This window comes from Ictidomys tridecemlineatus, chromosome 4 (genome assembly GCF_052094955.1).
Source record: "Ictidomys tridecemlineatus isolate mIctTri1 chromosome 4, mIctTri1.hap1, whole genome shotgun sequence".
NCBI lineage: Eukaryota > Metazoa > Chordata > Mammalia > Rodentia > Sciuridae > Ictidomys > Ictidomys tridecemlineatus.
The window spans coordinates 94,774,086-94,918,264 of record NC_135480.1 but is presented as its reverse complement, the minus strand read 5'-3'; the positions used below and the strand labels follow the sequence as shown (position 1 = coordinate 94,918,264).

At 39.3% G+C, this 144,179-nt stretch overlaps 2 protein-coding genes, 1 long non-coding RNA gene, 1 other non-coding gene and 1 pseudogene across 7 annotated transcripts; 2 read left to right on the top strand and 3 right to left on the bottom strand.

Annotated features, from left to right (window-relative positions):
• Positions 1–39,596: 39,596 nt before the first annotated feature.
• Pou2af3 (POU class 2 homeobox associating factor 3) lies at positions 39,597–47,339 on the bottom strand. 2 transcript variants are annotated; one of them, XM_021732410.3, is made up of 4 exons: positions 47,078–47,339; positions 43,264–43,318; positions 41,620–41,849; positions 39,597–40,280 (listed from the first exon to the last, which is right to left on the bottom strand). In XM_021732410.3, the coding sequence occupies exons 1-4, from the start codon at positions 47,231–47,233 to the stop codon at positions 39,912–39,914; spliced, it is 810 nt and encodes a 269-aa protein (XP_021588085.2). In that variant the 5' UTR covers positions 47,234–47,339; the 3' UTR covers positions 39,597–39,911. The 2 variants fall into 2 exon arrangements, with proteins under 2 accessions (XP_021588085.2, XP_077903096.1); XM_078046970.1 differs by having other exon boundaries at positions 47,182–47,339.
• On the top strand, positions 41,825–55,513 carry LOC144377182 (uncharacterized). 3 transcript variants are annotated; one of them, XR_013437879.1, is made up of 5 exons: positions 41,825–41,966; positions 42,052–43,412; positions 43,866–43,926; positions 48,192–48,438; positions 49,214–55,513. It is a non-coding gene; the product is annotated as an uncharacterized LOC144377182 (long non-coding RNA). The 3 variants fall into 3 exon arrangements; XR_013437880.1 differs by adding an exon at positions 44,226–44,517 and having other exon boundaries at positions 41,845–43,412; positions 49,214–49,537; XR_013437878.1 differs by having other exon boundaries at positions 41,845–43,412; positions 49,214–49,537.
• A 3,772-nt stretch (positions 55,514–59,285) lies between these two features.
• Positions 59,286–97,433, bottom strand: Pou2af2 (POU class 2 homeobox associating factor 2). Its single transcript, XM_040285176.2, has 5 exons — positions 97,127–97,433; positions 88,390–88,496; positions 64,478–64,520; positions 61,551–61,852; positions 59,286–60,278 (listed from the first exon to the last, which is right to left on the bottom strand). Exons 1-5 carry the CDS (start codon positions 97,134–97,136, stop codon positions 59,877–59,879), a joined length of 864 nt encoding a protein of 287 aa, XP_040141110.2. The 5' UTR covers positions 97,137–97,433; the 3' UTR covers positions 59,286–59,876.
• LOC110598994 (small nuclear ribonucleoprotein G pseudogene) lies at positions 65,215–83,048 on the bottom strand (annotated as a pseudogene).
• Positions 97,434–112,602: 15,169 nt separating the features above from the next.
• LOC144377490 (U6 spliceosomal RNA) lies at positions 112,603–112,708 on the top strand. Its single transcript, XR_013438491.1, has one exon. It is a non-coding gene; the product is annotated as a U6 spliceosomal RNA (small nuclear RNA).
• The last annotated feature ends 31,471 nt before the right edge of the window (positions 112,709–144,179 follow it).

The window sequence follows — 144,179 nt, the reverse complement described above, 5'->3', positions numbered from 1 at the left end:
TTGAAGTATCATATTTACTTATTGAGTGCCAGCTCTGGGATAGGCAGTTGTCAAGACTTATACAGGTGCCTGCCTTGAATAGTTTCATAGCCCAGTGATCTCTTTTCAATGAGTATTTATTCTAATATATGTATATTTAATTATGAATTATATCCTTGAACTACTCTATGAATATAATATCCATTATAGAACACCTATGATAGTAGCAATTTTAAAAGATAAGGTAAATATAAAACAAGTAATATTTAATTATTTCATTTATTAATAATATAAAACTATATTTGACCCCATAAATGTAAATAATATTTAGAAGGGCAAATATTACTGAATATGGCTAATTGCATTTATAAATCTTTGTGATGAGCCAATTTAAAGGGATGGGCCTAACTTTGATTTCAGTACTTTGTTTGAATGGAAGTCAAAGCTGAAAAGGATATACACAAAGATATTTAGGTCCATATAAAAGCAGGATGTCATTAGATGTGCTAAGCAAATTATAAAAAATCATTTAGAAATCCCTTCCAGCAGTTATGCAAAGGTTTTGGTTTTCAATTTGATCTTTAAATTCCCATCTTTACTGAGGTCAACTAGTGTTGCTTGAAGATGTTGCATTTTTGTATTTTTAACACAATGAATTAAAAATCACCCAAACTCTTTATTTGGAAAAAAATTTAAAAAGCTAAAAATATCTGCTTCCACTTATTTTTCCTAATAAAAAGGCTTGTGATTTTTTTTTTTACCCCCCACGGGTACTGGGGATCAATTCCAGGGCCTTGTGCCAATGAGCTGAGCACTCTCTCACTGAGCTACCGCCCCAGTCCATGACAGTTTTTATGGGTGACACACAATGTGATTTCAACCTGCAGCCAAAACTGAGCACTGCCACTAACAACCCTTCCTCCTCCAGTGGGGTTGTGACTGGGGTCAGGACTGAATGCTGAAAAAGAGATTTCAGTTGTGAATTATTCATCAGCATCTCCTAACTCTGGGATTTGGTTAAAAATGTCTTTCAGAGGGAGAAGAAATGTGATTGACATGCTGCTGGGGATTGAACCCAGGGCTTTGCATGTGCTAAGCAAGTTTTCTGCCATTGAACTAAATTCTTAGTCCACGTGATCTATATGTTTTTACCGAGATAATTCTAGATAGGTATTTCTCTTTATTCTGAAAGGAATTATCTTCCCCACCTTCCCAAACGCCTCAGACTTATAGTTCCATGTTTTTCCTTTTAAATTGAAATCCACAAACCATTTTACTAAACAGAAATAGCATAAGCCTTTGTGTATAGCCAACAAAGGGGCCCAGGGCCTTGGGGGAAAGATGCATTAAAAATGCCTAAACTCCATGGCAAACCTGATTTCTAAAGAAGTACTTTCTTTCTGCCTCAGGAAGTAAGTCAGGATAAAAATTTTTCAAAGTTGCAACATTGGGCTCTGTTCACCCCTTGGGGAACAGTGACTTTCTGGCCTGTGTTTATTTAAAGACCAGGAGGCAGACTGCAGATCCTAGTGATGCTGAGTGGGCTTTTGAGCAGAACTTCCGGCTCCCAACTGGGACAGAATCATCACTACCAGGGACACTGAGATGCACTGGCTGCTGTGTTCCAGGTGGAAACCCTGATGAATATCTGACTCCTTCACATTTTAAAGCCATTATTAGTCACCTGAGGCAGCCAGCAAAGTGGAAAGAGCCGTTTGGAGCAGGCGTAAGTAGATTGGAAAGGGGATAAATGATGTGATGATGTATATAAAATACCCATTGTAATATTGGTTCCTCTTAAGTAGAAGATTAGAAAGTATTCTTGCATCTTAAACTCTTTAAATTGAAGAACAGTTCACAGTTGTGATAAAAACACTTTGTAAAACAAAATTTAGTCACATTGGTTTTCTTATGGCAGATATTGAAACAAGAGTCTCTTGGCTGGGAAATAAAATTTACCTTTCTGTTCACAGCAGTCATTCTTCACCAGTTTGAGTTCTGAAATAAGAATATCTTTTATATGAGCTTTTAAATAGTCTTTACAATGCTCTTTTCTTTTTTAATAATGTGGTTGTCATAAACCTTTTAATAGTGGTAACTACAGTTATTAAAATTAGAATATATACATAGGCTTTCTGGAAATCTTGTGTTTTCTTCACCAGGACATTGCAGTGACCTGGGTTGCTCAGTGGCCCCTATGATGGACAGCCATTCATGATCCAGGTGGATTGGGAAGCATCTGAGACAGACACACCTACCAGGGATGATTCCCTATGAGTATGCCCTGAGGTTACCAAAGAGAGTCTTAATATTTCACTTTGGAGCTAATTTTTTTTACCCATCATTTTATTATGGAGAATTTCAAATATGCACAAAAGTTTAAAGAATTGTACTGGGAACACCAATATATTCACCACCTAAATTCTACAACTAGCATTTAACTCTGCTTTATCATAAATCTATCCATCTATCCTCTATTTCTCAGTTAATCCATCATATATTTAGATACATTTCCAAGTAAGTGTGTACACACACACATACATATACATATAATATTAAGATATATATTTGCTTAAGAGGTTTTTTTGTGATATCACATTTACATATAACAAAACCTACCAATCTTAAAGGTTTTATCTACCATTCAGCAAGTTTTGGAAAACAAGTACAGCTATGTAACCCAAGTGTCCATTATGATACCAAACAATACCATTAATCCCCCAAATCTCTCATGTCTATTATCAGTCAAGTTCCACACCCACATCCTTAGACTTAACTATCAATTTTTTTCACCATAAGTTTGTATTGCTTGTAGCAGAGTTAGAATGAAGGGAATCATACAGCATACACTCTTTTGTGTAACTCTTCTTTCTTTTAGCATGTTTTATATTCATCTGTATTGTTCTATGTATAGATGATTTGTTCCTTTTTATTACTGCATCATGCTCCATTGCATAAATCCGACAAATATTGTTTATCCATTCTCCTGTTGATGGACATCTGACCTGTTTCCAATTCTTGGATATTATAAATATAGCTGATAGGAACATTCTTGTACAAGTTGTATGTGTGTGTATATATATATATGTTTTTATTTCTCTTAGGTAGATACTTTTTAAATTTGTTCTAATTAGTTATACATGGCAGTAGAATGCATTTTGACACATCATATATCAATGGAGTATAACTTCTCATATGTCTGGTTGTACATGATGTAGAGATACACAGGTCGTGTAATCATTTATGCACATGGAGTAATAATGCCTGATTCATTCTACTATCATTTCTACCTCCATGCCCCCTCCCCTCCCTTCACTCCCCTCTGTCTATTCCAAAATACCTTTATTCCCCACCCCACTTATTGTGAATTAGCATCGACATATCAGAGAGAACATTTGGCATTTGGTTCTTTGGGATTGGCTTATTTCACTTAGAATAATATTTTCCAGTTTCATCCATTTACCAGAAAATGCCTTCATTTCATTCTTCTTTAAGGCTGAGTAATATTCCATTGTGTATATAAGCCATAGTTTCTTTATCCTTTCATCTATTGAAGGGCACCTAGGTTGATTCCATAGTCTAGCTATTGTGAATTGAGCTGCTATAACATTGATGTTGCTGTGTCACTATAGTATGCTGATTTTAAGTCCTTTCAGTATAAACCAAGGAGTGGGATAGCTGAGTCAAATGGTGGTTCCATTCCCAGTTTTCTGAGGAATCTCTATACTGCTTTCCATAGAGGTTGCACTAATTTATAGTCCCTCTTAGGTAGATACTTAAGAATGAAATAACCAGATCATACTGTAGTCTATGTTTTGTTTTATAACTGCCAGAACCTTTTCCGAAGTGGCTGTGACATTTTATATTCTCAGCTCTGACAAATGAGAGTTCTGCTTATTCCACATTGCTGACAAGTCTCACTTTGGTTCTAATTTGCATTTCTTTTGATGAATAATGATGTTGAACATTTTATCATATGTGTGTTTGCTGTTCATTTATTTCCCTTGTCTCATGTCTGTTTAAACATTTTGACCATTTATAGTAGGCCAATTTGTTTCATTGAATTATAGGGGGTCTTACATATAATCCAAATATAATTCCTTAATCAGATTCTTGTTGGGTGGATGTTTTCCCTCAGACTGCCTATTGCTTATTCGTTTTTCGTAAAGCTTTAAATTTTGATGCGTACAATTAATCACTTTTCTACAGGTGTTTATTTGTAAGAAATCTTTGCCTCTCCTCAAGTGTTGAAGATATATTATTTTCTCCTAGAATATTGATAGTTTTATGTTTTACATATAAATCTATGATCCATTACTTTTGTGTGTGTGTTATAGGAATAGGATTTAGGAATCTTTTTTTAAACTTTTTTTTCTACATGAAGATCCAATTTGCTAGCACATTTTCATTGAAAAGCTGTTCCTTTCTCCATTGGATTGCTCTCATGCTTTTGCTGAAAATTAAATTGAATAAGTGTGATTCTATTTTTGGACTCTCTTCTGATCTCTTTGTCTATCCTATGCCAGTGCCATGCTGTCTTAATTACTATGGCTTTATTTTAAGTTTTAAAATAAAATGTGTAAGTCCTTCAACTTGTTCTTTTTTCAAGACTGCCTTGAATATTTTAAGTGCTTTGCATTTTCATGTAAATTTTAGAATTAGCTTGTCAACTTGTATAAAAATTCCTGATGAGTTTGTGTTTGGGATTTCAGTAAAGCAATAGACCAATATGTAGATAAACAGCATCTTACAACATTGCATCTTCCAAACCAAAGACATAATATATCTTGCCATATTTTTAATTTTTTTCAGCAAGATGTAGTATTTTTCAGTTCACAACATGTTTCAGAAACTTATTTCTCAGTACATTATGATTTTAATATTATTGTAAAGGAAATCTTTAAAAATTAAATTTAGTTTTTTAAACTTAAAAAAATCAAAGCTTGTACATATTAATGGGGTGTTACGTGATGTTTTGATACATGTATACATTGTGAAATGTTTAAATTAGGTTAAACAATCAAGACCCTGTGCAATTTATGGAGACCTGGTTTCGAAAGAAATTATAAAAAGGGCTGGAGATATAGCTCAGTGGTTTAGTGCCCCTGGGTTCAATTCTTGGTAATGGGACCCCCCACCCCCCCAAAAAAAATTAGGTTAAACATATCTATCTCAAACACTTGTCATTTATTTATTATAAAACTTTCATAATTCTTTCCTCTACTTGAGAACATACAGCACATTGCCGTCAGCCTACTACAATAGCACACCAGGACGCCCTTCTCTGATCTAACTCTATGTTAGTACCCACTTCTCAGCCTTCCCTACTCTCCCAGCCTCTGGGTACCACCATTCTACTCTTCACATCTGTGAGAGCAACTTTCAAAAATCCCACATGAATGAGAGCATGCAGGGCTTATCTTTTTGGCCTGGTTTATTTCCTTTGAAATAACAATCTCCAGTTCCATCTGTTGATGCAAATGAAAAGATTCCACTCATTTTATGGCTGAATTATATTCCATTGTGTATTGGTAGCACATTTTCTTTATCAGTTCATCTGTGGATGGGTATTCAGGTTGTTTCTATTTCTTTTGCCACTGTGCCTGGCTCCTTTGCTATTGGGAATAGTGCTGCAATGAATGTGGGAGTGCAGATGTCTCTTCAATATACTGATTTCATTTCCTTTGGAGATATACCCAGTATGGGATTGTTGGATCATATATATGGTAGATATATTTTTATTTTTTTGAAGTTCCTTCATACTGTTTCCCATAATGGCTGTACTAATTTACATCCCACCAACAGTGTGCTAGGGCTTCCTTTTCTCCACATCCTCAGCAGCACTTGTTATCCTTTAGTCTTATTGATAATAGCCATTCTTATTGGGTTAAGGTAATATCTCTTTGTGGTTTTAATTTTCACTTCCCTAATAATTAGTGATACTGGGCATTTTTTCCATATACTTGTTGACTATAAATATATGACTTCTTTGACAATTTTGAGAATTGTCACTTTAGGTTCATTGCCCATTTTTAAATCAGGTTATGTGTTTTTTGCTACTGGGTTCTTAGAGTTCCTTATATATTCTGAATATCAATCCCTAGTCTGATGTATAGTTTGCAAAAGTTTTCTCCCATTTTCAGGTCATCCCTTCCCTTGTTGATTGTTTCCTTTATGTGTATAAGTATTTTAGTTTGGTGTAATTCCATTTGTTTATTTTTGCTTTTGTTTTCTATTTTTGGAGTCTCTTCTCCAAAACCTCTTTTTCCATTCAGATGTCCTAAGGGGTTTCCCTAGGTTTTTTCCTTAGTAAGTTCATACTTTCAGGTCTTACATTTAAGTCTTTAATCCATTTTGAATTGATTTTTGTAACTGGAGAAAGATAAGTCTAGTTTTCATTCTTCTGCATGTGGATATCCAATTTCCCTAGACTCATTTATTGACAAGACCATCCTTTCTCTAACATGTATCCTTAGCCCCTTTGTTGAAAATCAGTTGACTGTAAATGTGTGGGTTTGCTTCTAGACTATTTTGTTTCATTAGTGTATGTATCTTTTAAAAATATTAATTAATTCTTTTTACATTCCATGAATTACGGAATTACATATGGAAACACACAACTTGAATAGGTATGCATCTGTTTTTATGCCAACATGGTTTCAATTGCTATAGCTTTGTGGTATATTTGAAGTCAGGCAGGGTTATGTTTCCTTTGTTCTTTTTGCTGAAGATGCCTTTGGCTGTGTGGGGTGTGTGTTTGTGTATGCTTATGTGTGTATTAGAGATTCTATGTACATTTTAGAATTTTTTTCTAGTTCTTTGGAGAATGTTACTGGTATTTTAATGGGATTACACTGGACATTTTAATAACATTTATTTTTCCAATCCATGAACACAGTATTTTTTTTTTTAGATTTTTACATCCTTTTCCATCTCTTTTATCAATGTTTTGGGGTTTAATTATAGTTATCTTTCACCTCTCATTAAATTTATTTCTAGGTATTTTGGATTTTTTTTGTAGCTATTATGAATGGGATTGCTTGTCTTGATTTCCATTTCAGATAATTTGCTATTAGCAAATAGCTATGCAACTGATTTTGTATATGTCGATTTTGTATCCTGCAATTTTGCTGAAATTATTAATTAGTTCTAATTGTTTTTTGATGGAGTCCTTTGAGTTTTCTATATATAAGATCATGTCATATGCAAACAGTGATAATTTGAAATTCTTTTTTTGACTTTGGATGCCTTTTCTTTCTTTCCTTTGTCTGATTGTTATGGCTAGGATTTATAGCACTGTGTTGAATAAAAATGGTGAAAATGGTCATCCTTGTCTGGTTGCAGATCTTAGAAATTTTATAGCTTTTCCTCATTCATTGTAATTTTAACAGTTGGCTTATTATAAATGGCCTTTATTATATTGAGGTAAGTTCCTTCTGTATCTAATCTGATTAGGATTTTTATCATGAAGAGATATTGAATTTTATCAGATGCCCTTCCTACACTTATTGAGATGATCAAAATGAAGGGTTTTGTCCTTCATTCTCTTGATGTGGTGTATCACATTTATTGATTTGTGTTTGTTGAACCATCCTTGTATCCTTGGGATGAATTTCACATGAATATGGTAAATAATCTTTTTTCCCCACATTTTTTAAACATTTTTTTTAGTTGCAGATGAACACAATATCTTTGTTTATTTATTTATTTATTTTTGTGATGCTGAGGATCAAACCCAGTGCCTCATGTATGCAAGGCAAGTGCTCAACCACTGAGCCACAACCTCAGCCCTTTCCTCACATTTTTCATTGGTGCACTATAGTAGTACATAATGATAGGATGTGTTATTACATATTTGTACATGCATACAACATAATTTAGCCGATATCAATCCCTAGCACTTCCCCGCTTCCTTGCTGCTTCCCACCCCCGGTCTCTTTTTTCTGCTAATATCTCTTTGATTTTCATGAGATCCTCTTTCCCCATCTTTCTTTTCTTTTTTCCTCTTTAGCTTCTACACAGAAGAGAAAACTTATGACCCTTGACATTCTGAATTTGGCTTATTTTATTTAACATAATTGTCTCAGATCCATCTATTTTCCTGCAAATGACACAATTTCATTTTTCTTTATGGTTGAATAAAAATCCATTGTGTATAAATGCCACATTTTCTTTATCCATTCATTGGTATTTAGGATATTGGAAATTGTGGTGATATAAAGATGGGCAAGCTTATATCACTGCAGTATGATGACTTTAATTCTTTAGGATAAATACTGAGGAGTGGTATAGCTGGGTAAAATGGTGATTCCAAATACCTAGTCTTTTGAGCAGCCTCCATACTGGTTTCCATAGTAATTGTATTAATTTACAGTCCCACCAAAAGTGTAAAAGTGTTCTCTTTTTTTTTGAAGATAATTGAATTTTTTTTATTGTCGGTTGTAAAAGTGTTCTTTATTTTCCTCCACATCCTCTCCAGCATTTATTGTTATTTTTATTCCTGATGACTGCCAGTCTAACTGGTGTGAAATGAAACTTCAGTGTAGTTTTTTTTTAAATATTGTAACAATTTTTTTAAGCTTTTAGCTTTTTAAAATTTTTTATTTTCTGATTTTCTTAGTGATAGTTGGACACAATACCTTTATTTTTATGTGGTGCTAAGGATCGACCCCAGCATGTCACATGTGCGAGGCGACGCTGAGCCACAACCCCAGCCCCTCGGTGTAGTTTTGATTTGCATTCCTCTGTTAATGATGTTGAACATTTTTCTCGTATGGTAAAGCTCATTTCAATGTGTTGGGTTTGGTTTGCTAGTCTGTTATTGACGATTTTGGCCTGTATTTACTTTTTTATTGTATTTTGTGTTTACTTTATCAGGATAATGCTGGCCTCGTAGAATGAGTTTGGAAGAATTCCTTCCTCTTTTATTTTTTGGGATAACTTCAGGAGAATTAGTATTAGTTCTTCTTTAAATGTTTAATAGAATTTAGTTGTGATTGGTCTGTTTGGGTTTGCTACTTCTTCTAGGTTATCAAATTTATTGGCATATGATTGTTCATAATACTCTCAGCCTTGATTTCCTTCTGCTAATTCTGGGTTTGATTTATTATTGTTTTTCTTATTCCTCGAGATTTATCAATAGTTTTTTTTTTTTTTGGACTAGAAATTGAACTCAGTGCTTTGTACATGCTAGACAAATGCTTGTACATTGAGCTACATTTCCAGTCCTTTTTAAAATTTTATTTTGAGATAGGGTTTCACCAAATTACTTAGGCTGACCTTGAACTTGTAATCTTCTGCCTCAGCCTTCCAAGTAACTAGGATTTCAGGTGTGCATCACAGTGCCCCACTTAGGTTATTTATTTGAGATATTTGCTTTTTTGATATAGTCACTGACTACTTTAAATTTCTTTCTTGGTAACAATTTTGCTGTATTCCATGGTTTTTGGATGTTGCATCTCCATTTGTTTCAAGAAATTTTTTTGAGAGAGAGAGAGAGAGAGAGAGAGAGAGAGAGAGAGAGAGAGAGAGAGTTTTTTTAATATTTATTTTTCAGTTTTCGGCAGACACAACATCTTTGTTTGTATGTGGTGCTGAGGATCTAACTGGGGCTGCACACATGCCAGGTGAGCATGCTACCACTTCAGCCACATCCCCAGCCCTTGAGAAATTTTTGAAGTTTTCTTTTTAATGTGTTCCTTTATCTGTTGGTTGTTCAAAAGTAAGTTGTTTCATTTCAGTTTGTTCATATCTTTCCAAAATTTTTCTTGTTATTGATTTCTAGTTTGTGGTTGGAAAAGATATTTGATATGATTTCATTTTTTAAAAAGTTGTTGTACTTGTTTTGAGTATCAACATATGATCTATCTATCATATGATCTATCTTGGAGAAATTCCACATGCTCATGAAAAGAATGTGTATTTGCCAACTGCTGGATGAAGTGTCCTGTAGATGTGTTAGGTCATTTGGTCTATGGTGCAATTTAACTCTGAAGTTTCTTGTGTGGATTTTCTACATGGATAGTCTTCCCATTGATGAAAGTGGGGTGTTTAAGTCCCCAAATATTGTTGTATGGAAGTCTATCTTTCTCTTTATGTCTATTAATATTTACTTTGTATATTTCAGTGCTCCAATATTGGATGCATATATATTTAGAGTTATTATTTCATCTTACTGGAATAACACCTTATGATGGCCTTCTTCGTCTCTTTTTGCTACTTTTTATTTATGTCTGATATAAATATGGCTACTGCTGTTTTGTTATGGATTCCATTTTTGTGGATTATCTTGTTCCATTTTTTCACTTTCAGTCTATGATGTCTTTAGGAATTTTTGTAACTAAATTTCTTGTAAGCAACATATAGTTGGGCCTTTGTTGTTGTTGTTGTTTAATTCATTCAGTAAGTCTTTGTCTTTTAATTGGATAATTAATACATTTACATTCAAGGTAATTATTGATAGATAAAGTATTACTGCAGTCTCACTCGATTTGTAATTTGTATTCTAGTTTTATTATCACTCCTTTTCTTTTTTCCCCTCATTCTTTTATAGCCTACTTTTGTGGTTAAGTGATTTACTATAGTAGTGTATTTTGATTCACAGTTTATTATTTTTGGTTTATCTATTATAGGTTTTTCCATAAGACTTACAAAACCATCTTTTGATTATAATAAGCTATCTTGAGATGATGGGAACTTAACATGATTATAAAGATAAGAATAGAAACAAAGTGAGAAAATATACTAATAAGAAAACTCTACACTTGTACTCTATTTCTCCCCACATTTTGAGTTTTTAATATCCTATTTTACATCTTTCTGTATTGCCAATCTCAACATGTTAGTGTAGCTTTTATTTTTAATTGTTTTGTTTTGAGTCATCATACTAAAAATGGTTTATACATCATTTACAATGTTAGAGCATTCTGATTTTGTCTGTATAATTACTCTTACCTGTGAGTTTTATACCTTCCAATGTTTTCTTCTTACTCATTAATGTCTTTTTTATTTCAGTTTGAAGAGCTCCCTGTAGCATTTCGTATAGGACAGGTCTGGTGAAGATATATTTACTCAGATTTTCTTTATGAATGTCTTTATCTTTTCTTCATTTCTAAAGGTTAGCTTTGCTGGGTATAGTATTTTGGGTTGGCCTGTATTTTTCCCTTTCAGTACTGTGAAGATCTCATGCCACTATAAGGTTTTTTTTCAAGAAAGTCTGCTGTCAGATGAATTGGAACATTCCTATGTGTCATTTGTCTCTTTTCCCTTTGTCTTTCACTTTTGAGATCGAAATTATAAGATATCTTGGGGATAGACTTGGTTGAGTTATATCTGACTAGTGATCTTTTACTTTCTATACCTGGATATTTATATCCTTCTCTAGGTCTGGGAAGTTTTATTATTATTGTTTCTTTGCATAAGATTTTTACTCTTTTTGAAGTCTAAGTCCATCTTGAACTACAAAATTAATGCTCTTTAATACTTTTCCTAAATTCCTGTATGCTTTCCCCATTAGTCTTTTTGCTTTTTTCTCTTCTGATTGCACATTTTCAAATAGTCTGTCTCTGAGCTCACTAATTCTTTCTCCTATGTTATCTCTCCTGCTATTATTGCTGTCCTCTATCACATTTTTAATTTCACTGAGTATATTTTTCAGCTGAAGAATTTGTTTGACTTTTAAAAACTGCTTCTATCTTTTAAAGTTTTTCTGCTAAAGTATTGAATTGTTTCTTTGTGTTTTCTTCAAGACTCATTGAATGTCTTTAAAACAGCTACTTTAAGGAGCTCTCTGAGAGTTCTCCCAGACTGATTACTATCTAGTCAAATTCTGGCACCCTATTTTGACTTTTTTTTGAAGTCATGGATTCCTGGAAGCAATTGAAGCTTGTTGGCATATGATATCAAGTGGGCATTGAAGGATTAATATTTCAGTCTTTATAATCTAGCTTTTTTCCTTTTGTGCCCGCATGTCCAGAAATTCTAAGCAGGCTGCTTATTTTCTCTGAGCCTGTATTTACTTGCATTATTTTAGCACTGGATAGCACCCAGATCCAGTTTTACTGGGAATCTACTGTTGGTTCAGTTGGTTCTATTTCAGCACTAGAGGGTGATTCAAACCCAGGTTTTTCCCTTCACAGCTGGTGTGTTGTTCAGAAGGAACTACTGGAGTACCTGAGAAGAGTATTCCATGCCCATAGACCTTTCCCTGGGACAGAGGTAGACCCACAGGCCTTATCCAGAGTCACTGGCCTGTTCTCATGTACTATGGGATTCTGCCAAGCTCTGGGTAGAATCCTTGTGGATAGACCATCTCCAGTGTCATTTAACTGTGTCATACACAGCTCACAGTCCACCAAGATCAGCACATCACTGGGGAAGGATCAAGACCCACACTGCTATGGGGTGCCTATTGCTTGAGTTTGGGGATAAAGATCACTGCAAGCAGCCACAAATAATAATGGCTGGAATAGAAACTCGAGAGACTGGAGCCATAGATCTTCTGTTGGCACCAGGGCTATTCAGAGGCCCCATTTGTAGGTAGGCCTTGTTTCCTTAGCTCCTGTGGAGGTGGTTTGGTAAATGTATAACTGTCCAACCTGATGTGTTTATGGGGACCTGATATCTGGAGGATTTTTTTCTTGTTATCTAGTTCTGCTCCTGGAAATTAAAAAAAAAATTGTTTTCTAATTGCTGCTTGTTTATAAAAAATGCTATTAATTTTTGTATTTTAACATTGTATCACTTATTGGTTATGAAATCTTGTTTTTCAAATTCCTTATGATTTTATGTGTTAACATTCTTGTCTGCTCAGAGATTTTACTTCTTTCTTTCTTTGCAAGTTATATTACTTTTATTTCATTGTCTTATTTTGTTGCGTTGTCCAGGACCCCCAGTACAATGTGAATAAAGTGGTGAGAGATAAAGTCCTTACCTTGTTTCCAATATTTGAGAGAAGCATTCAATATTTTAATCACTGTATGATATTAGTTGGTGGTATTTTATGGGTGCCTTTCATCAGTTTTAAGAAATACCATTTTATTTCAAATTTGCTGAGTTTTAAAAAATTCTTCAATGGTGTTGGTTTTATATTTTTTTTCTTCATTAAGATAATAATCATGCAGTTTTTTTCTTTCATTTTGTTAAATTAGTGAATTACCTTAATAATATTTTTTCCAAGGCTAAGGATAGAACCCAGAGTCTTGCACATGCCAGGCAACTACTCTGCCACCTGTACCACTGAGTTATACTCCCAGCCCTGATAGATTTTTTTAAGTTAAATTATTATTGTGTTCTATCCATTTACCTTCAAATGCCATAATTTTATTTTCTTTTATTGCTGAGTAATATTCCATTGTGTATATATACCACAGTTTCTTTATCCATTCATCTACTGAAGGGCATCTAGGTTGGTTCCACAGTTTGGCTATTGTGAATTGTGCTGCCATGAACATTTATGTGGCTGTGTCCCTGTAGTATGCTGTTTTTAAGTTTTTTGGGTATTGACCAAGGAGTGGGATAGCTGGGTCAAATGGTGGTTCCAATTTCAAGTTTTCTAAGGAATCTCCATACTGCTTTCCAAATTGGCTGCACCAATTTGTGGTCCCACCAGCAAAGTATGAGTGTGCCTTTTCCCCACATCCTCACCAACACTTACTGTTGTTTGTATTCTTGATAGCTACCATTCTGACTGGAGTGGGATGAAATCTTAGAGTAGTTTTGATTTGCATTTCTCTAATTACTAGAGATGTTGAACTTTTTTTCATGTTTGTTGATCGGTTGTATATCATTTGCAGGTAAATGGATGGAATTAGAGAATATCATGCTAAGCGAAGCAAGCCAATCCCAAAAATCCAAAGGCCGAATGTTTTTTCTGATGAGTGGATGCTAATCTATAATGGGGGTGGAGAGATGGGATGAGTGGAGGAACTTTGGATGGGGCAAAGGGGAGGGGGCATGGGAGAAAGACAGATGGTGGAATGAGGCATACATCATTCTCCTAGGTGCATGTATGATTGCACGAATGGTGTGACCCCACTTTGGGTATAACCAGGGAAGTAAAAAATTGTGCTTCATTTGTGTACTATGAATTGAAGAACATTCTGCTGTCGTGTATAACTGATTAGAATAAATAAATAAATAAATTATTCTTATATTTCTGGAATCATCTCAATGTATTATTTTTCTAGTAAATATATTTTATCTATGTCTGTGAGAGCTATTGATCTATAATTTTCTTTCCTCATAATATCTTTATGTAGCCACATAAAACGAACTGGGAACTTTATTTTCTGTAGTAGTTTGTTTAAGACTGGTATTACTTTCCTCCTGAAATATTTGATATAATTTACTGGTGAAATTATATATGTTTGGATTCTAATTTATTTTTTATGACAATTTCAATTTAATTAATAGATAAATGTTTAAGTCACTTTTTAACTTAATATTGTATCAGTTTTGGCAAGTTATATTTTTAAGAACTTTATTAATTTCATTGACGTTGTCAAATTTATTGGCATAAGGTTTCTCACAATATGTTTTTATTATTCTTTTAATGATTATAGAATCTGTAGTGATATCTGTTTTTTCATCCCTGACATTGGTAATTTATGTTCTTTCTTCCTTATCTATTTAGAGTTAGGGTTCTTGATCTTTCTCTATTTTTTTGAAAAATTAACTTGAATTTTGTAAATATTTTTGTAAATTTTATCAGTTTTCAATTGTGTATTTTATTGGTTTCTACTTTTATTGTTTTTATTTGCTTGCTTCTACTTAATTTGATTTTACTTTGTTCTTCTTTAACTAGGTTAGGGTTTCTTAACCTTGATATGATCGACATATTTGACTGCATAATTATTTGTTGTGAGGAGCCGTTCTATGTATTGTAGGATGTTTAACACCAACTCCTCTGCTTAATAGATGACAGTAGCTCTTTTACATTCAATTACAACATCAAAAAATGTCTCCAGACATTGCCAAATGTCCCTTGGGAAATGAAATTGCTTCTAGCTGAGAATTACTCATTTATATTTTAAAGATATATCTTAGGGTCATTGATTTAAATTTTTTTCCAATATACATATTTAAATCTATAAAATTTCCTTTAATACTACCTTAACTGCATTCCTTTTAGTAAACTGGTTTTCATTACCATTCAATTTGAAATATTTAAAAGTTTCCCTTATATTTCTCTGTAGCCCATGGGTTATGTAGATATATTCTGTTTAATTTCCAAATATCATGACATTTTTCTAAATAGAATAACATTACATATTTTTAACTCAATTGCATTGTGAGAGAATATGCTGTGTAGAATCACAATCATTTAAAATGTATCGAGACAATTTTTATGGACCCACATTTAGTCTTTCTTGGTAAATGTACCATGTTCTCTTGAAAAATAAATCCTGTGATTGTTGGAATCAGTGTTCTATAAACATTAATGCAGTAAAGGTGATTATCTTGTTTGGGTCTTCAGTGTTCTATTACTTTTGTCTAGTTACTCCATCAATTGCTGAGAGCAGGTTGTTAACACCTCTATGATTATGAATTTGTTTAATTCTCCAATTAATTCTGTAGACTTTAGATTCATGTTAGTTTGACTCTCCATTATTAGTTACATATACCTTTATGGTTTTTTTATGCATGTTATGCATTATGAATAGCTTCTTTTAAAAAAAAATTAGTTGTAGATGGACATAATACCTTTATTTTGTTTATTTAGTTTTTTCATGTGGTGCTGGGGAGCTAACCCAGTGCCTCATGTGTGCTAGGCAAGTGCTCTACCACTGAGCCACAACCCCAGCCTTGAATAGCTATCTTCTTATTATGAAATATCCTTCTTAATTTCTGGCTCCACTGCTTGCTTTAAAGTCTTCTTTTTGATATTAGTGTTTTACTGTTTGCTCAGTGGTACTAGGATTACCTTTGTAAGTAGAAGTAATACTGTAATATTTTGTATAGTTTACAAAGAGATTGGCTTCTCTTTGATCTTCTCAGTAGTCTCACAGGTTAAATGATGCTGTTATTTCGACTTTACAGAAAGTCCACAGGAGATGAGTGACTTTCCCAAGATCCTAGTCATTAGCACCAGAGTCTGATTTCTTTCTTCCTTCTAGTACTCGGGCTTTTTGACCACTATGCTATTCTTTTCCTCATGGCTTAAGTAGAATGGATCCAGCATGGCACATCCCATGATAGTTGATGGAAAATGTAGGAAGCCTATGTGGAGAAGTTGGCCCTTTTTCTGTCAATTAAAGACTGATTGCTTATAGTTCCACTCCAGGTCTTAAGGTTAGCTGTGAAGAAAAAAACTTTTGGTTAAATTATAAAGGTGTTGAGATACTGTCAGGGTTATAAAAATGAAGGATTCCTTAAGATCTCTAAGTATCAGAGGAGAGGTTGAGCTGTGAAGATTGTTGTTAACATACACACATTGATCATGAGCTAATTACCTTTGTTATGTTGTGTGTGGTACAGCTCTACTTGGAGTCAAAGGGATAATAAGGAGACCTCCAGTTGGCTGCCTGCCATAATTCCATGGCAGATTCCATGACTGTTCCTTATGGAAGCCACAAGAGAAGTTGATGTCTTCAGCTTTCATTCCTTGAGGGGAGTCCTTCCTTGATCTTCACCTGGCAGATTAAGTCCCAGGTGGCCAAGATATAGATCTTGGGGCTAGACTCAAAATCTCAGCTATGGAAGTACCAATGATAAGCTTATGTTTGTGCTACCTTCAACTTTTGCTTTTAAATCTCCAATGCCCCCTGGAGGAAAATCTGTCTAGGGAATTTGAACAGTAAGTTTTTAGAGATTTTTTTTTCAAATGGTGAATTTTATAACTCATAGAAATGAACTTATGATTTTATTAAATATTCCTAGCATTGTTACACTCATTTTTTTCCTAATAAAAAAATACATGTTGTCTTCACTGGCCACCTAGTGCAACCCTAAAGTCTTCATCACTACTCACTGTTCCTAGAGTAAGTTGTAAAACTTCCCACTCTGTATCTTGGACACGCCCTTCCTTATTCTCTTTGCTGATTCATCTCCAAGGCCCAGTTCAAATACCACCTTCTCTGAGGACCCTCTACTATCTGGTCATCAGAGTAATTGATCTGAGCTTCCAAGGCCCATTGAAGAAATCTGCCATCCTCCAGTGAGCCCTAAGGATATCTGGAATGAAATTTACTTCCCTTCAGAAGGTACAGGCAGGTAGGAATTGGCTTGTGAACATTGAGGGTCAAGGACAAATCCACTGGATGAATCACTGGACTCTGAGTAGCCACTCTACTCAAAAGGCTATTGGGTCCTGGGAAATTTATTTTCACATTGACCAGTAGTGTCAACTTTTCTCTACAGCTGGACAGAAAGGGTTAAGCAGTTAGGCAATTCCCCTGTGGCTTAGTAACTGCAGGAGAGTCTTGGCACAAGTAATTTGCATAATACAGACTCATCTCCTGGAAGATGCAGTGCCCTGAAATCCCAATGTAAGCCAATTCCAGCTGTACCAACCTCTGAGACTTAGGGGTCTGATTGGAACATTCCTGGGAGTCTTGCAGGTCATCTCCCTTTGCCTCCCCAGGACTGCAAAAGTCCAAATAGAGTTTCTTCATGTCTGGGATGAGAATTAGGTTGGAGGTGACTTTCACCTCCTTCTCACTAGATGTGATTTGGAGAAGTGTCAGGAGTTGAAAAGAGTTATAGATGGCTGAGGGGCTCTTCAATCTTGCCACATTCTACTCCTTTTCCCTAGGTTTCATTCTGGCCACATGGATATGCAGGGTCATCTTCTGTGATCCCACAAAGCTTTTTATAATTTAAAAAAACACTCATATTTTGCTTACTAGGTGCTAGGCACTGTAGTAAGTACGTATCTGATATGAGCCATTTCATCCTGGGGCATCCTCGGCAGTCCAGCTCTGGACTCTGACTGGCTGTGATCATGCTCTATGAGGTCAGGCAGATCTAGAGTCAAATCCTGGTTTTATCACTTGGTAGCTATTATCAAGGCCAAGTTGCTTGGGACCCTTCTGCCTCAGTTTTTCCATCTATGAAAAGAATCCGTATTAGATTAGATTAGAATATATGCAAAACACTGAGGCCAGTGCCTGATGTCTTCTTGAGTGATCTATGGCTGTGATGACTGCCAGGGAGACAAAGAGGAATCCCTAAGGGAATAGCAATTCCTCTTTGCAGTCTCCGGGTTCTGATACCAGAAGGGAAGACTATCCACAGTGTTGTAGAGCAGTGTGGCACACTCGGTGAGCTCTGGAACTCTATCGGGGGGTCTGCAGGCCCCACCTTTATGTGGAGCCTCCTGTCCTCAAGAGATCTGCTCCCTATTGTGGAGTGGGAGAGAGAAAGGGATGACACTGAACCAGAGGTTCTATCAGAAGAGCACTGTCCAAACTGCATTTGTGCTCCTGATTAGATTCACTTGTCTGCCAGAGAGAGTAGAAACCCCAAATCCCACTGAGAGAGTTAGAAGGGCCAAAGTGCATCACCCTTCTGAGTATCTCCTCCTCCTTAGTTGCCAGGCTCCCTGCCATTAGAAGACCTCTTGGTGAGGAAGACCCCCAATGACCTCTGTTAACAAGGTAACCTAGGATTACCCCTAATCCTATTAACAGGGTATTACCCCTCCTCATCTCCTGGGAAGAAATCCTATTCCAGTCCTCCTGCTTTAGTGGAAGGGACCACAGGGATCTTGATCAGGGACATAGAACCTTCTCAGAGAGCCTGTTGTGAGGAGACCATGCTCCTGGCTGGCCAAAAAGAGTGTCAGGGCTGGAGCTGAGGGTACTTTTGCCCTTTGGAATTTGACTTTGGCTTGTCTTTTCCTTGAGGTATGGGGTCTTGGGCTCCCTTACACAAGAGCAAGCCCCCAACCTTTGGGCTGGAAGACCCTGATTTGTTCAACAGCTCAGGGTTTAGGAGCCTCTAATGACTAACTCCTCTGTCTTCCCAGTCCCCTCTCCCTGCCTACAAGACAGCCGGCTGGTAGCGAGTTAATGAGTGATTTATTAAGTCCCACAGGTGACATTCCTGCTATTTGCTCCTAAAGCCCAGATGACTGATGGATCCTTTTGTTTTAGGGTCTAACAATTCATAAAACCCATTTTGCTGAGGAGTGTGGGTTTAGATTTTACGAGTCTTAGAGCAGCATCTTTGCTGAACTAGTCCATGAGAGCATCCATGGCTGTGCTGTGGGGGTCAGTTCTGCCCCACATAGTTCCTCAGGGACCGGACTTTCACCGAATCAAGATAAAGCAGGTAGAGCTATTGTCAATATTTAATCAGGATATGTGGGATTCAGCTCTGTAAAGCAACACTTAGGACCTGTGTTTGCAGACTCTGGCAGGCATCCAAGGAAAGTATTAGTCTCTGGTCTGAGCTTTAAGGGAAAGATTACAGTTATTTGTCCCCAAGTCAGTCACGGGGATTCAGGTGAATATGGCATGCCGCACAGCTCCCCAGGCCCCAGGTCTTTAATAGCAATGTGGTGTTTGGGGTCTATGCTGGCCTTGGAGGGACAAGTGGGGAGCTCCAGCCCTTACTCCATAAAATGGTCCTCTGCTTTCCCAACTAAACCTTCCCAGGCCCCTCTTACTGTCCCCATTGCTCTGTCTACCTCTACCCAGCTGGCACTCAGCAGGGTCAACCAAGTGAGGGCCTTACAGGAAAGAAGAAATGCTCTTCCAGTCCTTGTATGTTTCCTTTTCTATTTCCAAGTGATTCTTTCTAGGAATATTTTCTCCCTGGGAATGATCTCCTGTCCTCATAGCTAAGGGGATTCCTGGGCTGTGCTATGCTGAGGGCAGGCTGTTGGAGTTCTGTCTTCCTGCTCCATATGCACACAAGCATCTTCTAATCTCAGTGCACAGTACTAGGCCCTTGCTTCCCATCCAGCTTTCCTCGTCCCAACACCTGCCCTTCCTTTTCTTCTTCCATAGTGTGTGTGCATGTGCGTGCGTGCGTGCATGTGCATGTGGGGTGTTGAGAGCACGAGTTCTCAGGATCCCCCAGATAGAAATCCTGGAGCTGTGATGGGACACTTGGTACTCCTCAACAGCTCGCTGCAGTGCTGCATTTCAAATCACAGTTCCTCACAGGGGTTTAGGAGCAATAAAAGCTGCCAATAATTATTGATGACTTATTATACTCTGGGCACAGGGGTAAGTACTTTCTCTATTACCTCACTTGATTCCTCACTATATCTTCTGAGGTGTTATTATCAACTTCATAATATGGATGTGGCTAAAGAGACATAGAGAGGCTAAGTAACTTATTAAGGTCACACAGCTATTGAGTGGTCAAGCTGAGATATAAACCAAGATTGGTCTCAGTCTACACTGCATCCTTGACCACTGCGTGCTACCATTTCACCAATGTAAATAATCAAAACAACTTTAATTTAGTTTCACCATGATCATAAAAGTAACACATGAACACATCATTATTCATTTGAAAAAATTAAAAGTACTCAGGTAAGATTGGAATTCCTTCTGACCATCATTTCCTATTTCCTATCACTTTCCCCGCTCAATGAATAATTTTTATCATTGTGGTTTACGTAATTTCAGACCGTTTCCTACATGTTCACACACATGTTTGTATGCATAGAAAACACTGGCCTCTCTGGCTGTTCTTTAATACCTGGAATTATGCTTGTAAACACCATGCTGAAACTTTTTTCATTTCACAATATGTCTTGACCCTCTTTTCATGTAAGCATAAGCAAGTTCCTTTATTCCTTTATACCACTGCTCCAAATTTCGTATTAAGAGATGCTATAGTTCTCTATTTTCTGGTTTTTGTTTCTGAGCATTGCCCAGTTGGTGAGCATTGAAGCTGTAATCAAATGTCTACCATCATTATGCTTCAGTAAAGATCCTTAAGATGTAGCTTTTTGTGCAATTCTGTGAGTATTTTTCTAGGACAGCGGAAGTGGAATTGCTGTGTGTTTGAGTATGCAAATTTACAATTTTCATAGACACTGACAAATGACCCTCCACCGTGGCTGCACCAACGGATATCTTTTTAAGGATTTTTATGTTCACATTGAGGGGAAAAGTGCTGTGTCTCCACGGAGGGCAGACAGCACAATACAGAGTGAGCTTAAACTGTGGAATGACCTGTGTGGGGTGGGAGGCTGCAAGAAGTGTGAGCAGTGGTGTCACAATCTTCCAGCTGGGCAGATGACATCCTCTCTGATCTTCAGTTCTCACCTGCTGATTGGAGGCCATAATCTCACTAATCAGAAGTCTGTTATGAAAATTGAGATGCTCATAGCATATGGCCATATACACACAAAGCACTGAACAACAGCTATCCCTGTCCCAAATGAGGACAGAGAAGGCTCAGGATGTTTTTCTGAAAATCTTTAAGGATAGCAAGCCCACAGCTGGGCTGGACCCAGGTGCCATCTCCTTTAGGGAGGACTGAATAACAGAGAATTGATGTCTAGCCCATTTCAGAGCAGAGCTGTAAGGCACAAGCCTTGTCCTTGACCTTGACCATGACCTTGAGTTCTGTCTGGCATAGACTAGGAAAAGTAGAATATCATACAGCATGGGCATTCGTTACCTTCTCTTGAAAATAGTAAACTCACAAGAAATGCCTCTCATGTTTTTGATGGTGAAATACCCTAACTTTTTAACCCTAACTTCTTTGATATTTTGTATGATAGATATGTAGGGTTTTTAGGCCATTAAGGCAATGCAAACAAAGGAGGAATGATTTCATTTGGTGGCTTTTATTTTCCTACTAGCAGCACAACAATGTAATCTGGGCTCTGACTTTCACTTAGTATGAGAAACCATGAAAAAATTGTGAAACCTTGCTAAAACTCAGAACTTTGTAAAAGTTAGATGATAACAATGTCTATTAGCAAAGCTAATGCTTATAGGGCACTTAAAATATACCAGGCTTTATGCTAATTAATCATTTTGTGTATTTTTTTTGTTATTATCTAATTGAATGCTCACAATAAGAAGTCAATGGTGGTCCCTAGAAGCACATCAGCATGGCCTTGGGAAAGTGACCTAGTGTCCTTGTGGCTCAGGATGGCTTTGGGAAAGTGACCTAGTGTCCTTGTGGCTCAGGATGTTTTGTTGGCAAAGTTAATGGGCAGATATACGAGACTCCAGAAATAGCCCCTGGGCTGTGGGCATGAGAGGGCTTCTCCCTGACTGATTCTGAAGCAAGGGATAGTGGATGGACCTGTGTGTGTAGATGCCCCCAAGCAGGACCTATTTGGTTGTGGCACTGAGGTTTGGGAGGCAGGTGGCATAGGCCCCTGTGAAGATCCAGGCAAACACAGCATGAAAACATTAAGTGACTTTGCAGCAGGACGGGCCAGCTCTCCTGAGAAGTGGTATTCTTTGCGACTGGTAGATGAGGCCATAGCAATTCTTGGCTTAAGAGTAAACTAAGCAGTGGGAGCTCATCCTCCCAGCCCTGCTTCTTGGGAAACTTGGTGGTGGTGGTGGGGGGAAGGTGGGCAGGTCCACAGTTTATTATATTTGCATGGTACATTAGGACTTAAGCTCACAGCTCTTGACTCTTTTTGAGTTTCTTAAAATCACAGTCTACTCCATTTCATCCTGCCTGATACGTATCTCCGTTGTGCCAAAGGAATTCCCAAGGCTTGGTCCCTCTTCCTTTATTTTCTAACTCCTCTGAAGCCCATGGCAGAAGTTGTTACCCCAGAGGGAAAGCACATTAGCACTTTTGCATTCATCAGATCTGTTTTTTTTTTTTTTAACCAATGTTTGTCAGATGGGAATTCTGAGAAAGAGAGAGAGAGGGCACAAGAGAGGTGAGTTTTGATGGTAGAGAACTTGGAGATTCTGCCCCCGGAGGGCAGACCTAAGCATGGTGCCAGAGAGAGAAAGGAAAGGAAGGGCAAGAGGACAGGGAGAGGGAAAGAAAGGGCTTCTGAAGGTCATCTTCATGCTGTGTGTATGCCAATCTCAGTGACTCAGTTGTCTCCCCTCCGCATCTGGGACCATGGACTTAGTTCTCTCTTCCCAGATGTGAAAAGTCACCCAGTGCTCAGTGGCAGCCTGAAAGTCCACTGCCTTCGTGGGCTTTTGTTTCCTGAGAGGGTGGAACATGGCGGAGCTGGTCAGCAAGCAGGTGGATCTGTCTGGGCACAGAGGCTGTTTATCTGCAGGAACCTGCAGACCCCAGGGCTTCTTCCATAATCATGCCCAGAATCACCTGACCACTCAACCCTTTTAAAGAAAAGCCATGTCTTCTGTGCTTTGCTTGAGCCTGAGCTCCCTCTCCAAGGTCAATGTGGATAATGTTCTAGCCCAGGATATGATTGACAGCACAGGCTGCGCCCCCTAGAACTAAGGGGAAGGCATTGAGTAACCTCAGGCACGTCTCTCTGGTGCTGAGCTTCAGTTTTCTCATCTGTGGACCGGACAAGGGACTTGCTGGCCCTTACTGTGTGATGGAGGGTCTCTACTCAGCAGGTGAGATTGAAGAGAACTGAGGAGCTTTGATAAAGGAGGACTGGCACTTCTTTTATGAAATTTAAAAATATTCTTTTTATGAAGCTTTTTATGAAGGAGTAAGAGGAACCTCTGAGATTTCAAGTCTCTTTTGATCCAGGAGCTCTGTTTTCAGGGTGACCAGCTGTCCTGGTTTGGCAGGGATGATGTGGGACTTTGAGTGCTACAGGGACAATCTTGGGAAAATCAGGGAAAACTAGTTATCCCAACTATTCCTCAAACCCTCTGTCCTGAGACTGAGGGCAAGATACCCTGACCTTTAGTCTTGGGATAAATCAAAACCCAGATGTCCTTGGTCTGACCCCATTACAGTCCAGCATCAGGCCAGGGCATCTTGCTTCCTTATTCATGGGCTTGTTGTCATTCTCTCATCTGTGCCTCAGCAACCCTATCCCCCTCAATCTACCATACAGACTGTCCTTGGTTTCAACTGTTGGGCAGGTGGTTTGACCAATTGTTCACATCTGTACGGTAAAGCACATTGCACTATAATCAAGAGCCATGTAGTGTGCCAAGAATTTAATGGATCTCAATTCATTCTTTCTCTCTTTCTGTTTCTTTTTCTTTCTTTCTGCTTCTTCCTTTCTCTTTCTCTTTCTTTCTCTTCCTTTCTCCCTTTCTCTTTCTCTTTCTTTCTCTTTCTTCCTTTCTCTTTCTTTCTCTCTTCCTTTCTCTCTTTCTTTCTCTTTCTTTCTTTCTTTGCTGGGGATTGAACCCAGGCCCTTGTGCATGTGAGGCAAGCACTCTACCAACTGAGCTATATCCCTAGCCTCAACTCATTATTTCTTAGAGAACCCCATGATGTAGGTATTGCTACTATCTGTATTAGTCAAAGTTCTTCAGGAGCTGCTGTATATGGAAACTGAGGCATAGAGAAGGAAGTAACTTGCTCAAGGACACACAGCAGTAAAAAGAGGGACCAAAATTTGAACCCAGGCAGTCTTTGCTTCATAGCCTGTGCCTCTACTGACTCTAGTATATGGCCTTATTATCAGATCTATTATCTTGCTGAGTTTTTGGAAAGGATAAAAAGAATTTATGTGCACAGTTACTGACAAAGAGGAGATGCTCCATGCTTGTTTATTCTCTTCTTCCTTCTCTCTTCTTTTATTAAAATTGAGGCATGTGGCCACAGAGTTCGGTTTATGATTATAATTTGATTCAGATTCCACAGCAGCATTGAGGAATAGAATTTTAGTTGGGGGAGCATGCACTGTAATGTGTGTGTGATGGGGAATGGCTGGTGCTGCAGGTGGGAGGAAGAGCTGGGCTGGCCACCTGCATTCCTCTGTGTTGTCTCCAGACAAGACTGGGGCCAAGTTCTAAACAGACCCAGGAGCTGAAGAGAGAATAAGGCTCAAGGCTGACCTGTAAAACCCAGATTCCTAGAGTCAGCAGGGAACTTGGGGCAGGTGGCTTCAGGGACCTTTGCCCTGGGCTGTGGTCTTGGCATGCACCCAGTCCTGTCTCCACTCACCATCACAAGGATACAGAACCAGTCAGACAGTGATACCCGAGGCTACCTCACCCGACCCTTGCCCCAGTTATGATTCCCTCTGACCTCAGACTCAAGACAAAGTACCTGAGCTATCAGGCTATGGTATATGCAACAGTGCCTCTGCCTCTGGCTGCACATGGCTTGAGCTGACCTCTGATGGCTTTTGGGGAGGCAGAGCAGCCAAGTGTAATGAAATGAAATCTGAGGTCAGCAGGTCTGAATTTACCAGCTGTTTGACTCTAGTCAAGCCATGTTATTTCTCTAAGCCCCAGTTTCTACATGAATAAAATAGGGATAATAATACTGAACCCTGAGCTTGTGGGGGTTCAGTTAAAGGTGCTTAGCTTGGAATAGGAGTTCCTTTCTTCTTTTTCTCCTTGAAATCCCTCCTTGTGCTGAATGTGGTGGCTCATGCCTGTAATTCCAGTAGCTTGGGGGGCTGAGGCAGGAGGCCCACAAGTTCAAAGTCAGCCTCAGCAACTTATCAAGTTCTCTCAAAATAAACAATAAAATAATGGTCTGGAGATGTGGCTCAGTGGGTAAGTATTGCTGGGTTCAACCCCTGGTACTGGGGAAAAAAAAAAAAAAAGAAGCCCATCCTTGTCTGATTAAGACAATGGTCTGAGGCTGCATTCTCTGACCATCTTCTCTAACTTCCTTAAGTTTGGAAGCATCAAGAAGGGCTCAAAATATCCTGGGGCCAGCCCCATGCTTGAAAGCAGGACTGAGAAGCCTGACAGAGCCAGGCCAGGTTCTCCTTCCAGCAGACTGAGCTGAGAACCAGGCTGTAGTCAGCGCCTCTGCAGGGAAAGCACCCAGAATCACTGAGGTGGATTCTTGTAAATTTCAGTTATATCTCTTGGGAACGAGTCCTGGCTTGCTTTGATTGATTTTTTTTTTTTTGGCTTTCAAGTCACAGTGCATGGATTTCTGAATTTCAAAGCCCTCTAGTAAATATGCAAATGGTTTTAATTTGAGGTGTAACAGACAGGTGGAATTAACACTCTGAAGCCAGCACTTGCGGTATAGCTGATAACTCAAAAGCAAGGTTCTTTTTTCCTATTGACATTGTGTGAACTACTTCCATCTGGTGGTCCTTTTAGGCTGTTGAAGATGCATTAAATCTAAGAAGAAGAAACTTTATTTTTCTGCTTTTGGATCTGTTTCCTGTACTTGTGTTTAGCAGGAATGAGTTGGGGATGGAGTGAGAGCTGGGTCAGTCCTAGACCAGAGAGGAAGATGGTATCGACTGTGGGCCTCCCCCAGGGCTTGTTTCAGTGCTTCCTTGTCTGCATCTTCTTTCCTCTTTAGCTGCTCATGGGCTTTTGGTGGACCCCTGTTCCAACGTGGGAATGGACCCTGATTGAGTAACTGGGATTAAGTAATGGTGAAAAGCTTAAGTTTCAGAGTTGGACAGATGAGGATTCAAATCCTGACCTTTTTCACTTCCCATCCTTGTGACTATGGGGACTTCAATTAATTATCCTAAGCTTTGGTTCCTGAATAAAAAAAAAAAAAGCACCTGCTTCGTGTTGCCAGCATGAAAAACATAATTATGGAAATCACACAGTACAGCACATCACACCTCAACCTCTCCTACAGACAGGTTAGTAGAGGTATCAATACACTAAGTGTATTGACCAGCAACGGATGGGTCACATTATGGGTGGTCTGTTGGGACACAGAAGAAAGACCCACCTTGGTTCTTGGCTCTATGGAGCTCTGAGAGAGACAAGACTGAATAGAAAGTGAATGTTAAAGGGATGCCAGCTAAATGTTTAATAAAGTGCTAAGTTGAACAGACAGGTGATCAGAATGATTGAAATGCAGGGAAGAGAGAACACTATGAGAAGTGAGGTGGTCCCTTCATTAGCTGAGCATTGGCTATGTGCCAGGCTTCTAGGACTGGCCTCTCAATCCTTACCATTACCCTGGGAGGTGGATATTTTTCCCACATTTTATTCACAAAAGGGCATGAAGGCCCAGAGGAATGAAATGCGTCATCCAAGGTCATATGGCTAGATGTGGCTAGAGTTTGCTCTTGAGCTTGTGTGATGGAGGGGAGGCCTGAGTGACCTTGAAAGAAATGTAGGCAGAGGTGAAAGGGAAGCTCTGTTCCTGGGTTTGCTGGTGTATGGTGCTGGGGAGCTGTGCTCCCCAAGAAGTCATTAGGAGTTCTACTCAGAGCAAGAGAAAGCCCCCAGGGGCAGACTTCTGGGCTTGTCATGCCTGGCAGGCTGTGGACATCAGTACCAGCCGGTCCTAGCAGGTGAGGACCACATACAGAGCTCTGTGTAGCCACAGTCCAGCAATGAAACCCGATAAGTGCCCTGGCCCCACAAGGTGCCAGGCATTTGCCTTCTTATCGGGCTGGGCACATTCCATGGCCAAATGGCTACCTGGGTTACTTGACAGGGTAGATCTGCATCGGTCTGTGTGTACATTTGCATTACTGCCTATCCAACAAGTTTTGCATTTTTTGAGAGTCTGTCTGACCTGGCTACAAGGGGGGCTGGCATGGTGCTCTGCTCTCCAGGACTAGAGACCTGAGTTTGAATACTGTCTCACTTTTCCTAGGTGTATGGTTTTGGGCAGGTAATCTCAGCTCTCTAGACCTCAGTTTCCTTTACTGTGAAATGGGAATGGTAAAGAAAACCCTACTCTTAGTTTAATTTTGAATATTTAATATTATAAAGGGCCTGACTTACCTTGGTATATACTCCATAAAAGTAATTACTGTTTTGGATGACTTTGGCTGTTTCTGGAATATTGAGAGTTCTGAGCTCTAACATAGGGCAGTGCAGGGTGAGTAGACAGGGGTGAGTACAAGAGTTGATGGGAAGCTGCCATGGTAGTGTCTCATTTGCACTTCGACGAGCCCCAGCTTCAGATTCTGGACCTCAACAGGGAATTTGAGCTGAGTGAGAGCTTTGGGGAATCCCACACTTTACCTGACTGCTTGAAAAGGCTTATGTGAGTGTGATAAAACTTTGCCCCTAAAACACCTCTGCTGGGTGAAAGCTGGCTGAAAGAGAAGATGACCCAAATGTACCACCCAATGTGTCAGAGGTGAGGCCGAGGCAATCGTGGGCATGTTTCTCACCTATCTTATCCAGCCGAGTGGAAAGAGAATACAAGATGTGTCATCTGGGTTTACACTGCTGCCTGCCACCTGTATGAACTTGGGCCAGCTCCTTTACTTCCCTCTGCCTCCTCCTTCCTGTTAGAAGGGCTACATTTCTTTACCCTTTCTTTTACTGGGCCCTATGAGGTTGGCATTATTATGTTTATTATGATTAGCAAACACACTCAGATTGCTTAAGTACTTGGCCAAAATCACTGTCTAAAAGTCCCAGGTCAAGGTGTGGCACCAGCATCATGTCCCACCTGCTGAAGGTCTCAGCTAGGTCTCTCTGGGCCAACTGACCAGTATGAGACCCCGAGCCCTTCCTCTGGCTCCCCAGTCACTGTGTTTTTCCAAGTTAAATTCCTGTGCTCTGGTGAAACCAATGGGATATTTGCATAGTGTATCTCCCAGAACAATCTCAGGTCCAAGCCCTACACTTTATGAGAGGTTGGCTAATTAAATGAGGCACCATTGGTCTGTGGCTGTGGAGCTGATGTGGCAGATAGAAATGTTTCAGGGGTTGTAAAACTTTTCTGGACAGTTATTTTTTTTTTTAAAAAAAAAAAAGCTCTAAAATGGACTACAAGGAGTTTCCATGGAGATATTTTCTGGAAAGACAGGAGATAGGTCTAGCTGTATGGAGAGTCACTAGAGAAGGATCAAGATGGGCCTAAGGTTTTTGATTTTAAGTAATTCAACCTGAAATCCTCTTTATCCTCAAAATGCTGGCTGACCGGCCTCCAGTTCTGAAGTCCTAGTCAGGGAAACATAGTCCAAAGTTGGGGGGAAGGTGGGGGCAGTTCTGGTTAATTCAGGGCTCTCCTGAGTTTAAGAAAGCAGAAGGACCCCTCAGAGTGGCAGAGGGGCTGGAAGAGACTCTACAGCTTTTATAGGTGCATTCTTAGTAGCATTTCTTCACTTAGCCTTGAAACTTATTAGGGAGAGCAGGTGAGCACTGACTGGAATGAGGTGTTGGGGAGGGAGAAGGGGAGCTAGGTCAGAAGGAGATTTCTGCCAGTTGGGATGCATGTGAATCTGAGACCTCAAGTTATTGGAGCTTTCCTGGCTCTAAATTTGTCCAAACTTGGAAAAACCTGTCCAAATTTGGACAGTCAAGCTATATAACACCCCCCTGAACCTAAGGAGAGGAAACTAAAGAAAGAGACAGGTCGCGGTTGCAGATTTGATTGGCAGTTTTGTAGACTTCAGACTTGGTCATGGGAGTTGGCTGACCTCTTAGTTTTTGCCCCCCACCCAGGTTTCTGCCATTTCATTAGTTTCATGAGCTGTAGGTGAAAGGAATAGAGAACAAAGAGTATTTTTCTAAGCTTTCCTTTAAGAAACAGGAATGTGTCTCAGCCTTGTTTGTATTGCTATAACAGAATTCCTGAAACTGAGTCATTTGAAAAGAACAGAAATGTATTTCTCACAGTTCTGGAAGCTGAGAAATGTACAATCCAGTGTCTGCTAAGCCCAACTCTACTTCCAAGATGGCACCTAATCCTCTGTTCTCTGGAGAGAAGCAAGGATGTGTCCTCATACGGCAAAAGGTGGAAGGGCAAGAGGGTGAAGTATCAAGCCCCTTTATAAGGGACCTAATCCCATTCATCTCATGGCCTAATCGTCTCTTAAAGGCTCCAACTCTTAGCTATCACATTGGCAACACATGAAATTTGTAGGGGACACAAACCATAACCAGATTTTGTGTTTTCCAATATTATAAGCTACCAAAGCTGATCAAATGTCTCTGTGTGTGTCTCTCTTCTTCCTGGCTTATGTGGTGAATCATTTCTTTTCCCAGGAGTCAGATGCATGCTTTAGCACATTCATGTTTTTTTCTTTTTTAAGTAGCATTTGTGATATATTCATGGAAGAGTGTCCTTACTTTTTTTTTCTTTTCTGCTTTTCTTCCCTCTTTCTTTTATTTCTCTCTTCCCTAGCCACATCTGCCTCCTTGATTTCCCCCTTTCTCTTTCCTCTCTTCCTCCCAACCTTCCCCCTTTTCTCTTTACATATATTAATTTTGTTTCTTCTGGACCCCACCCTAATTTGGCCTCATAAAAGTTATTTTGGGCTCCCTGAGGCTAGGAACCATGTCCTGAGACTCAGGTCTGCCAGCATCTGCAGTGACTTTCTAGAAACACTGTCAACAGGCTCTCTGTGGTGTGACCTTGCTGGTCTGTGACCACACTGCAGAGACCAGGTAGAGAGACTGCCTTTCCTTGCCCAGCCCTCCTGCCATGCAGTCTTTGGTTCTTTGAGCTGGCTGCTGCCCTGTTGGCCTCTGCTTTCTCAGCACAGTGTTATCCACCACAGGTGCTAGGTTAACTGTACAGACCCTTTTCAAAGGGAAGAAATGGCTATGAATACCAAGTAGGCAAGTTTCAGGGATTCCTCTTTATTTCTTTATTCCCCTGATGACATCAAGAATTTTTAGTAGCTGGTGAAACTACAAATATCTCTTGAGCCTTAAGATTCCAGCTCTTGGGCTGGGGATGTGGCTCAAACAGTAGCGCGCTCGCCTGGCATGCGTGCGGCCCGGGTTCGATCCTCAGCACCACATACAAACAAAGATGTTGTGTCTGCCAAAAGCTAAAAAATAAATATTAAAAAATTCTCTCTCTTTCTCTCTCTCTCTCTTTTTAAAAAAATATTCCATCTCAATCTATCTCAAAGAAGAACAAAAACAAACAAACAAAAATGAGTTCTCCATATCATAGGATAGTATTGCAACAAACGTGTGCCATATTCAGTCTCTAAAGATAAAATCTTGGATTTTTCATTTCTACAGGTTGTGACCATGATGCAGATCCATGGGAGTAGGGGACAAAAAATCTCCATGGAAGTGTTGAGTTGGAACCTTAGGCTTAAACAGCTAGTGCTGATGGTGCTATTGCTATAGACAGGTACTTTGGGCTTAATGCTTCATGTGTGTTTTTACTGAGTCCTTAACAAGAGGGGGCAAGCAGATGCCATTCTCATGCCTATTTTATGAACAGGCACATTGAAGCTTAGAAAGGCTAAGCAGTTTACCTAAGCTTATAGATGTAGGGATTCAAACCCAGGAGTGACTCTGATTCTTTTGTATTTTACTGTCTCCAAAGGAAAACCATAATTTCAAAGTTTTTGAAAGCTTTCAGGAACAAGGTCCTCAACTAAAGCAATCCAACCTAAAATAAACTGTCCAATTAATGAGTCATTACAAGAAGATTATTATGTTTGCCTTCACTTTATATGTTTGGGTCTAACTAGATTATTTCTACAAAAGCATACTATTTCCTTCTGGACACCATTAGGACAAGTTGCATTGCTGTCACCAGGTGAACAAACATGTTTGTTGAGAAGTATCAGCATCAGCTGGGAGCTTGTCAGAAATGTGGGACCTGGGGCCACAGCCCAGACCTGCTGGATCAGATTCCCCACTTCAGCAAGTCTCCAGGTGATTGTTGTGCAGGTGAGCATGTGACAAGCACTCGAGGTCTGGGGATGGGGTTTTGCAGCCAAAGCAAGTTGGATTTTACCAGGAGAAAAAATAACTGAAATCAGAGAGAACTCATTCACAGCCTACTCCCTCCTTTTCTTTCTACAGGAACATCATTTTTTATTATGTAAAAAATATTTAACCACTCATGATGTAACTCCTGACAACTAATCATTTGATCGTATGCTTTTCACATATTATCTCATTTGATGTTCACAAGCCAATGAGGTAAACACTCTTCTCACCCTCATTTTAGAGCAAAAGAAGCATGGCATGCAGAGATTAAGTAAATCGTCCAAGGTCAACATAGATAGCAAGGAAAAGCAGTTCTTTTAAAGGGTAAAGTTTACCTGAAAACAAATACCTGGGAATACTTCAAGTATTATATCCCTTGAGTATTACCTGTGTTCAGGCTAAAAAATCACTTAGAGATTTTTGGATTTACCCCACTAGATGAGGTCCTTAACATCACCCAACAAAAGCATTAAGCCATCTGTGTGTACTTATTAGAAGAACAAAAATAGCAACTACTTACTAAATACTTAGAGTTGGTAACACTTGTATTTCCATTCTTTTCTATTCTTCGAATTTTGCATCTTTTCTGATCTACTATATAGATTTCACATAGAATTATAAGCTTTTAACAACAGAGATGTGTCATAATTACCTTTCCACCTGCGTAGGGCTGGGCAGCGTTTCATAGCTATTAGCAGCATGTAAATGTCTGTTGAATGTGGAACAGCCTGGTAATTTCAAGCTCTTTCCAAGAATGCTCCTTATGGTGGCCTTTCTGTTCTTCTTTAGGACACTTAAAATAACAGTTTGAAGGTACCATGTGAAATTACAGTTTTCTCATAGAGATAATGATAACATCTGATCAAAATCTCTTTGTTACTGTCTGTTCTCTACCACATTTTCCTACAGAGCTTTCCAGTTAACATTTTGCTCTCAGAGTGAATGGTGCCATTCTGCTGAAGGACAACCCTGAGTGGGGATGAAGGCTAGGTCAAAAGCATCCAGAAACTTTCCTAATGGAAAAAGGACATAGGCTAGATAATAGGTTATGGGATTAACAGGTTTGGATTTAAATTATGTTCATCTACTGGCTTGAGCATTTGATTTAACCTCTCTGAATCTCAGTTTTCTCATCCAGAAATGGTATAATAAAACACATCCCATTGACTAGCTATGAGAACCGAGTGAAGTAATACATGGAGGTGGTCTAAGAGGGGACCTGATATGCAGCATATGCAAAAACAACTGAGGCCCCATCTGCAGAGGTGACCTATTGAAGTCAGCAAAAGCATGACTTTTTTTTTTCCTCCCTAAGTGTGAGGAGAGGACTAAAAGCAGTTAGATAGGGCAGTCTTTTCCAAAAACAAATAGCTTTCTTCTTGGATTTCAGTGCTATTAATGATGTACTTATTCCTCCAAGATAGAATGGTGCCTTGTCTCAATGTCTTGGAAAATTTGAAAAAGTCTTAGGTTTTCTGTGTTGGGTGATGTGACCTGACTCTGAGGTGGCAACTGAAGTGACCTTGTAGTCAATGTAAGAAAAATAACATCCCACAGGTTGCTTCCAGGATGAAACCGGTTTTGAAGAGGTTTATAAAAGAGTAGGGTATTTTCCATTGATTTGTGTTCTTTGGCAATTAAATTGTAGCCCAGAGAGGTTAAGGTACTTGTCTTAACCTGGTGGTGAAACATGTAGTCAAACCCAGGTCTGTCTGGCTCTAGAGTACTAAGTCTGGACTGTACTGCCTTATGTAGAAATGGAGACAGAATTTTGGAAGTTGGACACCCACACTTTCCGCTGCAAGAAGCAGAATCACAGAAACGAGCCTTTCTTTCTCCTGCAGTGGGAGTGGGAGGGAACACCATGGTTCAGGTCCGCATGGCTAACCAGAACGCAAGGCTCCACTGGTCCTCCACCGATGGCCTCCTCTGGTTAATTATTGAACTCCTGCTTCCCCAGAAGTGATGTGCTGGGTGGGGATGGGGGTTGGTCGGGGGCCATGAAGGGCTGCTCACCAAGCAGGGGCTCTTCTCCAGCCATCTGGCAGGAGGGGAGATGAAGCCTTAGAGAGAAAGGCAGCCAAGTCCACTGTAGCTTTGACCCTTCCTTTTACCTCCTTGTGAAATGTAGGGGACAGAGGGAACACCTCAGCCTTTTCAGCGTGGCTGCCAGTGACTGTTTACAACTCTCCAAAGAGAAATGTAAAGGAGCTGCGTAGAGATTTTCCCGCTGCCTATGTGTACTTCTGCTTAGTGAGTGAGTGGGAAGGCAATCTCCTCATGAATGTCTGACTCCTCAAACTGACCTTGAGAAGCTGCCTTAGCAGTGGATGGAGCAGAGGAGGAGAGTCAGGTGGACTTAGGAGCTCCGGGGTTCTGATCTGCCACACACATTTCTGGAGACCCTCAATCTTCCTGGTCCTAGACTCTAGTTTTTTTGTTTTGTTTTGTTTTGTTGGTGCTGGGTCAACCCAGGACCTCACACATGCCAATCAGGTGCTCTGCTGAGCCAATTCCCCAGCCCCAGTTCAAGTTTAGATGTATGTCCTGGCATGAGTTTGAATCAGGCAAAGGTGGTGTGCAGAGGACTTACTAAGAAAGGTGAGGTGCTCAGGCTGAGAAGGATTTGGGCTGAAGCCATGTCACTCACACAGGGGCCATCTTCCATGTTCTCCTCTAAATGTGTTGCATTTGACTGAAGAGTAGCTCCCAGTGTTGAAGAACAGTTAACTGTAGAAGAAGAAAACTTCCTACATCTCACTCAGGTCAGGAAACACAGAAAATTAAGAATTCTGAGTCCCACAGTGTGAGCAAGCTCTCCTACCTGCCTGGCTGATGGTGCGAATGGAGAACATGATAGAAGGTCATATTAACAGGTCTTACCACAAGTTCCCAGATGCCAGAAGTCTGCAACACTGAGCAAGCAAAAGGAGCTACACGGAAGTGGAGAAAGTCAAAGAGTATAAGAATTTCCATTGGATGTCAGACCCCTGATCCTTTCAGGCCAGAATTCTCTGACAATAACAAATATTGGGATGAAATGAGGGAGTTAGCTATTGTCCAGAGCTCACACTTTTTATGACTCTATTATTTATTTGCTTATTATTTTAGTCAGCTTTCTCACTGCTGCAACCAAAAGACCTGACAATTTTAGAGAAGGAAAGTTTATTTTGGTCTCATGGTTTTAGAGATCTCAGTCCATAGACAGCTGACTCCATTCCTTGGGACCTGAGATAAGATCATGGCGGAAGGATGTGGGGAGGAAAGCAGCTGGGAACATGGCACCAGGAGAGGCAGAGGGAGGTCCCCTCACTACAAACAAAATATAAACCCCAGTGGATTAACACACTGATTAGATTAAGGCCCTCATAACCTATTTCACCCTCTAAACATTTTTTCATTGTTTCACACATAAGCTTTTGGGGGACACTTAATATTTAAACCATAACATTTATTTTTGTGGTATTGGGGATTGAACCCAGGTGTTCTATCACTGAGCTACATCCCCTAGCCCTTTTTATTTTGAGACAGGGTCTCCTTAAGTTGCAAAAAGGCTGGCCTCAAATTTGCAATCCTCCTGCCTTAGCCTACTGAGTTGCTGGGATTATAGTATGTACTACCATGCCTGGTTTATGACTCTTCAAAATATTTTTCAATAGCCTATGAGGTTGGAAGCTCTACCAAGAGTTGTTTTGTGTTTATCTTGTAGGGTGACTTCAAAAATTAAGCACATACTTCTTCTACCTCCTGCCTCTCCCCAAAACAGCTTTTTTTTTTTCTGTAGTACATCATTAGCTTATAACCACAAAGAGCAGAGGTAACTTTATGTATAGCAAAGAATACTAGAAAAGAAATGTCAGCTGTCTTTCCTGCCAAAGATGGAATTGTCCGTGGACAGTTCACTTTGCCACCCTGGATTCAATTTCCTTCCTTGTGAAAGAAGAGTTAGCTTGATTGCACTACCAGTTCTCAACACTGGCTTCAAATTAGAATCTTCAGGAAAGTTTTTAAAAACTTTTAATTTTTGTTGCATAGAAAAATAGTGACAACAGAATAAGATCTACAGCCTAGTTAACATATTGTACCAATGTTAATTTCCTGATTTTGATATTGTATTATAGATATTTAGGATGACAGTCATTACTGGAAAAGTTTGTTGAAGGGCACCTAAGACTCTCACTATTGTTTGTGCAACTTCCTATAACTTCAAAATACAGAGTTAATTTTTTTCTCCCTAATCCCACCTGAGAGATGGTGATCTGTTGGTCTGGGATGATAAATTGGACATCATTGATTGTTAAATCTCTTCTGGTCATTGTAATATGAATCCATGGTTGAGGACCACTGTAGTAGATGATCTTTAGGTCCCTTTCTAGCAATAAAATATTACCAATCTAATTTATCTAAACCTCTTGCAACCACTTAGATGTTCATCATGTAGGGTGAGACAATAAGTTTATCATATACTGGGCAACAACTTTGTATTTGTCCTAAAGTTAGCTTTTCTTTGAGTGACTCCTTCAGTTTCAACCATCATTCTCCTCTAGCTGTATCAATAAGCTGCTGCTTCTCACTTGATGCCTTTCTCCATGACTGTGACCGTCACCAAGGGCCACTGCTTACCAGATGCAGTTCACTTCCTGAGAGCCCTCCACCAAGTCCCCGAAAGAAGGTACTACCAGCTCCATATGGGTCTCAGCAGGGAGGGAAGATGCTCCCTTTAGAGTCTTTGTATTCTGTTGACTTTCTCTCAAAGTTCCATGGTAAACCAGACTTTACTGAACAGTTGGAGTTAAGCAATGAGGATTAAAATGTGAGAGGGGAAAAATTAAAACATAATGCCAAATAAGACTGGGCTTATAGTTCAGGAGAAAAGCAGACCCAACTTAAACCTCTCACAGGGAGCTCACCCGAAGATGCACCTCAATGCTTACCCAAGCTCCCCCCCCCCACAACTCAGATGAGTCTTCCTCACAGGGAACTTCTTTACACATCCACAGAGGGACTCAGTACTGGAGCCACTGCAGGGAAAATGCTGTTTACCCTCTAACTCATCCTTCCTTAAGAGTCACACTTTCCTAGGATTTCAGTAACACAAGCAAAGCTCTTCTCAAAATCTGAGTTAATCAACCAAAAATTATGCAGTGGGAGAGGAGGGATGTGGCTTCACTAGGATAGTCCCAGATGAGCTGTGGTACTTTAGGTCCAATCTTGACAGGGTGAGGGGAAGATATCTCCCTTTCCCTCCTGATTCTCCAGGCGACAACCAATGGAACACACACACACACACACATCCAACTTGCATATTTTCCCAAAGCCCGTTATGAACAAAACTGTTTCCTAAAGTGTGATCTAGGACACATGCAAAGCTGTATTTTAGATGTGTTCATCTTCTAGCCCCTTCATCTTTCCAAAGGCGTCTTGGAGCATAAGGAATGAGGCCAATTAAAGCAGAGCCACCAGGCCCTAAATGGCCACCCTCTGTCCACACTAAAATCCAGCCCTGTGCTTTGAGACAGCCTGTTGACCCAATCCTGTTCTTCAGTGGGGCATCATCTCCATACTCTATCTGTAGGAGGAAGAGAGGCCAGGGGTGTGGGGACGGGCATTTTCCTGAGCAGCTTCACCAGTGGGTCACACAGGGGTTAGTTCTGTAAGCTTTGCTGATTTGTAATGACAGTGAGTCCAGGATTGTATTAATAGAATTCATAATTCCACTGGGCTTGATCTAAATCTTTTTGAACTTTCATCTCTCTAACTAGACATTATTTTTAAAGACATTTTTTAAAAAATCAGCTGAAAGCCTTCTCTCCTCTATCACTTTGGTCATCCTTATCTAACTACACATTGCTCCCAAATGTTCACCTGCAGGCTTGGTCCAGCTGCCAAGATGTCCCATTCTGGCCACTGCTTAAGGTAACAGTTTCTAAGTGTTCATTGCATTTAGTTTTGCCTCATCTCACCTCTTGACTTCAAGAGTTGACCCTTAAGTTTCCCAGGAGTTTGATAATCAGCCCATACCTATCCGAACTGAAATTCTGGCAGATTTATATTTTTAAGATCACCTCCTTTTAAAAAACTGTGATTTGTATTTTGAAGGCATGTGATCAGTTTTACATATGGTAAGCACTTAACATTTTATTTAATTAGTCTAATGGTTCTTTTTCATTCATTTAAACTTCCAGTTGTAATTTTATTAGATGCTTCTATGGCATGAGGGACTGGCTACAGATACACATGTGAAATTTAAGGCAAAAGAGCACATTCCAAAAAGTTTATTCTTCCAAGTATAGTTCATAGGAAGTGTATTGAGGCCTTTGGAAGTTCAGACTATAACATCAGGTAACTTGAGTAAGAGAACTCTTACACTGATTTGTATGTGATGTGACCTTGGGCAACTTATTTCATCTCTCCAAACTTCAGTTTCATCTATAGAAATGAGATCAATAATAATATGTATCTTATGTGATGGGTTGAGGATTACATGAGATAATACCCCAGCACTGGCTTATTGAGAGAATTTAGTATATGTGAGTTATAAGGATTGTGTTAATAGGTCCTTGAAGTGTGGGAAGAAAGAATGAGAAATAAGGGGGCTGGGAAATGATCTCTGTTAGAGCTGCAAGATAATTAATTCAGAAGGCAGAGGATTAAAGCCAGGGAAGAAAAGAAAAAGAAAAAGGAGGAGGAGGAGGAGGAGGAGGAGAAGGGCATCCAGGAAAGGGCTATATTGGTACCAAACACTAAACATCCTTGGTTTCTCTGCTCTTTGTCCTTGGAGATAACTGCTGGAGTGGGGTAGGGTATACTAAGGGCCTTGGTCTGTGTCAATAGGTACTTGTTGACAACAGGCCAGTTTCAAGTCATTAAGAATCTAGTTTTATTGGCATGTCAGGAAGGCAGCGATTGTTCTGTTTTCCTGGCATAGCTATTCCATGAGGCAGGCTGGAACTTGTCCTGTTTGCCTAAGTCTCAGTTAAGTCTCCAGGGAAAGGACAATCAGGTGGCATCATTTGGAAAGCATCTCTGACTCAGGATAGGAAGAAGTCCACTGAATGACCATGGCAGTGGGTCAGCTTCTCTCCTGCCCCCACATCACAGGACTCTGGCAGCTTTGTGTTTGTCATCTTGATATCCTGGGGACAGACTAGCTCTTCTGGGGGAAGACTGACTTAGTTGTGATAGGAACAAGGTTGAATGACAAAGCTGGGGTTTAATGATCCTATAGGCTCCTGAACAGTCTTTTGTAAGGAGTAGCTCAACCACTGGAGAGGAAGGAGCAGGCTTTGCATTCCTTCAGACCCAAGCTTGGGTGCTTACTGGCTGGGTAACTCTGGGCAGGTGACTTAAACTTTCTGAGCCTCAAACTCCTCATTTTGTTATCAATGTTGTTATGAAGACTAAATGAGATAACGTGCCAGAAAACTCAAGACAATTCTGGCTCACAGGAAGGGCTAAAAGATGGTGGCTATGGTGTTATTGGTGTCAGTTGTTACTGCCATGATGCTGAAACTTGGGACATGGAAAATGCCCCTCAAGACTTCCCTTCAGGTATTAATCCTGTCCTTTGATTGTCCTCAGTGAACAAGATTTAATAGTAGAGTCTAGCACAGGTAGCTGAGGTCATTCCTGATCTTGAAAGACAGTGGGTTTCTTCAAACAGATCAATTGGAGGAAGTAAATTCTGAAAGTCAGTTTTGAATAACACAGTCAGTCCTATAAATCAATATGCAAACATGAGTCCATGACTTTTTCTGATGCTGCTCTTTGATAAATAGCCCCATTTAGAGGCAGGGCAGATTTTTCTCTTTATTACCTTCCCAGTGTGTCTAACCTCCATCTCATGCGTCTCATAAAATAATTTTAAAATCATCAATAAGATGAGACCACTCAAGTTTAGTGATCAATTTCCTAGCCTATTGGATAAAAATCAAGTCAAATTACTGTTGGTAATTTAAAAAATAACCCAGCATATAATAATAATGCAAAAAATTATTTATTAGTAAAAAAGAGAGAATTTGTTCGTTATACAGAAAAATAAAACAATGAAACATTCCCTACAAAAATGTCAACTGTGAGTTGGCAATTTTTTGTACAGCAGGCGTGGTACGATGACCAGGTTTGAGGACTTCATCTTAATACCTATATTAGCATCAGAAAATTGAAAGCAGTGACATGTAAACTGTGTCTGTGATATTTTGTTAACAGGTTGCATAAAGCAAAGTGTTATCTAGATGTGGTAGAAAAGTAGCTATACCCATGCCATGTTCCAAATTAGTGTCGTTTCTATTAACTATAGCAGATGTCACAGTTTGTTTCCCTCTTATAGAAATCACTGGCAGTGGCTGCCGAGGGTGCGAAGTCCATGCAGTCGGTGCTGGGGTAGAAGTACTCAGCTGTTCTGACTGCCTCCAAGTGCTCCGCCTCACAGGATGCGCAGTAGCAGACGGAGGCTGGGGCTGCAGGGAAGCAGTTGTACTGGGCATGTGAGGGCAAATGATGGTAGGAGTAGTCTTCCTGAGAATGGCCATGGTTTAGGGTGTCCAGAGAAGGGGGAGAACTGTAATTATCCGGAGGGTATGAAGGCAGCTGAGCCGGTGAGTAACTGTAGTCTAAGGAGCCAGAGAGAGTGGAGGAATCTGAAGGTGATCCTGGGGTCTAGAGAGTGAAAACCAAGGAGCAAAGAGCTCAGTAACTTAAACAGGATGAAAAGAAGCAAGCACCGTGGATTTATTCACACGGAGTAAGAAAATTAGGGGTAAAATCCCCAAACACAGAACCCAAGTCTGCAGAAGTAATTTTATTTGCTGACTACATGTTTTCATGATACCACATTCTGTATTTACCTATTTCTTTCCAACAATAAATTGCCTTGCTTTACTGGCTTCCTTTGTTATTACCATATATTAGAGGATGTTTTGTTCTTAAACCACAAAATCCTATTGTGCTTCGGATCACCTGTATATGGAATCCTGCTGTTTGCCACAATATAAGGGGCAGGTGGCACCTTGGATATTTCTCCACACCCTTGATGGAGAAGAACCAGGTGAACACGGAACCTGCCCAGGGAAAACTTGGATCCAATAGGACCCAGCCTCTGGGCTATTTCCCATCACACAAGTCTTGTTCCCTGAGGAAAAAGGTACACACTTCCTTCTCTTTATGCAAGTCACCAAGAAACTTGAAGGCTTTCTTAGAAGAGCAATAGGTGTTTGGGGCCCAGTATTTTCCCCATAATAATATGCATATTCTGTAGTGTTAATTTCAATTCCTTCTAAAATTTAGTCTGATGCCCATATAGACATCTGAAAAAAATCAAAATTAAAAAAATTTCAAATTTCTTCAAAAAGAAAAAGAAACACTTTAAAGTTTTAAAAATTATGAGTTTCTAAAATAACTAATATCTATTAATAGAAACCTTACTTCATTTAAAAAGATGACACATTTTCAAACACTTGAGATCTATATAGAACACAAAATTCAAATTAATTAAAAGATTAGGCTTCATTTTTACTAACCATCTCAGACCCAAATGAGTTCCTATGCCTACGGCAGATCCAAATAACCAGTTATTGGAGTCAACTCAGTAACAAAACAACAAAACCCCTTTATCTGAATGAAATTTCATAGTATGTACAAGCAGCCTTAATCCTGTTTTCAAGATCTCAAAAATCCAAGGGCCATTGTTTAAACTACCGATTTCTAAATTAGTAGATGTTTTAACTTCACAATTTAAAAAACATTAAGTATTACCAGGAAACCTTTTTATTACCACATATCAACTTACTTGGAAAATCATAATTGTGTATCCAAAGGCTTATGCTCTGCAACTGTGACTATCTTTATACATTGAATTTTAAATGATTCCTTGTTTCTGGATGGTTTCCTTGTTGATAGACTTTGTATAATTTCTCAGGAGATGACGCAAACTCTTACAAAGCATCACTACCCCAGAGTTAGCAACAATCAGGTTGTATAAAAAATGAAGATAAATTACCAGGCTCTGGTTAAAGCAGAAAGGGGTGGCCGGGAAGCTGTCTGGGAAATAGTGTGGAGGACTTTGCGTGCAGTTGGGCAACGGCTCTGACAGTGTGTCAGTCTGAAGATAGGAATCAAAGATCTGGTCCAGGCAGCTTGGATTTTCTTCACAAGAAACACAAGTGTTAAATTCTCGGGGTTGAAAATAATTTGGTGTGGAAGACATCGATTCAGGCTCAAAATACAATCCTAGAAGAGAAGGAATTTTTTTTTTTTTCAAAATGGATTTGAATGGAGTTTTCTTCAAAATTTTAAAGAGTTACTATTCTAGGAAAAGCACTTAAGAAATTCCAGAAAAGTAAACAGGTAGGCAGTAACTTTTTAGTTATCTTAGTTAATTCAAGTGTTAGTGAAATGAATCTGGTTTAACATTGTGGCAATTGGCTTTCAGTGTGGCTAGGGTAAAAATGAGGCATGGTGGCCTGACCTGTGTCCAAGTGTCAAAGTGGAATAATGGTTCAAGCCTCTGCCATCACGGACTACAAAAGCATCGACAGCCTGCCCCTATCTGTAATTCAGGTAACCTTCTTAGAAGTAAATCAGAGGTATGTTCAAGGCTTTAAGAAAACTTCTGATGCTGTGGGAAATAATTCTCTTGATTCAGGGTTATTGTCTTCACACTTAATAATTTAAATTTTGAGGAGAGGGTTTTGAGAAGTGACAGGAATGACGATGCAAAGGATAAAAATGGAAACCAGAAACTTCTTTATGGAAAACAGTACTACTTATTTAAAATTACAAAAAGCAAAGCATTTTCTTAGTGGACATGTTAACAGGAGAGTACACTGAAAACCATGTTAAATACAAAACAAAAACAATTCGGAAATATCACTCCTTTTCCATTTTAGTATTAATAGGACTGACATGTAATAATTATCCTTAAGTGCTCAAGGAAGAGAGGTTTAGAGTATGCCCACCAAAGGGGCTCAAGGATATTGAATTTTTCTTTCTTTCTTTCTCTCTTCTTCTTCTTTTTTTTAAATCTCAAGTTCCTTTAAGTTAGAGTGACACATTCAGTGGGAACCCCCATCAGCACAGGTTTTCTTATATATGACCTTCTTAAACTCTTACCTGCTGAGTGGCATAGGAAGGACTGTTTATGTAATAGATTTATTCATATTGGGCTGGGAAAACTTACACTTGTTTGAACTGATTTCTGGGAAGAGAGAGAAGAAGGGGAGGGAAGCCCCTGTCGGCTAGAAGCTAAATGAACAAGAACAAAAACATATTTTAGTGTCTCAGGATGTTCTATATTCCAACTACTAGTGCATTAAAAAATATATATAACATATTCTAAAAAAAAATTCATATTGTAGTCAAGTTGGGTTACTTGCAGATGAAAAACTGGGATAAATGTGAAGAACATGATCTTGGGACAGAACAGGCAGCAGAAAAGAGACAGTTCAGAAATGAGGGCAAAACCCTGCACTAGTTTCCTTGCTGGGCTTGCATCTGGAGTCACTATGCCTTTTTCACCTTCTGATTGGTTGGATTCCAATTAAATGGTGGTGCCTATCTTAACCCCTGAATCAAGCACTGGAAGACCTTTGAGATGGACTTTTGAAAAAGGTTTTAAGGGAACTGTAATGCGGGCTGTACTGACCTGCAGAAGATGGTGCGACTGGATCTGAAAGGTGGATACTGGTGCCTCCGGACAACTGCCAAAGCAAGAATATGACCATGAAGCAAAGAGAAGCATATCATACAGGGAAAGCTAAGACTCGGACGGGAACTGTTTCCTGCTGCTGTAAGGTAAGCCAGATTCTTTCTTCTAGAAAAGGTTGTCTCCCTTAAATACAACCAATGCTATATTTTTTTTAGATTCAACTTTTATGTTTTTTTGTTTGCTTGGGTATTTTTCATGATATTAGAAATTTAATATTAAATTTTGATACACTTAATTTTTAAGTTGTTAATTTTGATAAAAATAATTTTTATGTTACAGAAATGTAACACTTTGAGAAAACTCAACAAAGTGCCTTCCTATTAAACTATTTAGTTTCCAATAGTGAGGAGTCACATTTATATAATTCAACTAGAACTTAGTTGTTTTCCTCAATTTTCACATAATATCTGATTTCTTAGTCTTAGGAATACATTTTTCTGAAAGAACATAATTCCTAACTTTGTTAAGCCTGAGAAGCTAAAAAATATTCACAGTCTTACTATCTATGAACTATTAAAATAGAAAATATTTTCTTAAAGGTACAATCAGGAGTTGAAGCTGATTACAACAGTTGAAGTAGAATCGACATTCTAGTCTAAGGTCAGGAAATATTTCAGCTCTTTATATGTTTTTTACCATTTTTAAATAAACGTTGCTCTTTTCATTACTGTATTTTAAACTTAATGTTTATGAAACTGTGCCTTTAAACTATTTACAGCAAAGCAGCCTGCATTTTCCTGTTGAATGGATAATTATACTAATGGAGTAATTTAGGATTTTTTTTTTTTTTTTTTTTTTTTTTAAGATTTCAGGCGGCAGCTTTAAATTTTAAAGGGACAGTGTTGCTGTGGGATTCTGGTCTGGGAAGTTGATCTCACCACACCTCTCTTGGGTTCCAGGGCATACTCACTTCCGTACACTGAGCTACTGGGAGAACTGCACAGTCAGCCACTGCTGAAACAGGAGGTGGTGTTCATTCTGAAAATGATCCATGCTGTAATGTCATGAACCAGGAAGCTGGAATCCTTTACCAGCTCTTTATGCAAATATTTGGCTACAGCTTGAGCTGGAAGACTTGGAAGGAGTGGGTTTTAAAAAATCTGTTTCATTGTAGAGCTCTCTTTAACCCCATTTCTCCCCTGGATTGGCCTGTTTGCCTGCTCCCTGTTATCCTGTTGTTATCTCCCCGAGGTATGTTTACAATATCCTACTTGATATTATCTTTCTAGTCATGGGTTCACTTTCTACTTTGTCCCAACAATAAAAAGAAAAGCACCTTTCTCTTAGGTTTCAAACAGCACAAAACCTACAATCTCTACTTTATAAAAACACATCAAGGCTGTTAAAAAACAAACTAATGATTAAAAAAAGGTAAATTATATATTTTGATAAGTGCTATCTCTTTACCCTGAAGACAAAAGAAATGTGTCAGGATATGAGGGGGGGGGGAGGAGAAAGGGAGAGGGGGGGGGGAGAGAGAGAGAGAGAGAGAGAGAGAGAGAGAGAGAGAGAGAGAGAGATAGTATTTGCAAATTAATCTGGTTGACAGTGTTTTTAAGTTAAATTATCAGTCTGGCATGCACATGCACATAGTTTCTCTGGCACTGCTTGAGATCTGATATTTCTCTCAAACTATAACTTCATGTTTTCATGCTTAAATTTTTAACTGTGGAAACTACTCTGACTTTACAACAAATTAAGATAAATTTCTTCCTGTTTTGTAATATTTGATACTATTAATTCTCTCTTTGGCTTAAAGTTTCCCAGAGGTGTCCTTTAACAATTGAACAATTGAAGATAATCTCCATTAAGCTAGAAAGGCCTACCTACACCAAAGAGCAGGCATAAATTACCCTTGGGTATTTGCCATCCTTGCCTACTGAATATACTTTTGCAGCATTCCTAGAATCTCAGATCCTTCTGATGGCTCCCAGTGAGGGATTTTATATCTGGCTCGCCTTCTGAAATTATGTGTGTTACTTATACGTGCTTGTGAAGGAATAGGCTGACAAAATCTTCCAGGAAGCAAAGTAGTATTTTTCCTGCGAGGTGCTGGGTCAGGAGTCCTGCTTTATTTCTCCCCGGGAGTGTGTGTGTGTGTATGTTTATGTTGGGGGTGCGGATTCAGAAAAAGTAAGTCTTAACTGCTCCAGGGAAACTGATTAGATACACAAATGAAATGCTTTCCACTTGCTTTACCTTCTGTAGCTTGCTAACAAGGGAACAGTGGTTAATCCAGTCTGTAAGGACCCTATAGCAATAAAGTTGCTTCGCCCAAATGGGATTTCTGCAGGTGCAGTTGAGGCAGAATTCTAGGAAGTATCAAAGCTCATTAGTGAAAGATATTGTTTTGTACTGAACATCTTGACTGGGACAGTGGGGAGGGGGAGGGTGTTTCAGACCTAATTTTATTAATTATATATAACCATCTCTGAACTGAAAGGATCAAAGTTACCAAACTCCTGCTTAGTATGGATGGGTTTTCTGAAAGAGAACTTAGAGAGTCAATAGGTGGGAAGGTTTTTTAATGCTAAATATAATACTAAATATAAAACAACCTTGGTCCTATCTTTTGCTCAACCAATAGCAACTGAAAGACTGTGAACTTTAGCTATAATAGAGGAATGCAGATTTCTGATCTACTTATCCCCTCTGGTTATTATATAAACTAAATGAAACAATGAGTGTGCAAAAGTACTTTTAATGAAGAACCACTGTGAAGCCTTGTATAAATGTAATGAATTTTTAGTGATCAGAAATCCTGCAGGCAGAGATATTAACTTCTCTAGCTGTATTACAAATTCACAGCAAACTCACACCTGACTTCTAAACTCTGAACAGAGGGTTAGATTAAGATTATTGAATAGCTGACTTTCAATCCCTGGTTGTAATTTTATTTAAGTTTCTTTTCCCAGATAATATTTATTGGCACTCACTGTATGGAAACCACTCTTCCAAGCACTTTATATGCAATAGCTCATTGAATCCTTACAAAATCTTGTTATCCCCAATTTAAAAGATAAAGGGAAACAGGCAAGAAAGATGGAGTAATTTGCTGGAAGATACAGACCATGGAGGAGCTGAGATCTGAACTCAGGCCATCTGGCTCTGAACCTGTCTCACTACTCCTACATACTTTGCCTCCTCCCATTTCAGGAGATTCATTGCCAAAAGCTCATTTCGTGAAGTTGGACATTGAACATAAACAGCACCAGGCACAAAAACCGTTATAGGGCATATGCCCACAGGCTGGATAAGGACCAATCCTAATAGAGGCAATACGAACCCCAGCTGCCTGATCCTCCACACCCAAACCAACCCACAAGCAGTGTACTGTCTATGGAGGAGCTCTCCTCCTGGGGGATGACTTCCACTCATTTTTGTTGGGTTCTGCTGCTTCCCTAAGCAATCCTTTGTGCTTTAGAAAGGAATACAGTATGTCAGGGTACCTTATGATTGCCCAGACCAATTCTGTAATAACCTGGACCTCCATACATCTTAAGGAAGCAGTTCTATGTATACTCCAGAGATATGGCTCTCTTGTGTTGGGAACTTCAGTGACTAGTGATTTACAGACAAATGACCTCAGAAGCTGAGTTCCAGAAGAATAAGGAGGGTGGGAAAGATGGTTCACAGATAGGTTAACCTGGAAGGGCTCCCCTATATGAGGTGAATTTCTAGGAGAGATTTTCCATGGGTATGTGAGGGCTGGACTTACACTGTCTTCCTAAAACAGCAACAATCTACTTACCTGGCTGACTCTTTTCCTGAAGAGAACCAACAAGCCTTTTATTCCCAACTTTGACCAGTGACAGATGAACTCCCCCAAATCCTGATCCCCACAACATGACCCACCTGTTCTCTGTGGCTTCCTGGGGTGAACTGGGATGAAGTTGGGCATAGACATTGTAAGAACATCTGAGGAAGGCAGGGTCTGGGGGTGGCCTCCACACCTTCCTAATATTGGGCTGAATGAGGTCTATTACGGGCTGGGGAGGGAATGAGGGGTTCATGCTTACGGTTCCCCCTGAGGCTGCCTGGTGTGCCCTCCTTTGCTGCAACAGCTCCTTCACTGTGATCTTCACCCGGACACCTTGATACACCTTCGGTTTTTCTGGGAAAAGGCAACTGAGTTAGTGGTCAAGTCCAAGGTCTGGTATCAGGCTGCATAGTGATGACTCCCTTTAGAGGCTGTGTCCACCAAGGCCAAGTTTCTAGGTTTGGACAACACAGCGAGAATGCTAAAAGATAGTTTAAGGTAGCCAGAAGTTTCAAAGGATTAAGAGAGGCTGAGCAATTTCTAGGGCCCCAGTGGGAACAGAACACATGGAAATTTGTGGGGTCATCCACCCCAGGCTGGGCCCATCCTAGAACAATAACACACAGATGTCTCTGCTCAGGAATATGGAGGCCAATTCAGGGTTGCCCACCACCTTGGCTAAGGTGGGAGACCCTGGGGTTCTGGGTCCAGCCTGCTGGGAGAAGGTATTATGGATCTGATTTATAGCAGCTGACAGCCCACTTCACCGTGATGTTCCCACTGGTGTTAAGTCTCTTCCATTTCCTCCAGTCCAGGCCTGACTTCTGGGGAGGCTACGACCTCTACGTGCCCTTAGCCTGGAAGCCAGCCCCAGCCCTGGGACAAGGTTTGATTTGGTCAGCCCTAACCTGGGCCGGTGGGACCAGAGAGAGAACCTAGTAAAGAGTCTCGGTCCACTCCCTCCCTCCTCTCCTTCTTCTGCCATCTCTCTTTCGCCCTTTTTCTCCGCCTTTCCCGCTCTTCACATTTTCCTCCTCCCTCCTTAGGCCCTGCTCTAACTCTCCCCTTCTTCCCCCTCTCCCCACCCCCTCCCTGTCCGGTGCAGGCATTTCCCAGCGGCACACGGAGCCTTGGGGGAGAGTCCGCGCAGCGGGAGCTCTGGGAAAAGCCGTCCGGAGGCTTCCGAGGACCGCGCAATCGTTAGGAGGAAGCCTTTCGGGAGGAGCCGCCCCTGAGCTAGCTGGGCCAGGCGGATTGCCCCGGCAAGTCGAAATGGCCAGGTGCGCGCCGCAGAGGTCTGCCGGAGGGACCCCAGCGCCGTGTAGGGAAGGCCACGGCCCTGCAGAGCTGCAGTGAGTAGGCCGGGCAGGCTGTAAGGCCAAGCCGGGCCGGGCGAGCTTTAGAGGTGGAATCGGCCGAGGAGCCCTGTAGGACTCCTGCCCTGACCTCGACCCTGGAGTGAGCGCCTGGGAGTAGCGCGGGGTGGGGCCGGGCGCGGCGGCTGGGGGCGGCAGTGCGTTTAGCCTGGGCATCTGGTGACAGTGCTAGACCGCCAGCGCCTCGCCTGGTCACTGCAGGGACCGCAGCCGGATAGCAGGGAACCCCTCACCCCAGACCAGAGATAGGGTCTCCCCAGGAAAGGGGTCGCGCTCTTCTTCTCCTAGACCCAGGGAATCTTGCTCTTGGCCCTCAGAGCCCAGGCGCCGTGCCCTCTCCGTATTCAGTCTCCTTTCCTCCCGCTCCCACTTCCTCGCTCGGTTCGGGACTCCGTGGGCAGTAGACGCGTCTTGGGGTCGACACAGAGACCGCCACAGCCCAGTTTTGTGCTACCGATGCGCTCTGCTCGCGTCACGAGCTCACGGTGAACCTCTAGCTCCCCCGCGCCGCCGTTTCTGGGCGCGCAAGGTCCGCGCCGCGAAGTCCCAGGACAAGACGGTGGAAAAGTGGGAGGGAGGGCAGGGGTCCTGGGGGTACTCCAATGTCCGGAGCGGCCAACTTGAGTTCTGGGCCTCTGCTCTGGGGAGCAGGCACCAAGTGGGAGCGGCCACAGCTTGGCCCGCGCCCTCTCCGGGTCCTGCCCGGCCCTTACTGGCGTGCTCTGACTTTATGCCTCTCTGTTGTATGCAGGAAAAGCTGTGGAAATACACCCTGATCGAAATGCCCCTGGCCCGCATGATCTGACCCCCCAAAGAAGCAGCTGAATTACCGGACATCGTGGTCAGCAGGAACTGGGTCGCAGGCTGGATGCTGCAGCTGCAGGAACTCTGCGCCTAGGAGGGCTCCTGTGCAGGGAGAAAGGCAGAGATGCGACATTTTTAAAGTTTCACAAAGCATCTGGCTGCACCCAGGTCCCTGGAGCAGGAGACACACAGAATTAATGTTTTATACCTTCGGGTATAGGTTTGAGTTTTTCCCCCCTCATGCCAAGTATTTAAAACCTCTAGAAACCCATGATTTGACAATCAATGATTGCGCGATACTTTCAATTTGAATATTCAAAGGCTTAACAAAATGGACTATCTTCTGCAGAAATCCTGCAGACAGGCACCCCATAGGGAGTCCAGAGAAACAGGGAGTGAGACCCCTTTAGGTCCTGACCCTTGCTTTTATTATATTTTGAGCATTTTGTCCACCTTCCCACAGACAGAGCAGGTGTCCTCAAAGATTCTCTGTATTTCTGCCTCAAAAATAACTCAGAAGCCCAGAGTGACTTAGATTGACCCTCATGACCACCTGAGCCAGGTTGGCTGGCCAGACTGATTCCCACATGCCCAGTCTCCATTTAAGGGGAAATCTCACGTTTTGGTGACTGAACATGGCAACCTGTGGGTGTGGCCCAGCAAGGGGTCACTGTGGGCTCAGATTGCAGGCCAGAGGACAGCAGAGGCCTTCCCTCTGCACTTTGTGTCTTTCTGGCTTCACCTGGCCACATGTGGGCTTCCCTTCCCTTTTTATTCTGCTGCCTTACTTGGTCCCAAACACTGAGGTTTCAGCACTGAATTCCTGCCCATTAAGACCTTTTGATCCATTGCATGTATCTGGGGATGCACATGGGCCTCACCCATGAACAGTTTTCTAAGGCTGGTATTTCATCACTGCAGTGTGAGGTCCCTCCTTCTGCTCTTGTCTTTCTCCCTCTAGAGCTACTCCTGCCTTCTAGCTGTAGAAGCACCTGTGAGAAAATGGTGACAAGCTGGGTGCCTGCTCATTTTTGCTGAAAGGACATGGATTTGTTTTTCAAAACTTACTTTGGGGTGAGAGGTGGAAGGGATTTGAGGTCAGGCTGCACCCTTGAGCTAGGCCGAGCTCCTCACAAATGACTTGAGGCTGTGCTAGCTAGCTCATCTTCTCCAAGCACTGGCTGTGCCCCTTCCCTGTGATTTGGAAGATGGAAGAGAGACAGGGCTATGCCAGAGAGGGAGAAAATCCTCTGTAGCAACACTAGGAGACAGGGGTTCCTTTGCAAATAACCAGGATAATTCCCAGGATATCAGACCAGGTGATTGTTAAAGCCCTCTGTTCTTTAATCATTCATGAGTTCTCTAGGGTGAGGGATTATAATTAGCCCCAAAGGCCTTCAGAAAAAACATCTGAATGTACCCAAATGTATCAGAACAAGGGCATCATATAGAACTCAAGGAAAGGGCATCTCTGAAAATGATAAGTATGCGACTATGCTGAGTGTGAATTGCTTGACAGCTGGAGCCATATGGCTGGGGGAAAGGATCAGGAATAGGGATTCCTGAGGTGGCTCCTGGCAGTAGAAGGCAGGATGGAGGTGTTTGTCCCAAATCCATTTGGGATATAACAGCGTTTGGAGCTTATTTCTCCAAAGGCCCTGGGCCTGTGTCCTGATAGAAGCTAGGCTTGAAGACCAGATGTGAGGAAGGAAAGGGCAGGGGGAATTGAGAAAGTCCCTATCTCTGCATTGTCCTGTCATCTGCCATGCCAGGGCACTGCTTGGAATTAGGGATGGTCTCTTGTCCTCATAGCCTCTTCCATTACTTTTATCTTCTGTTTATTTTTTGGTTTGCTTTTTAAACACCCCCCCCCACACACACACCATTTTCCTTCGTCTCTCTTTCTATTACTGTTTTCCTCAGTTTCTTGCCTGTATTGCTGTTTTTCTCTCTGGTTCCCTATGCTACCTCTATTTCCCCATGTTCTGGGGTGCTGTTCCATATTTTCATGCTTGATCTCCTTCCTAACCTTTCCTTTACACGTGGAGATGAACAGAGAGGGCAGGAGGCCATTCTGTTCCCTTGGCAACATCATGGAGGTTCATGCTAATGATAGGCTACTCATTAGAGAAGACATGTGAGACTTGAGGTGGGGGATATTCTTTGGAAATCGTGGGGTCTGTAGGAACAGAAAAGAACCTATGTCTCTTCTTCCAGAAGCCTCTGCCTGAGCCATGGCAGCAGTCCTGGGGTTTCTGTGTTGGCTTCTGTTGCTGGGATGAACATCAAGTTCCTGGTCAATAACTTCAGAAAATTAAATTTCCCCATGCCTGACCCCTGTTTGAGGAAGAACCCCTTCCCTTCCCCACACTCTATTCTGGTTGTTAGCCCAATAGTAAGGAGTTTTGGTTTCTGATGTTTCTGTAACTACAAAATCCCAGCACAGGTATTTAAGAGTCAAACTCCATGCTTGTGCAGGTAGGGAACAATCTTTTCTAAATAGATCCTGGACTCCTCCTTATAAATCTGCATGTATGCTGACACCTGAGCAACCAACTGCTTCTACCCCAAGAACCCCAGAAACCCATAAAAATGGGTAATCCTCACAGATTTTTTGGGGGGATACTAGGGATTGAACTCAGGGGCACTAGACCACTGAGCCACATCCACAGCCTTATTTTGTATTTTATTTAGAGACAGGGTCTCACCGAGTTGCTTAGAACCTTGCTTTTGCTGAGGCTGGCTTTGAACTCGTGGTCCTCCTGCCTCAGCCTCCTGTGCCACTGGGATTACCAGTGTGCACCACTGCACCTGGCCTCATAGACTCTTTAAAGTTCTCATCTGTTGTTCATTGATGTCAGGCACTGTGTGGTATGGTTCCTCCATTTTATAGACGAGGAAGCAGGCTTTCCAAGATGATTGAGCACATCAGTGATGGAATTGGGATTCATATTTTGATAAGTCTAACCCAGGGCCCTTGGTGTTAACTACAATTGTCGTCTTTCTTATCTTTTATAACAGAAGCTCTCAAATTTTCTGGACTTTAGCCCACAAGAAATTCACACATATCTGCAACAATATCTACATTTATAAAACAAACTATCCTTGAATCAATGTATATTTATGCATGTGAGGCACTCTGATATTTTCTATCATATTCTAGCTTTTTCATTTCATTCTGTTTATGAGAAATAGATGTTGATTGAAAGTTACTAAGGTAATTTAATGTTACCCTCTCATGAGTTGTAAGTAGCATTAGAGAAGTGGCACTCTTAAGATATGCACTCACATCTCTGTGTTGTGCTCGTGGGAGTGTTTTGGTGTGTAGTTTATTTGTGCAAGGAGTCAAAGATGGTACAGCATACTGACTTGAGAGTATTCTGGAAATGCCCTGAAGAAGAGACTGGCTGGAGATGAGGATGAGCTGTTAATTATGCTTCTTAACCATCTGTGCTTCTCAGTCTGGAACCCTCTTGCTGGAAGCACTGTCACTTCTAGGGTGTCTGCCCTGAAGTCCTGATAATCCCTTTGGGGTTTTGATTAAAAACAAGAAAAACTGTGGGTTTTAATCCACTATACCAGGCTCTTTGGCTTGAAACTATAACATTGGACTCAATATTTAGTGTTAGGAAGACTCTTTGAAGTAGGAGGGACTTAGAGTCTTTTCCCAATATCTCTGCTGATAGCTATTTAGCCTCTGGCTTCATTGCTTGGCTGAGAGCCTGGCTCATAGCAGAATCTGTAGAGAGGAAATGAGAGCTCATTATTTATAAGGCAACCCGTTCCAAGATTGGACTTGGAACAGTCTAAGTCCAACATGGTGATCAGTGATTGAGCCATAATTCAATTAGGTATTAATTGAGCAGCACTATGTACCAGGAATGGTATCAAACACCAGGAATACAAAGAAATAAGTCCTGGTTTTTGCTATCAATGGCTCTGTTCTCTCACTTCCACATGAGTGCTTTTCTATTACAAGTTTGTTTAGTTCATTCATTCATTGAACAACCATGTGTTGATTATCTGTTCTGCCCCTGTCTAATGCTCGTATGAGGAAGTTATCATGCCTACTCTCTACCCAAGCTTTCTGTTCTTGAGGCCTCCACCTGCAGTTTCTCTGGTTCTTCATAAATCTGTTTTTCAGGTCTCTGGTTGACCTTTTCACTGAGCTCAGAAACCCTTCAGTTTGTCATTGACCATCTTCAAGTCAGTCAGCGGTACCAAAATCAATAGAATAGATTTGCTTTTGAAGTTTTAAACTGAATATTTTAACTGAAAAAACCTTTGGTAGTCATTAGTATGCAAATGAAACTACAGAGCATTATGTTTTTCTCCCAAATTAGGAGGTTTTATAATATTTAGGTACCGGCATATTCAAAGACTTTCAGTATATGGAAAAGGGATAGTTTATTCCCTCCAAATTTGACTACACCTCTAAATTTTCCTTATTAATGCAAAGTTCCTTTGTCACCTTGAGTTTGGACACTGTTACCATATTTCTTGTGGGAAATATCAAGTTCCAAAAATTGAATACATGGAGGAAACAGGTAAGTATTAAGTCCTAGAATGAACATTTGACCCATATGAAAATGACCAGGAAGTCTATTACGTGAAAGCTATTCAATGGTTTGTCAATTTCTTCCCATAAGACACACTTGAAGTTTTAATTTTTTTCCTTTCAAAGTTTCCATGAGGAACAAGAACCTGATAATTTATCTCTTAAAAAATGACATCATATTATACACTTCTTAAAAAATTCATCTTTTACTTACAACATTTTTATACAACACAATATTTGAGAAATACAAAAATACATCAAGAAGATTGTGATGAACCCAACTTCTATGTATAACCATAAAACTATATTTTAAAAAGAATACTTTGATGAAAATCTATGAATGTATCACCAAGGTTAAGAAATAAATGGTTGAATGTTCTTTTATTTTTGACTAAATTGATTATTAAGCATTGAAACTTGGGTTTTTCCACTCAAGATATTTTGTTAGGGGAAAGGTTAGCTTACCAGTGCGATATCTAATTCCTAGATATTATTATTATTTTGGTTCCCATTGTTTTTCCTTTTGGAATAACATTTTTTACTATTTTCTTTTTTTCCTAATGTACTGAAAATTACATTGCATATTGCAAACCTACATGATTATTTAGTAAGGGTCATGGTTGTAGGGCACTGCTGTATCAAGAATCAAATATTATATGGTATCATCATTTGCAAATAACTGTAGAAGGTTTTATTATTATTTATTCAGTTTGACCCTGGGGGATTCTAGTTTCTGATTTGTTTATCAGACTTGTTTTAACAACACTAAATATAATACCAAGCAACAAATAATTTTTATTTATAAGTCTTATTGATATAGTCATGTCAATGCTAAATGAAATTTCAACATTTCCTGTGCTATTTCAAAAGTTCAGTAATTTCCTTTCTTAAAGATATTTTAAAACACTAAATCAATTATCTTAAATATGTAGCTACTGAAACTCAAGATCCACCTAGTGTCTGAATTTGTAGAACTTGTCTACTGGAGAGAATTTTCTCATTTACTGGTTTCAGGGAGCTGTCATCCACTGAGTCAAGGACTAAATAGTTGTTCATCTTTGTGGTCTAGTTTTAGCTTAACCTACCACACATTTAGTGAACACCTACAACATGCAAAGCCCTGAGCCAGGTGCTGGAGAAACAGTGATGAGCCCTCTATGTGTCCTTCCTTGTTTCTTTAGCTAGTGAATCACTTTCTTTAGAGTGTGTGATTTTGCACTTAACTTTTCTAGAGTCAATAGGTGGTGAGTATGGTGTGTGAAAAGAATAGTACAATATTGTTTTGAATAGAAAGTATACTTTAGACAGAACACAGTGATTGAAACCAATGGATAAATATAATTTTGGTATGTGGTTGACAGAATCACTATAATGCAATGTGAATTAAACCTTGGACATCAATAGTTATTTTGCTACTTTAAATATAACTGATGTTTAATTCCTTATGACTGTATCATTTAGATTTACATTTTGAAAATGGATTACAAAGATACTTTTCTGTGTATATATGTAAATATATATTTTACTATTGGGGTTAGTAATTCTTTTCCCTTTGTAGAATTTCCTTTGGAGCACTTCATTCTTCTTCCTCTACCACAATAGTACCATGACATTGTATTATTAACTGAGCTGTGGCAGGTCATAATGATCATTTAAAAGTATTATTAAATAAACAAGGTAAAGATGTGGTTTTCTTCTCTCATTCTTTGGGGTTTGAATAACATTGTAAGAGAAATATAAACACTTCCAACTGCATGCTCTGTCTGATTCCAGTGATTCACGGATGGTTGTCTACATTGCAGTTTTTGCATGGATACATTTCACTTTTGGCTTTTTTTGGACTTTCTTATCTAGTCAGCTTTTTAAAGTAGCTTGAATTTGACATTACTATCTCTGCTTACTTAAATCTTACATATATGCTAAATCCTGGCAGGGCCTGAAAGAGATGGAGTTTTGAATCTAAGCTCTTGAATTTTCTCTAGCTTTCCTAGAGAAGAGCAGGTTCAAAGAAGGAGGAGGAGAGAAGAATGTACACTTTCCCATATGTTGGTATTGGGCATGAAAGTGTGGTTGGTCTCCACATGCAGTAGTAAATTGGAAGTATTTGAGAAGGGAGCACTTTCTTTGTAGAAAAGAAGACAAATGCCCCATTTTCTGGATTGTTAAGAGCATGGTATTTTATGAGTGGTGGAATGAAATTATTGATCATGTGTGGTCATTTCCAATTATGACAGTGTAAGTAATAATTTTTATAGTAAAATTATTTTTAAAACAGCAACAGCAACAAAAATTGGGAGAACTCAAATGAGAAATAGGAGAGGGAAAAAAACACAATTTTCATCTTTTAATTTTGTAGCTTTTTTTTCACTTTTTAGCAAAAATGTTCCCAAAACAATAAAACAAATTATAAGAAGTAGAGAAACACATTGTAAAGCTAAACAGAATTTTTTTTTTAAAATCATTTATTATTTGGAATTCATTAGCATTACTCTTGTTCCCTCTAAGCACTTTTAGGCTAGATAACCAAAATGGATAGTACATGTGTATGGGCCTGTGTGTGTCTCCTTTTTTATTAACTGACTTTGTTAAACACCAAGAAAGGGATTCGATGCTTTAAGAAGAATGTATACATCATTGCACTCACTGCATTTTCTTGAGTTTGGAGGTCTGTTTACTGATCTTTACCTAACTAAGAACCAAGCAACTTCAAGTTGTGAAGAGATGAATGGACATAATACATTGGCAGATAACATCCAAGTAAGTGATATGAGCATGTCTAATATTTAGCATTATAATCAAAAGCTGAAGTTATGTGGGAATATGTAGATATTATCTATAATAATTATTATATTAATGTTATATATTATATAAAATATCTATATATCTCCGTATATATATATATGTGTGTGTGTATATATATACATATATATATATATATTTTACCTTAACAATATTGTGTTGTTTCTTCTTAGTAACAAATGGTGAGTAGTTATATATTTTACAAAATTAATTCAGAAAAATGACTCAGACTGCCATGAGGATCCCTAAATCCATAGAGGGGGTAAGATCTCTTCTGTCTGATGCAGAGATCTGTTGTTCATGTATGAGTTAACTGCTGGGTGACAGATGACTCTGAGAAAGTTATTTGGAACCAGGACTAAGGCCCCAAATTCCACTGGAGTAGAAGGAGTTTTTCTCTCCCACACTGAATATTGCTACTTTTTACTGAAAAATATTATGCAAAATAAAGCTCAGGCTAATTTCATTTCCTCTGGGTCTGTTCCCAGGAGTGAGATTGCTGGATCATAGGGTAGTTATGTTTCTAATTTTTTGAGGAATCTCGATAATTTGAAGAGGGATGTACATTTGCATATTTATTGCGGCTCTATTCACAATACCCAAGATAAAGAACCAACCTAAGTGTTCATCAGTGGATAAATGAATGAGAAAATGTGCTATATAGATACAATGTAATACCATTCAGCCACAAAAGATAAAATCCTGTCCTGTGTGACAACATGGTAGGACATGGATGACATATGTTAAATGAAATAGCCAGCTGTAGAGCTGAAATCATACACCATGATTTCACTCATGTGCATAATATGTACAAGTCAATCTCATAGAAATAGAGAATAGAATAATGGTTCTTAGAGGCTGAAGCAGGGAAGTGCAGGGGGAAGTTGGTCAACGCGTAGTGCAGAGTTACAGTTAGGAGGAATAAGTTCTGGTGTGCTCTGCTCTTGCACAGTAGGGTGACTATAGTCAGTGTGTTAGTCAGCTTTCAGTAGCCGTGACAAATGCCTGAGAAGAACGATTTAGAGAAAGGACTTATTTTGGCTCATGGTTTCAGAGGTTTCAGTCTACAGTCTGTGGGCTCCATTGACTTGGGCCTGAAGTGAGGCAGAACATGATGGTGGAAGGGCATGATAGAGCAAAGCTGCTTAACTCATGGCAGTCAGGGAGCAGAAAGAGAATGGAAGGGGCTGAAGACAAGAAATACCTTTCCTGGGCATGCCCCAGTGACCCAATTCCTCCAACCATGGCCCACTACCTCCCAGTAGTCCATTCAGCTATGAATGGATTAATCCATTGATGATCCACTTGTGAAAGCCCACCTCTGAACCTTACTCCACTGGGGATCAAGGCCTCAACACATGAGTTTTTGGAGGACACTTCATATTCAAACCATAATAGTCAATAATAATACATCATATATTTAAAAAACACTAGAAGAGAGGATTTTTAATGTTTTACTATCAAGAAATTATGTTTGAGGTGATATGCTAATTACTTTGGGTCATCATTTAGTATATACATGTATTGAAACATTGCATTGTACCTCTACAAGTGTGTACAATTATTGCCTGTTAATACAAAATGAAATTTAAGAAAAGGCAAAAAATTTTATACCAGGCTGCCAGAAAAGAGCTGGGTGGCCTGAAGGAATACTGCCCAGCAGGTGAGGCTCATTCTTGATTGGCTCTCCTGGGAGAGAGCTTTAGGGGGTGAGGTAAAGGAAGGCTCCCTGCCCAAGCATCTCTGCTGGTACTCCATACATTAGAAATGTGTTTGCCGAACCAGAAAATATCCTTAAAGGAGTAGAGAAGGAGAAATATCAATTATTTACATCTAAGTGTGAACAAGTCCCTTTATGTGAGTTTCGGGACTCTTACCTACCTGAAGTAGAGAATGAGTACTTGTAGAAGATGTGATAGAGACTGCATTGAAGGGTTTTGGGCAATTGGCTGGACAATGAGAGTCTTGGCTTCCAGGAGATGGCAAGGAGGGACCAGCGGAATCAGAAAGATGTGAGAAGGAAGTAAAGGAAGGTTGGTGGTAGAAAGACAGGAGGAAGGGTGTACATGTAATTTGTGGGCCTTGATTTATGTACTTCCAGTCAAAGTATGTGCAGGGCATTTATGATGGGCGTGGCCTGCAGACAGGTGCACTGCTTGGTGGGGGTTTTGCATCATTGGCAAAGGAACCCACTCCAGTCAGACTTACAGGAGACAGATTAGTGTTTCAGATATTGTTCATTTTTACACAGTGAGAGCCATACATCTCTGACCGGTAAGCCACTGGCAAAGCACAGTTAGGGGACATTGTGTGTGGTGCCACTGACTCACCTGACAATATGTTCTTCTTCCAAGCCACTTTGCTTTTTGGCATCAGGTGGTCTGTTTTTTTTTTTTTTGTTTTTTTTTTTTGTCAATAGCTTATTCCCATTTTCTCTAAAATGCAAGGATTCTGACTTGATCACCAACTGTCCATTTTACTCATCCATTCTGATAACCCTAGGCTTATTTCTCAGAGAGACCATGTCTATCTTAATTTACACAGTCACTGATCAAATAAAATTTTTGGCTTTTTTGGTGGGGAGGGGCTGGATTAAGTTTTTGACATCCTGGGCTTTAAAACAGAGTTGAAACTATGTATTTTTTAAAAAAACACACACATGTAATCTCTGGACCTCATCCTCTTTTATTGACAGTAACACATTTACACTCAGTGCCATATCTTTTTACAGTGCCTTTACATGCCCTTGTAATGAAGGAAAGGAATATGACACTTCACTCTTTAATGTCATATGGTATAAAATGAATTTTATTTGATGCCCCAACCTATATTATACCCTAGCTATCTCTTTTATTAAATAATACACATGGTTTATAACTAAGAAAAATTACACAGAAGAACCATTCTGTTTTATGATCTACATAATTTAAGGAAAAAAATCAGTGCCCCAAAATGATATTTCAAAGATAACAGAAGATTCAGAATGGAATTGGCTACTAAATTTCCAAAATGACCTCACTGTAAAGTTGCCTCACTAGAATATGGTCCATGGTATATTTAATTGACACTGTATTGTATTTCAACTGGGTTATGGTGGTAAAGATTACAAATAAATGCTATCGTCCATTAACAAAGGATGGCATTATGGCTTATCCTGAAAATCTAGTTCCGAATGAGCCAGTACATCTAAAGCAATCCCTGGAATACAGAACTCAACTTGGCGAAAAGCACAGAAGTCCTTTGGTCCACACCCTCAGTAAGCTCTGCGGCATTCATATGACCCCCAGGCCACACTCCCGTCTTCTTTGGTCCAAGTTGAATGGTCATGAAGGGAAGAGGGGTCTGTCCCCTCATCTGGGGAGAGAGGTACCACCTTTGGTGGTAGGTCATTTGACATTGTCATGAAAGGGGTAAAAGGGTAAGGAGGTGGGGTGGGGTACCCAGATGTGTTGTGCAGATCCTCCAGCGTGTGCAGAGAATAGGACTGAGTGCCAGCAAGGGAGGTCCCCCAGGTGGAGCTCCTGTGCTGTGTGGCACTTCCTGACTCGAGCTGGGAGAGGCAGCTGGTGCTGGGCGGCAAGGTCTGTAGAGTATCGGTGGGCATGGGGTCCGTCTGGCTGAGACCATCAGGCACTGCCTGCTCCCACGAGTCCCTCTGAAGAGAATGGGGTTATGTATTAGTTGATGCTTTTCTGTTTCGAGCGTTGCTGCTGGAGCCAACTTCCAGAGTAGCCTCAGGACCCTCCCTCTGCTATTAAAGCCCACCCAGGCAGCTTCATCCTGACACCAGAGGGGAATGCTTTGGTTCTTTTTTTTACTCTTGAATTAGATTTCCTATATGTATTGAGGTTACATTTCCCAGAAAACAACATTAAATGAATGAAATGTGAGAAGAATAAAATGGCCATGTACCCAGAATTCTATTGTTTACAATAAAGCACTGCTTGCATTCTTTTTGAGGCTCAGGTATCTCTGGGTCCCAGAATACCCTTTACACTAGTGGGTAAGTCGGCCCTTGGCCAGCTTTTTGAAGGAGTAGACTTCCAGCTACACAGTAAGCTTTGGAGTGGGTGAAGGAGGCTGCTCTGACCTCAGTGAGAGAAGAAATAGATTTGATACTACCTCCTCAAGCCTACCTCTCTTGGAGTGGGCTTAACTCTTTCATAGCTGTGCTACCTACTCCCCTCCTAACTCTGGGCACCTCACTTTGTTCATCTGTGAAATGGTACTTTCATAAATATACCCTGAGTCAGTGCATATTAAATGAACAAAAGCCCATAAATATCCCTGGTATAGAATAGGTACTCAATAATGTTAATTCCCTCTCCCACCTTTGGAGATTCACCTTTATGGCAAGAAGGCTTTACAGTTTTAGTTTTCATGAAGAGTTTTAGCATTCTTCAGCTCTCTATGAGCTCATCTTGTTGGAAGGATCCAGAGAACAACTTTCTATGGTAGAAATATTCTTGGGAAAGTGGGAGGCAGAGCACTGGGTGGGAAGAAGCCACCTGTGCTGGCATGGAAAGACAACTAGCCAGTGTCTAGATGTCACTACATGCTTCTCTCTTATGAGCAGGAGGAATGATAATGACTTGTGCTAATGGCATTGGGGGAACATGTGGCAAAATCTGCAGACTATTAGCAAAATGAACGTCAATTTTACCTGATAGTTTTTGTTTTGTTTTGTTTTTCGTTCAAATCCCTAGATGAGCGCTTGCTGTCAAGGTTAACAACCATCTATGAGCAAGTCTCCCTCAGGGGTCCTGGCAGAGCTGGCCTGACCTGGCCCTTTTGGGCAACAGCAGAGCAGCCTCAGGGGTCTCCAAGAGTCAGACCCGCTTCGACCTGGATGCCCAGTGCGGGGCGGGGCTGATGCCAGAGAGCCCTTTCTCCTCCTCTAACTCCCTGTTCCTGAAATAATACTCACAAACACGAAGTGAGCCGGGTCGCTGGGAAAGGGCGGCGGCAGGAGCGGCGGCAGCGGGGAGGCGCTGAACAGAGAGCCCGGGCTGGGGGTCAGGGCAGGCGGGCGGTAGTCCCCGTAGGGCTCGGCCAGGTAGGACTCGAGCAGCGCCGCGTGGCTCTGCCCCGCCGACGACTCGCAGGGAAAGGGCTTGGCCACGCCGCCGGAGGTGTAGACGTCATTGGAAAACGGCTTACTGTTGTGGAAGTCTGAGTCAGACAAAAAAGATCTTCTGACGCCATAGTAACCTGACATGACCGGCGAACCTGTTGCCAAACGAAAGACAAGTGGGCAAACAGGCCCACCCCAGCCATGGCAGGGCCTCTCTGTTGCCGCCGGGTGGCCCCAGTGTGAAAGGACGTTCCTGACACCTGCCTGACACCGTGTTAACGTAGAAATAGAACAAAGTCTTGCAAAGCTCGAAATATGCCTGCATTACTGTTAAAAACGGTGCTGGCCCCGTGTAACTAGGTTCAAGGTCCACTCTATTTTTAAGGATGAGTTCATTTTAGATGATGCTGTCACTGCTCAGCCATTCACATAGGCATCCCACAGTTACCTTCCATCTTCCAGAACTGGGCACTATGCTAGCAAGGGCTGGGCTTAAAAATCGAAGTCCAAGAATCTCTTGGCATTTACATTTTATTGAATGGAGTGTCTGAGCTCTGTCCCTGTGATACAGTGGGCTGCTTCTGGACTTATTACCTGAGACACTGCATGTCCGGATAAGATAATCCCACCGCAGATCAGATGAACGTTGTACTCTGTGTTCTAATTCTTTTGTGTACTGACCTTTCACACCATGTCGCTCACTGGGAAGGCATCAATCAAGGGCTTGCTTTGGGATAATATGGTTGCACAGAAGCCAATTTCAGAGGAACTCGGGACCTTTCTGCTTTGATGAGTTTGATGTTATTTGCTGCCCTCTCGTGGCCATCACTCAGTTCTCCCGGCACTACGTTTAGGAAGAGTGCCTGGTACCAAAGCTTGGGTGGAAATCGGAAAAGCTGAAACTGAGGAGTCTTTTAGTGCCAGAGAGATGTTCCAGAAGAGAAGAAATGTGTTTTTAAATTACTTTCTGACCCCGTATCTTAGTTGTAGAGGGAAATACATGATCGTTTAGAACATGTTTGGGGGTAGAGATGAGTGTGTAAAACCGATGGCTTAAGTATTCCAGCTGGAGGTGGGGTCAGAGTGGTCTAATTGGCTAAGACCAACCCCCTGAGTCACAGAGGGGTAGAAGTAGGGGAAAGACACAAATGGTGTTTCCCTTCACTTCCCCCAACCAGAGCAGAGGACTTCTGAACTGTGTCCCACCCACTCTTGGAGGAAAGAAGACCATCTCATGGAAACCCATCCTCTTTGTTATCATGACTCAGTCCTGCATGATGACACACACAGAACTTGGGCCACCCGCACACGATGTTATGTATACTATGCTTATTACTCTTTCATCTCTCGCATTGTCTTTCCAGCCAATCTGCAAGCTCTATGGAGGCAGAGCTGAGGTCTTAGACATTTTCCATAAACTGAATAACGTAACAATTGTGTTCAACAATTGCATATAAATTTATTCATTCAGAATAAGCAATCAAAATTCCCCCATCAAAACCTTTAGCATGATACTACTCACTTCACTTTCATCTTAAATTCTATAACCCCAAACTTCAAATATACTCATGCATTTTTTTCTACCACTCATGCATTTTGAAGGCTGCAGTTAGAGTTTTAATTATAAGCAAACTTCTTTGGGGAAAAAACTGTGTAAATTCAAATTAGTATCCATAAATAGATTTCTGTTTCATGTCATCAATTTATAAGCATAGGAATGAGTGGTTAAAGCTGAGAACAGAATGAAGAATATGTAAATAAAGCTTCCAGGTTGTCATATCTTTATTTCCAATTTCTAAATAAAAACAACCATGAAGGGAAAACCTCTGCTCTCTTAAAGCCTACCTTTTTCTCCTTAAAAGAAGGAAGAAGAATTCTAGATGAAAAGAGAAGCTGCAGAAGTTTCTCTGTGTAGAAGAGAGCAGATGAAAGCACAGTGCAATGGCATAAAATATGATTAGAAAACTTAACACAGAGACATTTGTTTATTTGAAATTCTCTAAGGCCCTTATTTATTTTTCTTATCCAGTACTGTGGGCTCTAAAACGATTGAGAAGGCCTATGGCACTTCTGAGTTTGAGCGCTCAGAGGAGTGATTTTTTGTGTGTGCGCATGTTGGATGAGAATGTCCCAGACTACTACTGAGAATTTCCCTCGTTTGGTGCTGTATATCTGTAACCCCAGCTACTCTGGAGGTTGACCAGGAGGACTGTGACAGGCTGGGCAACTTAGACTCTATTAAAAAAAAAAGAAAAGAAAAAAGAAAAAGAATGCTCCTTTTCCATCCTCATGGGAATATTTAATGAGATGTGTGTTGAAATGAACACATCATGCTCAACTAAGTAGCTGATGTGCAGAGAGCACCCACTGAATGGTAGTTCCACATCTCTGCCCTTAGGTATCTTTCTCTTTCTGTCTGAAGTAGGTACCTCGTCTATAATATCATGTCAGATTGTTGTTTTAAAAACTGTCAGGGGCTTAATTCCTCTTGCCTTTGTGCAAAAAGTTTCTTCTAGGCTGAGGATCAAAAGGCTGACTTCAAGGCACAATAGATTCTAAGTATAGGAATGACTGAATGAGGTCTGTCTTCACTGATTTTACATTTTGAAAATAGTTATTTTAAAGAAAAAAAATTTGTTAAAGTCATGTAAGGCAATTGTGAAAAAAACCAAAACCAACCACCACCACCAACAAACAAACAAAACAAAACAAAACAGGAGCCCAAATGCTCAGTTTCATTTTGAAAGGAAATTAATTGCCCACTGAATTGAAGTACTCACCTGGCATTTGGACGAAGGGAGACTGGGAGGAGCTGATGCTGCCCTGGAAGGCAAACAGAGTGCAAGTGTGTTCTTTAAGGGAGATGCTCAGATTTAATTAAAAAACCAGGTTCTTTATTTTCTGGTAGTCAGAATACATTACTTGAGGAATTGGATTGTGGGTATCAACTGAGAGTAAGAATTCAAGTACTGAAGAACAGAGTTTTACAAGGGACAGAGAGAAACCAAACTCTCAGATTCTGGTAAACATATTGATGACCACTGGCTGGGTGAAGTACAATGATTTATCCTTTGTGTTTCATTGTTAATACTTATTCATTGAATATGTATCAAGTGTTTGTATATTTTGCAATATGTACTTATATACGCTTGGCATTTGGCTTCAATCACCAAAGGGCACATTTTATTGTCAATCTCCATGTAGAATAGAAGCTCCATCAAGTCTAGTGACCTTGACTGTGGCTTGTCCTTGTTGCCCAGAACAGAATGCAATTCATGATAGACACAATAAAAATATGTAGAATGAAGAGCCCACAATCTATTGAGTGTGGGGGGTTGGGTGATGTGGTTGGTCGAATTATGTCCTCTAAATGATAGATTGATTTTTTTCTTTTTACTATTACAAAAATTTATTAAACAAAAAGCTTAATATGAAAATTATATGACCCAGTTTTATATCATAGTAAAACAAGCTCTTTGGAGAGGGGACATGGATCTCTGTGCTGAACAGCCATTATTTATACTTGTTCTAAGGCTTGTAACGTGATGTTTCTATTTCTTCCTATTACCACCATTCCAATATTGTTCTGTTGCCCACAGTTGCCATCTCCACACATTCATCTGTCATAAGATTTATAAAGAGACCAAATCCCTTAAATATTCCTTGGACATATCTTCCACCATGATAATGTCTTGCCCATAATTTTTTTTTTTTTAAGCTTGGGAGGGTAAGCTTTGCTCCTGTTGTCTCCCTGCAGGCTCAGAGCTGCTTTAAAACAGAATTGGTGGTCTCCATCCTAGACCTGAGTCTTAATCCCTGGTCCTTGTGGATAAAACCTTATTTGGAAATAGGGACTTTGAAGACATAATTACTTATATTAAGATGAGGTCATACTGAAATAGAGTGGGCCCTGAATCGCATAAAACTGATGTTCCTATAAAAAGAGAAGGACACACCAAGATACAGACTGAGGGGAGAAGCTTATGTGAAGATGGAGGCAGAAAATCGAGGGATATAACCTTAAGCTACCAAAGGCCAAGAACTGCTGGCAATCATCAGAAGTTCAGAAGAGGAGAGGATAGATTCTTTTCCAGCAGCTTCTGAGGGAACATTACTCTGACATCTTAATTTCAGACTTCTAACCTTCAGAATGGTGAGAAAATAAATTTTATTGCTTTAAACCGTCTGTTTGTGGTAACTTGTTACTATAGCCCTGGGAAACGAACTTGGGGGAGGTTGATGCTCAAACAGACAACACTCTCTGTAGTGTGAGAAGTGGCATGATCAGGGAAAGGTGGGGTGAAGTGGGCACCTGCGATGGTGTTAGTGGTTGGGGAACATTCTGGAGGAGGTGATGTCTACGCCTACCTCTGAAGGACAGATAAAGTTTGAGGAGGACACAACCACTCAAGCTATCTGGGCATGTAGAGTCTTAAAACATTCAAACGCAAATTCTAACTCCAGAATGATCCCTAGCAAAGTAGTGGATTATATAGTTGCTATGGAAGTTAAGAAGCCTTGGCATCCAGTTCTTTGGTACTGAGCTTTTAGTCCTGACCCTCAAGAATCTATATACTCTCAGGAATTGCAAGAGATTTTATAGTCTCACCTAACCACCCACTCAGTGCTTAAATTCTCTGCATGTTACCAACACTAAGAGCATCTGATAGCCAGTGACAGAACTCACCACCTTCTGGGGAGGCCCATTTCATCTTCAGGGAACTTTGACTATATACAGAGGATGGAAAGAAAACCCTCTCCTAGTTCTAATCTTTTTGGTTTCATATAAACAAAGTTTAACCCTTGTTCCATGTACAGACGTTCAAATATTTGAAGACAATCCATTATTCCCCAACAGTCTTAGCTCCAGATTCTATAACAAATACCATAGACTAGGTGGCTGGCTTAAATGATAATTTATTTCTCATAGTTCAGGGGACTGGAAGTCTGAAGTCATGACTAGGGCCCTCTTTCTCGTGTCTTTCTGAATCTTTATGTGGCAAAGAGAGAAATCATCTCACTTGTGTCTCTTCCTGTAAGGGCTCTACTCTTGGGACCTAATTATCTGTCTAAGGGCCCACCTCCAAATACTATCACAATGAGAATTAGGGATTTAACATACGAATTTTGAGAAACATTTAGTCCATAGCTTAAACCATGAATTTTGCCTTTTGCAGGCAAAATATCCTCCACCCTTCAGAGGCAGCATAATACTAAAAATAAATATTCTGGAACCAGTGTTTGAATTCCATCACTGCCTATTGTTTGTTGTTGGATCTTGGGTACATGAAGATTGACATGAAGATTAACTGAGATCATAGATGTCAAGTACTTATAATGGTGTCTGGCACAGAATAGGAAGTGTATACTCATGAGCTATTATTATACTAGTCCCCCCTTATCTGTGGAGGATATGTTCCAAGACACCCAGTGGATGCCTGAATCTGTGAATAGTACCAAACCCCCAATATACTGTGTTTTCCTACTTATACATATGATGATAAGAGTTTAATTTATAAATTAGGAATAGTAAGAGATTAATAATGACCAAGGATAAAACAATTATAATGGTATACTGTGTAATAAAATCACCAGCATCATTACTCTTGCACTTTGGAGGCTGTTATTAAGTAAAATGAGGGTTACTTGAATGTACACACTGTGATACCATGACAGTGACATGATAACTGAGAAGGCTGCTGAGTGACTCACTTGTGGGCAGTATACACCGTGTTGTCATACTAGGCAAAGCTATGATTCACGTTCTGAGCAGGACAGAGTGGGATGGCATGAGATTTTATCTTGCTACTCCGAACGGTGCACAATTAAAAAATCACCAATTGTTTATTTCTGGAATTTTCCATTTAACATTTTCAGACAGCAGTTGGCTGTGGGTAACTGAAACTGTGGAAAATGAAACTGAGGATAATGGTGGGGGTGAGGGGAAAGTGCTGTAACCTGCTATATTTTTAAGTACCTTTAAATCTGTGCTATATTCCCCTAAGTATGCTTTAATTTATGTGTTTTTTCCTGTTCAATAAGTTCACATATTTGAGTGGAAGGAGGGAACTCTTGGGCATGTAGTGGCCAGGAGTGGGTAAAGATCAGGGTCCCCTAACATTTGCATGATTTAACCGTAGATGTGCCTGTGTCTGGGCACATCATCCCATGCTGCTAGGATCCATGCTGTCCAGTGTTACCCTCTTGTTTCTGGCTCTTGTCTGGCTGTTTTTTGCCTTCAAGGATTGTGTCAATCCTTATACCTCCTGGCTTCTGCCTCCTTTCCAGTATGATCAGGGAGTGGCAGGGTGGTAGCTGTCCTGGGTGCTGTCTGGGGAGATGTCCCATAGTTCTTCTTCTGCCTTCTCTGTCTACCTACTTCCTTGATCTCTGTGGCCAAGCTGGGGCCAGGATGAAACCTTCTTTAAGTCAAAGTACACATCCCAATTTGATGTGTGGACTTTTCCAGCACCAGAGCTGCTCATAATTACTACAACAGCACCCTGTTCTCCCCTCAGTCTCCGTCATCAGCTGGCATGACCCTGCCTCCTACTTCTGCCCCAAGCCTGGAGAGAGACCAGGATAAGCCACTGTCCCTTCACCTTTGATGACTCAGCCATAAAACTTCCTAGCTTCCTCTTCTATCACCAGTAGTCCTTGCGTCTTCTTTCTTCCCCCTCCTCCTTCTGCCTTGGTTTAATTGCTACCATGGAGCTATCAGCATTCTCTCCCCAAATCATTTTTAAATCTGAAGGATTTACAGAGACTTTACAAGTCTGGTTGATTTTTTAAAAAAAATATTTGATAAGAAGAAGCCTCTTCTGTTCCTTTCCCTTATATAATTTTCCTTCGACCTGCTGTGGAAATGACACCCTCTATTTCCATTCCTTATGGTTACCCCTAAAATTTTACCATGAAGATTTAACAAAAGCTACAAATAACATCTGAACCCTGTCACTGAAAGACAGGAAGCTGAGGACATTAACTCTTACCATTCCTCTCCTAATTCTCATGTATATGCTATTTTTTAATATTTTACTTTCTTTCTTTATATTAAACCTTCACAAATGATCAGTATCACTTTATTAAGTAAACATGTATTAGGTTTACCTTATATGTTTACCATTTTCTTTGCTGCTCTTCTTCCAGATTTTCTAGAACCATTTCTTTCTCCTAAATGAATTCTCTAGAAAATTAAATGTAGGTGATTTTTGGTATTAAACTGTTTCAGATTTTATTTATTTGAAAAATATAATTTCTTTTGACATGTACTCAAAAGAAAGTTTCTGGATTTATAATTATAATTTCATAGGATGTTTTCTCCTCAGCACTTACAGATATCATTCCACTGTCTTTTGGTTTCCATGATTGCTATTAAAAAGTCTGCTATTAATCTTCCAGTTATTCTTTGTTGTGATCTTTTCTTCCTAATGGCTTTTAACACTCCCATTGTCATGGAGGTTCTTCAAATTCAGTTCACTTTATCATAGATTTCATTTTATTTATCATGCTTGATGTAGCACATACTTCATTTGTCGAGGGGTTCATTTCTTTCATAAATTCTGGAGAATTGTCAACCACATCTCAAATTTTGCCTTATTCTGTCCTTCTGAAACTATTTATATATATTTTAGACCTTTTACTTTTGTCCTCTAAATTTCATAATCTTTCTTTATATCCCAAATCATATGTTCTTTATTTTTTGATAGATTGATATGGATTTCTTCAGAACCATGTCTAGTTCACTAATTCTTTCCTTAGATTTTGTTAATTTGCCATTTCACTCACATTAAACATTTTATGTTGATTTTATAGTTTTTTATTTCTATATATTCCTTTTTTGAAAGTCTGCTTGGTAATTTTTGATGAACTCATGTTGACTGTTCATTTTTTAAGTTATTTTTCTTTTGGTAATTATAATATTTAAAAGACCTGTGAATTTAAATTTATTGCTTTTGATGACTCTTTCAGAGTGATTTGGTTCTTTTTTTTTTTTTTTTTTTTGGTACTAGGGATTGAACTCAGGGGCACTCACTCAACCACTGAGCCACATTCCCCAGCTCTTTTTGTATTTTATTAAGAGACAGGGTCTCCTCTGTTGCTTAAGACCTTGCTAAGTTGCTGAGGCTGGCTTTGAACTCCAAATCCTCCTGCATCAGCATCCCAAGCCTCTGGGATTACAGGTGTGCATCTCCATGTATTGTTGATCTTTTATTGAGACTCATTTGGTTGTGTGAAAACCTGGGGTCCTAAACTGAGATTGTTTTCCTCCAGAAGATTTATATTTATAATTCTCTGGAGCCAGGTTCCCTTTCAGATTCCCCAGATTAATCCTGGAGTCCCCAGGATAAACTCAACATCCCAGCCTTGGCTATAGCTCAAGGACCCGTCTTTACAAGTGAAGCCAATTTGGATACTTATCCTCAGGGAACCTTCTTTTCAACATGATCGTCTTTTATTATTCAACGCCTTCATTTCTGCCAAACCTTTTCTCAACCTCCCATTCCAACCCTGTTATCTTACCTCCAGATTTAAAGATTTTTCTTACCATTTCACTAGCTCAAAAACTCATTAAAATTTGTTGCATGCAGAATTTGGCTTTTTTTTTTTTGTGGGAGGACTCTCCCCAGCTGAGACTATCTAGCCTCCCTGGAGCAGAATTGAATCCCTAAATATTGAACATGGATGTAGATGCCTTCTTGGTGTTTACACAGCACAAAAGCTTTTATTTTTCTATGATTCTTATAGCAGGGATTTAAATTGTAGTAGAAGTAATGCATAAGCAATAACTGATAGTAGCTTCTTAACACAGGTATTGTTATGCCCTAAGATATTATATGTATTATATGTATATATGTAATATATATTATCTTATTTAATTTTCACAACAAACTCAGGAGATAAGTAATATTATTCTCATTGTACTGATGAGGAAGCTGAAATATTAAGAGTGTAACTCAAGTTCCCTTCAGTTACAGGTGAGGCTGCTTGTGGTAGTGGCAGTGGGTAGGATCAAACAAGGACCTCTCTGATTTCAGTAATTATTATCTTGACTATTAGTTTCCCAAGCATTTTAATAACTCAAAAATAAAAAGAGGAAATCATCATTGTTTACAAATACCAGTATAAAGGAGACTTAGGGATCTCTAGAGAGTTCATATGATTATTTAAAAACACACAAAGATCAAGTGGGATTGGATACCCTCTTGTCTGAATTATATAATTCAAATTTAAAGATTATCTACATACTCCTTCATCTTTCAAGTGATATTCTATTTGAAAGAGGAAGTTTATTGAGGTATAATTTACATATAATAAAATTCACAGTTTTTAAGCAGACAATTTGGTGAATTTTGACTCAACACCATGCATATAATATCGAACATTTTCATCAAATTAATTATTTTGTAGTTATAATTAGTACTGTCCCTTCTGTGATGGCCTCAAAAATATTTTGATGGATCAATATAAAAATAAATGATAATTCATCTCTTCAGTTCATCTCATAGAACATAAAAGAATTCTAAAGGTTCTACATGGGAATGAGAAGGATTCATGGACAGATTTCAGAGCTGGTGCTCACTTCTCCATCCATTCACAGATTTTATAGTTTGGGAGAGAAGATCCTAAACCCGGAGCCTTTAGCATGCACCCTCTGTGTCATTCTCCATTCCTGTCTTCCTTGTTCAATATATCACATTCACACTGTTGCCTCTTGGCCTACCAGTCCTCCAGAAATCATATTAAAATGAATATTGAAGAGCCCATACCTTTTGACCAAGTAAGATGGTATATAATTTTTATTTTGCATACTGCAAACAACAGGATCCTGCAGTGCCAGGTAGCCAAATTTAGAGGTTTATATTTGAATGAAATTTGCCAGTCTGAAACTTCCTGTAGCTAACACAGCAGTCTCACAGCTGCCCCAAAAGCCCCTCCATGAAAATGAGTTAATTTGAACTAATAGGTCACCAAGGTAATAAAATGATAAGATTAGGAGTCTCCCTTGAATACATTTATTATCATTTTTATGACCCTATAATATTTTTAGGTGCCAACTGAGTTGAAATAATATGTTCAAAGGTACTAGGAAGAGATCGCTTACCAGCCTGACATTTTCACACTGCTGCATAATTTTATCTTTAAATTTGAATTATATCATTTAGAAGGTATCCCTTTAAACCTAAAGATATTGTTACTAATTCTTTCATACTAGCAATTGTAGACACTTGTGAATAGGAGGTTACTCTCTTCAAAGAATTCATAGCATTTTATACATTTAATTTCTCATCATTTTATATCTGGTTGGGAGGAAGTAGAACTGATGATATTATCTTGAACATTCTAATACCACATCTTAATGTCTGAATGTAGACCCACCAAGACATCATATGATTTTCCTCCTACTTTAAAATGAATGTAAAGATATGCCATAGGCTAATACAGCCTTTAAATGAGAACCTTGTTGGAATGGAACACTTTCTTCACAAGACAAAAATGAGAATAGAGAATTTGATGCTTTAGTTAATGTGAAAAATATGTGGTAGAACCAGGGGCGTTCTGATTGGTGTTGAATCTTATATGGTGATTATACTTTCTCAAACAATTCTAATACATTTTATTACTTTTGCAATTTTCGAAACAGGTTATGACTTGTAGGCTGCTTCTTTAAGATAATTTTTTTGTTTAGTACTGGGGATAGAACCCAGAGGTGCTTAACCACTGAGCCACATCTCCATCCCTTTTTATGTTTTATTTTGAGAAAGGTCTCCCTAAGCTGCTTAGGACCTTACTAAATTGCTGAAGCTGGCTCTGAACTCATGATCTTCCTGCCTCAGCTTCCTAAAACACTGGGATTACAGGCATGTACCACCACACCCAGCTTGAGTTACATTTTAAATCAAAAATAAGAAAAATACTCCATAATGGATAAAAACCACACTTATAAGCATCTACTATATTCCAGGTGCTCTATATGATATTATCATAGTAGAAAGTAGTTATTCTCTGTTTTACAAAAGGAGAAATAAAACATCAGAAAAGAGAAGTAATATACCCAAGGTCACACATCTTATGAATTAAAAAACTAGTATTGAAACCCAAGACTGAGCTTTCAAGACATAAGAAGTACACTAGTCTCTCAATTGAACCACAGGGATTTTATTGGCCAACCATATGTGGAAGGCACAGTGCTGGATTTTGCAGGTGCTAGGAAAAAAATTCAATCAACTTCTTAGATTAGGACCTACTTAAGGAGACAAGTTATCTGTGACAAATTAAATATAGACTTTTTTTTCCGGTAGCTCCTTGCATCAGGAAGTGAAGTCTATGTCTCTACCTTGAATTTAGGATGACTTTGTGACTTGCTTAGACCAAAAGAATATGGCTGAAGTAATACGAAAGTTTCAGAGTCTAGGCCTTAAAGGGATTTGCAGGTTTCACCTTCATCTGCTTGAAATGCCCTTTAACCTCCTCAAAAGGAAGCTGATCCAGTCTCCTAGGTGGAAGTGAATCCAGGTGCTCCTGCTGATAACCAGCAGCACCTACTAGAGATCATGGAGAAAGGTCATTCTAGACTTTTCAGCTAAATTCAACTGCCTGAGGAATCCCTGGGGAAACAATAAAGGAACTGGAACACACAAACTGTGTGTCAACTGTAAGAAATGATAATAGCTATTGTTTTAAACTGCCAAGATCAAGGTGGTTTCCTATACAGAAATAAGTATCTGATACAGACATGCTCAGGAAACAGTTGCATGTGATACTTAACAGTATGCACCTCGTTTCTGGGTTGTGTGGTCCATGATCTACAAACTGGAAGTTAAAAAAGCAGGAAATTGGTTTGCTGAGGGTTAGGATTGGGTGCTGAAGCTGAGGGGATGCAAAAAGAGAAAAGGAAGCTCCCAGGTGTGAGGAATTTTGTAAACCAAACACCTGGGAGGGAAATCACAGCTTTTCTTCAAGAAATAATCAGCGAGTTGATTTGTTGGGAGTTGAAGTTTCACTTTGCTGATAAAATAAAAATACATTCTTTGCCTACTGTGCTCCAGGATTGTAGTGATCACCAGAGATATGAAGAAGGATGAGATATGAATTCTATTCTTAGCATATGGTTTCATAGGGAAAATAGTTACATAAATATTTATGTGTGTGTATGTGGATATATATGTAGTTAGTGCAATAATTAAAATAGTTGAGAAGACTAGCATTTCCTGATACCTACTTCTTATCGGACTCTGTGCCAAATGCTTTATGAGTGTGTCTCATGATCTTTAGTGACAACGAATATTTGAGAGCTTTATGTACTCTGCAGTGTGCTCAATGATTTACATGCATTTTCTCATCAACTCCATACCATTAATCAATGAGGTAGATTGTTGTTATCCCTAGTTTATAGGTTGAAAAAGTCATAGATGTTGTGAAGGACTTGTCCAAGGTCATAGAGCTAGTGACGACATAGTTTAGATTTTAACCTTCATCTACTCTAACCACAGTTTTGTGCATGTAGAGGATTGGGGGTGATTTACTGTCCTGGGAGAAGGTGATCGAGCACATCATAATGTAGGTGATGTCTGAGTCCGGTTCTGAAGGATGAAAGGAAATCAGTAAGCAGATTAACATAAAGGTGTTGACATCAAGGAGAAAACCAAAGCCTGGAATGTGTGGGACAGCATGTCAGCAGCAGGGAAATGCAAGCAGGAAGTGTGAAGACAGGAGGGTTGAAGAGAAGCTGGAAAAAGAAGCAGAAGCCAGATTGTACAGTGCTTTTTCAGTGATGCTAAGGATTTCAAATTTGTCTACTAGCAGACTATGATTTCTTAGCAGTGTAGACATGGCAAAAGTGATGTCCTAGGCAAATTGAATCTGAGGTTGAAATGACAGATCTGAAATGGTTGATGATGTGGATATTGTACTTGATCAGTGATCCACTGGCAAGTGTCTGATGGTATTTCAGGAGGTTATCAGGTCACATTTCTATCCACATCTATTTGGTATCCTTTAGAGGATGTATTAGCAAAGTCTAATATGTGCCCGTAGGTGCTGAGGATTGCTAGCCAACTGTCCTGGTGCTGTGCAATCTCAGTGCTCTCTCCTTTTCTTCATTACAACCTTCTGGCTAATGCATGTGTGTACAGAGTGGGTTGGTCCTACTTACAAGGGGGAAAAACCATTTTTCAATGATTCAATTTAATGGTACACTGTATAGGTCCAATCTGAAGGCCAATAAGGATTTTTAATTGAGGAAGCAACGTTGAAACAGATATCCTCAAAAACACCTTGCATCTACAAAGCCTGGGCTCTAGGGGACTTAACTCTTAAGAAAAAAGCTTGCCTGGTTTTGGGCCACTTTTATCTCCACCATCACTAGTGTGGGCAACAGTAGGGACTATGTTATTGATATAAAAGTATTAATGATTTGTTTAATGCCTTCAAATGTATAAAGGTATAATGAAGGCACAAAACCATGTTCAGCCTGGTGTGGTACATACTTGTAATCCCAGCAGCTTGTGAGGCTGAGGCAGGAGGAGCCCAAGTTCAAAGCCAGCCTCAGCTATTTAGTGAGGCCCTTAGCAACTTAGCAAGACCCTGTTTCTAAATAAAATATAAAAAAGGGCTGGGGATGTGGCTCAGTGGTTAAATGTCCCTGTGGTTAAATATCCCTGGTACAACAAACAAACAAACATGTCAAATTCTGAGAGAAAGGAATTTACCAAGAACATATTAATTTATGCATTTTTGTAATAGAACATGTGATTATATAACATATTTGATATTCATTAACTTGTTGATGCAACAACTTAATTTCTCTAAAATAAAATGTTAGCAAAATCTGGAAGAATTCACATGAAACTAAAGGTAGTTATCCTTAAGATGTAACAGAGTGGTTAAAGGATTGGGAGACTTCAGTAGACTCCTATTCTCCATGTTATACTCTTTGTTTCTGTTTGAAATTTTTACAAGGTATTTCTTGTGTAATTAAAGCAACTAGGTAATGAAAATAAATAGCCATTAGGTCTTCTATCTTTATTACAAATCTCAGATTTTTAAAAACTACGATTCCAAATGCCTTAAATTTCTGGGTTATGAATTATTTTATGTCCTTTGGAAGGCTCACACAGTTACAGAATTCCAACTTTCTGACAGTTTCTTACAATTTTTTTTTTTTTTTTTTTTTTTTACTGTTTAAACTCTCCTGCTTGGCATAAAATTATACCCAGGCTGTCTCTGTGAGAAAATGATTGCTGTTGCCTAAGTTACAAAATGAAACATATTTTTTTTACCCCTGGATCTTGGTGTGCCTTTGGAATGCTATTTGTATTTATGTAGCTAAGTTAGAACAACAGGAGTCACTGGGATGTACTTTGGCCAGAACAGAATCTGCAGAACTTCAACCCTGCCAGATGGACTTGAGATGGCTGTTTTGCTGCAAAACCTGATTATTTTTGCAAGCTGCATGAAAGAATTTACCAGCAGGAATTATTTTAAATTTCATGACATTTTAAAAAAAAGACAGAACTAGTAGAACAGCTGAAAAAATAAGTTGCTTGCAAAAGGTTCGCTTTTATTATTAATAAAAAAAATTTCTGCAATTGTGAAGGAGCAGGTGGTTGGGTGGGGAACACAGAAAGCCCTGGAAATGTGGTTTGGTTCTCTAAACAGGTCAGGACAGTGGGCTAATTAAATTCAGACAATGGGCCCTTTAGAAAGCCTTAGAAAATAAAGCATTCATTCAAATGAATGCCAAGAGTATAGTGTGTAGCTGTATTCAAACGATGGCATTTTGAGTTTACAAGGCATTGCCTGCTCAGAAAAATGTTTTTTTTTTCTTTTTTTGATTTTTTTTCTGGGTTCATGAAGGGTTTGATTAGCAATGTTAACAGGCAATATGCAAACTACTGTGCTGTGAGGAAGAGCAAGAGGTATGGGGGAGACACTCCCAGGATGGACATGGATTCCCTTTGTCAATAATCTTGTAAAAATTACAAATAATAAGAAATAAATTCTTCTGGAATTCAGAAAAAATAACAAGGGCAAATGAGATTCATTAATTAAAGAAAAACTTCAGTTTTCCTAAGAGTGTTAGTAATCAAACACAAAGAACAAAAGGTACTTCTAAAAATATAAGAAAAATAAAGATAATATAGAAAAAACAAAAATCTCAGAAAACATAAGAAAAATAAAACAATAGCAAAGCAGGAAGATGTACATTAGGCCATCTGATGGTCATTTATTTATTTTTTTTTGTGCCCAGACAAGCACGCAATCTCACTAAAGCTAGAACACATTGTAGGGTGAGTTCAGTTTGCAAAAGCTGAAGAGATGCGAAATAATTTTTATGGTGAATTCTAGGAAATCAGAGAAGAGCATGAGTATTTCCTGAAATAGCCATGGGGCTGACTTTTTCAGTCATATGTCTTCAGGGGTTGGGGTGCCTTAGTCCAAAGCTGACCGTTTTTCCAGCTATCAATTCAATATCCCATCCATCTGTGTTCTTAGATCCGAAAATACAGTCATGACTATAATTCTCCCTTTAATTTATGTGTGGCCAACCCTCTTGTTTTGAGGTCTGAATGTTTTTTTTTTTTCTGTTTCTTCTGGCCTTTTCCTTATTGTTTAGCACAACTAGAATACCAAAAAGAAGTAGTGCAGTGCACAAATTCTTCAAGTTTTAGTGCTTTTCGGATGTAGATCTTAACGAAAATTAGATTTATATGTTAGGAAAGAGTTCTGTCTCTCTTCAGCATGGAACATGAGGAAATGAGAGCATTGCTGATCTTCCCTCCATCTTTCCCCATGTTCCATAAGGAAATAAGTGCATTAGGAAACTTCCTTCCCTTTCCTTAGTGGCTTTTGTATTTATCAAGAACAATTGATCAACAAATATTTGAAAAAATGTTCAACATCTCTGGCATTTAGAGAAATACAAATCAAAAGTACTCTAAGGTTTCATCTCTCTCCAGTCAGAATGGCAGCTATCAAGAATGCAAACAATAAGTGTTGTTGAGGATGTGGGGAAGAAGGCACACTCATACATTGCTAGTGGGTCTGCAAATTGATGCAACCATTATGGAAAGTAGTATGGAGATTCCTTAGAAAACTTGAAATGGAACCACCATTTGACCCAGCTATCCCACTCCTTGGTTTAAACCCAAAGAATTTAAAAACAGTATACTATAGTGACACAACCACATAAATGTTTCTAGCAGTTCAATTCTCAATAGCTAAATTGTGGAGCCAACATAGGTGCCCTTCAATAGATGAATGATAAAGAAATTGTGGTATATAAATACACAATGAAATATTACTCAGCATTAAAAGAGAATAAAATCATGGCATTTTCAGGTAAATGGATGGAGTTGGAGAATATCATGCTACGTGAAGTAAGCCAATCCTAAAAATCCAAAGGCTGAATGTTTTCTCTGATAAGTGGATGCTGATCCATAATGGGGGTGGGGTGGGGAGCATGGGAGAAATGGAGGAACTTTGGATAAGGCAAAAGGGAGGGAGTGGAAGGGAGGCGGAATGGGGGCAGGAAAGATAATGGAATGATATGGACATCATTACCCTAGATACATGTATGAAGACATGAATGATGTGACTCTGCTTTGTGTACAACCAAAGAAATGAAAAATTGTGCTCCATTTGTGTACTATCAATTGAAATGCATTCTGCTGTCTTATATAAGAAATTATAACAAATAAATAAATTTTAAAAAGGAAAAAAAAGGAATATGAGTAAGGTGCTTTTATGTATATACAAAAGTACAGACACCATGGGGGTTAGAAGAGCATCAGAAGGATGAGGTCATCAGAGACACTAGGTAAACTGAGGTAGGAAATGCTGTGTTTCCTGGGTTTAGGAGTCTTTCTGGGTCTCAAAAGGGGGAGCTGATATGCTGCCTGCTCAAGTGAGTGAAGGGGCAGCCTGCCTCAAGTCCCAAAAGTGAGTCACAGGATACCAACCTCAATCAGAGTGGTAGTCACACTTCATCACAAGACACAACAGGGAAGGAAGGAGGTTTCAGACAAGAAGAGGCCAGAGAGAAATGGGTTGTATGAGGTTGGCCCTAGAGATCACCAGGAGAGCAGAAAAGCAGCTTCTGCAAGGTCAGTGGTATACCTGGACTCTGAATCAGGAGGTGCTCTTCAGAGAGGGTGAAACCATGGAGGGCTGCAGGAGACTAGAGATCCAGGAGAGGTAGGAATGATGGAGGGGCAGGAATGATGGAGGCAGGTTCTGGGACTCTGGGACAGAACCAGAGTAAGTTCTAGAAGGAAATGAAAAACTTCTTGGGTCTCATTTCTTCTCAGATGTCTGTAAATCATAGGAAAGGAAGGTCCTATTCTGTTCAGGCTGGGTGTGGCATCCCTGGACCATTTCAGACACACTGTAATGACGGGAGAGAGACCCGTGTGGCCTGCAGGGAGCCGAACATGTAACTGGAGTCAGACACCATGTATGAAGTCTAAGGGGTGAGACGGGCAAGCAGGAGGACCTGAAGGAAAGTGGTTACTCCAAAACCTGTCCTTCTTTGCTGTGGCTACATAAACTTAAGAACATAATACTTTGGGTGTAAGAAAGACTTACCTTACAAACCTGTGTCAAAAATCCAAGCTCCACTGCTTTCTACCTAATTTTTATTTTCCTTATCTGAAAAATAGTTATCAGGGCCACCCTCCTGAGGCTGTTGTGCTCTTGTTGATAAATGAAATATATTTTAAATATAGAAATGAAAATATTTTTCAAGTCCCTATTTCAGAGCTCAGCAGTAAATGACAGTTATTATTATTGTGGTTTCCTATTTATCCTAGAGAGAGATGATGAAAGGGGACTCATGCCTGAAAGTCACCTCAGCCATCCCACCCATGTTAGTCTTTGACCAGATGTGTAAGGACATTTATAGGCCACATAATAATTTTTGTGCTTTGTGTGATTTTCTGTTTTCGGTTTTCCTTGCAAACAGGGAATTTACAAACTTCTAGTTGAACTAGAGGAAAGAGGATTTAAATCTTTCTCAGAATAAAGAAGGGGTTCAGCTTGGTGTTGGAAATTGGAGATTTGGGGTTGAGGTGCCTGTGGGTAGAATATTTTGAGTTCTGAGAAAATCTATTGAGTCAGGAAGAAAAACAGCTGTACCCAGTAGTGAGAAGGGACACATTGAGATACTGTGAACACTAATCTCCTCCCATCTGCACCACTTTTAAAATTTTTTTACATTGAGGAAATGTAGGCTTGAGAAAGTAAAATTACTTGTTAGATCAGTATGTTGGTAGTAAATCTTGATCAAAGCTTTTATTTCTTTCTTCCTGTAATTTGGAGCTAGATTTCTCATAAAATAGTAGTTTATGATGGACAAGTATATAATTCCTGGTTCATTATCCAAGACTTGTCAAGGCTTTTGATATTTAGCACTGTGGAATGGGAGCAGCTGAAATTATCTTAATGAAATGTACCAAGTGGGAACTTCAACTCTAACCATCTTAACCTGCATAATGGAGGAGGGTAGTATTGCTGGGTCAGTATAAAATTAAGATCGTTGCTACCATGTTTATTACAGCATCATTTACAATAGCCAAGATATAGAATCAACTGAGGTATCCATTGATGGACGAATGGATAAAGATGGTAAGGTGTACACCCTCAATGGAATATTATTCAGTTATACAAAGAAGAAATACTATCATTTGTGACACCATGAATGGAATTGGATGACATTATATTAAGCAAAATAAGTCAGGCACAGAAAGACAAAATACCATATGCTCTCTCATGTTTGGAAACTAAAAACATTAATCTCATAGAAGTTTAGAGTAGAAGAGTGGTTAACAGAGATTGTCAAGGTCAGTAAGGGAATAGATGGGCTGGAGAGAGGATGGCTAACAGGAGCAGGTTTGTGGCTAGATAAGAGGATTAACTTCCAATGTTCCGTAGTATAACTATGGAATGACAGAAGAATAACTATGGTGGAGAACATTTAGTCATATATTTCAAAAGAATTTTGAATGTTCCCAACGCAAAGAAATGATAAATGTTTCAAGTGATGGATACATCAATCACCCTGATCATTATGCATTGATATGTGTATTGAAATGTCATGCTGTAACCCATAAATATGTATAATTACTACATGTCAATTAAAAAATTAAAAAGTTAAAAACCCAATCACTGAAAAAATAAGATTGCTAGCTCTTGCTTCTACTAATGTATTGTTTCCTTCACTCACAGTGAATAAATTTTTCAGATCTACAAAGTTGTCAAGTGGCCTTTTCTAATGGTTTGAAGTATTTATGTTAGAATTTGTAGTAATGAGGGCAGGAATATTTGACTCCCAAGGCTACTATTCAGAGTTCCCCATAATCTGGTGTCTACCTTAGCGCTGCACACCTTGCTGTAATATTTATCAAATGCTGCCATGTGTCGGGTACTATAAAAAAACCATAAAAGCTGCCATTTGTTGAACACTTACAACGTGCCATGTGTTGTGCCAGGTGCTTTGCCAACATTACCTAATTTTTCTCTCATGGAGCTTTCTGTGTTGGATATCACTGTCCCCATTTACATCAGAAGAAACGGACTTCCAGAGAAATTGGATCCCTTTCATGTGCTAGAGTCATTACCAAGGTCTGTCTTGTTCTGACATGCAAGTCCTAACCACCCTCCCGCACTGCCATTCTTCCTGGGCCTGAGGCTCCAGAAGGGCAATCAGAGATAGCAGGATATTAATCACTGGAAGGGATTTAAGAAAACAAGCAATCACAGTGTAATATAATATACAATTTAGCAGAAAAATATGCTGGAGGCTCTGGGAGCAGAAGGAACTGTCTGAGACCTTCCCAGGTCGGCCCGAAGCTGAATTTTGAAGGATTGTGCACTAGACAGGCCTCTCAACAGTCTCTTCTATTTCTCCACTCTGCAGACAAAGTAGGTTCCCTCATTGCACAATGGCAGGTAGAGCGCCCCCTGTACCCTAGCCTCTGCTGGCTCTCTGTGTTCTGCTGGGACTCTCCACCCCTGCTCACTGCTCACTTGTCATCTTTTTCCTTCATATCTTAGCTCAAGGAACACCCTCCTTCATGGATACTTCCTCCACCTACACTGTGACTTACCCCTTCTGAACTATAGTGTTCACTGAGGCTCAGTGTCATGATTTTGGCAAAATCAGAGCAAAGCCACCTTGGTATTTTAATCACATATTTCATATATAATTTCTTCCTCTTCAACTGAATTGTTTATTTCTTCAAGGCAGTGGATTTCTTATTGCTTTGAATACTAACCAGCATCATTACTTGAATGTAATAGTTTTTAACAGCAATCACATTAATAAAGCACTTATTATGTGGCATGCCCTTGGCAAATATTAAATACAACCTTTATGATAAGCTGGCAAGGTAAAATTATTGTCTTCCTTTAACAGCAAGGTTGGGTAACTTTACCATCAGCACATAGTTGGAAAATGGCAGAACTGGGAATTGAATTTAGGTCATCTGGATTCAGAGCCAAAACTCTTCACCATGCTATGCCCCCTGGGTCTTACAGGATGAACTTCAGTAAACTCAGGTGACAGAGCTATCTGAAACATCAGCTTAAGGATATTTCAAACTGGGTACAAGGTAATTGCTAGTTCTTGCACATTCAGGTTTATTTTAAATCCTAAACAGCAATACAAATGTGAATGAAATGTGAATAGCAAGAATAAAGAACATAAAAGAACAGGATAAATGTTTTAAAGCTGAAGTCTTAAAAATGGACTCTGAGTTGTCATTTAAAGGATACAAAGTATCAGCATTAGAGATCTCACATAAACATGGAAACTATAGTTGATAATATTGTATTATGTTAGAGATTTTGGAGATTTTAAGTAGATTTTAGCTGCTGTTGTCACAAGAAAGTAATTATGTGAAATGATATATATGTTAATTTGTTTCACTGTAGTAATCATTTTACTTTCTATATGTGTTCTATAACGTCACCTAAACCTCAAATAAACATAATCAAATTTATTTAGAAAATGAACACTGAGATGAGAGAAATTTTAGAGACATGGCCCAATTCTGTTTCTATTGACAAGGATACTGAGGCTCAGAGAGGAGAAGGGAACTTTCCAAGATCACTTATTGCCACAACATGGCATTCCAAGAGACTGAGGAAGGGGAACTTTCTCTTTGGGGTAGGAGAAATGTCTTATATGTTTTCCAAAGTCGCAGGGAAGTCAAAGAAACTTTGAGATGTCATAATATACAGTTTCCCATTGTGTATTTTTTTCCCCTACTACTTCTCAAGAAATCCAAATGCAAATTACAGATCTGGACATCACATGTTTGTAGTCAGTGATAACTTACCTGTGCCCATGACTGGTATAGCAAAACAGCAGCTGGATATGCAACTAAACAAACCTCCATCTAGAAGTTCTGATGCAAAGACAGTTATTGGGACCCATGCTAGCCAGTGTACATCTGGTCTACAGTTCGAGCTTGCCTACATCTCACCAAGATCAAACACTCTCAATGACTCTGTATCGTAAACACACTATATGACACCCATTTACCTTATGTTCCTTCAATTTTTCACTCCAGGTATGTGCTATTGTCATAATTCTTTCCATTACTTACAGGGTTGTCACTCCAAAAACAATTAGGACAAATTATTAACTAAGAACTCCAGCTGACAATATGGCTTTATCCAAGGTCTTCTTGACGTAGATATTTAAACTGTTAATTTAAACATCAGGACTTGAGAAAATGTAGAAAGAGAAAATAATTGTAAGTAATTATAAATGAAGGACAAACACTTCAGGTGGATATGAATGAATCCTGCCAAACAGAAGCAGTTAAAATTTGCTCTGTTATCTATACAATATGTATAATTGGAGGCCACAAAGTCTGTATGTATTTCCTACTTGGGATATTCCTCCTCAACCTTTTCCTCCAAAAACAGAACCAGAAATCTTATTTTTCTTCGTGTAACTTAAACAACATTCATACTGATTTCACTGTTTTTACTGACTGTGGAATTTTGATGAATGAGCAGAGCAGGAGACCTATTAACTGTGTCCATAAATCACAAATCAACAGAACAGATTGATCATCAGAACCCGCTTCCAGCTCTCTTCTTAATCTTCGCATACCACACAGTGTTCCTCCATTCTCCCATGCAATTTTAATTTTAAACCAATTTCCATTTCCTACTCAGCAAGTTTTTACAAATTTTCCCTCCTGCCAGCTGTTGTATATTCAATGATTTTAAATGAATCTTTATGATAGCTTCAGAAAAACTTGATTAGAAAGCTAAATAGTCTGCAAATTGTTCACTGAATTTTGAAACAAAACTGAAAAATTGCAGCTATTAGACTTACTGCTTCTGTTTTTATAGATAACAGAGTTTATTGAATTTTGTGATGTTATTTTAAAAAAATTCAATGAATAGCTTTTATGGAACTCCATTGAAATAGTGTAATTAAAAGAAAATGTGGCAATCAGAAATCTAATTATATACTTTTTGGTACTGGATGTTAGTGAATGACTCATATTTATTTATTTTGGCAGACGATCTATTAATGTAGTAAATAATAACAGAACAATTTGAGAAAGAAAAAAGAAAAGCCATGATTTTTAAATAGATGCACACACAATAGTAGTTGTGAAGCCACAGAATTATGGCTAAAATGTATAGAAGTGTTTTTAATTTCCAGTCTTTGGTGAAAACTTCTTGATTCAAGCTTTTTTGTTTTTAAAATGGTGTTTTTCTTTTATGCCCACTGTAAAGATGTGAAAATGGTATCAAAAACAGATGTCATTGAGGGAGACTGGTAAAGATGGATCGGCATGGTTTGTGTAAACTTGTCAGAGTGTTGTCACAGAGAAGAGCAATGATTTGGGCATTGGATAATTCCCTCCTGGAGCCTACTTGTCCCCAGAGACAGGATAGTTTTCATAATATGTGTGCACTGGTTTTCCAGGACTGCTCTATCCATCAGAGTCTACCTTCTAGTTCTGGGGACCATAGTCTAAAATCTGGGGACCATAGTCTAAAATCTGGATGTCCAGGGGAATCTGTTCTTTGCCTCTCCAGGATTTTGGTGGCTGCTGGGATTCCTTGACTTGTAGCCTCATGAAATCTCTGCTGAAGTAGTCACTTTACCTTCTTTCATGTCTTCTCTGCATGTGTTTCTCTCTCTCAAAACTCTCCCTCACGGGGGAAAGGCCTCCCTCCGCACAGGTCTTAACTTAATCACAAATTTTCCCCTATGAGGCAATATTCACAGGTCCCAGAGATTTGACATGGGCTTTTTATTTTTTCCCCATTTTTCTTTTCTTTTCTTTTCTTTTCTTTTCTTTTCTTTTCTTTTCTTTCTTTTTTGCCTGACACAATACAGTAAAGCTGCTTCATAGGGCCTTGGGTCACTAGTCCTTCTGTCAGCCAAAAGTTTTGAGCTGGCCTCATGGATGGCTTCCCTATGTGAACTGAGATATTAGACTCATTGTCTCCTAGTGCAATGGTATGAAAAAGAGGAGGTAGTCTCAGTGTTACCCATGTGATCAGAAACCCATCAGTGTCTACCCACAACATGGTGCTCTGTGATTCCTGCACACTTCACAGCAAAATAATGAACCATTCATCATCTAGTACCAACAATATATAATCAGATTTCTTATTGCCAACTTTTTAAATGACACTATTTTAATGGAGTTTCATAAAAGCTAATCATTGAATTTAAAAAAAATTGCATCTCAGGATCAACATGGGTCTGAAGAGTAGATGATAACTGAATGTGGTCTCCTCCTTGAGATTTTCAGATATTCTAGAATAGTGGGTAGAGGACAAGACACGAGCAGGTAGACAACACAGTCACCTCTGTGAGATGCCGTAAGTGCAAATCACCCCACGTTTGGTTGTTCTGTATTTAGTGACCCAAATTTAAAAGATTAGTGGTGGTAAGATACTAGCACTGAGAATATTGGGTAACACAATAGAAAACACAGGAAAGGGTGAACTTGTAACACCTATGTGCTGAGCACTGGAGAGTTAGTTGCTACTGTGGTCAGAGCTTGTTTATACTTTCTAGTCTCACTTCTTTCTGCATCATATTTTTTCATCCATTTTATTATTATTTTTGAAGGTAGCAGATTCTTCTGTGCTAGTCCACATGATCTTTTCTTTTAAATATGAAATTAGGAGTCCAGAAAATGTGCTGCTTGCTAACAGGGCATCTTGGAAACAGTCACTGCTCTTCTCTTGATGGCAGCTTACTCATCCATAAATGGGACTGTAAACATCAACCTCACAGGCTAGTGTGTCTGTGAAGTGAAATGATGCATGAGGAGGGGCACCTTCTCTGTCCTTACATAAGTATTATTGCAGATTTTGTGTCACATAGCTTTATAGCCTGGTCTTTGGTCTTTGGCATTCAGTCTAGTGCTTGGTTATATGATTTTGTATTTTTTAAATACAAATATTTTTATGTTTCCTTTCCACCAGGTTATTTGTGGTTTAATGGCAGAGACTATGTAGGTACTCCATGTTCCTTGAACCTACTCTCTCAATAACTCAGTGTCACTAGATCAGTACCAATAGCTCATCCAGTTCTTATCTGAGAGGAGCCTTGGATGTGGTGTGAGGCTTGGACATTTGCTCTTTGATCTGTGGTAAAGTTTGTAAATGGTGATGTTAAAGCCTATGATTTGGGCATTGGCTAAATGACAAAAAGACTACTCCCTGGCCCCCACCTAATGACTCTGTTAGTAGACTGGGATAAGCCCAGGAATCTATTTTAAAATACAATAACATGACTTATTATTATGCTTATATCATTTTATCTTTTCAAAAGTAAAGACTTAAAAACTAAAGAGAAAACACAAAATCCGTGACACGACTATCACTGAACGTGGACAAAAATCACATTAGGTAAAATTTTAGAGGGGAAAAGTTTTATCCACCATTTGGCTATGCAGTGTATCTTTGTGACTCGTATATCACATGTCTTTCTATAGAACTCTGGAGTGGTGCTTTGTCATTTGCATCATGGTATTGATACAGCAGCAAGGTGTGGGTCACCTCTTCCCTCACACTAGGCAGACAGAATGTCTGCTTCTTAATGGTGGGTCTTATCCTAAGGCATGATTCCTACCCTTATAACTGACAATTTGCCTGGGATTTGTATCAGGTTTCACAATCCAGTTACTCCCTTGTCTGTTGTGCCTGTATCCATGGCCAAGCCCTCACGTTACTTCCACTTGAAGTTGGGTAGACTGAGTTCCCTCCTGCCCCTCCCCACCAGGAAACTAAGCTGGAAGGATATTTTTAGCATACACTCTAGATGCTTTTGAGCAGGCATAGGAGAAACACCAAACAAGGATCAGACAAGAACCGATTGTTCAGATTTCTCTGTATCAGCTAAGTTCCATTTGTGGAGCTAGGAGAGGTGGTTTAAAAGAGGACAGCAGAAAATGAGCAATACAGGATGTTCTTGGATGAGGAAATTGGAGCTGGAGTTGATTCACTTGAAGTGTGTTCCAGGAGTTTGCTTTTGGAGCTGTGTTGAACACTGTGCCCACTCTTAGCAGACATGCAGTGCCAGTGTGCATCAGACCCTGCACTAGATCCTGTACATGGCTGCCTCATTTATTCCTGGTTATCTGGAGATGCCCAACAGATGCCCAATGTTCTTATTATTGTATGGAACTTAGAAGAATAGGTAGCTATTTACAAACCTTGATAGCCAAATACTATTGCCATTCTTGAATCAGTCTTAGAGATTTGGATGAAGCCACCGAAATATTTTAGACACAGAGCTCAGACATTTATGAAGATATAGATGACAGAGGTTTAGAGTGAAGTGATAAATGCAATATAAGTACCTTCTACTAATATTTTAAAATCTGATTTTTTTTTATGGTACTGAGATAAATTTTTCTAAGTTATCTCTGTTGGATTTAGAATGCCATATGAATGCAGGTCAGTGTTATTTCCACAAACTGAGTCTTTGTTAATTCATGACTAGGGGAAATGGAAAAGTGAGGACACATCATCTTTTCATTGCCACCAGCTAAAGTGACCAGCCAGTAAGATCACAAAACTCTTGGAACACTGCTGGTAGCTAACAAATGTGCTGTGATGTTAATAATAGTTTAGAGATTGTTACATTATAAAGAACCCTAGAGTTTAATTCATTTCATGTTGGGTCCAGAGAAGTCAAGGGACTTTCCCAGGGTCATACAGCTTATCCCTAGAAGGACCATTATTCCCTCTATGTTCATATTCCTTGTACTCCACTGTGATTTACAAAACATACAGCTCTGAGGGAATGTGCATTCTATTTCTAAGGGCATATAATCAATACAGATAAATAGAGATATAAAAATTCTTTCCCCAAACCAGCGTACAATAGGATGAACAGGGCAACACGGGGAGGGAATGTTAAAGTGGAGATGTTGGCACATCTGGGTGAGTCAGGAGACTGTCAAAGGGGTGTGCTCTGCTGGCCAAGGTCATTCATCTCAGGAGAAATAAAAAAGAAAAAACACAACAATAACATCATTGTATAGTGTGTTCCAGGTAAATAAGAGCTTTGCTCTTGAGAATATCAGACCCAGGAGGAGGAGATTGGTGTGTGGAGGAAGGGAGAGGGGAGATGGCCACCGTCAATCATGGGCCGGGACCTTAAGGCTTCAGTGTGTGTCAAGCTGGGACTCACGTTAAGTCTGGAGTCACTCTGTCTGGATCGTTTTTCTGCCAGGAGATCTTTGACCGTGTGCTTCACTCTCACGCCTTGGTATACTCGTTTGCTGTAATCTCCTGGGACTTAAGCAAAGGGGATAGTCACAGTCAGATCTAGACGGGGTAGTAAGGTCAACCTCCCAGGGGTGTACTCAGGGTTAATAATCTTGATGCCGTTTTCCCATTCAAATGGTAGAGATCTGGAATATGAAGTGGCTTCAGTAAAGTCCAAACTCTGGTCCTTGATGGAAACTCACCCAGGCTCTGGGTAAGTAAAACAAGAAACGCTCTGTATCTTCTGCACAAGAGCTCTTTAAAATGTCCTCTTTTTTCTACTTTGATTTGTCAAGATTTACTCCAGCAAGATTGATAACTTATGTTTTAATCACCAGATAAGTGATTGGATAAAAATTGAAATGATGATTCTTATTACATGTAGAAGAAGTTAGATTTGCATGACTCAGGTCACAGACTGTTTGGCTGTCCCACATCTTGGTACCTGATGAAGGAGTAGGTCAACTGGATGATCATTCCTAAGAGGAAAGTCATTTGTTTACTACACTAAAAGAGTGTGCTTTGTTTTTAAAAATATGGTGACATGAGGAATTACTGCTTTAAAACTAGCCAAGGATAAGGGAAGAGTTATTTGTTCACTTAACAAATAATTTTTGAGCACTTGCTACATGCACTTACTGAAGATATCATAGTGATTTGCAATTCACATTGACTATTTCACTTTTAGCAAGAGGAAATTGCATGAAGAAATAGAGAAAACCTATTTCATGGTTCTAAAATTTGTCAACGTCACTTCTAGGGATTGTGAGCTCCTTATCACTGGGGATAATCAAGCAATGGCGGGAGAACTGCTTGAACTATTTTAGAAAGCATTTAAACACCAAGTTAGTGATTGAACTAGACACATTTCAAGATACATTTTGCCTATTAAATTGGTATTCTGTAGTAGGTTGGATGGCTTCAATCCCTTTTAATTGAAATGTGGCAGGCTTTCCAGCCAAGTCAGCTGGGACAGAATTTAGCATCAACATATATGGCAGGAGTTATTAGTATATAAATGTATGAAGCACATAACCAAAAATATTCTCTAATCTGAATTTACAGATAGTTACTTGACATACAAATAAATTTGTATCACAAAAAGAATGAGAGGAGGAAAGAAAGGAAAAAAACAAACAAAACAAACAACAACAAAATAACTGAAGTTATAATCAGAGGCAGGGTGGTGCAGTGGGTGGGGGAAGTTGATGGCCTGAGTCAGGGTTTACACAGCTACATGTTAGTCACTGACTTGGGGAAAAAAAATCACAATTTTTTCAGTTTCATTTCCCCCCTGTTAAAATGAATATGATCTCTTTTTTGCTATATTCAGAGGTTTGTAAGTAAAAAATAATATATGCATATGAAAATGCTTTGGAAACTACCAAGTTTCTGTGCCTGTAAACCCAGGCAGTCCTGGTTCAGCAAGAAGGAGAATATCCAAATGATTGATGGTAAGTGTGGACTTGGGGCTGTGGAGGAATGGGGAGGAGGGCAGGAGTTGTAAAAAATCTAGGTTCCAAAACATAATTCAAAGAAAACCACATACAACCTGATTTAAACAAAACAAAATTATTTGAAGGGTCCTTTGGGCTAATTTTGGTCTGTCTTGTGTGTGTATGTGTGTGTGTGTGTGTGTGTGTGTGTGTGTGTGTGTGTGGTGCTGGGGTTGAACCCCGGGCCTTATACATGAAAGCAAGCACTCTATCACTGGATATATCCCCAGCCCCTGTCCGTCTTTTAATTAAAGAGGCTTGAAGTACTCCTTTCAAATAAGTCTCAAACATAAAACACAAAGACCAGAGGTTTGTTCCAAAGGAATCTAAAAGTTGCTTCTAGAATTGAGAGTATCTTATTTTTTTTTTTGAACAGCCTAAGGCTACCTTTATTTATCAGTTATTTATTGACTATTTTCTATGTGTTGACAGAATACAAAAGAACATGGTATCTATTGGAAGAGATAATTGTGTTGCTACAATAGAAATAAGGCTAAGATATTCTGAGAAACAGACTGTGCCACTTCCTGGGGAGCAGGGAGAGGACTGGGACAGCCTCTGATCTGAGGCTTAACAGAGAAAGGGGGGAGGGAGGTGAAACCCTAGGAATGGGGCCTGACCTTCTAGGTGACTCTAGAAGGCAAGAACATTCCAGATGTACAGGCAGCCTGGGTAAAGGTCTGGGCTGCAGAACAGAAAGAGGTGTGAGGGAGGAAGTGAGGCTGGGGAAACAAGTAAGGTTTAACTAACCGTGGTGTTTCTGGTATACAGGAGCTTGGACTTCTTCCTGTCGGCAATGAGCCACTGGAGGCTCTTAAGCAAGGGAGTGGTGTAGTTGGATTTGCATTTTGGATAGACTCTTCTGGCAGCTGTGTGGAAGGTGGATTTGAGAATCATAAAGACTCATAGAGATGAGTCAGGAGGATTCTGGAATAATTCAGGCAAGAGGTGCTGGGGTCTGAGATAAACAAACAAGGATCAGATAGGTGTAAGATTATGTAGGTATGGGAAAGAAAGGAGAGGGAAGACTCCAGTGATTCTCAAGCTTCCACTATGGTTCTAGGACATAAGTTTCAGAGTCATCATGACATTGATGACAGTTGAAACCAGGGAGGAGGATGGAATCCCCGAGGGAGCCTGTGACAGTCACATGATGACATACAGAGAAAACAATAAGGTGTCTGGCACTCTGGGATAACAGGCTGGGGTACTCGCAAGGGCTGAGAGGATCAGCATAGTCTAGGGAAGGCCCTGAGCACTGTTTTCTGACAGGTTGGTTGGGAAGCTCGGTACTGAATGATTCAAGATGGAAATCTGGGGGGCACTTCCATTTGAAGGGCTGTCAGAGGAGGAGAAGAAAGCCTTATGAAGAGGACACGTGAAGACTGTTGGAAAAGATCCAGCAAAAGCCAGGGGGAATAAGGCATGTGGAACTTAGGCAGAGATTTCCAGGGGATGGGAGGAAGGAGGAAAAGTATTGGATACCAGTACAAGTGGTCTAGGAAGATAAAGATGGAAAAGCATCCAGTGCTTTCAATCCAGTGGCTGGTGTTGACCTCAGCAAGAGTGGATTTTGGAAGTGTGCGTGGCTAGAACCCAGACAATAATTCAGGGGAGGAAGTGGAAGCAGGAGAGAGAGAGAGAGACGACTACTTCTTGAAGTTTGAATGAGGAGGGGAAGCAAGAGATTGGGTGATGGTTGGAAGGAATTACATTGTCACAGAGAGGTTTGCTCATGCTTTATAACTCTGTGTATTTATCAGTAGGTGGGAACTGAGGATATTTGAATGGAATGGAGGGAAAGACTTAAGATTTTGGAAAGGGGGAAAATGAGAGAAGGAGACTTCAAAGAGGAAGACCATATTGTGAAATCAAGGACACAAATTGGTCCTCAGCCTCTGACACTAAAATAAGAAAGGGTGGGTGGTGAGTGGGGAAGAATGGTATTGCCAGGGACTACGACAGCCCCTATATACATGCAGCAGCCTGGAGGAGGAGAGTAACTCAGACACTCAAGGTTGGAAGAAGGCAAGGGTCAGAACCAGAAAGATGAGTCAAATCAAGAATAAGCACAGGTGATTCTCAAAGTTTGATTCCTAGACCTTCAATATCAACATTGGCTAGAAACCTGATAGGGATGTAGATTCTCAGGTCCTACCCCAAAGCACCCTAGAAACCTTAGGAATGGGGCCTGACTTCTAGATGAGTCTGATGTTCTCTGAAGTTTGAGAACTTCGAATATCTTTATGAATGAGGTTCCTGTGTGTGGCGGGGTGTGTTGGGCTGGAGGCAACTCTAAATTCAGGCAGTTTTGATTGAGCAAGAAGGGGAACATCCGAGTGATTGATGGTAGGTGTGGACTTGGGCCTGTGGAGGAGGAGGAGGAGGGGGCGGGAGTTGAAGAAGAGGTCCAGGCTGGGTCATTTGTGTGTTCCCAGACAGTCTTGGCTTCCCTTTATTCTGAAAGGCTTTTTAAGTGATGACTCAATCTGAATTAGTGATTCATACTTTCTGTGTATGCCAAAGAGCTTAGGGGAAATATGCCTCTTCTAAATAAGTTTAACAAATAACTACATAGTAATTAATAGAGGAATGAAATTTACAAGATGGCAAATAACCAGATCAGAACCTCTTGTAGACATAGATGAACTTCAAATGGATAGCCCAGCTCTGACCTGGACTTGAGACTTGGATATCCACCTACATTTGCATGTGCAGTAGACATCTCAAATTCCACATGTCCAAATCTGAACTTTCATTCTTCCCTTTCATTTTGGTTTTACCTGAAGTCCTCTCCACCTCGGTTGATGGCAACTCTGTCCTTTTAGTTTCTCAATTTCAAGGCTGGCGTCCTTTACAACTTCACAACCATTTTTGGGGAATACACAATAGGGCCACCTACACAATAGATCCAGAGTCTGCTGACTTATCTGCACCTCCATCTCTAATATCCAGGTTCTCTCTATTGTCATTTAATGGAGATTATTGCAGGAGCCTTCTAATGGTCCTCCTGTTCTACCCTTCACCCCTGGCTCAGTCTGCTTTCAACAGAGCAGCCATAGTGATCCTTTCAAAAAAGAAAGTCCAGTTTGGTCACTGCTCTTTTCAAAATCCTACAGGGGTTCTTCATTTCACTCAGAGTAAAAGCCACAGTCCTTAAAAATGGTCCTATGTGACCCTATGCTTATACCTCTGTTTTCGTTTTCGTTTTCGTTTCCCAAGATTCTACTCTTTGCCCATTGTACTATAGCCAGTTTTCTGAAATGTACCAAGTGCTTTTGCCTTGAGACTTTGCACTGGCCACATCTACCAGCTAGAATATTCTTCCTCTTTTTATCCACATGGCTAACTGTTCTTTCCTCCTTCAAGTCTTGGCTCAAATGTCAGCTTCTCAATGAGAACATATTTAAAGTTGCACCTTCATCATAAAATTTGCCTGATCCCCCTTATCCTGCACTACTTATTCCCATGTAGCACTTGCCACTTTATAAAGTTCTGTAAAATTTTTGTATTTAGAGATTTATTGTTTGCTCCTTGCAAGACTCTAAGTTCCACACAGCTTTCCAGTAAACATCTGTTGAAAGCATTTTGTTGTTGCTATTGATAATGAGGTGCTGAAGGTCTTAAAAACATGATTATATAAATATATGTAGTCATACATCGCTTAGAGACTGGAATGTGTTCTGAGAAATGCGTCGTTAGGTGATTTCATCATTCTGCAAACACCAGAGAGTGTACTTATGCAATTTAAAATGGCTATGATGTCACTAGGTGACATAATATCATGGGACCGCTGTCCTTCATGCAGTTGAGGCATGATTATGCTTTATGTCGTAGGTGATGGAAACAATTAGATTTTTTTCAACATAAGAATATTGTGTATCATATTTTTTGGAAGAGTTGAAAATTTTTTTGAAAGATGGATCTGAGTGTTGATCCTAGAATGGCTAAAGATGAGGAAGTGGAGAGGGTAAGAAATTACAAACAGAGGCTAGCCTCAAACCTGGATGTGATAAGGAAAGGGCAAATTTAAGAGAAAAACAACAACAACGACAATAACAAACATACACAATAAAACATACACAATAAAACAACACCATGATTAAGAGGAGAAATCTAAGAAGGCAGAGTAGAGTGTTGATTCTGATAGGGAAAGAAGAATTCAATTTTGACTATGTTGACTTTGAGGTTGTGGTGACATGATCAAATTAAATTTAAAATATCCCGTAGCTAAAACTAGAACCTGGGCTAGAACTCTACATCCAAGAAACATCTTAAAAACTATGAGAATTAAAGCAATGAAAATAAAGTTTTCCAAGGAGGACTTTGCAATAGAAGAGTACAGTTCAAGTACAGAGCATTGGGAAATGGCTACAGTTCTGAGCCCAGGGGAAGGAAGGGACAGAGAAGGGCCACTGTAGGAGGGGTGCAGGGCGGGGGCAGGGGCAAGGCCCAAAAAGTCACTGTATACCAGAGCAGAAACATCAAGGGAATGAAGGAAGAAGGATCAGAGAGCAAGTGGGTTACCACCAGTTCTGTTATGCATCTGACACCCAGGTTCTCAACAAGTGCTTGTAGTATATACAAAATGCCTTAGAAAAATTGAGGAAAGTGAAGGCAAGAAAGGCTATGGGCTTAGAACTTGGGAAAGAATACTTTCATAAGACAAAGGTGGAGATGTCCTTTCTTTGGGGTTTCATGGGAACACGGCTAAAACGTTGCTCCCATGCTGTGGTCCAGGAAGGCCAACACCTATACTTTACAACAGCTCAGAAGGGAAATTGACTTTGACAAAGCATGGAGCCGGAACAAATTATTTAAAATCCCATCTGGAGTATTTTTCATGATTTTTGAGTTTTGGGAAATTTCTGCATCTCCTTTTCTATTTTTTTTTTAAAGACAGACATGATATATAGAGTTCAAAAAATATTACCAGTATTCCTAGTCTCAAACATTTTTTTTTCTGTGCATGTGTCTATTTAAAGAATCCACACCTGCATAAACCAGGAGAGCTTAAGAGTTTTTATTCAAATACTCTAGATACAAACTTGCATTCAGATTAGTTGTTGAGAAAACAAAGACAAGCGTTTCCGGAGAGAAAGCACAAGCAAATTTATCAATAGCAATCAATTTTTCCTTTAGAATTTGGAATAAAAATTTGGCACTGTATGATTGTAATTATGTTCATACAGCAGAATGTTTTTTATTTTTATTAGAAAAATATTTTATTTTTTGCAATGCTGGGGATCAAACCTAGGTCTTGAGCCTGCTAGGCAAGTGCTCTACCACTGAGCTATGCCCCCAGCCCAGCAAATTGTTTTAGCCTTATGACATCCTTATTCTTCCCCCTTTTTTTGATGGAGAGTTTAGTCCATAATAGATTTAATGCAGCTATCACTTTAATATTATTTTGAAAATTAAACATTTTCTGCATCAAATCACACTGGTATATTCTGAAATTGATTTAATAATTAAAATGCAGGTGATTCCTATACCATTCTTAGTGATTAAATGGTAAGTCCACTTTCCATATTTGAAATTCATTCTAATTCTACATTTCTGATGACATTTTTGTGGAGGGCATTTTTTTTACTTTGAAATTAATTAGAGAGTCTAAGCTTGTGACAGAAGGTAAGGGAATAAAGAGGGCACATGAAACAAACACAAAGAAAAAAGAAAGTGACTTTAGAAAAGAAGCATTTCTATTTTGGGTTCTGCAACTGGACAATGAAGATAGTAGATGCTGTCTCTGAACTATCATCCCTCGTGACTTTGGGAGGGAGGCACATTGTCAATCAAGACAGAACAGAGTAAAAATCCGGAATGATGGGTTATTGTTGGACATTCTGCATCTTTGTTCCATTCTCTGCCTGTCAGGAAAGGGCAAACAATGAGGTTCCACAAAATACAGTGGCAATATGGTATGTTGGGTCACTGTGTGGCTCAGCTGCCCCTCTTGTCCTTTGGGGACCTCTCTTCCCACCCCAACAGGCTTGCCTTTCTGAGGATCGAGCCTCTCACTGAGGGGAAGGCAGATGTCTGCCCTGGAGTAAATAGTAGTAGTGCCGGGCATGCTAGAAGCTATTGTTTGTATTCTGCTTCTGATCTAGGAAGAGAATATATTAGTTTTACTGTGGGGAAACCTCCAAGAGGATACAAGGAGAGGCAACATAGAGTCTCCAAATTTGTCCAATAATTAAATGTTCAAATTATTAAATTTGTCCAATAATTAAATGTTCAAATTATTATTTTCATACTGCTTATGAAATCAGAAAGACTGAAAATTTTAAGGATGGAAGGCCAAATTAGTCAATATATTAGGATTTAGGTGAAGTTTGGTTTGCCCACACTATTGCTATCCACAGTCTCTCCGGACCTCCCCTTCATTCCCACCTTGTAAGGCTCATAGTTAGATCCCAAAACAGCACTACTGCCAGTGACCAATTCCATATTGCAGAAGATAGGTGATTTTCTAACTTTCTCTCCTTATCTTTTCAATAAGAAGGTCTTCGATTTTTAAAAATATTTTTTCAAGATAGCTTACAAAGCATTTTTGAAATATTTTATCTGTCATTATTTATTAACATTTTAAATGCTAAAGTTTATATCTCAAATTTATTCCTGAACAGGTGGGGTTTTATTCTCTATATTGACACTAATACTCAGGTTGAAGATCTGTAAGTAGTTTGAATCCAGGAAATGAGAGTCTCTTACTTATCATGTGTTAGTGTATTGCCTTTCATCCTAGCCTTGACAGCTGAAAGCAAGATGCCTGAATAAAGGTATTTCTGGACTTTGTAATTGAGGACTTAACAGAAGTTGTTTCATTGAACATAAAATTTCATAATTGTAGAGAATAATGCATTAATATTCAGATAATAATTTTATAAAAATAATGTTAATTAAATTGATCTTTCGGAGTACATATCTAAATTCAATACAGCAAAATTACATCTAACAATTAATAATTAAATGTGTCTAGAATTGTTAACATGTTACCAAGAGTTCTAAATAGTTGGTTTCTGGTCCGTATTTTTATATGTCTAGTCAAAATTAGTGATATTTCTTCTTTACCTTTGCTTTGTGTTATAATTTTGTGATGTCAAAAATAAAAATTAGAATTATTAAATTTTTTAAAAATTGTAACAATTGACATTGACTTACCACTCTCCATTCTGGATGGTTCTGGTGAATTTCCTTCTTAGAAGCAGCAGTACAGGGCCTCTGCAAATGGTGTCCACTCCTTGGTAAGGGATCCTGATCTCCTGGAGAGCTCAGCCTGATCCTAGTGGAAAAGCCTTCTGTATTCAGTGGAGATGCTTCTGAAATGACTTGCTTTGGATTTGATTAAATGCAAATCCTTTGGTGTATGTTTCTGTCCAATTTGCATCCCCAATGGAGATTGTATATGAAGGTACTTTTTTCCTCCCCAAGAAGATTTTTAATCAGTAACAATAGTTTCCATTAGGAACAAGCTCTCTTAAATGTTTATTATGAAAACAAGGCATCCATTATTTGTTTTATGAAAGCAGTGGCATTTTTTTACCCCTTTAATTTAGGGTTATATTTTTTAAAACAGGATGCTTGTATGAAAAAGTAGATGTTTCTCAGTAGGGACTATCCTCAAGACTTAGATTATGGGTACATGATTTTTAAAAGCTGGGTGGTTTTCACTTGTAGATAAAATCCTAGGAGGTTGTCTTCATTTAGAAACAGAAGTCTGGAGGAATGAGATGAACATAGTTACGCTAGGTACATGTATGACTGCACATACAGTATGACTTTACATCATGTATAACAGAGAAATGAAAAGTTGTGTTCCTATTGTGTACAATGAATCAAAATGCATTCTGCTGTCATGTATAACTAATGAGAACAAATAAATAAAAGAAACAGAAGTCAACAGAAGAATGATCAGTGGGGAATGAAAGGGAGAGAGGAGAGATGGGATAGGGAAAGACAGTGCAATGAATCTGACCTAATATTCCTGTGTACATATATGAATATACCACAGTGAATCTCACCATCATGTTCATCCAAAGATGCTAATTAAAAAAATACAACTATGAGTAAATAGCAGAAAGACCAATAAAATAGTGGGAAGGAAACAGGGGGAGGGAGGAAGGAAGGAGAAGTGGATGTACTGGGGACAGAATTAGAACAAATTATAAAAATTCTTTTATAATTATGTCAAAATGAATTCTATTGTCATGTATAATTAAAAACAACCAATGAAAACAGAAGTCAAAATTAATGTTACAAATACAATTGTATTGCTTTTTTATGATTTATGAAACAAATATAGGAGCTAGAGTTTCCTGTACTCTGCAGTAAAGCAGAATCATTTGTGTCGCTGGTCAAAAATATCTTTGTCCTGTCCCTCCTGGCAGAGTACCAAATCTTTTGAAGTAAGATTTGGATAATTACCTTTTAAAACAAACTTTCTCACTTTTAAAAAAAGACTCATTATGATGCATAGTTAGTGCCATGAATTCTTTTAGAGCAAAATTTAAAGAAAACAAATTTTGGGTGCTTTCTGACATTTCCCTCATTCATCTTTAACTACCTAGAGTTACTGCTTAACATCATTTTGGCTTCTCCTGATTCTAAACAGAGCTAGAACCAGGTGCCTTCCTGGTTCCTCTAGATTTGTATAACACTTATATTTCAGAGCCTACATGGGCATCATCTAGTGATCGTTAAGCTTGACTGTATCATTTGAGACAATGAATTTAGAGCATTCAGAGTATGTCCTAGATATCCCGGGGTCCTGCAGACTGATATCCAGGGGTTCTGCAAAGTCCAAACTATTTTCATGATAAAGTCAATAAATGATTTGCCCCATTTAATAATACAATTAATGAATGATTTGCCCTTTATCGTTCCATTTTTTCATGGATGCATGTGATATCTCATCAAATTGAAAGGAGAAGCAGATGTGAGAATCTAGCTGTTATATACGAAGCTGAACATTAAATATGTAAAACAAAACCCACTTTTTTCTAATTAATTTTATTTTTGGAGTTTGGACAATAGAGTTGTTTTTTCTTAAAAAAACAATGGTTATTTATGCTAACAGGTCAAGCTTTATTATTGCTATATTAAATGAACAAATACTATTAAAAATATTAATTTATAATATAATAAATATATGGAGGAACAAAGTTTTGGGGGTCTATAATTTATAGAAGAGTAAAGGGGTCCTAGAACCTGAAAGTTTAACTGCTTCTCAAAACTCTTCTTTATAGAATATACCCCTTGTGTTCCTATATTTCAAAGCAAAAATCCAAAAGAAAAAAAAATAACACTCCCAAACAAAATTATCCCAATTTCTCAGTTTCTAGCACCTGTTTCTCTTAGGAAAAGCATGGCCATGTTGACCCTGTGACCACAGTGGTTTTTATCTTTTTCAAGGAGGCGTGCCCTAGCAGCCATCCCAGCTCATTCCTACTTACACTTCCAGCCAACACCTCTACATTCAATTAACGAAATCATTAAGGGAACTACTGACTTTCTACAGTAAATTCCCCAAGCTTATAGATTCCTTTTAGCATTTTACTTTTTAAAAAGGATGGAACATTTTAAACTTTTTCAAGCAGATTAGAACCATTTTAAAACACAGATACAACACCCCATCACCAATCAAATGAAGACCAACCTCTGTAGCGTGGCGTTCAAGGCTCTCTTTGACCTGGTCCCATCCTGCCTTTCTACCTTGTCTGTCACTGCTTTCCTCCAAGTAGCCTGTGCCTCGGATTTCTCAAAGTGGATCTTGATCCACCTGCCTCATAGTCACTTTTGAAGCTGATAAAATTCAGTCTATCCTGGACTTACTGAATTAGAATGCTAGCAATCATGCCAGATAACCTGCTCTTTGAACCGGTCCCTCCCTTGTGTGATTCTTAAATATTAAAGGTTGAGGGCTCTGCTACATCTACAATGAATTAGTCAGTGTTTTACAAGTAAGTTGCAGGCTTTTTCCCTCTCTGTCTCTGTTCACAGTATTCTCTCAAACTAAAGCACTCTGTCTCACTTTGTCTTGATTAAATTTTATGTTCTTTCAAGATTCATCCCAAATGCCACATTTTCCTCATAGTTTGCTTGTATATTCATCAAGATTGATTTAACAGCCCATTTCCTAGTTGTCCTTGTTTGAATTTCTGTAATGGTACTGATTTCATGCTATTTTCCATTTTAAAAAATGTCATTTACTCATTTATTTTATTGACATATAATAGCTGTACTTAGGCTTTCCGTTCTTGTCAGTGATTTGCATACCTATCCCTCATACCAACTAAGACTGTGTCTCATTTTTTTCTTCTCTGTGCATAGAGTCCATGAGAGATGATGATTTCTGGGTATAAGCAGCAATATATAAAAGATGAAGGTTAGCAAAGGATAGTCCATTATTTTTCATGGTTAAAAAAATGTTACCATGAATATGATCTTTTTTTTTTTTTTTTTTTGCTACAAACCAAACACAACACTGAAGAGGTTGTAACTATCTCCCAGTAGGTTGCTCCAGAATCTGAAGCTCAAAGACATTGTGATTTTTCTAGAGGAAGTTCAATGCAGAAATGTCAATTCACTGCAAAAGCATTTCAGATATTCAGTGTCATCAGAAGAGGTAAAATACATTAAAGCTGAGAAATTGATTTGCAATAATTACTGGCTTGCTCTTGAAAGTATCCTCTGGTACACATGTCACATTTATTTAGAGCTCCAGTATTACTTGCGTAGGATTAAAGACATTTAAAAATAAAACCAAAGGAAGGTTGTTTTCTTAGTTCAAGGAAACAATTCTCTCACAGAGTTGAGTGGATGTTGTTGCTGGAAGGATGTGGGTTGGTGATAGATTTGGCTGTTTGCTTCAGTTGTTGGTGGGCTCAGGCAGGTTGCTGGGCCACAGTAAGGCTGGTGATGATCTGGGGCTGCCAACTAGGAAGGAGGGAAAACAAGTGTGGGTTTTGGTGAATAAACTATAATCCACAGAGTACAGGCATGGTTAGTATGTGTCTTCATCTGAAACTCCCGCCCACAGTGCCTCTGTGTCTGCCTCCTTATTAATTCCAGGGCTGGGACCCTGCTGTGGAGGTTAAGGTATCTCCTGGCCACTTGGTGGTGGCATCATTAACAAACTATCAGTGAGGCAGATGTGGTGGAGGTGAAGGTGAGGAGCACAGGCGTATGGGGCCCTGGAACAGACACACCAAGGTGGTAACCAAAGTCCCCTCCTTTCCCCCACCCTGCCTTTGTTCTAAGGCCATCCTATTCCCCAGGATCTAGAGGGGATGGGAGGGAGCAGTTAGGGATGCTCATTGGTTGGACCATTGGAATGTTTCATTTGAAAAGTGTCAAAGGGCTCAGGCTGGAGAATATAGCCCATAGATTATATTGCTGAACTGTAGGGAAGGTGCCAGAATGGTGGCTCCAAGTCAGTGAGTTATTGAATTATTATTTAGAGAGACCTCCTTTGGATTCGTATTGGAGTGTCCTGGTTATTGCCATCTGGATCCTTCTACATGTGGCCAGTTTCATGACCACAGACTTTCCCTTGAATCTGGAAACAGCTGTTTTTCAAATACCATGACATTTGGGCATGTTTATGGAAGCTCGGTTGGAGAATAAAATGCAGATGAGAGGTGGCCTTCACACTGGAGATCAGATAGCTGATATGGCTTAGTGTGGCTGGGAGAAAATTTAGTTCTAGATCTGCTGGATCAGAATAAATCACCACCAAGGGACAAATGATTACAGTGATCTTAGCATTTTGTTTAGTAGCATTGAGGCTACCGATATTTTGGGTAATGCTTTGATTGAAGGACATAATTTAGGGTATATTGAAACATTGCCATGGGAGAGGAAAAAAATATAATCATGAGCTAGTGAAACTTTGAGGTATGCAGTTATTTTATTTACTGGGCTACACCATTCTGTGATACCCACTGTCCCCTTCAGGAGGACTTGAGTACCTCTTTGGGCCTGATGAGTTTATTTTCTGAGCAATATATAGAGCCTGAGGCAGGTTTTAGATCCTCACACTTCTTATTGGAGTCACTCAATTCTCTAAGATCTCCCCCAGAATCTAGGCATGAAAGTGGTGGTTAGGGACTATGGAAAGGCCAGGTGAGCTGGAATGGTGGTCCCACAGGTAAAGGCTGGACCATTCCCACCAGACTCTAGCACATTTCCCTTTGGTGAAGAGCCTGCTGCTACACCTTAACTCTGGTGTAGTGAGGGGAAGTAGCAGTGATGGCAGGAGGATAAAAAGAAGCCCTTTTTTTTATAACCAAGAAGTTAGATTAACAAAAATGCCAGGAGATAAGAATCATAAGCTTCCCATATATTTAGAAATCTCAATTGTGACAAAGTGGGGATCTTGACTATGTAAGCCAAGAAGTAGGCTCAGTGAGATCTGTTGAAATAAGGATTTTACTTCACATCTATTTGGTGTCAGGCAGCAAGCTGGTTGTGGAGTATGAGGCCAACCATGTTGTGCTTCTCCCCTCTGTGGCATTGTGACATTGTAAATAATGGATAGCTTATGTCTAGACTGGTCACCATGGCACAATTGCAAAGCCAGTGTCTGGTGGTGCTATTACTATGTAACCTGTGGGCAATGGCCCTCATGGTATAATATGAAATAGGATCGAGGCCCAGATATTAGAATAAATGTTGTGGCCTATTAAAGACAGTATGTACAAGTGTACATAGTAATTCTTCTGGAATTTGCTCATATCTGAGTAAAAGAGATAGAAAATCCCAGTGAAGAGTCTTGTATTCTGGCCAGAGCTTGGCCTGAAGGATGGCCTGAGTCTACCACCAGGGAGAACTGAGAGCTCTTGATATATCACCTTCAGAAATATTCCTGATCCAGATTTAGCCAGGTATGTCAATGAGAAGTTCGCTTCTCATGTGTGGATAAAGTAGTGCATCTCATGAAGCCAAGGTGCTGTCCATTGCCAGACACATCATGACTCTGTGCACCACTGAGAAGGAAGCAGCTGTCTTAGACTGTGTCATAGTGCCTAGCAATAATCATGACACTGTATTGGTCACAGAGCCTTCTCCTTCTGTTGGAGTTTTTTTTTTTTTTAAATGAATTTTTGGGGATTTAGCACTATCTCCTGCCTTCAGTTACATTATGTGACATTTAAAAGGCAATTATTTTGCATGTTTCCCACCAACATAATGTAACACACTTACATATTTGTAGGCATTTTCTTTTCTTAGTTTTCATGAACTCCAGGGTTTTGCTTTATAAGAAAACATGGAATTGTGGGCATTCCTCCAGAAATGAATATCTTACTGATTTATGGCATTTTACTGCTTTTTGTGGGCATGATAATTTTAGTGTCAGTGCTTTTTCTAGTGTGCACATTTGAATGATACTTATCCAACCTACTTAGTGCTAGTGACTTACATACTAGGGTGACTCTATGGCCAGGTAATGCTTGAACAAGGTCCAAGTTGACTCTTGTCATGGTATCTCATCGGCTAATGTCCCCTTTACTCTCTAAAGAGCCTCAATTTGGAAGATGAAATTATGTGGTCACCTTACACATACCTCAACCAAGGTGCCAGCAGCAATGGCTATGACTTAAGTTGCAGTGATGTGGGCGACAACAGCTGTGCCATCAGTTCTGCTCAGATGACAGTGACTGTGGCACAACTCCATTTGGAAATGTTGGATTGTGAAAACATACATATCTTAGAGTCCTGAACACAAGGAAGAACTTTTACAAAATTTATGTGTCTGTGAGTTCATTTCCCCAACCCTTTCCTCTAAAAAGAAATGCAGATGAGTTTTCATTCAGCCCTTCAAATGGGTCACCTATTGTATTTCTACAAGGAAAGTCACATTAAGGGGCTGGTGGTTTAGTGAGGGAGGCAGAAAAAATCCTGAGTACTAGAATGCAGTGTGAAAAGTGCTCTTTGGAGATTATTATCCCTGCCCTCCTGGTGTTCATAGTTCTGTACAGTGTTTCTTAACCATTTTAAAATTCAAGCTTCTTTTTGATAAACATAAAACATTCCCTTCTTCTAAAGATTCAGAAGTAGGCATCTTTTCCTCCATCTTTTCTCCTCTTCCCTTTTTCTTCTTATCACTGGGTAAGTGGAGGAAAGGGTTCTGCACAAATTAAGATAATGCAAAAAAAGCAGCATGGATCCCCTAATATTAATATAAATGTTTAAATAACTATGAGAGGCTACAAAGAGACTTAGAAAACAGGAAGGATCCTTACAGATGGATGCATTTAAGGTGAGTTTTGGTATGTGTGTGTGTGTGTGTGTGTGTGTGTGTGTGTGTGTGTGTGTGTTAGTATATGTTTTCTATGTATCCATCCTTCTCCTCTAAAATAAGCATCATTAAATTTTTTGTGTGTATTTTCCATAGTTTCTTTATGTATTTACTAGTAAATATAGATTCTTACCTTACTTTCAGCTTCTACCACACAGCACTTTATGTACACCATTCCCTTCTTTATTTTTCCTAATTACCTTAGGGACTATTCTTTAAAATTTCTTTTGCAGAGATGTGCTATCACTCTTTCAATCGGTTTTCTACTAATAAGCATTTAAGTTGTTCCCAGTCTTCTGCTATTACAAACATTGCTATCATAAATAATCTTAGATACCCATCATTTTATCTGTATGAAAGTATATCTGTAGGATAGATTCTTAAGGTAGAATTTCTGGATTAAAGGTTATGTGCATTTTAAATCTTTAAATGTAGATGTTACCAAATTACCCTACACAGTCCTTGTACCAACCTACCCTCTGCCATAGTGATGAGAGCATTCTGAGGGGATGCTAGCTTCCCACAACTGCACAGGCAGTGTTTGCAGTAGAGAGAATCATTCCTCATATACTTCCCACAGAGGTGTTCAAGAACCAATACCTGGGACCTGTGAATATGTTAGGGAACATAGCAAAGAGGAACTAAGGTTGCTAATTAGCCAATGTTAAGATAGGGAGATTTTTCTGGATTATCTATTGGGTTCAGTATAATTATAAGTGTCTTTAAAAGTGAAAGTGGGAGGCAGATGGGTGAGTCAGAGGAAGATGTGACTAAAGAAAGGATCAGTGATGCAACATTGCTGGCTTTGCAGATGGAGGAAGGAGGCCACAAGCAAAGGAGTGTGGGAAGCTTCTAGAAGCTGGAAGGGGAAATTCCCGTCACAGATTCTCTCCTGGAGCCTCCAGAAGGTACATCACCTTGCTGACACTTTTATTTTAGCTCAGATACACTGTTGTGGGGCTCTCACCCACAAAGCTGAAAGATAATAATTCTGTGTTGTTTAACCCTGTAAGTGTGTGTTTTGTTACAGCGGCAAAAAGGCAACTAATATCCTGGGTTATCAAATTTGAGGTTCTTTGCCAATCTAAAGGTGATGAACGTTGTCTCAGTATAGTTTTAATTTGCATTTCTCTTATTATCAAGAGACTGAACATCTTTTCGCTTATCTCTTTCCTTTTCTGGGAACTATCTACTTTTATATTGGGTTGATTGTGTTTTGTCTTGTCAAATTCTAGGAGTATTTGCATATTAAGATCAGTGCTTTATGTAATATGAGTTGCAAATAATTCTTCCATGTTTGTCATTCATCTTTTGACTTTGCTTATGGCTTTAGTATTTGTATTTTTAAAAAGCATATGTTTTTATTTATCTATCTTTTTTCTATGGTTTCTATTTTTTTTTTATTTAGAATGAGAAACATTTTTTCAAGCCAGGTTTATAAAGGAATTCATCCATGTCCTTTCCTTCCTGTCTCTCTCTGGCTTTCTTATTTAGTTCTCATATCCAACTGGAACTCAGATGACAAAACTATTTTGTGAATACTTTGTTTTTTCCCCACACAGATTTTCAATGCCACATTAATCATAATCTAAATAAGCATGTATATATTTCATACATTTCTTGGCTTTCTAAACCCTTGGCTTTCTATACTTTTTTGGGTTCGTTTATTAATTTGGTTCATTTTACTTTTACAAATAAGCATATTTTACTTGATTATGTTTTATTGCCAAAGTCAAATTTTATTTATATGTTTTTCCCATTTTTATTAAGTTTATTCCAGTTATTTTACATATTTTGTTGATATTGGAAAAGGACTATTTTTTCCCAATATATTTCAACTCATTGCTTTTGTACATGAAAGCTATTGATTTCTACATATTAATCTGAACATCCCTTCAAGTTACTGATTATTTTATTATTTACAGTAGTTTTAAGGTCACTTATATTGTTTTCATATATATAATTATATCATTAGTGGATAATTGAAATAAATTACATGTCCACAGAAAATTACCCATTTAATTTTGATTTTCAGATTTTTTTGTGTGCAGAGGTGAGCAAAGTCGACTATTGTAACTCTTTTAAATTCTTCTTTATGTGTGGTGGTTTCCCACATTTCTTTCTATTCTGTTGGCACTTTATTTTTTTTAAACTAGGTTTACTAGTGATTTTTAAAAGGATATAGTAAGACCTGTATTTTATACAATAAGAAATGTTTTTATTCGTTAGTTCTATTTTTAATTCATTATTTTGTGCTTCATTAATTTTTTTGGTCTATTTTGTTGTTCCTTTTATAAGTTTCTATGTTCTTTTTCTTACTTCCCTAACTCACTGCCTCATGCATTTGTTTTCCTCCTTCTCAGTTGACTCAAACTATAATCCTAAAAATTGAAATTTACAGACTGACCATAAATCTCAATGTCTTCACCCATCTGTGTCACCTGGAGTTTTCTTTGCCTGACATAGCTGACCCTTGTTGAAATTTTCTTCTTTTCTCTCCTAAGGCACTGCACACTTATGGTCTTTCAGATTTTCAGATGAGGCTGCTGCTTCTTTTTTATCCCTAAATTTCTTCCCTCTGCAGTTAAGTACATGATTTTTCTAAGGGCTGGCCAGCCTTGCTTCAAGTCCTTGTCCTTGGCAGTCTTGTGTTCTCTTATCCCTCTAGGTGTAATTCCCTGCAGGCTACTTTTGCATCCATGTCTTTCACTAGAAACAGCTTTTGAATTGTTACATTTTGAACTGCTTCTAGAATTACATTTTGAACTGTTTCTAGAAAGCTCCATGTAGGTCCTCTAGGAATTTAACTTAACATTTGAAACTGAACTCTCCTCTCCCTCCTCCCCACACCTCATCTCAACTCTGACTTCCATCCCATAGCAGCAGCACCGTATTTGGACTAGCTAAACCTTGAAAGTTCTGCATTGTTTTATTTCCCCTTTTCACTTTCAACTTTTTAGTTGTAAAGTCTCATCAGACTTGCCTCCAGTGGGGGTTTTCCTTAAAGCTCCTTATTTACACCCATTACCTGACTTCAGCCTATGTTTTCTCCGCCCCATTTGTGGTTTTCTCTTCATTTTCTGTGAATATCTCCATTTCAGTCCATCTCCATCAATCTCAGTGCTCAGACATTTATTGTCCAACTGGGAATCACAATGATTCCCCAATGCCCACAGTGAGGGAGGCTCTGAACTTCCTCAGAGCCTTCTAGTATTGTCACGAGCCATCGTAACATGGGTTGCATGTGGGTCATCGTGCATGGAAGTCTAGTGGATAGAAACATCTGGTGTCTGGGAATGACCAGTGGACATTTTCTTGAGTCAATTGCCCAGGAACAATGTGAATTTCTATCTTGCTCTGCCGTGGCCCACATAGCACATGGGATGGATGTGACCTGAGAAGATGCCAATCAACTTGTTGACTACTAGACATCAGAAAACAAGACTCTGCCCTTGAAACCTCATCCCTGCCTTTGATGTATCCCCTTAAATAAACCATGGGAGCTATCTTTTCTTTGTCCAGTTCCAGCACCCATGTGGACTAGATCTATCAGGGGCTTTGCTTTTGTAAATATATTTCTGAATATTTGTGTTTTATTATTTATTAATAATTTGAGACCCTAAGTTTAAGATGGCTACATTCTCCTGGGCAGGAAGAAGAACCCCCCCATTGAGACTCTGGCTGATGCCCTTGTTATTATATAATATCCTATACTGTTGTTCCCATTTGCCTCCTGGATTTCCTATATTTTTAATCTTTAGGCTTTGGTTCATGGTCCAATGGTAACTTTTTTTTCTCTTCCTTACCTACTGAAATTTTATTTATCCTTCAAATTCTATCTTATATGGCACTTCTTTTTCTGTGAAGACTTACCTGTTTCCTCATTTAATCCCTAAAGATCTCTCTGCTGTGCTTGTTTCCCTCCTTTGAACTACACATGTTAATTTGCTCTGTCTTCTCATTAAATCATGAGTTCTGGGAAGGACCAGAGTATGTATCTCCTGTGAAATAAGACTCAGAACCCTTTAAACAATAGTGCTCAAGTATTTATTGAATACAGAATTCTTTAATAGGTATTGAAGAAAAAAATGGAAGTGTACATGAAGGACTGTGCCCAGTACAATAGCTGGCAAACTTTGAAACTTTAACATGAGAGAAAATAAACTTTATTTTTAAGGCACTGTAATTCAGGGCCTCTTTGTTATAGCAGCTTAGCCTTTCAAATACAAAATGAATATAAATAGGAAAGTGATACATTAATCTATACAGAGGAAGGCCCATTCACTCATTGTTCTTTAGGGCATGCTAATCAGCTCCAAATAACAAATGAATAAAGACCTAGGGCTGACACTGTTATCCTGAACAAGTTTAAATCGTTTCTCAATAACCTGAGTATTTGCAATAGGGAGAGATCATAGTCTGGTAGCTGTGGCAGGGATCTGACATGGAGTAAAGAGTGGCCTGACATGACTCTGACCAGTAAAGCTATATGGCCACTGGCGAGACTAACCTTTGAGCTCACCTTAACAACAGGCAAAGAAGCCACATTCTCCCTAAGGATATAACCAACTCTGGAAATTGAATGTAAAGGGGAACCAAAATGGACAATAAAGAACATGGGTAGTGAGACTTTAGGGACTTGACCGTGCCGACTAATAGGAAGGTGAAAGAGTAAACTGTTATTCCAGATGTGCCTGAAGGGCAAGAATTCCTGAAGGTCAAGTGGGAGAAATAGCATTCTTTGTCTTAGCCTGAATATTGCAGCCTTGTAGGGACTGGGATGCCTGCAATGTAGATGTAGCAGAGCCCAAATACAGAAAGGAACATCTGGAGACTCATTCATAGAAAACATCCCAGAATAGATTCTTGAAGGTCTAGGGTTCTTTTTCCCCTAGCACAATGCTATCATGAGCAGACTTGGGACCAAGTTAGTACAGACTGGCCAGCATCCAACCTGGCACACCTGGTTGATACTAGATTTGGCTGCTTTCTGAATCTGTTCTTGTCCCCTTAGTCCTTTCCAGTCTGATCCTTTGAATCATTGGGATATCTCTACATCCCCAGTGTTCTAGAGGGGACGTGGGGCTGAGTAGTTAGCTGCCTGGTTTCCTGGGACTAGGTCCTAGTAGAATTAGCTACCCTGAATCATCATGAATTGGCTTCATCAGTTAATGGTCTCATCTGCACCTGAAGCCAAAAGCTGACCTTTGCTGTCCAGAATCCTAGAAATTGTTTTTAATCCTGTCCCCTCAGATCACATCTCCTGGCTACCTTTCTTTCCCATAGCTCTCTCCCTCCACATGCCTGATCTAGACTAGAGTTCTCTGGGGCGTTGAGGATACATGGACCTGACCTGACAATCTCTCTCCCATAGAAGTGCTCTGGTAAACTTGCTTGGTCTGGTCCCTTTGGGCTGCTCCTTTAAACCTGACAAGTCAGGGTAGACACCCACGAACAACAGCTCCTGAGATGGCAAGGAAGAGAGCACAGGCCTGCAAAGGTGCCACTGCTTCCTTCCATTTCTCTGATTTTTTTGCATAAACTCAGCAGCAACTGTTTTTTGGGAGAACAAATACTTTCCCCATGTCTTTCTTCTTTCTCTGCTCCTTCTTTGCCACCAATCTCTACATTAAGTTGCCCCCAGATGTTGAGTAGGATCTATATATCCAGGATGGTTCTAAATCCCGAGGAGAGACTTCAGAGAACATTCTACTGCAGAGTAAGTGACTGGAGCGTGGGACTTAGGTCTCCTGGATTCTAGCTCTTGTTTTGTGACTGCCACACTGGGTAAAACTTGAGTCCTTGAACAGGCTGGCATAAAAAAGACATGTTTTGATGCTGTATACAACAGGGGATGCAAAAAGAAGGCCTCCAGCATGAGTCAATTTTGCTTTCAGTTCCCTTTTCTTGCCTCAGATCACTGTTTTCTCTGCCTGGTATTCACCAGGGACATTCCTTTGGGAGTATTTTTAATTTCAACCACTAGGTGGTGCCTCAACCCTTTGTAAAAGACCAAAGGGGTTGCACTGACATCTGGGTTAAAAGCAAGGAATTTTGGGGAACTGCAGTGATATAGAAGCAATGTACTCTCTTCTTCCTGAAAATCCTGGAAGCCAACCTGAATTTTCCCTCTGTGAAAGGCTACAGAGGAGGCCATTTCCCCAACTTCCTGAATTTTACTGCAAATCAGTAAAGGAAACCTAGAGTGGTAATAGTGAGCACACAGAGGAAGCCCTCTATCTTGGGAGTTGTGGAGGGGTGGGGCACTTTTCTCAAGTTCAACAGAGACTGAAGACAGATGATTAAGGATACAGGCTGTGGAACTATAGGGTCTATATCCTGGCTTCACTTACAAACTGTGTAAACATGGACAAGTCATTTAATTTCTCTATGCCTCAGTTTCCTTATCTGCAAAATGGGGAGCAGGATGGGGAGCTATTTCAGAGTTGCTACATTGTGGTAGTGTAGTTATTGCTTATTATCACTATCCAGGTTAGATACCAGATCAAGCCAAGCAAACTTTGGTCTTTGGTAGGCGCAGTTTGCCATCTTGCTGGCCCTCATCAGATAATGCAAGTCTGCATTTTTTCCAGACTTTTTTAAAAGAAGGAAACGTGGTATGCCACCTGCCTTCAGGAATGAGACAGCTTTATTTCTGACCATAAAGCTGGTGCAATAGTGTTAGCGTGCTCCTCTCATCTTGAGCTCCTGTTGGCTATATCCTTGGAGGTGGAACCTCTGCAAGATACCAATAGTGTTCCAGCTCAAGGGTGGCGACTCCAGCCCCTCCCCAGCCCCACCAGCCTGCTCTTGGCACCTCCTCTTTTGTAACCATTGTTCATCTAACTTGCCTGCCTGCCTTCTTTCCTAACATAGCTGAATATTCTGCTAAATAGGAAACCTTTGAAATTAATTTGGTTTACAAAGGTTTATTCTGTGGCTGTGACATCAGTAAACTGTGCTGATGGGGATTGTTGGTGGAGTGTGCATCTTCACTTGCAGCAGCCTGGGAGTAGGAACCAGCTCTCTTCTCTGCATCTCTGCACAGCAGACAGTAGGGACTACAAACAAGTCAGTTCACAGAGTGACTGTTGAAGCTGCAGAGCTGTGAAGGGAGAGAATAGAGCGCCCTGGATACAATAGTCCTCTATTCTGTATCACCTTGTCAGATGGAGCTCACATCTCCTTAGGGGTCTACTGTGAACACCTATCCTCTGCTGATAGCAACTCTCTTTCCCTCTTAGATCTGCACTTTATGGACTTCAGACTGTCCTCCAGTTAGTGCCTCACTGACTGACTATTGGGGTTAAGTGGAGACTAGAGGAGGAGGGAAAATGGAGTCTTCCACAGGCTCAGGAATTTCTAGTCAACTGGCTGCAGGTGTCAGAGGAGGGCACCAAGGTCCTGAAGATCTGGGGATCTTTTTCCCCCCACCATCAGCTGTTAAGTTTCCTCAGCTTATGAAACAGTTCTTCCTTCCTGATCTGTTCACAGGATAAATGAGCTTTCAGGAAAGGAGAGAATTTCTGTCTATAAAACAAACATGTCTTATTCATTCCTGAAAAAGAGATTTGTGCTCTGGATTCTGTGGACAAAAAAGACAAAAAGTATTTCTTGTCTTTTTTTTTCTTTTTTTTTAAGTTTGTGCATTTCTGTTGAAATCTGCTAAAGTGGCCTTTTCCCTAAAACCCCTAATGGGCCCTAGGGCCAATAGTAAAAAAATAACAGGTGCAAACTTCCTTTCATTGTGAAGAGAGCCCTAAGCCTTGGAGGATCTGGGAAGCCACCCTTTCAGGCCTATTAGGAAGCAAGGAAGAGTTCCTTCTACCACCTACCACTTGCATCCCACCCCCACGTCTGTATACAACCAGGGAGGGGGTTCTAAAAATTATCATGTTGAAAACTAAGACTCAATGTGCTGATATTAAAGGCCGGCCTGTAGGAGATGATTAGGACATGAGGACTCCATCCTCAGGAATGGAATTAGTAACTGTGGCTCAAGGGAACTAGTGAGTCCTTTCTGGCCTTCCATCTTCTGCCAGTCATGGGAGGACACAGTGTCTGTTCCTCTTGCCATTTGAGAATGTAGTGAGAAGTCCCTCACCAAACACTGAATGCTGGGGCCTTTCTTTTTAAAAAAACATTTATTTTATAGGTGTAGATTGACACAATACAATGCCTTTATTTGTATGTGGTGCTGAGGATGGAACTCGGGTCCTGCCCATGCTAGGGGAGCGCTCTACTGCTGAGCCACAATCAATGCTGGGGCCTTGATCTTGGATTTCTCTGCCTTCAGATCTATAAGAAATACATTTCTGTTCTTAATAAATTGCCTGGAGTACTTGCTTCAGCAGCACATACACTAAAATGGAACTATACAGAGAAGATTAGCATGGCCCCTGTGCAAGGATGACATGCAAATTCATGAAATGTTCCATATTTTTGGGTCCAACCTAGATGCCCTTCAGTAGATGAATGGATAAAGAAACTGTGGTATGCATGCACAATGGAATATTACTCAGCATTGAAAGAGAATAAAATCATGGCATTTGCAGGTAAATGAATGGAGTTGGAGAATATAATGCTATGTAAAGTTAGCCAATCCCCCCAAACCAAATGCTGAATGTTTTCTCTGATATAAGGAGGCTGATTCATAATGGATATGGGTTGGGGGAGCATGGGAGGAATAGACAAACTTTAGATAAGGCAAAGGGGAGGGAGGGGAAGGGAGGGGGAATGAGGGTAGGAAAGACAGTGTAATAAGACAGACTTAAATACATGTATGAAAACATGAATGGTGTGACTCTATGTACAACCAGAGATATGAAAAATTGTGTTTTTTATTTGTGTAATATGGATTGAATTGCACTCCACTGTCATATATAACAAATTAGAATAAATAAAATTTTAAAAAAATTTAAAAGTGCCTGGAGTAAGGTATTTTGTCATAGCAGCACAAATAAGACTATGACTGGATAAACATGGAAGAGGGGGGAGAGGAGACATTGGCATGTTGGGCTTGTATTGAGAAGTTATTTCTTCTCTTTCCCTTGACCGAGGAGTAAGATATACATCCTCTTCCCCAAGCCACGTGAGAGGAGACACTATGTCGAAATTAGAGGTGACTTTCATAAAAGGAGATTGGCATCTTGGTCCCCAGTAGGATGATTTGCTGATTTTCCATGTACCCCCCTGAGCAGAGGAAGGAGAATTGGGAGACAGTATAAGCAAGATAAAGGATGCAGGCATCTCCTGTGGGCTTATAGGCCACAGTGGAAAGTTGAGTCACTTAAAAGAGTGCCTAACAGAGCTGGAGGCCCTGATGGTGAGTTGTCATGGTGCTGTAGGAAGTGCCCCTAGAGTTAGAAGCTGTGGGAAGTGGAGAGGCAGAATGGGAACTAGATGTCCTGAGTTAGGGACATGTACCCAGCTGAGGCCTGGGAGCCCTGAGGAGAACTCTCACGTGGACTCCTTGAAAAAAGCAGGTATTTGAACATTAACTGCAGGGAGTGCATTTGCAGCTAGTCAGTGTTACCCTCAGAAGCAGAGCAACCAGCTGGGAAAGGGGTGGGTTAAATAAGAGACACCTGGAACTCTGCCTCCTTTCTGCCAAGACACTGGAGAAACATGGCCTTGAAGAGAGGGTGGAGGAAGCAACTTGGAGCCTCTGTGTCCCTTCCTCTCTCAACTCCCCAGGTCTCAGCACAAAACTGTGCTAAAGGGAGGAGAGGATGTGGTATCAAATTTTAGATTAAAGTTTCAATTGGACTGAGTTTTAATAATGGAAAATAAATGTCAAAGTTCTGAAATTTGCCTAGGATATCATTAAGGGATGCAGAGGGCAGATTGGTTTGAACTTGGGTGAAGGCAGTAATTAAAGAAAAATGAAAGTGCTTCATGTTCATATGCCACTGAGCTGAGACAGAGCAATGTGCTGGTTACAAGCCTTTTGAACATGCTTTGTCCCCAAAGAGACACCTGGCATCATTAAAAGAAAAAATTATAATAATAATTGGAGATATTTTATAAGCAAGAAATTATAAAACTTTCTGGATGAAAACATAATTTCTAACATCAATATCTTACTCCAAAGCAATTTAATGTCACTTGTGTAGGTCTAAAAAGATTTTCATGCTCTTTGAGGTGAGAGTTGTGGATGAAGATTTTGGATTACTGCCCTAACCTTCCTTTGCTTACCTTCTTAAAGCAGATTCAAAATTCCCCATGGAGCCTAAAAATCAGATCAATTAAAAATTTCTCAGAGAAGAACTGGGTATTGGATCATCTTTAGAATTATTCTAGAATCCACATCTGTCTCTACTGATTCAATTCAAATATTAGGTTTCTAGAAGCTCTAATTGTTCTTTTAGGACTAGTGGATCCACACAGAGCTATAGTGCCCATTCTCCTCAACCAGTAACAATGTGCCTCCTTGGTGTGGATTACCACCAGGCATGGTTCTCTTGGCTGATGATTGCTTCCCTTGCCTGGTCACTGACCACTAATGGTGACATTACTCTGCCTGAGATACCCTCCTCTGTTGCCCCTGACTATGACATCATCTTTGCCTAACTTATTAATGTCTCTTGTTTGACCACAATTTTGATTATGCCTATTAATCTTTCTTGGTTGAACATTTTCAAATTGTACCTTTTCCCCCCCAAACTATTTTGCTTTTAAAGAACATGACATGGGAGGTAAATAAGGGTAATGGTTTTTGCAAAGGTTATAGGGTATTGGTTGGAAAGCATTTATGGTGGGACTGTAGCTTGAAGTATTAATTGGTATATTTCCTATGTTTAATATATCTTTCTCCTTTTGAGGCCTCATGGGTACCCTGGGCTGTTATTCCTTTCCTGTTCCACACAGAAGCAGACACAAAGACTCAATGCTGATGGACTCAATGGAGAAGAAAAGACCCTGATGCATGCTTATATTTAGCTAGAGTTTTCCATTTCCAAAGGTGAGGTAAGCCTTGAGCCAGGGTGAAGGAAAGAGGATGTGTGTGTGTCAGGGGCCAGGGGTGGGGGAGTGCCAATTAGAGTATTCAGAGTGTGGAGGGAAAGATACCAGCCATGGTGAGGACTGGGGGTGGAATGAGCGGTTGGTCTGTTGTACCCATCAATCCATTGTCTGTGCACAATGGGTTTCCCATAGTCCTGGATCCTTGTCAGTCTTTGAACAATTTGGGCCATCTTGTATGAGAAAAACTGCATCCCTGGTCAAGGAAGAAGCATTCAGAACTGAAATATTTTCATTATTACTGATTTAGGTATGAATGGAGTTGGTTTGCTAGCTTGTGGTTCTAAATAATGCATTTCACTTGAATTTTAAGCTCTGTGCCTGCCAAGTATAAGGGGACCAATCTTCCAACTAAAAATGTTTTTATTACAGAACCAAATAAATTAGGAGGTACAAAATAATATTTTACCTGGATGATGTGTTATGATAGTATATTTGGATGTCAGTTTGCTTTGAAGGCAACATTTTTCATTCCATTGATCTTCAGCATTGGATCTTTCTGTGGTCTGCGATGCCAGCTTTGCAGATGGCTACTAGTGACCTAGCTGGAAACCCACAGTCTCAAATTCTGGCTCCAAATTTTATGCCCTAACCTCAGATTCATGCTTGATTGCTTTTGTAGAATTTAGTATATATGGATACATCTCTAGGTCAGCTACCAGTATTTCTTGTCAATTTTAAGATAAAAGTTTGTGTGTGTGTGTGTGTATTACAAAGACGTAGAAGATATAGCCCTTGAGAAATTTATCATCTAGTTAGAGTGTAACATATAAAGTTAGTAGATTTCTATTTATTATTGTCCATGGCTAAGCTATCTCACAAATATTTATTGATATCTATATCTATCTATCTATATCTATCTATCTATCTATCTATCTATCTATCTATCTATCTATCTATCTATCTATCTCAGTGCCTTAAAATTGAAGTTCCAACTGAAGCAACAGATGCTGTTTACCAAAATGAGATGTGAGGAAAAAATACAGGAATTTTAAAAGCAATGGGTAAGAATGGTTTCCTGACTCCTGAATCACCTAGTCAGATCAATTGGGATCAAAGTATAGGAGTTAGATTTTGTGAACAGAATTCATTAGAGAAAGCTGAGCTTTGCTCTCAGGGTGTGTGTGTGTGTGTGTGTGTGTGTGTGTGTGTGTGTGTGTGTGTGTGTGTATGTGTGTGTGTATGTGTGTGTGTGTGTCTGCACATGCCTGCTTCTTCACTTCCAACCTAAGGGGGAGTACAGAGGCTTCAAATGATCCTTCAGAATGTCCACTGTGTTCCTTATAGGTAGGGATACTTCACAAAAGGAAAGGCAGCTATAGCAGGAAAGACAGTGGGAAGTCCTGGATTTCTGTGGACCAGCTATTGGCTCTGACAGAGAGTGAGCATAGTCCTTTATGTGCTGCCCAGAAGGGGCTGCCTGGCTGGAGAGAGGAACCAACAGGACAGCTAAGAGCCAGAGATGAGGGGAGATGAAGAGGCGTGCGTGGCCTGGGCACCTGAGGTGACAGGGGCCCTGCAGGTCCCTCCAAAGACTCCAGGTAAATACCTTTGAACTTGAAGCAAGTGGGCTGTAGAACCTGATATGAATTTGTAGTAGTTTTATAGATAAACAAGAACTCCTGGTTGTGGCTATGCAGACTTCTGCCCATCACCTGCTTTAGCCCACTTGATCCAAAGCAGATAGGTGGGGTGAAGGTCAGCAGAGAGTGAGGAAGAGCTCATTTTCTCTGCAGTCATGACAGCCCTTACTAAGGATGGGGGAAGCACAGTGGTAGAGGGCAGTGATGAGAACACACATTCAAGTCACCTTGGTTCAAACTGCAGCTTTGACCGCTGGAAGGGAGGAATTTGTTTTCTCCATGATTTTTTTTACTCTCCCATAGAGAAGGAGTGCTGATAGTATGCACACCATCAGGTCCTTGTTTTTGTTCTTTTTATTAAAATTTATTTTTGTAAAATTTGGATAGTACAGATATTTCCAAATATCTCACACCATTTTCCTTATTTTAATATAATATTAATATTGTATATTTGTTACAATGAACCAATATTGACATATTATTCTTCACTAAGGTCCACACATGATTCAAATTTCCTGCACATTTACTAACGTCCCTTTTGTAGTCCAGGATCCCAATCAAGACACCATTTTACCTTTAGTTGCTGCATCTCCTTAGGTTCTTCTTGGCTAATGTAGTTTCTCAGACTCTCCTTGTTTTTGATGACCATGACAATCTTGAGAAGTACTGGTCAGGTGTTTTATAGGATATTTCTTAATTGGTATTTATTTGATATTTTTGTCATAATGAGACTGGGGTTGTATTTTTTTTCCTGGAAGAAAGACAACAGAGTGCCAATTTTCATCACATCACATCAAGGGTACATATTATCAATGTGACTTATTACTAATACCAATCTTGTCACCCTATAGCTAAAGGTATTGTTTGTCAGATTTCTCCACCATCACAGGTTATTTCTTTTTCCTTCTTTCCATAGTGTACTCTTTGGAAGAATTCATTTTGTGCAATCTACCTTTAAATGGGAGGACAGTTATGTTCCACCTCCTTGAGGGTGGAGTATTTGTATAAATTATTTGGAATTTTGCACTGGAAAATTGTCTTTTCTCTGCCATTTATCCATTTATTTCTTTTTATCAGTATAGATTCATGGATATCTATTTATACTTTGCATTATAATCCCAAACTACCCTATTTTAAAATTCAAATTATTCTAGCTTTGACTTCAGGAGGATCCTTTGTTGACTGCTGCTTTTCTTTGACATACTGTTGTCATTGTGTGTGTGTTTCTTTTTCTGTTTTCTTGAGCATTTCTTTGTTTTCTGGTACAGGATGCTTCATGCTCATCTTGTATATTCCCTGCTTCAGTTCCATAATTTCTATAAGAATCCTTTTATTGGAAGGTTTCTTTTATTGAGGTATAGTGTTAGAACTTAAGTTCTCAGTGTAAGTGTGGTACTTGTGACTAGCTGCTTCTAAACCCTCTCAACTGACAGAACAAGAAAATATGTGTATCCTAACAGTATGTGTATGTTGTGTGTGCATAACCTTTTATATCTACATTAAGCTAAACATGAATAATATCAACGTCTCCAACTCTAATCTATTACCATGTGGATCACTCTAGCTTCTTACTCTTGCTTATTCATAAACTCCCACACCAACAGTGGAGAAAACTAGCTCCTACTATCTGCCATCCATTTACTTAATTGTTCATTTATAGCATGCATATGTAGTTCTTCAGAATTGTTAATTATAGCTCTATGGGAAACATCTTTTTCTTATTTTTTGTTACCGGGGATTGACCTCAGGGGCACTTGACCACTGAGCCAAAACTCCAGCCCTATTTTGTATTTTATTTAGAGGCAGGGTCTCACTAAGTTGCTTAGTGCCTTACTGTTGCTGAGGCTGGCTTTGAACTCACCAACTTCCTGTCTTAGCCTCCATGCTGCTGGGATTGTAGGTGTGCATCACTGTGCCTGGCTTGGGAAACATCTTTATCAATTAGAGTACAGTGTTTATGTACAGTTCCTTTTGCATTGAGTCTTACGACTCCACTCATTTCCAAAATAGGGCAGCACTGTTTTACCTAATCCTTTTCAGTGAGGTCATTTCATACATTTTATGAATTTCTTTTGTTACATTTTTCATCTGAGTTTCCCTTGACCTCCTTAATGATTTTTAACATGTACATACATTTAAGTTTACTGTTTGTGCTATAAAGTTCTGTGTATTTTGAGAAATGCCTAACATCATGTATTCACATTTATAGTATCAGTAGTTTCACTGCTCTACACAATTCTCCTGTGACTACCCAAACCTTGGAAACTAGTGACATTTTAATCATTGCCATCTTTTCCCCTTTTCTAGAATGTGTATAAAAGGAATCACACAATAGGTAGCCTTTTCATACTAGCTTCTCTCATTTAACAAAGTACATTTTTAAAGAGTCATCCATGGATTTTGGTTTCTTAATAGTTCAGTTCTTTCTAAATGAATATTTCATTGTCTGCAATTTGTTCACTTAATCATCTATTAAAAGAGACCTTGGTTACTTCCAGTTTTTGATAGTCTAAGTAGAGCTGTTATAAAGATTTATGTTTGGTTTTTGTGTAGACATATTTTAAACTCAGTTGGACAAATACCTGGGGTCATATAAGACTATTTGACTTTGTAAGAAATTGCCAAACTATCTTGCACTGTGGTATTCCCACCAACAGTATGTGACAGTTCTTATTATTTCACATTCTTATCAGCAATTGGTATTGTCAATTTGGGATTTTAGCCATTCTAATACTTATGTAGTGGTATTTGTAATTCTCTAATGACAAATAATGTTGATCATCTTTTCATATGCTTGTTTGTCATTTACATATCTTTTTGGAGAAGTCTCTGTTTAGATTTTCTGTTCATTTTAAAATTAAGTTGTTTATGTTCTTGTTGAATTTTAAAAGCTCTTTGTGTATTTTAGATACAAATTCCTCATTAAATATGTTATTTTGAAAAGATTTTCACCCAATTTGTGGTTATTTTTCATTCTCTAAGTTTCTTTTTTCACAAAGCAGAAGTTTTTAATTTTAATGAATTCCAACTTATCTGTTTTTTTTTTCTTTCATGTATTTTGCTTTTGATGTTGTATCTAAAAGCAAGATCAACTAGATTTTTATCTTGTTTTCTTCTAGAAATTCTGTGGGTTGCCTTTTACACATGTCTGTGATCTCTTTTGAGCTAATTTTTGTAGAAGGCATAAAGTCTCTGTCTAGGTTTCTGTTTTTATATAGATGTTTAATTATTCTGGGACTATTTGTTCAAAAGACCATCTCTCCTTTGAATCACCTTTTCTTCTATTTCAAAGATCATTTGACTCTATTTGTGTGGAGTCTAGATCTGAACTCTATAATATTCTGTTGGAATCTGTTCTGACCCATGTTTTTAGGCTTTCAGCAGCACCATGTTGTCTTGATTATCGTAACATTTCAGGTTATTTTTAGATAAGATATGCAGAATAGTTTCTTTGTAAGAAATACATGAATATGAGGTGTTATTAGTTGAGTGGAGCATGAAAGGCTGAGTCTTAGGCTGACTGGACTCTTTCTTAATCTACGAGGTAAGATCTTAAATGTTCTGAAATGGCTGGGGCAGTGTTTATCACCTTAAAATGAGGAGAAAACTTATGAGACCTGCTGAGTTTTCATCAGTGCAGGGGCAAAGCTTCATTCACTGAAGAGTTTGAAAGAGCATTGAGAGGCAGAAATAAGGTTGAATTTTAATGAAAACCCACCCAATGGGCTTGTTAAAGATATGTGCTACATATAAAATGTGTTTGAACTCATATAACATTTAAACAGTTATTTCATGGGGATTTGGGTTAACATGGGTCAAATCATGTCCCCCAAACATTATAAATATATTCATCAAGCAAGTCTTTGACATGCCTCATAAAATATAATAGTTGAATTATAGGGATCTATTTTCTGGTACCAAATTTAGAAAGGAATTATGATGTATTTCCTTTTCTTAATATTGTAGTGATTAACCTGGATAAAATGTAAGTAGTTCCAAATAACATTTATTTTATTTTCTTAAATAGTATAAACTTTAGCTTGCCTGAGTAACATTACAGTCTATTAATTACCAGCCACTTCTTAGTATTTGTAGTTTTTCCAAACTGTGGGTCTAACACTATATTAATTATGCTTTGCATTGCAGAACACAGTAATTATTTAAGAAATTTTCTATCTCGTGTCTAATTTTGTGTCTGGGAAAGAATTATGATGTGCATTGTGCTTCCACTGCAGTTAGAGGATGTCAGCAGTGGTATTCTTGGGAGATACTTATGTAAATTCCAGTGTTGCCTATAAATTTTCTTGTCCAGTGGGACAAATGTCAGTCATTAAGAATTCACCCACAACATTGAAATAGCTCAGAAACAGTTAAGCATTTGCTCAGTAGTTAGTCTGATTGTTTTGCATCTTTCCTGTTGGAATTTGCTTCGTAAACCTACTTAGGCCAGGGTGATTAGTTAGCATGGATCAGGGGTTGGCTGACTTTTTTCTAAAAATATCTTAGGTTTTTTTGGGCCATACAATCTCTGTCTCACCCACTCCGCTCTACCACTATATCATGGAAGCAATCATAGATAATATGTAAACTAATGAGTTGAGTCCTGATAAAACTATATTTGCAAAAGCTGCCAGCATTTGGCTTGCAAGCTATAGTTTGCTGATGTCTGGCATACAGAATAAAATGTCTACTTCAAATTTCTTGATTTGGAAGTTAAGTGGAATTACATGTAATCTAGTAGGCAGTTTATAACCTACAGACATAGATTTATATTGCATGCTTTTGCTATCAGTCTGTCAGTCAGAAATAAAATTTCCAAAATATAAGATTTTGTTCTAAAAATTTAGGGGATATTTGGAATTCCAAAGTTATTCCAGGTTTCAAGAGTAAGAATGCCATTTGTGTGTTCAGAAGGAAAATCAAAAGAAAGGTAAATTCTGTCCTGGTGCACATGAGCCCTGGAATCAATTCACTCCTCAGTTGAAGTGGTCCACATTTGGTAATGGCTCACCCTCTCAAGGGAGCTCCTAGGAACTGGATTATTCTGGGACATTACAGAAGAACAGGAACTAGACACACATGCAGCACTTAAAAAGGGATGAACAGACCCAAGTTTACATATTTTCCTCATAGGCAATAATGTAGCCTGTCAGTCACAATGTATTTATCTTTACTTTTGAATAAATTACCTTATTTCCTAGCCCGGGATGGATCAGAACCAGCCAATTAGAAAAAGGTAACAGGAAAGCAAGCAGCTTCTCGGGGCTGACATCCTGAGATCAAAGGAGTACAGGAGCTTAAAACATGGCGATTTCAACCCCCCCTAGCCCTGTGCTAGTTTACTATTGGGATAAGCAGTCCCTATGTACAAATAACTATTGATATGGGTAAAGATAATTATGAAGTATGGACTAGATCAATCAGACCTTCTGTGGAAGTGAAAGGATACTGGCACACGTGTGTTAGTGAACAGATGTTACTTAAGGCCAGTGAAGCCAACTGAAGTGATGGCTTGGGATGGCTATGAAAAAGAACAGCTTTCCGGAGAAACATCCACCAATTGTTTCACAGCCCAAAGTGTATAAGGAACTCTGACAACGTATGTTTCCTGGAGAGGAAGGTGGACAAGGATCCTCAGGAATTACAAGGCAAAATGAGATTGGGAGCCTAACTGATCTTGACCCCAGGTTAGCACAAAAACTTTAATCATATTCTGTCTACTGCCTTAAGAGAGGGAGAAAAACATCCAAATGTGTAATAGCTTTCCAAAAATGACTCCAATCCAAGTGGTTAAAATTATAAAAAGAAAAGTCTTGGCACTTAAAGGCGTAAAATTATTTGAAACACTTCATTTCACAATGATGTTGAATAAATAAAGCATTACTCTCCTTAAGTAAGGCCAGGTGTAGAAACAAATTACTTTTTTTTTTTTCACTGAACAGTTTAGAGATTTGTACTTGCATAAGATTGTTTCCACGTAGTGCAAAGTATAGTGGGGATTTGACTGTTGTTTGGTACTCATGGTCAATATTAAATACTCAAAATAATTTATTTTTCACATGAATTAATTTCATGCAATTTTTAATCTTAGATACCTAATACCAGTGAAATTGATTGAATAACTGCCAAACATCTTTCCCTTTTCCTATGTACGCAACATTTATATTGCTAGGGGATATTTGGAATTCTAAAGTTATTCCAGGTTTCAATTTTGTTGCCAAGAAGAATTGGCTGAACATTTTTTTTTCCTTTTTAAAAAATGTACCTGTTACTAAGGTTTAACTCTTTTAGCTTATTTGTTTCATGTCCCTTCTCTTCTTTTTGAGTGTAGTTGATAAAGTGTAATAGACATAGATGAATCCATCTGTGCCCATCTCAAATCCCACTACCCTCTTTTTTCCTCTAGATAACCATTATCCAATTTCGGTTTTTGTTTGCCTATGTATTTTAATTGCTATATACTATTATATTCTATGAATAAGCCATAATTAATTTACCAGTTCCTCATTGATAGACATTTAGGTTGTTTGTGTATATGAATACTACTGAAATCAATTTTGCAATGTTTTTCTTCTTGTATGTGTGGGTATATATCTAGAGATAGCATTTCTAAGTATGTTTATCTTTGGCCTGGCTATTATTACAATCTTCTTCTCCATTGTGGCTGTACCAAGGTACTATTCATCAGTGCCTGAGAATTCTATTTTTAAAATTTGTTCTAATTAGTTATACATGACAGTAGAATGCACTTTGACACATCATACATAAATTGGAGTATAAATTTTCATTCTTCTTATACAATCATACTAGTCATATATGCGCATAGGGTAATAATGTCAGATTTATTCTTTCTACCCCCAGACCCCCTCCCCTCCTTTCATTCCCCTCTGCCTAATCCAAAGCACCTCTATTCTTCCCTAGCCCCTCCCCCTCATTGTGAGTTAACATCCACATATCAGAGAAAACATTAAGCCTTTGATTCTTTGGGATTGGTTTATTTCACTTAGCATGATATTCTCCAGTTCCATCCATTTATTGGCAAATGCCATAATTTCATTCTTCTTTAAGGCTGAGTGATATTCCATTGTGTATATATACCACATTTTTCTTTATCTATTCATCTGTTGAAGGATACTTAGGTTGGTTCCATACTTTAGTTATTGTGGGTTGAGTTGATATAAACATTGATGAGGCTGTGTCACTATAGTATGCAGATTTGAAGTCCTTTGGGAATATAAAGCAAGGAGTGGGATAGCTGGGTCAAACGGTGGTTCCATTCCTATCTCCATAGTGCTTTCCAGAGTGGTTGCACCAATTTGCTGTACTAATGTATGAGCATACCTTTTCTCCCACATCCTAACCAACATTTATTGTTGCTTTTATTCTTGATAATTGTCATTCTGACTGGATTGAGATAAAAATCTTAGAGTAGGTTTGATTTGCATTTCTCTAGAGATTTTGAACATTTAAAAAATATATTTATTAACCAATTATATTTCTTCTTTTGTGAAGTGTCCATTCAGTTTCTTTGTCTATTTATTGATTGGGTTATTTGCTTTTCTGGTGTTAAGGTTTTTGAGTTCTTTGTTTATCCTGGAGATTAATGCTCTGAGGTGCATGTGGTAAAGATTTTCTCTCATCCTGTAGGGTCTCTCTTTGCATTATTGATCGTTTCTTTTGCTAAGAAGAAGCTTTTTAGTTTGAATTCATCCTATTTATTGATTCTTGATTTTACTTCTTGTGCTTTATGAGTCTTGTAAATCCATATCATCAATGAACTAAATATTGTCAGGCTTATAATTTTGAAATGTTTGCTAGTTTGATAGGCATCGGAATGAATGGGTTCTATTCTAGTTAGAATTTGCTCGATTACTAGTCACATTCAGCACCCTGCTACAATACTTTTGCTTCCTTTAGGTCATTGTTGAGGTCCAGAGAATGAGGAGGAGCTGAGGTACCCAACATTTCCATGGCAGGAGTTGAATTCTTAAAAAAAAAATGAGGGAGGGAAGGAGACATTGAGAAGCTATTGGCAGTGATTAGAGGGCGAAGGTGGTGAGATCTTCTGAAAGAGAGCTTGGTTTGGTTTTAACTTAAGGCACAAGGAGAAACAAAGCCTATAGGAGAGTTTGTTAGATGCACATTCAGAGAAAAAGGCAAATAGGGAGAAGTATGGACATGGGAGCTTGGGAAAAAGAGCTGTGAGGACTAATGGGCTCCACGCTGGCTTTCCTCACAGGAGGTGGGAAACCTGTTACGGTAGGTAGGTGCTCCCTGGAAGTCTGACAGCACCTACCTAGAGGTATTAGGCTTGGTGCTCTTCCTCTTTTTAGGGTCCCCAGAACAGAAGATAGTCATAGTCAACCTTATCCTATGCATTCAGCCCTCTGTAAGACCCAGCTGTCTGCATCCCTAGAAACAGAGCCAGGATCACTTGATAATCCTGTTTCCAGAGTAGGGCTCACAACAGAAATTCAGAATTCAGAACTAAAATTCTCTAAAGAGTTTCTCTAAAACATATTTTTAAAATGTCTCTCGTTTAGCTACATAATGATGAAGTTGTATTTTTTTGTTTGTTTTTGTTGTTTTTTTTTTTTGGCTTTGCCTTTATCAAAAATCTCGCTGGGAGATATTTTTATTATTTAAATGTCTTTCCATTGGGATTCTATTCTATACAAACATCAGTTTTGAATAAATTGTGGATTGTTCTCCTTCATGTATTGCATAAAGTATGTTTGTTTCATACACATTTATCTACAATTAAACTGATATATTTTGGAAAATTTGTTACTGAGAATACTCTTGATGTTTATATAAAAATCTAATTTATGCATTTTTACAAAAATTCATGCTTATGACAAAACATGTTTTCTTCTGTTGTGAAGCCTCAAATATATAATGGCAAAGCAACCATAGCTTTTAAAAATGCTTAAGTCATAAGTTATCTAAATCAATCATAATTTGGGGGGAACTGGTGAAGACTTCTCAAAGTTACAAAAGAGTCAGTGATGAGTTAAAGCAAAGAAATTAAGGCTGGAATGGATTTGGCCCAGTGCCTCACATCCCATTGGAGCATGAGGACTCTGCCTTCATGAATGGGATCAGTGTCCTTATAAAAGGGCTGGAGGGAGCCCATATGCCCTCTCCACCCTACACCTGGTGGGGACACAGACAGAGACGCCATCTTTGGAGCAGACTGGAGCCCTCCCCAGACACTGAATCTACTAGTACACTGGTCTTGGATTTTCCCAGTCTGTAGAACTGAGAAATGAATTTCTCTAGTTTATAGATTACCCAGCCTAAGGTATTTTGCATTAGAAACCTGACCAGATTAAGACAACCCACCCAGGACTTTATTTTCTTTGGTTATTCTGTGATAGTGTGTTAGAAATTAGCTTGTCATTATAGATGAAGATGAGCCATGGCTGTATGAACTTAAATATGGCCTATTTCAAATTATAAACACTTCAGAAGTAATATCACAGGATCTTAGAATTCTTGGCTCCTTAAAAATATTCATAAACAAGTAATTGAGCCATAGTTTTAGTTGGTGAAGATTAGTAGCTGCTACCTCAGAGGAGCATGATGGTTGAGGAGATCAAGTATTTCAGCTTAATGTATCCTTTTTAAACCGACTTTACTAATAAGTCCATACAATTTGCTTCAGAAGCAAAATATTTACAAACTGCTTAGGAATTACTGGAAATACGTCAAATGGCCTACGTGTGCCACATGAGTCCTTCCATGGTAGTTAGCAGTGTTTTGAGAAAGAGAAACAATTCAATCCCAATTATATTTAAATCCACATTTTAATGAGTCCTGCTATGGTAGATTCTATTATGTTTTCTCCAGAATTTAGATTTTTGCCTAATAATTATATTCCAAAAACTTTGACTTTGTTTTTTACTAGCTAACTATAGCTCAAGGAATGTTGACCTAATTAATTGGTGGTTATGGATTGTTGACTTGGTTTATGGGTCATTGCTTTGGCAGATATTTTTTAACCTCTTCTCTGAACTAACATGCAGAGATTTTTATGAATTTCCAACTCTGGCAAAGGCAGCCTCGGCACTGTGATTTTTTATTCAGTCCATCATTCAGGTGTCTGTTTGTTTCATCAACCATTTATTTTTGTCTTCTATGTTTCAGGTGCTCTTGGTGCTACAGATGCAAAGATTAATGATGTTTAGGCCTTGACCTTGGATACCTCACAGTCTAGAGGGAGATGTGAACGTGCTCACAGATTTATTCCAGCAGAGTAGGATAAATGGATAGATAAATAGAGTAGGATAAATAGTAGGATAAATTATCAAAATGGGAAGAAAGGGCCAGGGCTGTGCACAGGAGGGAGGAAGCAAGTTTTGAAGGACTATAAGGGAGAGCTAAGCAGTGGAATTAAATATAAAGATGAATTTCTGCAACCATCTAGGAACTGGTTACAAGTTCAGTATGGTAGGAGTATAGTGTACAAAAGGGACTTTGGGGAGATAAAGTCAGAAAGGTATTTTGAAGATTGTATTAGCTGTGCATTGCTGTATAAAATATTATCTCAAAACGTAGTGGCTTAAAAACAATAAATTATTTCACCATTTCAAGGTGAGAAATTGGGGAGCTGCTTAGCTTGGTTGTTCTGTTTCCAGATCTTGCATCAAGTCTGGCTGTCACCTGAAGATGTGACAGAGCTGGAGAGTCTGCTTCTAAGGTGGTGCACTCACATGTTTGGAAAGTTCATTGCTGGATTTTGGCAAAAGACCTCCATTTCTTATCTCTTGGACCATTCTAGAGCACTGCTTCAGTGTCATTGGGACTGGCTACTGCAGGAACACATTGTGAAGTGCATTGTATATATAGCTCAGGAGTTCGAATTTTAAAAAACAATCCTGAGGAAGGTGGTGGAGTTTGTTATTTAAAATAACATCTAACAATCCTGAGGAAGGTGGTGGAGTTTGTTATTTAAAAAAAACATTTATAAGGTGATATACGCATATTGTAGAAAAATTGTAATGTATATAAAACACAAAGAAACAAAATGCCCATAATATTACCATGCAGAGAGGATCACTGTTAAAATTGTAGCTTATTCCACCCCCATTTTCTCCTATTTATAGACCTTTTTACTTATTCACTTCTTGCTATAATGGCATCCATTTTTGCATAATTAAAATAGCAGCAGAGATTTTTAATAGAGTAATTAAGGGAGCAAAACAGGCATCTTGAGAAACTTATGACAGAGGCCAATAAGTAGTCTGGGAGATAATAAGATGTTGGACAAGATAGTGCTAATAGAGTTGGAGATAAAAGAGTTGGAAGAAACTTCTAATCTGGAATCCATGAAATTAGGTGACCAATTAGATGTTCAGAGTTTGAAAGGGACATATGAAGCACAGCACTAAAATTTCTGGAGCACCACAAGGATTTGTCCTTGGTGGTGTGAAGACCTGTGAAGTGGTTGGTGTCCCTGTTAGAGGTACCTGATGTACATACAGAAACTCTGCAGATGTTTAAGGGTTAGAGAAATCATTAAAAATGAAGAAATTGAAGATGCTGGAGAAAGAGAGATAAGTGACAGAGTTCAGTGTTACAGTAGCATGAGGGGAGGGGATCCAGGGCATATGGTGAAGAGCTAGCTTTGGAGAGGGGAGGGAATAAGCTATCAACAGTATTGAGTATTTGCCATTATGTAGTCATCCCTTGGTATTTCCATGAAATGATTCCCAGACTCTCCCAGGAACCCCTTGCAGATATCAAAATCAGCAGATGCTTAAGTATCTTACACAAATGATGTAATGTTTACACATGACCTCTGGATATCCTCCTGTATACTTCAAATAATCACTAGATGACTTATATTTACCTAATAAAATATAAGTACCATATAAATTAACATTATACTGTATTGTTTGGGGATAATGATGAGAAAAAAGTCTTCACATTCAATAATGAACTAATTCCTTTTTAAAATTTTTTAAAATTTTTGACCTGTAGTTGGTTGAATCTGTAGATGCGGAACCAAAGGATACATGAGGTTAACTATACTAGGCAGTGAGTATACTTTATCTCATTTAATTCTTACAAAAACACCACGGGAAGATGCTATTAATCAATTAGATTCATTATGGCTTTTTTAGAAGTGCCCAGCCAAAAGTAATAGACTTATAATTCAAATCTACCTCTTGGAGAGTTTAATGAAAGGTCCAACTCCATTTCTCATGACTCCATTTCTAGTTGCTGACAGCTTTTAAGCCCCATCACACCTCCTTCCCCTCTGCAAGATATTGGGATCATCTGGGTGCTTCCTTTTTTTTGGTGCTGGTGCCCCAAACCATGCCAGTTAGCCTTCACACCAGCCTAACTCCTAATTGCAATAAGAGCCAAGTTGGTCTCCTTTTCCTGCTCTCTCCAGCCAGTTTTAGACCATCTTGGAAGCCTGCTTGCTCCATCCAGGAAGCTCATTATGTGAGTAATCAATTTTTTCAAATGCTCTTGGTGCACATGTGGCAGCTTCAGTCTCACTTCTCAAACCAAATTTTGGGTGGGAATGCAGGATCCATTCTCCTCTGTGCAGTAAGCCCACCAATTGATCTGGTGAGCAGGAAGTTCAAAGACGCTCACTACCAGGGGTCTTTCTTCTCTTTCTACCATACAGAGGTACAACATTTCCTTCTCTGAGACATAGACTCTTCCTCTTAAGGAGGGAAAGATGGACACATTAGTGCACACATTTGAGGAGTAGTGAAGCAGGAGATAAGTTCGTTGGAGGGAAAGGGGAGTCTGGGGATTCCGTGGGATGCAGCAAGGCAATGAAGCTTCTACACTTGCAGCCTACCAAATCTCCAGGCAGGGAAAGGGCCAAAAAAGCATTGACTTAGGAGAAACAGGAAGACTTCTGGGCAGTGCTGTGGGTTACCCACACATTTGTAGTGGCTTTAATTTGCATAAATGTGCAGAGGGCTGAAGCTTGGGCACATCATCTGCATATAATTTCAGGATATTTATAGACCCTCCCCCCGCCATATCCTTCTAGGTGATCAAGAACTCAGGAGTAAAAGTGCCTCTGACCAAGAGGTCTCAATGAAGATGGAGAACAGGCATAGTTGGAGGAAGACGTTGGGGGAAATAGGCAATTACAATTTTAAAAAATTGGGGCCATAAATCTTCTAGACAGAGCAGCCATCTTTGGGTTTTGTTATGGGAGCAGGTGGCCGAAGTGAGGAAGATGGGAAATCACTGAAAAGGAGGAGTCCAAGTGCCTAGGACATCAGGGGTCAGGTGTTAGCTGACCCCAATACACACATTTAAGATATTGTGGTAATAGCAAGAATTAGAATGCAAAAAAGATACCTCAATCCTCTGTGATAGTCACAAGATGAGGATGGAACAAGGGTGGACATCACTGAATGTCACAGGCCTTAAAAAAAGAAGAAAAGGATTTTGCAAGAGGGCAAAGCTGCTGTCTGAACATGAGAATATATTACTCCTTGAGCATATTTCTCTTGTTTCAGTTAAAGGAAGATGTAGTGAGTTTTTAGGGCTGTTGTAGCAAGGTACCACAACCTCAGGACATTAAAGCAAGAGAAATTCATTCTGTCTTAGTTCTGGAGTTTGGAAGTCTAAAATCAAGTTGTCAGCAGGGCCATGCTCCCACTGAAGGCTCTGGGGAGGGATTCCTCTTTGCATCTTCCTAGCTCCTATATTTGGCCTTCCTTGGATTTTGGCAACATAACTCCAATCTCTGTCTCCATTCTCTTTCCTGTATCTCCTCTATGTCTTCAGATATGCCTTCTTATAAGGACACCAGCCATTGGATTTAGGGCCACCCAAATCCGGTAGGACATCATCTTAATTTGATTATATCTACAAAGCCCCTATTTCCAAATAAAGTCATATTTACATATACTGGGGTTGGGATTTCAATATATCTTTTTTTTTGTGAAACAATTTAACCAACAGCAGAAAGGAATAGAAGAGACATTGTGTAATAGGGATGAGGGAAGAGATGAGTTTGTTTATAATAGAATGAGGGCTTCGCAGAATAAACAGAAAGGATTAGACCCAAGGTCAGTGAGGGATGACTGGCTGGAAGGCAGGAAATGGGGAAGGGAGAAGTTTAGCATTGGTGTCTATAAAGCAAGTGTCTCAAACTTGAATGCTACAGGGAAAAGTTGGCCAGTGTCTGTGAGTGGAACGGCCTGGATGGGGTGCAGCATGAATAGGCTGGCCAACATGTGCTCAATTTGAAGAAGCAGCCACTGTTCAGCTCCAGCTGGTTATTGTCACAAAAGAATAGACTTAGTGCTGCCAAATTTTCTCATTTTTTTTTAAAGCAGTGCATCCATATTATGTGGCATCTCCTGGATTTTAAATGATGGCAGCTAATTTGCAAATGATAATGAACCGTATAGATTACAAATCCCTCTGCAGCCTGGATTTGTACCATGCATGGTCAAAGATAGTATGACTGGGAAAGCAGGTGTTATAAGGCAGGCAGGACAGAATCATAAGCAGAGCTAAGGATTCCAGTTGTCATGCTGCTGCTCCCCCGGCACATGGAGTTGGGCCGCAGAGGCTACGTCCTAAGCACTGAGGGCCACCCGTGGCTTCTGTTGAGCAGGTTGCTGGAAGCAGATTATCTTCCCTTTGCTATAGTCAATCATGGTTGTGCCTACAAAGAGCTTGCAGCCTATTAGGGTGGACAAAATTGTGCCTGAGATGGGAGGTTTCTTGTGTAAAACACCTGTTTAGGGTTTAAGTATACAAAGGAGGTGGTGTCAGGAGTTTCAAGAAGGGGAAAGAGCAAGGAGAGGAGCAGGAAGACAGTGTGTGCAGGAGGTGCAAAGAGCCCACTTTGATTGCAGGGTATCGGGAGATCATGGAAGTTCTCCCAGTACACATGGTTTTCCTTTGCCCCTCCAGATTCTCTGCCCCCAGCTCTGAGTCCCACGATGCTGACCTGTATGAATGGAACCAACCAGGCTCCCTTTCTCTTTGTTACCTGGTTAAATTCAGCCAGTGGAGGCACCAGCAAGAGATAAAGGGGTGGAAGGAAACTCAACAGGGAATTTACTACTGAGGAGCCTCCTTCCTGGGCTTTCTAGGCTGTGGGCTGGCAGTGGCTTAGCCGCAGGTCACAGCTCCTTTTGGTGCAGGGAAGCCCCCTCTTCCGCCATAGGTCTCCTTGGATTTCTTTTATTGCCTTGTCAAATCTAGGGGTGGTCTCTGCTCCCTGCTACTTTCAGCTCTTGGTGCTGTCCCCAGCCTTCTGCCTTGTCAGTAGTCCCCTTTATAAACTCAATAAATTTGAAGGTGCCATCTGTTTCCTGCTGGGGCCCTGAATAAATATATGTTTGCATATCTATGTGTGTGTTTATGTGTGTGTATATACACAAATATACATATTTACCTATTATATATAAACAGGTCTGTACATCTCAATCTATATATCATGTTCTTTGTCTTTTATTAGGCTGAATGCTTATTAGCATTGTAACAACTATTAATGTCTCTGAGGAGCTCCCCCCCAAAAAGTTTCCTGATTCATTTTGTCATACAAATGTAATAGGGGACTCTTAGAATTCTGCTCCCTGAATCTTGCCTCTGCTTTCACTTCCTGGCAGTGAGTCGCCTACAGGGATCTCCGCCTGGTACAGGGATCTCACTCTCAGTCACTGGGAATGCAAAAAAGGAACCCTAGAAAAATCCCAGCATAAAGAAACATAAAGATACAAAGCAGAATCATGACAAGACTGGCACAAGAGATGACGACAATCTGATTTTAACTGGGTCAGCAGTTTTACATCTGATTCACCTTTACTATGCTCACTAGATGAAAGAGTTCACCAGAGCTATTTTTCTTCAGTGATTCTCCAAGGCCTTTCTCCCAAGTTTACCACTGAGGTTTCTACAGCCCTCTGGGTATCAGACCTCTGCTTCCATGAATTCCTTCCTGGTCACAGAGTTCTCCTTGAATGAGTAGCTCTTATGTTGATGCCCATATAACTTTGAGAGCCTCTTTGATTCTTCCCTTGAGCCCCCTTTTCTAGTTCTCTCTTCTTTTACTCCCCCCCACTACTGTTTTATAGCTTGAAATGTTGTCTTTAAGTCACAATTTCTTTTCTTCCATTTTCTTGTAGTTCCTAAAAGTGTCTTAGGAACTACAAGTTTTTGTGTTCAACAAAGCCCTGATCAGGAGCAGTATCCACACCCAGGAGTTATGCAGTCTCAATGCTTTATTTAAACCATGACATAAATGAGCAGATCTGAAACCCAATTGCATTTTCATTACTTTGACCTTAGGCAGATTGGTTCTTTTGAATTATAGAAGAGAACTGGTGTTTTGAGTGGGAATTGTGCTAGCCTGTAACAAAGTGTGATATGACTTACATAAGGTCAATGATCTCTGGGCCTTAATTTCCCCAGCTATTAAGATGGCAACACAGAGAAATGCTTTTGGGCAGCACATACTCTTTCACAGAAAATTGTATGTATGTAAAACAGATCTGTATATTTTTCTGCTTACATTTATAACATTTACATACAGAAAAGAAAGTCACTGAGGATAATGCACTCAGTTTAAATAAATAGGCAAATTTAAGTTGGGAGAAATGGGGTGAAGATTGGGCAATGGATTATGGGCTCAGAGGAGCGTCATTGCTAGCAAAATCTAGGATTGACAGAACACCCTTCTGATGCTGTCTTCTGAATCAGAGTGCAGAGAACAGTTTGATAACCATTGGCCTAGCTGATCACTGCAACCTGGTGACCCAGAGTGCCATCGATGCATGACAGTATCAGCTTTACCTCGGAGCTGGTTAGAAATGCAGACTCTCAGGACCTTTCCCAGACCTACCACATCAGAATCTGTGCTCTCACAAGACCCTGAAGTGGCTCCTTTGCTCATTAAAATTTGAGAAGCACTGATTCAGCACACTCTGTCTGAAACTTGGCTGCATGCTGGGATCACACAGTGCTTCCCAAACTGTAGCCTTTTTAAACATTTAGGACCTCATTGTTCTGAGGGCCTTTCCAGCTCTGAAATTCCACCATTTTAATATCTGGCCTGTGAAGAATAAGAGATTTCTGTTAGATACACAAGTAATTCAGTCACTCAGACTTGTTGTTGTTTCTTTTTCCCCCTCTAGAAGCTGACAAGTAAACTAGGTAGTACACAAAGTCAGTGTTTCAGAAATGTATGAATCCCCTTTATTTTACTATGTAGAAAATCCTTAGAAAAACAACAAAATATTAGGACTGAAGAGGCAGAGGAGATCATAAGTAATTTTGCTTTCTAAATGATACATATTTGAATCCCTTGGATTTTGTATAATAAGGCCAATTAAATATATATATACACACATACATACATAGGCATATATGTATATATATACACATATATATGTATGTATGTGTATATATATATATTTAATTGTCCTTGTTATACAAAATATAACATGTATATGTATATGTATGTATGTATATATATGAATAGAGTCACAGCCTGATTGAAAGACTGCTTGGGTAAAAAAGAAAGATAGCTTGATAACTCAATTCAGAAAGTATCAACAACTATATAAGTGTTTTCTGTGTTGGAGGAGGATAATCTATGGGTGACCACACCTTTGACTTCTCTGTTTTATTTTTACTCTCATGAGCTATGATAAGTCAAAGTCCTTTGTTGAAATTCCCTGAAATTCTGTACATTTGGTCTAAATCTCACTGTGGTGCTGAGCCTATGAGAAATGATCTCTTTTAATAAATATTATCTCTTCAATCAGAGGAAGCATCTGTAATTATCAACCAGTATTTTTTAATTTAATTTAATTTTTTTTGTGGTGCTGGGAATGAAACCCAGGGTCACAGTATTTTTGATGTGGGGAAAGTCCACTTTATTAATTTCTTTATTTGTATCATAAGCTATATTTTAATATGGAAGCAGTCTATGAATTTGATAACATTAAAGCTCCCCCTCCCCCCAATTTTTTCCATTTGTAGAAGTGGTGTGTATATAACAGCTGAACAGGAAGCATAATGGCTGATGAAAACAGTTATTTTTACCTAAGCTAGAAAGCAATTCCTGGTAGAATTACTGTTGGCAAGAAAAATGAACTTTTCTCTGGGGAAACCACTAACGTGCTTGGCATGTGCTGTTGGATGTCTTCTGAGGCAGCACATAAGGTTCTACTTGGATAAAAGTAACCAAGGTCTATCTATCAGGCTGGAGGGCAGTCAACAGTAGGTTGTCCAATCTTAAATCTTTGTATCTTAAATATCAAGTGGGTGAATAAAACATAATGATCTATCTACAAAATCGAAGTTACCACATAGGATAGAATAAATGCAACAATTGCTTTTTCATTTTCAGTAAACTTTGTCTTGGTATTTGTGACATCAAATATAATATCTCTATTATAGTGTTCCAGTCACTCTCCCAGACTGAAGAGAGTCAATTATCACCTGGTTGTTGGATTACAAACTGGCCATGATCTTGAATAAAGTACACCTCTTAACTAGGTACATGTTAATGAGATATATGTAAAAGCACATAGGGTATATCTAGGCATGCTGAGGCCCCAGTTTTTATCCCCAGCATCACACATACACAAAATGTTTTTAAAAACATAGCTAAAGAGATGAAAATGCTAATTATCCTCATTTGATCATTGTACATTGTATACATGTATCAAATGATCACTGTACACCATAAATATGTACAATTAAAATAATAATAATAACAATTAATAGAAAATAATAAAACTAAGCCTCCAAATCCCTTAAAACTCCACTCTACATGAAAGGGAATAAAATAAAGTTGATAATAATAATTTGCTGATACCATGGGCGGATTGTCAATATGAGTTTGGGAAGAGTTCTAGTTCTATGAATGAACTCTATCCTGTTCATCCAACAACATTTATATAATCAACTGCTGATGTGTTCAATTTTCTCTGTGTTTTCTATTTAAAACAGTACCCAGTACCCAAACTCTGTGAGTTTCTTTTTCCTGGATAGATAATATCCACAGAGCTATGTAGTCCAAGGGGCTGTCTTTATGTTTACTAAAAAGGATTAGCCTAAGATCAGAAGGCAAACGTGGGGGCCCCCTCCACTTCTCAGGGGCTGAATGCACATCTCCTGTCTCTGTAGGAAGAGTGGGCTATGAAGCCTGCCCAGGAAGCCTTGAGGCACTTCAAGGTCGAAACAGCTGGAGCTGTTTGTCTATCAAAGGAAAAATGTAACCAAAACATAAGGGAAGAGGTATTTTTCAAGATGGGGCTGACTCTGACTGAGAAAGACCACTCATCTTCAGTTTAAACTTCTGCAAATTCCTGTTGAGGGGGAGAATTTTGAATAATAAAATAACTTGATTTAAACCATCTGTCTTAAAAATACTTCGCTTGCCTGAAGAGACTGACTTATGCTCTTCTAGGAACATTGAACTGCACCTGAAGCCAGCTTATGGCTAGATACAAATTTATCTTTAAGCGTTAGGATTTACCAAGATTTTTGGAGGAGTACCTAAGATGAGCACACTATATAATATTAGGAATAGCAATTATTTATTGTTTACTATGTGCAAGATATAACACAAAGTGCCTTATAATGTTCTCTCTTTTTATTGTCTACTTCTTTATCTCTTAAACTGTAATTTGAGCCAACAATTATAATTCCTTCCACTTCTCTCTTTATATCTTTTCTCTTTATATCTCTTTCTCTGTTTTCACATCTCTCTCTTTATATCTTTATCTCTTTTGTTCAAGCCCTTAGCTCCTTGAAGCAGAGACCATGTGTCTGGCACTGTCCTGGAGATGCTAAGGGAGGTGACACAGGCATGCTTCGCATCTTTACAGAGCTCAGGATCTGCCCTATGGTGTTTGGTTTCTCATATGGCTTGCTTTTGCTGAATGGATGAATGTGTGTATTTATACAGGTGTCACACATTTGTCCAGATAACAGCAGCATCGTGGCGAGCTAATGAAAACAGTTACATTTTGGTGTATGTGAATCACTGTCCTCTCTGCAAAATCACTTGATTCTCATTTCACAGTCTCCAAGGGGAATCAAGTAAGTTTATAAGAAACCATTAGAGGTATTTGGCATTTATAGTATATCATTGTTACTCTACTATGGCTTACTTCCAAGTCTCCATGATTAACCCTGATCCTTTGTGTTAACTGGCATCTTTTTAAGCTGCTACCTTCTTCAGTCATTGCCACTAAGATGTGAAGAAGCTGCCTGTCCATTGGTGTTAAGGACATTTTTACTCAGCTATGTACATCAATTTCTTATTGGTCTCTATGTTGTTGAGCTTTTTCATTTAACTTGCTCTTACTGAATTCCAGATCCACCTCTTCTTTCTTGTAGGCATGTAACTGTTTCATATTAAAATGGACACGTTCATACTAAAGAAACCCAAACTTTCTCCCCTTGAGTGAGTTCTTTGTCCATATGGTATACCTCCCCAGAATTTTTTCTGTTTTAGGAGGTGGCTGGTATTCCTCACTGTGCTTCTTGAGTCTGAGAACCTGATGTCAACACCCGTGCATTTAACTTACTGGCTCCATCCTGAGCTCACTGGATTTCTGGCCTGAGATCTGTCTGACATCACAGAAGATATGTAGCTTAGGCTTTTGTTCAGTGACATTTTCCACACATACATATACAAGGATCCCAAAGACTTGACTTATGTTGAAATTAATTCAAACACTTGGAAATGGAAATGCCTTAATTCAACATTCAAGCTTAGCACAATGTGGACCAAAACTATTTGCCTAATTTGTACTATTATTGTTTATGATGTTCCATTGAGCACTTTTGCCTGTTCAATCTCAATGCTCCATTTTTCTTAGCGTACTTACTTTTTTTTTTTTTATTGTTGGTCGTTCAAAACATTACACAGTTCTTAATATATCATATTTCACAGTTTGATTCAAGCGGATTATGAACTCCCAACTTTACCCCGTATACAGATTGCTGTATCACATCAGTTACCCTTCCATTGATTGACATATTGCCTTTCTAGTGTCTGATGTATTCTGCTGTCAGTCCTATTCTCTACTATCCCCCCTCCCCTCCCCTCCCCTCCCCTTTTCTCTCTCTACCCCTTCTACTGTAAATCATTTCTTCTATTTGTATTATCTTGTCTTACCCCTCCTTTCCTCTTATATATCATTTTGTATAACCCTGAGGATCGCCTTCCATTTCCATGCGATTTCCCTTCTCACTCCCTTTTCCTCCCACCTCTCATCCCTGTTTAATGTAAATCTTCTTCTCAAGCTCTTCGTCCCTACCCTGTCCTTGTTTACTCCCCTTATATCAAAGGGGTCATTTGGTATTTGTTTTTTAACGATTGACTAGCTTCACTTAGCATAATCTGCTCTAATGCCATCCATTTCCCTCCAAATTCTATGATTTTGTCGTTTCTTAATGCAGAGTAATACTCCGTTGTGTATAAATGCCACATTTTTTTTATCCATTCATCTATTGAAGGGCATCTAGGTTGGTTCCACAATCTTGCTATCGTGAATTGTGCTGCTATGAACATCGATGCAGCAGTGTCTCTGTAGCATGCTCTTTTTAAGTCTTTAGGGAATAGACCGAGAAGGCGAATAGCTGGGTCAAATGGTGGTTCCATTCCCAGCTTTCCAAGAAATCTCCATACTGCTTTCCAAATTGGCTGCACCAATTTGCAGTCCCACCAGCAATGAACAAGAGTGCCCTTTTCCCCCGCATCCTCTCCAGCACTTATTATTGTTTGACTTCCTAATGGCTGCCAATCTTACTGGAGTGAGATGGTATCTTAGGGTAGTTTTGATTTGCATTTCTCTGACTGCTAGCGATGGTGAGCATTTCTTCATGTACTTATTGATTGATTGTATGTCCTCCTCTGAGAAGTGTCTGTTCAGGTCCTTGGCCCATTTATTGATTGGGTTATTTGTTATCTTATTGTCTAATTTTTTGAGTTCTTTGTATATTCTGGTTATTAGGGCTCTATCTGAAGTGTGTGGATTAAAGATTTGTTCCCAGGATGTAGGCTCCCTGTTTATCTCTCTTATTGTTTCTTTTGCTGAGAAAAAACTTTTTAGTTTGAGTAAGTCCCATTTGTTGATTCTAGTTGTTAACTCTTGCGCTATGGGTGTCCTATTGAGGAATTTGGGGCCCGATCCCACAGTATGTAGATCATAACCAACTTTTTCTTCTATCAGATGCTGTGTCTCTGATTTAATATCAAGCTCCTTGATCCATTTTGAGTTAACTTTTGTGCATGGCGAGAGATAGGGATTCAGATTCATTTTGATGCAAATGGATTTCCAGTTTTCCTAGCACCATTTGTTGAAGATGCTATCCTTCCTCCATTGCATGCTTTTAGCCCCTTTATCAAATATAAGATAGTTGTAGTTTTGTGGATTGGTTACTGTGTCCTCTATTCTGTACCATTGGTCCACCCGCCTGTTTTGGTACCAGTACCATGCTGTTTTTGTTACTATTGCTCTGTAGTATAGTTTGAAGTCTGGTATCGCTATACCACCTGATTCACACTTCCTGCTTAGCACTGTTTTTGCTATTCTGGGTCTTTTATTATTCCATATGAATTTCATGATTCTTTTATCTATTTCTACAAGAAATGCTGTTGGGATTTTGATTGGTATTGCATTGAACTTATAGAGAACTTTTGGTAATATCGCCATTTTGATGATGTTAGTTCTGCCTATCCAAGAGCAGGGTATATTTTTCCATCTTCTAAGGTCTTCTTCTATATCTTTCGCGTACTTACTTTTGAACCCCAAGTTATTCAAATTTAATCCATTCTTTAAAGTCTTATTCAAAGGTCACCTTTCTCATTAAATTTGTCTGACTATATTTTGGCTCGTGTTTCAATGCTTATAGCAATTACTATCTCTACCTTTCTTTAGCTCCTCATTACTTCCTGTTTTCATCCATCTCTTGAGTCATCATATTTTGTCACTGGTGACATCAATGTTGTGTGTATTGCTTCTCATAACAACTGTAAGCTCCTTTGGAGATGTAACTATGAAACTACACTCCCTTGCTTCTTCTTCCCATCCAGTAATTATCATCACGCACATATGGTAGATGCTCAATCCTTACATATTGAATGAATTCAATCAGTTTCCCCATCTTCCTCATGTAGATTCAATCTCCCTCTACCCACCTCTTTTTCTCCTATCTCTTCCTAGTGATGGATTCTGGTTCTTTTTTTTTGCATTTCAATTCAGTTGGCCTCTCTGGATCCCAATTTCCACTGGTAAAATAGGAATGGTAATACTTAGTGATGAAGATGGGTGGAATTAGGTAACTTATAAAAGTGCCCAGCATAGCGTGGCTTCAGCATCTCAATAGGTTTGAGATCTTTTCTTTATCCTCTGGGCTGTATCGCTTCTTCTTTGTCTTTCCTGACCAACTTGAAATTTTGAGGAAAGGTAATGAAGTTACTGTTACTGTGAAAAAATAAAAGTAAAAATGTAGCAAGAATACTTCTGTTGTGCATAAAATTTTACCTTATTTTTCTTGCTCAGTTCTATTCTTGATCCTGTTTTTCTCCAACTCCTCATTCACAGGGTAATCAATGATCTTCTCTCTCTCTCTCTCTCTCTCTCTCTCTCTCTCTCTCTCTCTCTTACTTTTGCTATCATTTTTCTTTCCATATAATCCCCTCCCCCACTCCTATTTATAAAAACAAACCCAAGTCATCCATTGTGTGAGTGCACACCATTTGCTCCCTGATTTCCTTTCTCTACTTCCTCTCCTCAAAAGTACCTTCTTCATTCTAACTGAAGTCTGACTTCTACTCTTTGTGCTCCACAGAAAGTGCTTTGGCTTAGGTGGGTCATTCTCAATCTTTAGTAACACATACCCTACACTGCCCCATGCATGTGAGAGAAGATATTTGTGGAGAATCATGCTAAGGTTTCATACTCCTCATCTTATTCTGTCACCTAATTTCCAAATACAATGTGCATTTATTTTTTTTCGGTCCTCGCTGTACTTGACCTATTGTGGAATTTCACACTTCTGACCACTTTCTTCCTGAACATGGTCCTCTCCTGTCTTTGCAGACACTACTCTCTTCTGATTGTTTTCCAACCATTCTGGTATTCCCTTTCAGATCCATCTTCCTTTGCCCATTTGCTAAACGCTAGCGTTCTTAAGAGTGCCTGCTCCGGCTCTCTCCTTTTCTTGAGCTCTATTTGATTAATTTATTTGGTTATTTTTCTTTACTCTTAAGGTTCCAAACTTCTGTTTTTATCACAATATCTATATTGGCATATTACACCAATCAGTACCTCTAGGTCTTTCTCTTGGGTGCCAGTTGTAAACTTCAAAATGCCCAACAGTCGTGCTTTCTCAGATGCCTGTGAGCATTAAAATGAACATGTCCCAAACTGAACTTGTTTCCTTGTCATTTATGTTTCTCCTATATTGCCTGCTTCTGTTAAAGGCATGCCACATTTGTTCTCTGTGCCAGCTCTACAGTCATCTTAGATTCACTCTGTCCTCTCACTACTTTTAAAGTCTCAAAATTCAAGTCCTAAAAATAAACAACAACAACAACAAAACAATTTCAAGTCCTGTTGGCTAATACTCCACTTTTCAAAACTGGCCTCTCTTTTCTAGCTTTGAAGCCTCTCCTTGCCATTTCACCATAGTGGTTTGGAAAATTGCCTTTCACCTTTCTCTCTTTTCCCTGATTCCTTTTCTTTGCTGCAATCAGGTAATAGTTCTCAAATGTCAATTTGATGATGATTCTACCCTGATCAAAATAATTCCGGCTTCCTCAGTGACAGGAAGTGGTTCAACTCCTTGACCTCACCCACCAAGATCTTCAGTATCTCTAGCTTTTATCCGTTTTTCTTCCCACATGTGCTGGCTCATGGCAGTTGTTGCTTCCTGAACGACCCGTTCTTGCACAAAATGTCACTTCCTCAGATTTCCCTGAAAATTGTGTGGGTTGAAGTATAACCCAAGATAGTAGGTGTGTGTGGTTATTGTCAAAAGTAAATGGGCATTAGAGAAGGCTGTGCAATTTGGACACGGATTTTAAATGTACTTACTTATACCTTGGAGAAAGAGGCAGTCTTTCTCAGGTGAGAGGAGGGTCTCTAGATTGTGGAATGTGTGTGTGTGTGTGTGTGTGTGTGTGTGTGTGTGAAGAATAGAGAAAAGGAGTAGGAGTAGGGCATATGCCTGTAATGGCAGTGGCTAAAGCAGGTGGATTGTGAGTTTGAAGCCAGTCACAGCAATTTAGTGAGACATTGTTTCTAAATAAAATATAAAATGCATTGAGGATGTGGCTCATGTTCAGTGGTTGAGCATACCTGGGACCAATTCCTGGTTCAAAACAAAAAGGGGGGGTATAATTGAACTCTTAAGGGAAAAGGGAGATAAGCTGCAATTATGGAGTCTGGTGGGGGAGGGAGGGAGGTGGGAGTCAGGTTATAAAATCTTCAAAGGGAGAAGACCTGAGGCCATGACTCCCTAGGGGACAACGGATGCTTATGGAAGAGCTTAACAGCAGGAAATCTTATGTTACATCTGGGGTTGCTGAATCAGGGCTTTGCCAATAAGCAGAACAATTTCAACTTAAAATTGAGGAGTAGCTGGCATTCAGTCAAAGAAGAAACTATTTCTCTACTAACTAAGGGATATGATTAATCATGGCAACAGCATTTTTTTGAGTGTTTATTTGATATGCATGCTTCTAAGAGTTTTATATCTATTCTTATAATCTTTAAAAATTATGGCGTAAATACACACTATTTTAAGATGAAAAATGGAAGTATAGAGGTTAATACAATTGCCTAACATCATAGCACTGTGGTAGAGTTAGGATTAGAATCCAGTGCTCTGGTCCCTGAATCTGTTTTCTTAAACAGTAGACACTAAGAAGAGTCTGTATCAGAGTGGGAGCCTGTGAAGCAGGAGGGACTTGTGACTGCTCATTTGTAACTGGCTGCTCACATGTGCACACACATACACATGCTCACACATCTACACATTCATAAACAAAGCACACAAAGGCACACATTTATCTACACACGTGTAAGATGGTAAAGGGGACAACTGGGCTTGACTTTTGAAGAAATCTCATTTTTTCTGGTAACGGTTCTGAATATTACCTGAACAAATCAAAATAGGAGCAATGTCTCATCACAGTTGCCTTTATAGTTTTCCTCATTTGTGGATAATGTTTGATTTTAGTTTAAAGCTAAATATAAGTTAAGAACAAGAATTCTGAGATGTGCTAATTTCTCCACAGCTATTTATAGTGCACTTTAAAATAGATAATTAAAAGGCAACATCTTAATAGGAGAATTTGGTAGATAATTTGGTCTGATGATGTAGGTTTACATTAAAAAATAAGTTTTTCAGCCTGAATTAGAGAATCTTATTATTTTTACTGACTGTTCTCTGAGGTGATCAGACTGCCCTGCTTTCTGCCCACTCAGTAGGGATTCTTGGTACAGACTCTGTGAGAGAGGGCACCAGAGGATGGGGGAGGGCAGTAAATCAATAGAGAAAGTGACTCAGGAATTTGTGGCTAGCCGTGATCATTTTTCCATGCCTATGTTACTTGAATGTCCCCAGGCATTAAGGGCAGGTTTACATGAATGAAGCCATACTATTATCTGGATATTGAGGCCCAGAAAGGTTAAAATAATCACCTAAAGTCATAGCACTATGTGGTAGAGCCAAGATTAGAACTGAGCAGTTTGGCTCCTGAGACCAGGGGCTGAGGCAAGAATGAAACCCGGAAGATTCTGAACCAAGAAGGAGTCAGTGAATCAGGGAAGATTTGTGGCTTCTCATAGTTTTCTGCACACATTTCACATATACATATGTACACACTCATACACACATGTACACACTGTTGTGCACATACACACATACAGAACACTTTCTGACATTAAGATAGTTCCCTGAGTGATCTGAACATCCTCCCTGGGTCCAAGTTACTCTTACTTTGTATTCCGCTACATGAATTACAGCCTTGCTCCAGCTGTTTTTGCCTGTTATGCATGGGTCCCTGTGCCCAGTTAGGCCCAGATCTCTGCTGGTTTGTCTGGCCACCAATGCCTTTAGCCCCTTCATGTTGTGGGGCAGGAAAATGCTCTCTTCTGTATTACTTAATTGGGGCAAGATGGGCTTTAGTGGACCTTGGGTCCCTGAGTCATTGCAGAGCTCTTACATGTGCTCCTTTCTCCCCAGGGTCACACAGGTTGCCGTGACAGCTGGAATGGGAAGTCTTTAAGAATAGATGACCACCTGAAACTCCCTGTAACTTGCCAGACCTTTT

Bases quoted from the DNA above. Each gene is read 5' to 3' on its own strand.
- Pou2af3 (XM_021732410.3), bottom strand. From the start codon at position 47,233: ATGTCTATGCCCAACTTCATCCCAGTTCACCCCAGGAAGCCACAGAGA. The intron at 43,319-47,077 runs GTAAGTAGATTG...TTGCTTTGGCAG, and splicing joins TCAGGAAAAGAGTCAGCCAG to TTGTCCGGAGGCACCAGTAT. The intron at 41,850-43,263 runs GTCAGTACAGCC...CTTCTCTTCTAG, and splicing joins AGTCGCACCATCTTCTGCAG to GATTGTATTTTGAGCCTGAA.
- Pou2af2 (XM_040285176.2), bottom strand. The intron at 64,521-88,389 runs GTGAGTCCCAGC...TTTGCCTTCCAG, and splicing joins AGAGTGACTCCAGACTTAAC to GGCAGCATCAGCTCCTCCCA. The intron at 61,853-64,477 runs GTGAGTACTTCA...GTTTGGCAACAG, and splicing joins TCCCTTCGTCCAAATGCCAG to GTTCGCCGGTCATGTCAGGT.